The sequence below is a fragment of the Meriones unguiculatus genome, chromosome 3 (genome assembly GCF_030254825.1).
Source record: "Meriones unguiculatus strain TT.TT164.6M chromosome 3, Bangor_MerUng_6.1, whole genome shotgun sequence".
In the NCBI taxonomy this organism is placed as follows: domain Eukaryota; kingdom Metazoa; phylum Chordata; class Mammalia; order Rodentia; family Muridae; genus Meriones; species Meriones unguiculatus.
The window spans coordinates 33,452,596-33,572,173 of NC_083351.1; the positions used below are offsets into that span (position 1 = coordinate 33,452,596).

At 50.3% G+C, this 119,578-nt stretch overlaps 5 protein-coding genes across 20 annotated transcripts; 1 reads left to right on the plus strand and 4 right to left on the minus strand.

Moving 5' to 3' along the window:
* Nucleotides 1-2,247: 2,247 nt before the first annotated feature.
* Dmbx1 (diencephalon/mesencephalon homeobox 1) lies at nt 2,248-26,434 on the plus strand. Its single transcript, XM_021659454.2, has 5 exons — nt 2,248-2,326; nt 17,756-17,921; nt 21,286-21,464; nt 21,703-22,051; nt 23,098-26,434. The coding sequence occupies exons 2-5, from the start codon at nt 17,768-17,770 to the stop codon at nt 23,550-23,552; spliced, it is 1,137 nt and encodes a 378-aa protein (XP_021515129.1). The 5' UTR covers nt 2,248-2,326; nt 17,756-17,767; the 3' UTR covers nt 23,553-26,434.
* Nucleotides 26,435-40,154: 13,720 nt separating this feature from the next.
* Nucleotides 40,155-42,066, minus strand: Tmem275 (transmembrane protein 275). Its single transcript, XM_060378672.1, has one exon. It carries the CDS (start codon nt 41,980-41,982, stop codon nt 41,440-41,442), a length of 543 nt encoding a protein of 180 aa, XP_060234655.1. The 5' UTR covers nt 41,983-42,066; the 3' UTR covers nt 40,155-41,439.
* A 3,819-nt stretch (nt 42,067-45,885) lies between these two features.
* Nucleotides 45,886-53,648, minus strand: Kncn (kinocilin). Its single transcript, XM_021659432.2, has 4 exons — nt 53,498-53,648; nt 52,534-52,602; nt 51,713-51,787; nt 45,886-50,975 (listed from the first exon to the last, which is right to left on the minus strand). Exons 1-4 carry the CDS (start codon nt 53,646-53,648, stop codon nt 50,896-50,898), a joined length of 375 nt encoding a protein of 124 aa, XP_021515107.1. The 3' UTR covers nt 45,886-50,895.
* Nucleotides 53,649-56,504: 2,856 nt separating this feature from the next.
* On the minus strand, nt 56,505-98,889 carry Mknk1 (MAPK interacting serine/threonine kinase 1). 14 transcript variants are annotated; one of them, XR_009590670.1, is made up of 14 exons: nt 84,329-84,435; nt 82,204-82,305; nt 79,496-79,593; nt 76,523-76,602; nt 74,991-75,064; nt 72,974-73,078; nt 69,771-69,826; nt 65,623-65,718; nt 63,961-64,155; nt 63,196-63,360; nt 61,959-62,002; nt 61,239-61,425; nt 60,780-61,035; nt 60,417-60,540 (listed from the first exon to the last, which is right to left on the minus strand). XR_009590670.1 is itself a non-coding variant. In XM_021659439.1 (13 exons), the coding sequence occupies exons 3-13, from the start codon at nt 82,301-82,303 to the stop codon at nt 60,306-60,308; spliced, it is 1,248 nt and encodes a 415-aa protein (XP_021515114.1). In that variant the 5' UTR covers nt 82,304-82,305; nt 90,326-90,488; nt 98,779-98,847; the 3' UTR covers nt 59,210-60,305. The 14 variants fall into 14 exon arrangements, 12 of the variants coding, with proteins under 12 accessions (XP_021515119.1, XP_021515125.1, XP_021515121.1 ...); XM_021659439.1 differs by lacking the exons at nt 60,780-61,035; nt 61,239-61,425; nt 84,329-84,435 and adding exons at nt 90,326-90,488; nt 98,779-98,847 and having other exon boundaries at nt 59,210-60,540; XR_009590669.1 differs by lacking the exon at nt 61,239-61,425.
* Nucleotides 98,890-101,277: 2,388 nt separating this feature from the next.
* On the minus strand, nt 101,278-109,835 carry Mob3c (MOB kinase activator 3C). 3 transcript variants are annotated; one of them, XM_060379809.1, is made up of 4 exons: nt 109,651-109,835; nt 105,734-106,189; nt 103,588-103,790; nt 101,278-103,287 (listed from the first exon to the last, which is right to left on the minus strand). In XM_060379809.1, exons 2-4 carry the CDS (start codon nt 106,149-106,151, stop codon nt 103,258-103,260), a joined length of 651 nt encoding a protein of 216 aa, XP_060235792.1. In that variant the 5' UTR covers nt 106,152-106,189; nt 109,651-109,835; the 3' UTR covers nt 101,278-103,257. The 3 variants fall into 3 exon arrangements, with proteins under 3 accessions (XP_060235792.1, XP_021515131.1, XP_021515130.1); XM_021659456.2 differs by having other exon boundaries at nt 105,734-106,200; nt 109,516-109,835; XM_021659455.2 differs by having other exon boundaries at nt 105,734-106,200; nt 109,651-109,834.
* Nucleotides 109,836-119,578: the final 9,743 nt, after the last annotated feature.

Genomic DNA, 119,578 nt, shown 5'->3' on the forward strand with positions numbered 1-119,578 from the left:
GCATGAGGCTTGGTTTGTTTAATGAGAAAGGAGCATGCCAGCCACTTAGCCATCATCTCCAGACCGGGGATGACTGAACTGATGGGGTCTTGGCAGAGGGGATAAGAAGAATGGGGGGGGGGGACTCTATGTGGCAGACAGAGCCTTCCAAAAGCAGGTGGCTGGTTGGCACAGGTGCTCATCACCTGCAGCCCCTAGAATGGAATCTGTGCTATTTCAACCGCTCTGCCTCTTCAGGCCAGAGCCATTACGCTTCAGCTTTCCCTGTGGTCCCTTGTCCCATCCAAGGACCTAGGTACACTTGTGTCACTGGAAGATGCCTGCCTCACTGGACTAAGGCTTCTCATTTGATGGGGAGAGGAAGTACTGCTCCTGGCCTTGTCAAGCAGGGGCTGCCAGAAGGGAGGTCTCCACATCTGGATTACCTTGGAAGGGGCTTGCTCATCTCCCTACACACACCCAGAGCTGCGTGACAGAAATCTCTAACAGTCTTCTCCAGGATGCTCTGAGTGCATGCTTGAATGTTGGGTGGAGGTCCAACGTGGAGCTCCAGTGGCAGCCTTGATTGTCTAAGCCAGAGAAGCAGCCTCTCACACCCTCCCTCTCCTCTCCTCTCCCCTTTGCACTGGCCAGAGATCCCTGAAGAGAAATTAAAAGGTTATTTAAAGCCCCTGCCTCCGCCTTTTTTTTTTTTTTTTTTTTGTCCCTTTAAATCGAGCCTAAACGGTTTTGCTTTGGCAGAAGAAATCTTTTCTGGAGCTTTGGGATGGGGGTGGGGGCCCTGGTGGGAGAGAAGGGTCGAAGCAGCCTAATCCTCTTAGCCCCCTCCCCTTCCCTTTCTTCCGAGCCTCCTCCCCCTCCCCTCCAGCTCTCCGCCTTTAACTCTGGGCTGAAGATCGATGCAACCTTTAAATCTGCGGGTGGCTCCTTCTGTTCCACCAGTGCCAAAACTTCTGACCCTCTTAACTCGGCCTGGCGTTCTAAAATCTACTGTTAGTACGGCCACTCACCCCGTTTTCCCCAAGAAAACAGCCCAGCTCCTCAGAGCTAGACCGGAGAACTTTGCCCGTAGAGCTGAGCAACGGCAGCACTAGAACGCAGCTGCCTGTCTCCAAGGGTAAGACCTGGAGAGCCTATTCTGTCCAGCCACTCGGATTACAGTGTACTTGACCTGAAAAATCACACAAGGCTTCTTTACCGACACCCAAAAGATACCCCACGCTTACACTTGGGGTCACATGAGCACCAGTCAGAGACGCAACACACTCCCACCATAGCCACCGAGACCAAAGGCGCGTTGCACGGAATACTCGCCACGCAAGTGTAACACTGATGCTTGTTTTCATCGACTTGGAGGAGGACCTCTCCAGCACCTCCAGACACTCACAAAGACACAGCCTCCCAGCGCTTGCACAGAGTCAGTAGCCAAACAGCCAGTCTCAGAACTCAGGGCTCCCACTACTAGAGTGGATACTGACCTGACCCCTTGACACAAACTCCGGACACACGAAACCTTGCCTGGCTCCACAGCCTGCTCCAGAACATCCTCTTCCTGTGACTCACACGCACCTGGAAGGAGGAGGCTGCTGGCCCGAACCCCAGACCTCTCCAGGAATTTTCGTCCTCGGAAACCATCGCTGCCGTGTGTGTGTGTGTGTGTGTGTGTGTGTGTGTGTGTGTGTGTGTGTGCGCGCGCCCCACCTGAGAGAGGTGCACGTGCTGTATGTGCGTGAAAAGAGAGTCCCGCGTACTTGCCCCCAGCCCTTTCCCAGTGCCTCCTGCTGTCTGAAGTTCCACCCTGTATGGACTGGGTTTGGGTGGTGAGTGCTGAGCGCGGGCTGTGTGCGGCTGTGGAGTGTTTTCGCTCAACCTTGACGGACAGCGGGGTGGGAGACAGAGCGACCCTTGAGCCACGGCGGAGCACCGCAGGGGTCAGGCTCCGGGGGGGCCAGGTGGACCCGGGTGGAGGTTTCCCAGCACCCACCCGCCGTCTCCACGGGAACCGACTTGCGGTCTCGCCCGCCCGAGACCCCGTGACGGGGAGCCGGCAAGGACCGACGTTCCGGTGGGGAATGATAAACGCGGGCGGGTGTCCCCAGGACCCCCGCAGGTCTGACCCCGGCCGCCTAGGCCCCGAGCCGCGGCGCGGCCCCGCAGGGGCTGGGCGGGGCCGGGGAGAGCGCGGCGCGTGATTGGCAGCCGCGGGGGCCAGTAGGGAGCGCGCGGCCCCGCGCCCGGCGCCGCGGAAAAGCTGTTTAAAACTCCGGCTCCGGCGGCGGCCCGCGTAGATGGCAGCGGCGGCGGCGGCGCGGGCCGGGGACGCCAGGTGCGAGCGGCCGGGGCCGGCGGTGCGGCCACCGTCGGGGACCTCCACCCCGCGGCGGGGCCCGCGCTCCGGGACCCCCCGGAGGGTCGGAAAGTTTGTAGAGGACGAGGGGCTGGGGAGGAGGGAGGAGGGAGGAGGGGGAGGCGAGGTCCGGGGAGGAGGGGGAGGGAGCGCTCCCGGGCCCGAGCCCGAGTCCGGCCGCCCGGGGAGGAGGGAGGAGGCGAGGCCGAGGGGAGGCCGCGCCGCGCCGAGGCGGGGACGGGAGCCTCGGCCTCCGGGGCGCGGGCACCCGCGGAGAACGCTTCGGATCCGTCACGGTTTTGCCTCATTTGGAAGATATTATTTCGCCCCTGGGGGAGAAAAATAAATACAAAAAAGGTTTGGCTATGAAGCGGAGACGAATCCTTTTCGGCCGGGAGGGAGGGAGGGGGCGGCCCGGGTAATGCGGAGCAGATGCGCCCCGAGGCGTCGCGCGGCCCGCGGCCCTGCGCCCCTGCGCCGCCGGTTCTCGCCCCGGGGCCGCCTCCCCGCTCACCTGTGCCCTGCCCTGCCTGCGGGGCCGAGCTCCAGCCCTGGCGTCACCCTCCGCGGCTGCCGAGGGCTGCTTGTCTGGGGCGGGGTGGGGGGGACTTTATAGGAATTGTGCTCGGGCTGGGGGTGGCTCGGCGCTGAGCCGGGCCCGTCCGCGTAGACGCGACCTCAGGTTGGGATGCCCCGGGCGGCCCTGCGGCCCCGGCGGCCCCCGTTCCCCGGGATTCGTTGGCCCCCACGGCGGCCTGCTGCGGCTGGGCCGGGCGGGCCGGGCGGGCCCGGCGGGGAGCGCGGGCCGGGCTGGGGGGCGGGGGGCTCTGCCGGGCCCTCTCCCTTCCGGGCCTCCCACCCCGGTGGCCGCGAGGAGCCGGGGCCTCCGAGGGGCCGCGCTGGGTCTCGGCTGAAGTTTCCTAAGTTGCCAGCGCCCGCTCGGGGGCCGCGAGGCCGGGACGGCGCCCTAGGAGCGCTCGGGGGAAAGGAAGACGAAGCGTCTTCCCTGCGGTTCTCCCCGTCTGGGCCCGGCCCGCGGCGAGGCACCGAGCGCTCCCGGCGTCGGGGAGGGAGCGCCGGCCGGCGGGGGAGGGCTGTCTCGAGAGGCCGCGCCTGTCGCCCTCCCCGGCTGGAGCCCCGCGGAGCCGGGCACCGCGGCGCGGCCCGCGGGCTTCTGCTCGGGCGGCGTTTTCGTTCCTCCGGGGCGGGGAGCAGGCCCGGGCGGACGGTGCTGGCCGCGCCGCCGAGGTCGCGGGCCTGGCTGCGGGGCGAGGGGCTCCGCCGCGCGGGGCAGCGTCCGGCGGGCGAGGACAGCGGGGCCGCCCCAGTTTCGGTGGGTGGCAGCGGGCGCCGCTCTCAGGCTTGCGGGCCGTCTGCGCACTCCCGCCTAAAGAGAAGTTCGTCCTGCCCGTTCCCGCCAGCCACGCCGTGCTCGCGTGTGCATGTGTGTGTGGGGTGTGTGTGTGTGTGTGTGTGTGTGTGTAGGCGGTCAGGGAAAGGGGGAAAAAAAGTAGAATTTGCTGCCTAGTGAGAGCAAATTATCCAGATAATTGGTTCCAATTTCTCTCCTCTGTGTGCGGGTCTTTGGCTAAGAAGCAAAGCGCCGAAGCCCGGTACGGGGACGGTCACCTCACCTCGCCCCCGCGGACGGCTCCGGCGCGGACGCGGGAGCGCAGTGGGAGCGGAGCCGAAGGGCAAAGGCGCGGGGCGCTGGCCTCCCGCCCCAGGCGAAGGCCCCGGGAAGGCTCGCTGCTCGGCGTTCGCAGGGCCCCGGCGGCTCGGGGCCGGCGTTCCGGGCTACGGTGAGTGCTGTGGCCGCCGCCGTCCTCTGCTATTTCCACGTTACCCGTGTGGGCCGAGCACGGAGGCCGAACCCTGGCTGCGACGTTTGCCGGGGCCGAAGCGGGGGCCGGGCCCTGGCCTTCGCCCTGGCGGCCGGGGTGCCAGGCGACACGCCGGCCCACTGGAGTCCCGCGCGAGGTTAGAGCCGCGCACATTCTCAGGACCCCCTGGCAGGCGCAGACTCCCGGGTTCAACCCTCCCGACGCCCGCGGGCGGCGTTGGGGCGACGGGGCCGGCGAGGCAGCGGGACTGGCGGAGCGGCCTGGCAGCCCGAGGGCAGCGCCCCCACCCTCCCTCCCGCCCAGTCCACCCTCGCCTTTCTGTCCCTCCCCGGAGCCCGGCCGAGGCGCGCTCTTCCCGTCCACCCAGCCCTACCTCGTCCCGGCGGAGGCGCCGTCCGCCTCCCCCGCGTCCCCATCCCACACCCCTCCTCCCCGTTCACCCCCTTCCCGCGTCCCGCTCGGCCGCCCCGCGGTGCCCATGTAAATGACAGCAATAAATATCTAATCAAGGCCGCAGGCGACGCCGCGGCCGCCAGGGCCCTCAGGAGCCGGCAGGCTGGCGAGGTGGGAGGGGCGCGGCTGCCGGCGGGCCTCGGCGGCCGCGCTCCCGCCCACACCCCGGCCCGCTCCGAGCCGCCCTCACCCCAGACCTGGAGCGAGTCTCAGTTTCCCCGTCCGGGCAGGGCGCGGTGAGCGGCCCCCCTCCTCTCGCCGCCCGGCCCGCGCTCTTTCGGTCTGGGTCGGGCCTGTTCGTCCCGCACCTCGTTTGGTTCTGTTCTGGTCCTGCCTGGCGGCCAGCCTCCCAGGCCGCAGGAGCCGGGTCCCGGCGCGGGCCGAGGCCTGTGGGCCCGCGTCCCCGCGTCCCCGGGCGGCCCGCCCGGCTCCCCAGGCCCGCTCACTCCCGCCCCGGTTCACGCCTCTCCGCCTCGGGTCTGCGGAGCCCGCTCGGTCTCCGCTGCCGTCTGAGCGCCCTGCCGCCGCCGCCGGGCTCCGGCCAGCGACCCGCGTGCAGTGCGCAGCCCCGCGGGCTCCCGCAGCCTCCCCGCGAGCTGTCCCCCTCCACCGGGGACCCCGCAGTGCCTGCTCCGGACCTGCCGCCCGCTCTGCACGACCCCAGCGGCCCAGCTCAGGCCTGCGGGACTCCGGCCAGGGCAAACCCGCCGAACCCGCTCGTCTTTTCTGCCCAGGAACACCGGGTGTCTGACCCGGTCCCGGCTCCAGCACGGCGGCGCCTAAGTCTTGCTGCTCGCGGTCTCCCGCGCTCCCTGCCTCTCTTGAGGAAGGGTACGGGAAGGGGAGAGCCAAGCGGCCACCTCTGGAGCCGACTCCCAGACCGCAGTCAAGTTCGCCAGCCCGCCCTCAGAGCGGATGCTTGGCAGAATTGAGAACAGCAATACAGCAATTTCTCCCTCTTTTTTTTTTTTCCTCCTACCGCGGTCACTGCGGTTTTGTTTTGTTTTGTTTCAGCGGCCTGATTTCTTATCACCCCCAACATTTAGGACCTCGGAAAATCGAGGACTGTAGGCAAAAGGGCCTCCCTCAGTCTCGGCCCATTAGTCTGTGGGGGGCTAATTACCCCAATTAGCGGCTGATTTATAATTAATGGCTCGGACCGAGGAGTAATTGGATGTTAATGGATAACAGTGTGTGTAGGGAACTTTAAGCGCCGGAGCTTCTCCGGGGGCAGCAGGCTAGGTCATCCTGGGACCATCCCCAGCCTTCTCCTGCCTCCACCCCTGCCTGCGCGCAGAGCTTTGCTTTGAGCACCCTGCCGGTGCTGGGTGCCTGTTGGGTCCCGCACCTCTCAGGCCCTGACCTTGGTAAAGCCACACCTCAAACCCGCATGTGTCCTTTATTGGCTTCGACTCCAGGAGCACCTGGGAGACTGCCCCGCAGTGAGAGGGAATTTCACCACCTCGACAGCAATGGCCAGAAGGTGGCTTGGTGTCTGTCTGATTGGGACAGTGCGTTTTCCTTTCTGGGATGGGACGGAGGAAGGAGTGTTGGGGAGCAGCCAGGCTCTTCTCACATCTCAGCTGTTTTTCTCGCACTCAGAGCATCGTCCGTCTATAATTCCTATATAATCTGAATCCTCACACTGGAACTCATTTCACCGAAGTGCGCTGTAGGCCAAACAGTGGTTCCATGTTTATTTGTGGAATCAATGCCAGATACTCTTGTGTTGCATTCTGGGAACTGAGTGCCAGCTGGGAATTCAGACCTGCTGTAGAGGGACCTCGGACTGGCTAGACTTAGAACTGGTGGATATTGAGTTCACGTTTTGGAGTCAAATTTCTTGGATTCCATACTGCTTAAGCTGCTTAGCTATGTGGCTTTGGGCAGGCAGGTGATTTCACCTCTCTGTATCTCGGCTTCTTTATCAGGTAATCGAGAATGACAATGTTGTAGTAAGGATTTAAAGCGCTGTGTGGATGTGAACTTTCAGCTACTGAGCTCCTCCAGGGGTGGCAGGACGGGCTGACCTAAGACCTACACCCCCATCCCCCAACTCTCTGCTTACCGAGAATATTACATAGCTTGTATCAACAGGTATCTACAAGCATGGTTGGTAAAACTTGTCGTATCCTTGGCAGAGGGCAGGCAAATGTAACTGTACAATTTGGTGAGGTAAAGTTGTGACAGAAATTGAAAGAAGTCACCGGACTCTTCCTAGAGGACTGGGAGAGGCTTCCTGGAGAAGAGGTTTTGTGTGTGTGTGTGTGTGTAACTAAGTCTAATATGAAGAATCATGAGTTCTCCAAGTGATGCTGATGAGGGCACAATGTCCCCAGAGGAGGAGGCAATGGCATAGTGGCTTTAGGGGACTCCTTGGCTGCTGGTGGGGTGATGGTGCAGTGGGTTAGCTAGGAGCAGCAAAGGGGCAAAGGAGATGAATTTGAATATGCCTTTCAGGAAAATTTGGCTTTGATCAGTACCAGAAATGACTGAGAGACAGAAGCTAGAAATGGGCTCAGATGCGCGCTGGAGCAAAGGCTGGTGACAGTGAGGGTTTAAGGGATCCCAGACCTCCAAGCTCCTGAACAACAGAAACAAAATGATGTCCTGTTTCTAGCCAATAGCTCTTAGCTCTCTCTTTAGAATGTCTCCTTGGCTACTCCCTGCGGTCTTAGGGAGTAAGACCTCATTGAATCATAAATTGCCCCATGTCCCAATGGCCAGGAAGAGTCAGGTGCCTGGCAAGGAAAGGATGAGGCTGGTCCTAAGGATGTCACCACTTTTGAGTACCCGATTTAGATTAAAAATTTGGGGAGCTGGGAAGGTTTGCAATGACAGATCTGGGAATCACTGATCATCTACAAAGCAAATAACATCTGTAGAGTAACTGGAATGTCTCTATGGCAAGCCTATACCCAGATGTTGTGCCTAAGGGTCTTTGGGCTGGGTAGGCAGGGGCTCCACAGCCCACATATCATGTATTCATTGCTCCTTGCATCTGAGAACTAAGGACAGATGTGGGAATAGAGGCATTTACTGGGGTCAGACTCCAGTTTCTAAGCAGCCTGTGGATTCTTTCCTAGCCTCAGTTCTTCATCTGCCAAGCAGCGATAATAAAAATACCTACTTAGTTGAGAAGGGGAAAGAAAATAATGAGATTTCTGAAGCCAAGTGTCTGGCAGGTGCCAGGCACAAAAAGAAAATCTTGGGACAAGTGATTCCAAGATGGAAGGTGTGTGGGCTGTCTTGGGTAGTTATTGCGCAGTGCACATATGCTTAGGCGCTCACACAGAAAAGAGTCTCTCTTCTTTGACCTCCCTCATAAGATGTTTAGCCTGGCTGAGTTAAAACACTTTCATCTCAGTCCTTCTTCTTCAGTTTCCCAAGTACTAGCATTACAGGCATGGACTGCCTGTGTGTGTGTGTGTGTGTGTGGCTTGATTGCACACGACAAGTTTCTCTTTCAGAACAAATAACAGAAACCGAGGTCACATGGCAGGTCAGAGTAGGGGTATGTGTGGGGCTCTGGCCTTATGTTCTGTATTCATGTATTTATGTTTTATTTTTACCTCCTGGTGCAAAAATCCTCTGAGAATTCAAACTCCTAGGTAAGAAAGATAGCTGCCGAGGCTTAGCCTGTGAGAGGGTCATAGAACCTCCGGGACTAAAAGGGCAGCAGCCTTTCTCAGGGAAGGAATTCCCTAGCAATAGGCTTTACTCAGTTTCTCCATCACTGATGCCCAGGGCTAGTTCTCACTGGGGCCTCCCTGATTCTTGGCCCCATGTTAGCAATTACTGCTCCATAGCTCCTCAGAGACTTAGGCTCCCAACCTGCCACTACCACTTGCGAGCTGTGAGATCCTGGGCAGTGGATGTTTATCTCCCCAAGTCTCATTTTCTCATCAATGTGAGTCAGGGCTGTATTGAGGGTTCTTCAGCAAGCGCACAGTACATGCTTGGCTCAGAGTGAAGCCCAGCATAAGATAACCATCAGTGTTAATGAGGTGGCCTGACTAGGGATGCCTGGAAACAGCAAAAGAGAAGGGACGCCTAGAGAGTGTTGGTCTCCACACTTCCTGCTCTCTTTCCGTGAGACACAGCTATTCTGCCTTGTTCTCCACCATGTGTGGGAATGAGAAGAAATTGAGGGAGAATTGAATGTGCTGAGAAAGAGGCAAAGAGTGACATTGCCGGCCTGTGGGGTGGCCGAGCAGGGTGTGACCAAAGGAAGGGTCTACTTTCCTTTTAATCAAAGGCGCTTCACTTGTGGTTTCCTGGGAGTGCTGCTGTTAATTTATAAAAAATTCCCCCTAATAAAATTCTGCTTGATTCTTCGATTGGCTGGGCATTAGGCCGCAGCCAGCAGCGACGCGGGGACATAACGGATGCATTTGCAGATTTGGAAAATTAAAGCCATCTATATGGCGCCTGTGGCGGGAGATCCGCCGATCTGCTTGCTTAATGAAATATAAAGATTCTTTTAACCAATGTAAGCACAATTCGACAGCTTGTGAAACGCGGCCGCGCCATGATGGATGGCTCTCCTGGCTCGCCAGGAATTGCAGGGCGGCACCTTTTAAATATATAATTGATTCTGTTTGGAGTGTGCAGTAGGCTGAGCCCATGCAAGGCCCAGCCTGGGGCTGAGCGGCAGGCCCCAGTTTAGAGACTCCAGCAGGCCTTTCCACCTAGGTGGCTGTCACAGCTGTATGTGGAGCCGATTCCAGATGCTGCGCTTGGCTGAAGACTCCAGGCAGGGCCAGGCTGTGTCGCTGGGAAAGGGCCCGGTTAGCACCGACCTCTATCTATCCATCTCCATGTTCATGGAGACAGAGCACATAGTAGGGCTGGGTTCCGAACCATCATCTCTTCCTGAGCCCTATAGTGGGCCATGATGGCTTTGCCTCTCATCATATTTTGATCTAAAATTCTTATCTTTTTAATACTTCCTATTTGCTAGTCCAAGATGCCTGCCAGCCTCTGGATTAGGTGTTGTAGGAGAAAAAAGAAAGGAAAGAAAGGGGTAAAATGAATGTATGTATTTTATGTTGAACCTTCTATCGCCTGGATTTCTTTTTCTTTGCTTTTTCTTTCCCTCCTGATCTCTCTCATACCCTGTTCAAAATCGGAGGAGCTGTGATACATTGGCCCGGCAGCAGGAGATGGGGCCCGCATTGCTTCATAAAGTGACATTCAGAGTACATACCTCTGGTTACACAGGGACACGTGTAAGCAGACACCATTTGTGTACAGAGGTTCACAGATACACTTGGCTGCAGAGGTGTGTAAAAGAGAGACGTACACACATAAAAGAGAGACATACCTAAAATGAGGATGGATGCACATACCTTTCTGTGGTGGATCCCAGCAGTGCTGTTTCCGCGTGTGGATGCATAGACACTGACTGTGAGTACATATGAGGATGTGGCAGCACGTGTGCAGCGTGGGTGGGAACCAGCATTCCCGGAAAAGGTTTCCACTGGGGCCTGAGAGGAAGCTAGAGCTCTAATGTCCGGCTGGAGTGAGGAAGGCGATATGAGCCTAGGGACTGGGGAGGTGGCCCAGCAGTTAAGAGCACGTACTGCTCTTGCAGAGGACCTCGGGTTAGTTCCCAGCACCTTACACAGTGGCTCACAACCATCCAGAACTTCAGCTCCAGGGAATCCCACCCCCTCTTTTGGTCCCCACAGGCACTGCATGAACCTGGTACACATATATACATGCAGGCACAACACTCACAAATAAATACACTAAATAAATTTGAGAGAGACAGAGACAGACACCAGTGAGACAGCTGGGAAGACCTGGCTTACACATAGCCTCATCTTAAAGTGCACATGCATGTACACACACGCACACACACACACATACACACACATACACACACACACACACACACTCCTGAGCATAGGCTGATGGGGAATGAGTGTTTTCTTTGCTGTTCTCCTATTATTGCCTTGGTTCCAATCAGAGATGGTAGAAGTGGAGACATGACATAGGCTGAGGTGAAATTCTGCATGCCTGAGGGTGAGAAACTCCCCCTGTGGAAACACGCCATTGCTTTCTGGATGCTTGGACCTCGGCAAATTCTCTGATCTTTTCTTATCTCCCATTTCCATATATATAAGATAGGGATAATAGCAGTTTCTACCTCATATGGCATTGGAAGGATTGATGGTTATGCCTGTGTTTCAGAGCTACTTAATAAATAGTTGTCATTAATTCATTCATCAAATCCTATTCTCCTGAGCCGTGATTTTGTGTGAGACCCTGGCAATCTGGGATGGAGTTGGGGTGTCCAGAAATGTGTGAGATAAAGGGGCTGTCTAGATGGGGAGCTGGAAGTGTCTTTATCATACTCTGATGCAGGTGATGGAATTCAGAAATGCTGGGAGTATGGCTCAGTGTTGGAGCCCTGTCTAGCATGAACAGAGTCTAAAGTTACACCACCAGCAGAGGAAAAAAAAAATCCAGGTGAGGTGCATAGTATTGTACTTGGTACAGAACGTGAGTTATGTAAACGGGAACTGTTGTAATTGGAATTGTCATCATTTTTGTGCCTCAAGTATACTTATCCGGAGCCTGGAGAAGGAGGAGATGGCTTCTCATACGCTGCAGGGAGAGATCCTTCCTGGGGAGGAGTCCTTGAGCTACGACTTGGAGAAGCAGGAGTTTATCAGTTGAAGGGCAGAAAACATCTGTCTGTTTTGGGTGGACACTTATAGGAGAAGGTGACAAGGAGTGGCAGGTAGTGAGGCATTGCTGGGTGCTGGGGAAGAGACAGAGCACCCAGCTGGGTGGAGAGGTGGAGGGGAGGCCAGACCGGGAATGTCGGGACTAGGAACCGCTGTGACGAGGCATTTACGGGGCTGCATCGTATAGTGCTTAGCTCACCTAATGAAGATGCTTTGTGCTGGGGTGGGGGTGCACACCTTTAATCTCAGCACTTGGGAAGCAGAGGCAGATGGATTTCTGAGTCTGAGGCAGGCCTGGACTCCATAGGGAGTTCTGGGCTAGCCGGGACTACCCAGAAAGACCCGAGGGCGAAGGAGCTTTTTGTGCACCAGAAACTGTGAGATCAGCAATCATTAAGTGAATTAAAATGCCACTGCGTATAACAACATGCTTTTAAGCAATAAAGCCCTGAGCATGGTGGGGGTGACATTGGAGTCACAGGGCTGGAGAAAAGGATGGATAAGGTGTTTTTTGTTTGTTTGTTTGTTTGTTTTTTGTTTTTTCCAAATTTTGTTTCCCCTGCCTCATCTGGAGCTCGCAACACCCTTTGAAACCTAGCTCCATCCCTGCATCCATTTGAACATACAAATAACCCTCCATCCCTCACACCCACCCCCATGACAAAAGAGAAGATTATAAGTGTAGTAAATGTACCAGTGTGGAAATTTCCTGTAATCCCATCTGCTCTCTCTTAGAGATAACCTCTGTCAACGTTTCAGGGCATCACCTTCTAGACTTTTTCCTATGTATTTATTCATACATTACAAAAATGAGATCACATCAGACACCCCGTTTGCTACCTGCTTCTCCCACGCAGCCGTGTACTGCAAGCGTCAGCACATACAGGCACATGTCATCGCTGTAAGCAGGGCGCTGTGTTTCGTTGTGGGCTGTGACTGTACCCTCATTTACTGAGCTAATCCTTTCTTGATGGACAGTTAGCTTTCCAATTGTTCGCCATCATAAGCAGTGATGTGATAAATATTTCTATACACATATCTCTGCATACTTGAGGGATACATTTCTAGAAATGAGATTGTTAAATGAAAGATGATATACTCTCTGAAGGCTTTTTGATGCAGAGAATAAAGAGCTTTTTCATCACCAAGGTAGGAGAAGGACCACTTAGTACTACCCTGTGTGGTAACCCTGGATGGTAATTATTCTCTGTGTTTGATAATTTAATTGGTGAAAAATAAATTATTGTTCTCTTTTTCCCCCTCTGGTTATTATAGCTAAGGATTTTGTCCTATGTTAGATTTCTCATGTTTCTTCCTTTAGAGTTGTTTGTTCATTTATTTAACCCGCCTTTTCTCAAGGTGATTAGTCTTTTGCTTCTCTGTTAAAGCTCCATACATTAGAGATGTCTGGAGCTAGAGATACAACTCAGTTGGTAGATGCTTGCCTACACACCCAAGGCTCTGGGTTCAAGTTCACCTGCACTGAGCAGGTGGAGGCAAGAGGAGCAGAGTTAAGGGTCAGGTTGGGTGATAGAGTGGGTTTGAGGCTAGCCTGTCTCAAACAAAACTAAACAGTAGTGTAGAAATATTCTTTTTAAGTTTTGTATTTGCTGTGTCATCGATATGTCTAATATTTAAGTTTGCTGTCTGCCTTGAGCTTTGTTGCTTATCTTGTCATACTTAGGTTCTCTTTGTTTTGTTTTGTTTTTGTTTTTTGAGACAGGGTTCCTCTGTGAATCCCTGGCTGTCCTGGAACTCACAGAGATCCACCTGCCTCTGCCTCCCAAGTGTTGGACTAAAGGCATGTGCCACCGCTGCCTGGTTTTACTTATATTTGAATAATTTTACCATTAGGTCTTTTTCCCCCCTTCCCTTAGTTTTCTGCTCATATTTATGGTGCATAGAGCGAGTTTCTGTAACTGTTGGAAGATATCAGCCATCTGCTCCAGACTTCTAGCCCCAGCTGCCAGTTCATTCTTTCTCGGCTGTTACAGTCACATTTCACAGTTGCCATGGCTCCACCAGATCTTTGTTCCGTCCTCTCCCCTCTCATATATATCTTCCTCAGTGCTCCCGATTCTGCAAAACACTTCCCTCAGATGCTAGGCCCCAAACCACAGTTCTAGCTATCCCCTTTGCTCTCCTCTCCTCACATTGTGTAACTAACCAATCCATAATCATGCCACGCAGCTTTCAAGCTACATCTAGAAACTGACCTCTCGCCCTCTCCCACCTAGTGAACACAACATGGCTACCACCTGGGACTTTGCAGCAATCCTTTGGCTTTTCTTCTCGCCCCTTCAGTGTGTTCTGCATCTAGTAACAGAGTGAGGCGGAGGGGCTGTTTATTTTTGAGACAGGCTCTTACTATTTATCCCTGGTTGGCCTGGAACTCAGAGATCTGCCTGTCTCTGCCTTCGAAGTGTTGATATTGAAGGCATATGCTACTTGTATGCTTTGGCCTACAAGTGAGCTTTAAATAAATTAAACAAACAAAAATCAAAAACAGCTTCCTGGGGCTGGTGAGGTGGCTCAGCAGGTAAAGGTGCTTGCCACCAAGCCTTGCAGTCTGAGCTTGCTCTCCAGATCCCAGATAGTAGGAGAGAGTGACTCCCACAATTGTTCTCTGACCTACACACATGCCTACACATACATATAGATAGATAAATAAAATGTTATAAACTTTATTAAGGATCATGGAGACTGGGGTGATGCCTCCACAAAGTACTCGCTGTGCAAACAAAGATTCCTGGGACTTGCTTGTCACCCTGGCCAGCTGCATGTCAGTAAAGAGACCCTGCCTCAAGAAAAGAGGTGGGTCTGGTCTGGTCTTGTCTTGTCTTGTCTTGTCTTTTCTTTTCTTTTCTTTTCTTTTCTTTTCTTTTCTTTCTCCTTTCCTCCCTCCCTCCCTCTCTCCCTCTCTCCCTCTCTCTCTTCCTTCCTCCCTCCCTTCCTTCCCTGTTTTTTTTTTTTTTTTTTTAGACAGGGTTTCTCTGTGTGGTTTGGCTGTTCTGGACTCACTTTGTAGAGCAGGATAGCCTCAAACTCACAGAGATGCACCTGCTTCTGTCTCCCCTGAGGGCTGGGATTACGGGCGGGCACCACCAAGCCTGTCTAAGATGGATGTTTCTTAAGGAATGATATTTGGGGTTGATCTCTAGCTTCTATTTTAGCTTCTACATGCACATGTATTTTTGTGCATGTGTGCACACACATGTGTATACACATACATCTAACCCAAATCACATGCACAAGTGTTCACACACAGACACACACACACACACACACACACACACACACACCCCTAACCCAGATTATAATGTATTACTTCCCTGTAAAAGATCCGCTAGGGACTTTCCATCAAACTGAGGATAAAAATCCAATCCTAGCCAGGAGGTTGTATCGCAAACCTTTGATCCCAGCACTTGGGAGGCAGAGGCAGGCTGATCTCCAAGTTCAAGGCCAGCCTGGTCTACAAGGTGAGTTCCAGGACAGTCAGGGCTACACAGAGAAACCCTGTTTCAAAAACTAAACCAAACCAAACCAACCAACCAACCAACCAACCAAACAAACAAACTTCTGACGGACCAAGAAGTCTCCCGTCAGCCCCCACCCCGCAGCCATTTTCTCTCCGCAGTACTCCCTCCACTTGCTGTCTCTTCTGCCGCCCTCGTGGTTTGGTTTGGTTTTTCTCCTTTTCCTTTGTTTAGGATTTTTTAAATATGTATGAGTGTTTTGCATACACGTATGTCTGTGCTCTATGAGGTATGCCTGGTGCCTCCAGAGGCCAGAAGATGGTGTGGGGTCTCTGGAACTGGAGTTGTGGGCCACCATGTGAGTGTTGGGAATAGGACCTGCGTCTTCTGCAAGAACAGGGTTCTCGATTGCTGAGCCACCTCTCCAGTCCCAGATCCTGGAGTCTCCGTTGCTTCATAGACTTAGCCTTGTTCACGCTTCAGGGCGTCTGTCCTTGCTGGTCCTTCAGCCTGGAAGGCTGTTCCCGAGCGTAACATGACTGTGCATTACCATTACATCACAGAACAATCCTGAAATAAGCCCCCTCTTTCTTGTCATTCTCTTCCCCTGCCTCATTTTGCTTCAAAACATTTGTATTGACATACCACATGTGTTTTTAATTTCAAACACACACACACACACACACACACACACACACACATACACACACAGAGAGACAGAGAGGAAGAGAGAAAGATAGTTAGACGGACAGAGATAGTCACCACCAAACTCAGGACTGAATTGAAGGCCCTCATGCTGAGCAAGTGCCCTCCAATGCATTACATGTCCAGCGCTTTTTGTATTTTCTATTTTAAGACAGTACTTCACTAAGTTGCCCAGGAGGGCCTTGAACTTGTGATTTCAGGCCTGAGTCTCTAGATAGTTAAGATAACAGGCCTGTGATGTCAGACCTAGAACCTTTACATAATTTTAACTCTCCCCTCACTCCCCTGGAATATAAATTCCATGGAGTTAGGGGAGTTTGTATTGGTAGGTGTGTGTTTAATAAGTAGTTGTTAAATAAATCAGTGTACAATGTGTGGTATAGTGTTTGTGTGTAAGTGTACATGCTGTGTAAATAGACACCTATGAAAACGCATGGGGAACTTGGAATAACGACACTGACTGTTGCGGAGGTAGGAGGTTGCTGTGAATTCTTTGCTAATGATATCTTTGTATATATGTGTCTGTGTGGGCTTGGCTGTGATTATACGTGCTTGTGTGCATGCTGTGGATGTATCCACACATGGCTGTGGATACCTATGTCTAGTTCCGTAAGAACAGGGAGCTGAGACAGCTGGACATGTTCCTCTAGGAAGAGAACCTGCATTACCTTGGCCTTCCCTTTCAACCTCCTCTTTTCAGGCGAGAAAGGCACCTTTGTACCTTTTAGTGGCTACAAACACGAAGTCACTTTCCAAAAGTGACATTTTAAGCTGATGCAGGCTGGATGCTCAGATAAAGACTGCAAGGTCCAGAGGTGACCCAGGGCTGATGGAGCCTGGACAGCCTCTTGTTTATACAAGACATCCCACTAGAAGAGATTTGCTCCTTGCTATGCCTTTCTTGGAGAAACTGACCGCAGAGAAACGTGACCTCAGTGAATGTAGTAGGGGCAGGCCTGGGATTGAGCGTGCGCCTTAACATGGCATTCTTCTTTCTCCAAGTCTGCAAATGGGGTTTGTGATCCTTGGCTTGCTTGCTTTTTGGAGATCTGCGGGGAGAAAAGAGGTAACGGCAGGGAATATGTGACAGTAAGAACCATAGCTTTATGTCTGTGAAGCACAGTAGGGTTTTAAATTACCCTCTCATCCCAGCAAACGCCTCCGTGGGGAGTCCCGCTCTGGCCCTTCGCTCCAGGGAAGGGCGATGGTGTTGGTTGCATAGACACGTGTGTCTCTAAGTCAGCAGAGGTGCACGTGTGTGAGTGCCTGGGGAACTCAATGAAGACAAGTTATATAATGTGGCAAATGGGCTGGACAGCCGCAGCGACTAACTTGCTTTATTTTGAGACAGGATCTCACGTAGTCCAGGCTGGCCTCGAACTTGCTCTGTAGCTGAGGATAACTTCGAACTCCTGATCTTCTTGCCTCCATGTCTCAGTGCTGTGACTGGAAAAACGGGCTCCATGCCCGGCTAAGGCTAACACTTTTGAGCATGTAGTAGTCCAGGCTGTATCGTAAAGGCTTCTCTTATTCTCGGTAACCAGGAGTCTAACTCTTAGTGCCTTTTTTCTGGATACAGAAACTAAATGAGGGTCAGAGAAGTTGGGTGAGTTGTCCAAAGTCACAAAGCTCTGAAGAACCAAAGCTGTGATTCCAAGTCATCTGTGGAGCGCTGCTTGTTTGGCAAGCTGCTTTGTTATTAAGTAGTCAGTGAAAAACATGTTTTCACCCTGGCCTTTACCTTGAGACAGAGATAAACAGGATTCTTTGCCAAGCTCCTGTAACTTGTCGGTATGACCTTGGACCACTTCTGCTCTACAGAGAGGGGGTCTGAGAAAACAAGTTCGCCTGCTCCATGAACCCCTTCCTTGTATTGATGTGCCTTGTTTTGCTTTGCCTATAAAAAGGAGCCACTGAATAAACTCCGGGCTGCTGCAGTTTTTACTGACGGTCCTCTCGAGCTGATCGATCCCTTTATTTCTTTTAATCCTCACTCCCCACTCAGGTACTGAATCTGCTGTGGGCTCCGGCAGCCCAGGTCCTCCAGAGAGAATCACTGGATGAGTGGGTGAATGAAAGATTAAGTCCAGAAGTGCTCTAGGGGCAAGGCATGGCCACCTCCTCTTCTGGTGTCGCAGTGAAGTGGGCACTGAGGTTCTGGCCTGGGAGAACGACTCTCCCAGGATAGAGTGCCACGGCCACGTCTCAGAACCGCTTTCTCCTCTCCTGCAGGCGCAGGCTGCCATGCAGCACTATGGGGTGAGCGGCTACTCCCTGCACGCCATGAACTCGCTCAGCGCCATGTACAACCTGCATCAGCAGGCCGCCCAGCAGGCCCAGCACGCTCCCGACTACCGGCCGTCGGTGCACGCGCTTACACTGGCGGAGCGCCTAGCTGGTAAGGGCCCTGGGACCGGGCCATGGGGACAAGACACTGAGGGGTGGCTTTTCTATGGGCTACTGAAGGCAAAAGGGGGAGAGGTATGTAAGCAGCTTATTCTAGGTGGCTTAGAGAGCCCTTGGTCACTTAGTGACATAGATGACAAGTCAAAACCTATGCTGGGCTGGGCTGGCTTTGGCAGCACTTTTGTACAACATCTGTGCAAGTTCCTGTAGAGTACCACTTGTGTGCCAGCACTGCGCTGGGTCCTGGAGCTGCCTCAGCCTTTGGTTCCCTATAACAAACCTTCAAAAGAGGTGCTCACCAGCCCTGCCTCACAGATGAAGAAACCAAGGTAGCAGGCACAGGGCTACCCAGGGAACTCTCACTGGGAAGTAGCTGGAAGAGGGCTGGGGTGCCTTGGGAGGAGACTGGACATAGGGGGATATAAAGAATGATGGTTCTCAGGGTTTGAATACTGGTTAAATGCCAGGTTGTCTGCCAGCCTTTCTCTTTTTCTCTCCCTGTATTCAAGCCCCATGAGGAAGGTTACCACTTTATTTTATAGACAGAAAACCTGAAGCTCAGAGAGAAGAAGTACTGGAGAGGTTGGGCATTGGAACATGGCAGAATGGCTAAAACTGTGGGTTCAGACTTGTGGTTAGCTGTCTGCCTAGTCCCCTCTCTTCTCAGGACCCAAGTTTCCATTTGGGACAGTGGTAGTGCTAGGATAGCTGGCAGGCTGTGTGATGTGGTTAGGAGGGCCTGGCTGTGCTCACAGTCACTATAACTCAGCGCCCAAAGCAAGCCCCAGGCACTAAGAGAGAGCTGTCGCCAGTCCTCTGACTCATGGCTGTTCTCCCAATCCCTTCTCAGTTGGTTTCAGTGCCGTCTTTTCCATGGCTGTGATGAAGTGTTAGAGAGAAACAATTTAAGAAAAAGGAAAGGTTTATTTCGGATCATAGTTTCACAAGTTTTGAGTCATGGTTGGCTGGCTCCATTTGCTGTGAGATCGTATCAAGGCATCACGTCAGAGAGTGCATGGCACAATAAAGCTCATGGGAGGCAGAAAGCAGAGAGGTGAGAAGACGGGACAAAGACAAGCTGTACCCTTCAAATGCCCCCAGAGGCCTACTTCCTCCACCTTAGCCTTATCTCCTGGCAGTCCATTTAGCGGGGCACGGAACAGTGCGTTGATAAGGTTAACAGCTTTATGATCAAATCACTTTTTACTAGTGCCACCAGCTGGGGACAAGGCGTTTAGCATGTGAGCCTCCAGTACATTTTTTACCCCCAAATAACAACGGATGTGAGGAGGAGTTAGTGATACAGATAGTGGGGTGCATTTCCCTGGAATGATGCCCTTCAGTCCAGGGTGTGCCAGTCCATACCCATCCTGATGCATGTGGGTTTGTGTCCGTGCCAGGTGGTTGTAAGGGACCTCACAGGACTCCTGGGAAGACCAAGTGTCCACAGATCCATTGTGACCAGAGTCAGTGGTGGGACAGCTCAGGGCAGCAAGATGGGATGGTGAAAAAAGGAAAGCAGGCAGGCCAGGAGGCAGGAGCCTTTTAAATGAGCTACAAGGGGGAGGTATCAGCAGGAGCCGAGGCATAGGAATGAGAGAGGGGCTGAGGACCATACTTGCCTTGGGATACCAGCCTGGCAGGGAGGATATGGCAGACAGCCCTATTCGTTCGACCTTGCCAGGCCTTAAGCAGCTGAGTCCCTGGTCACCGTTCTTAGATCAGTTCTTAGACATCAGTGTCCAGTGTGGTGGGTCATTGCAAACCTGCCCCAGCCATTGTTACCTCCCTAGTTTGGAATGGATTTCCTTTGCCCAACGTAACAGTGGCATATAGCTTAAGCCACTATCTCACAGAGAACATTCAGGATAGAGGTTCACGTCCACTGATAGGAATGGAGGAACTCGGAGGTTTAGCCTGCTTCCAAATTGGCAGCGTTTAAGGAGGAAACGAGCCCTGCTAGGACATTCTCACAGAAGTGTTACTTCCCACGGCAGGCAGGCGCTGCTTTAGGGAGCCTGGTCCTTCCTTGACACTCCACTCCTTGTAGTCGTTGGAGCTAGCAGTAGGATGCTGAGCTGCCGTCTTTCCGCCAGAATGGGTGTGACCGAGAGGTCCCTACTCCCTGTACTAAGGGTAACAGTCGAGATTTCAGGTCTGCCTGGGCTATTGGGATTAGGACAAGTATAAAGTCCCTCTTTTAACTGGAGAAGTATCCTAGAGTCTAGGGTGCCCTGTACATTTTCCATCTTAGGTTTTGTTGAAAGCTTCCCAAACCCTGAATTACAAGAGGAGGACTCTGGTGCCATTCAGAGGCAAAAAACAACTTGCGTCCCTCCAGCATCAGCAGGGTCCATTTTTGTGTGACGGGAACTTACAGCCCAGGTACCAGTCAGGCAGAAGGGAAAACGGTAGACACCAGCCTTAGGGAAATGCCGTCCTGGCTGGTTTCCATGGCAAGCCTGTAGAATCAGTGGTCCACCATCTTGGTCACCCCTGTTCAACCCTGCAGTGTGGTGATTTGCTCTCTTTCCTTGAAGAGGCAGCCAGAGCGGGTGAAGACTGGGTGTAATAAGCCTTTCCCATGTGCTGAGGGCCCTGCCTGGCAAAGCTTTCTGCTTAGGAAATGAGACTAGGAATCTCTCCTCTTTCCATCAGAGACATATAGACCAAAGAGAACAAGAGTTAATGTAAAACATAAAGAATCAGTGTGCCCAGTCAGACTTCTAGGCCATCCGTGAGACAAGCATCAGCTGACAAGCTGGCTTTTCATGGCTAAGGCCAGTATTCCAGTGCTAGGAAGCCTTAATACCCAGAATCTAAGGACCACATGGTATCAGAATTATCGAGAAATGTATTTTTAGGTCACTGGTATCATGTCGTCTCAGAATATCATAGCATCTTGGAACTTTTCTTTTTCTTTTTAAGATTAAACTTCCACTATATAGATCAGTCTAGTCTTGGACTTCCAAGCCTCCTGACCTTAGTCTCCTGAGTGCTAGGATTGCAAGTATGTGTTTTCACTCTTGGCCTAGTATGTTGAAACTTGAAGGATCTTCATACCCTTAATGCCAACCAGATCAGGAGGACACCCCCACGCACACTCACATGCCAAAAGCCATGCTTGGAGCTGAATTAGTCTTCTGTAGTTCTGAGAGTGGAGGTTGTGGACAGGATAGAAGGATTTTTCAGTGGCAGCCAGTGGAGAGAGGATGGGTGATTTCCAAGGGCCAGGGGTCAGCTCTGATAGTTGTCTGGGTGTCCGAAGTGGGTCAGAGCAGAATTAGCTTGAAAACTTACTTCCTGTAATTAAATGGGCCCCCTCTGCTTGCCCTCCAACGGCTGTACATTTCAAGACATCATCTTAGAGGCCCGTTATGGCTCCCAGCACCGCAAACAACGTCGTAGCCGCACAGCATTCACAGCCCAGCAGCTGGAGGCCCTGGAGAAGACCTTCCAGAAGACTCACTACCCAGATGTGGTGATGCGAGAGAGGCTGGCCATGTGTACCAATCTGCCTGAGGCCCGAGTGCAGGTAGGGTCCGGCTCTCCCAACTGTAGCTTGAAGATGAGTGTAGACACCATCTGTCTGCTGTCCAGTTGTCCAGGAGCTAGTGTTCGCTTGGGCGGTGCAGAAATACTTGCCTGCTTCCCTCATGCCAATTTGGAAAGGGTGGATGGGGTTGGGTGAGGGAAGATTATCACCTAGACCCTCTCCTAGAGACCCAGAGTACAATTTTTCCTCTCCTCACTGTGCCTCTCCCCCACCCCAGGTGTGGTTCAAGAACCGCAGGGCCAAGTTCCGAAAGAAGCAGCGCAGCCTGCAGAAAGAGCAGCTCCAGAAGCAGAAGGAGGCCGAGGGCTCCCACGGAGAAGGCAAGGTGGAGGCCCCAGCCTCAGACACACAGCTGGAGGCACAGCAGCCTCCCAGTCTGCCCAGTGGTGATCCCCCTGCTGAGCTTCAGCTGAGCCTGTCCGAGCAGTCAGCCAGTGAGTCAGCCCCTGAAGATCAGGCGGACCGAGATGAGGACTCCCGGGCTGGGGTCGAGGAGCCTAAAGCTGAAAAGAGCCCTGGATCTGAGAGCAAAATGCTGGGCTGCAAGAGGGGCAGCCCGAAGGCAGGTGAGACTTGCGGGGTGCTGCAGGCAGGGTGGGGCCACAGGTCAGGGAGTCCAGCACGATGGGTAGGACACGGATCCGGAGCAGGATGGTCAAATGCTGGCATTCGGGAGCATGACCAGGCAGGCATGATTGGCTAGAGCAGACCTGTGTCCTGTGTCCCCCCTTTAGTTGCTGAGCCCTGGAAAGGTCTGCATAGATGGTTCCGGGAGAGGGCCTGGGCAGAAGGGAGATTGAGGGGGAACAGCTGAGGGGCTGGCTAGATCGCGTTCATCATTTATCAGTTATTTCAGCTAGTTCAATATTATAACAGCCAGTACAGATGTACCGGTGTATGCTGGGTGAATAGCATACCACGGTTCCTGAGGTTCTCATGTATGGCAGATTTCACTCTAGTTCAAACTTCTCTTAGGATTTGGCCATTTCAGGGGTCTAGTTCATTAGGAGCTCTTGTGGAGAGGGTATCTGCTGAGAGGGTCTTTTATTTTATTTTATTAGCTGTAGCTGACCTGGAACTTACTATGTAGCCTAGGCTAGCCTTGAATTTAAGAGGTCCACCTGCGTCTGCCTCTGGAATGCTGGGATTAAAGATGTCCACCACCATTCTTGGCCTGGGATGGTTCTTTTTAGGGCTATGCATATCCATCTCTCTTCCACAGAGCTTGGCTGGGCTGGAGCCCTTACCCTTGCCATGGTTAAGAAGGAACAGAGCTCTGGCATGAGTTATAGTAAGACACAAACCCTAGGGCAAGCAAGGAGGGTACAGGGACTGTGAGCTGAGGGCTGGAGGGAGAAGATGAGAGTCCTGGGTATTCCTTGAAAAGATTAAGGGGTTCCCCAGGAAGTCAGACATGGATACCCAGGTGGGAGGAACCTGGAGCTTCACTAAGTCCCTCCCAACCCAGTTCTGAGGGTCATTGCAGAGGACGCCCTGGTTGATGGTTTCAGCCAGACTGTCTTCACTGCAGGACCAAGGGGATAGGCGGCAGCCTCTCCTCCAATGCCAGTCCTCTTGTTCTGAGTACTTGTTTCTTGTTCTCTGGTTGCAGATTCCCCAGGCAGCCTGGCTATAACTCCTGCGAACCCTGGGGGCAGCCTCCTGGGCCCATCCCATTCCTACTCCTCATCCCCGCTCAGCCTCTTTCGTCTACAGGAGCAGTTCCGCCAACACATGGCAGCCACCAACAACCTGGTGCACTACTCCTCTTTTGAAGTGGGCGGTCCGGCCCCCGCTGCCGCCGCGGCCGCAGCTGCTGCGGTGCCCTACCTAGGTGTCAACATGGCCCCACTGAGCTCCCTGCACTGCCAGTCCTACTATCAATCCCTGTCAGCAGCTGCTGCTGCTCATCAGGGGGTCTGGGGGTCCCCATTGCTGCCGGCGCCCCCCACAGGCCTGGCGCCTGCCTCCGCTGCCCTGAACAGTAAAACCACGAGCATTGAAAACCTTCGCCTCAGGGCCAAGCAGCACGCTGCCTCCTTGGGACTTGATACGCTCCCCAACTGACTGTCTGGCTTCCAACCCAGTCATGGTCTTAGGTGTTCCCCCATCTCAGCCCCGTGGTTATTCCCAGAAGGCTCTCCAAGTTGTCCGAGAACTAAGTCTGAGAGCCCAGGGGTGCTGGGGCCTGGAGTCCTCTCCCCTTGTCTCCCTTCTTCAGAGTCCCAGCACCAAGTGAAACACACACCCCCTCTGCATGGCCCTGCTTGGACCCCGTGGAGGTCAGATGGGGAGGAGGTGAACACCTGGCTACATCCCCTCCTCAGGCTTACCTCCTCCCTCCTGGCCCTCCCCCCTAGTAAGTTGATGTGTGGAATGTGAGATATAAATATAAATATATAAAACTATATTTTCAGGCATCGCCTGCCCCAGGCCCCTTCACCTGCTCTCGCATTGCATTGCCACTGCTAACCTTACCTCTGGAGTTTACTCCAGAGTGCGTGTTCTCTCGTGTTCTCTCTCTCTCTCTCCCTCCTCCTCTTGATTTTTCTCCCAGCCTCACTGCCTCTGTCTTGATCCTTGTCTCCCTGCCTAACCTGGATCTAACTGCTAGGCCTTCCCTCTGCCTCCATTTTCTTCTTTTGATGCTGGATGTATTAGTGTCCTGTATTCTCAAGCAGTGTTTTGTTTGGGTTGTGGTTTTGGTTTTAGTCATTTTATTTCTTCCTGTTTCTCTTCTGCCCTGCTTTCCTATCTCCTCCCTTAATTTGATCCCCTTCTAGGCAGCTCTTCCACCCTGTGCCCCAAGATTCAACAAAATTCTTCTTGGGAAGACCCTGGAGCAACAGGCAGATGGCCCGCAGCATCTCCCAGACACTAGGAGGAGCTCACAGTCCCCTTTTCTCTCTCTCTAGCTTGGAAGTAATGGCTCCCCAGATCATAGAGGGGGAGGGGGGAGGGGCAGCATTGATTAGGCTGGCCATAGAACAGCTGACATCACTGCAGGGTTTTAGAGTTCCCAATAAGTGAGGGAGGCCACAGGGCAACCATGCTCTCAGGATTTGTTGGCTTCCTGTCCCAGAGGCAGCTGTGGGAGCAGGAGCTTCTGTCCAGTGAGTCACTGGCTTGGTAAGGTATGTTCTTATATCTAGGCAACCCTGCTCTGCAAACCCCCTTTCAGGGTGGTAGGACATTGGACAGGCCTGGTACTTTCTGGGACGGGCTTGTCTGGATGAGACAACTTATGAGATTCTGTTCATTTCCATCCACCCAGCGTTCTGTTCACGCAGCCTTGTAGGGACAAGGCTTTAAGTAAATTTAGTGGCAACAACTACAGCACAACACTTAGAGAAGCCCAATGTGTAAGTTAGAACATTACTGTCGTTTTGCTGAGGAACAGTGGATCCTTCATACCTGAAGCTCTCTGTGGATACTGCCTCAGTTTCCCAGGAAATGTGTGCTCCATTTCCATGCCCATGGTGGTGGGTGGGCAAGATGACTTGGATAGATTCCTGGTTATGGTTTCCCAACCCTTTGGCTTGCCACTGAACCCTCAACCCCACACTTAGTGGTGGCCTGGCATGGCTGGCCTACAGAGCCAACAGTGCTCACCTTAGTAAGGTCAGTATGGACAGGGGTAGGAGGCTTTGGTCAGTAAAAAGTAGGGAGGGCAATAGCCTGAGCCAGGGAAAGCATGAAGCAAATAGGAGAGGTGAGCATGAGTGGGCCATTGAAGAGGAGGTGACTGACCTCAGGAGAGGTGGGATAGAAAGGCCTAGAATGCAGCCTAATATTCCCACTTCCACGCAGCAAGCACCAAAGGCAGGCAGCTGAAAGTCTGAATAAGGGGTATTCTCCTGGGGTCTGGGATCTGGAAGGCGAGTCCAAAGCCATGCGAACAGCAGAGGGGGGGAGACTTGGCCAGGGAGATGAGAGGTTAGCAAACCCTTAGGGAGTCTGAGGGGTTCTGGGTTGGGGGTGGCCCGGTGGCCCACGGTTAACCAGTTGTGGTTAGCTTCAGGAAATTATGTTTCTGGAATACCCCATCTGGGACCAGGCACAGGGCTGAAACAGTTTGTCTATTCCTGGCTGCAAATGACTGTCCCTGGGACTTGGGATGCGACATCTGTAGGCACTAGCCATTTCCCCAGAAGCTTCCCCCATCTCTTAAGGATCAAGGCCTCCTGGAGTCCTATTCTGTCATGGCAGAAGCCAGGCTGACCCTAGGCTTTTCGAAACTCCCTTCGATCTTTGTTCTCTCAATCTGCTGACCCAAACCCACAAGGCCAGAGAACGAAGAAAAGACACACGTGGGTTTTACCCTCAGGGATCTCAAGGTATTTAGGGTACCAGACTCAGATACTCAAAGCAGCTGAAAGAGAAGGGGTTGGTGGGGAGAGAGAACCATGTCTCCTTGGGAGGATTAGAGGACACAATTCTTTGGAGGAATTAGAGGGCACGAGTGTGGCTGGGCTCACCTCCCTGACAATGCTGATGGAATGTCTCCCAGGCCTGCTGGTCTCTGAGGGCAGAGAGCCTGCCGACCAAACCCTTATCAGCCCTTCTAGAAAAAAGTCCTGCATCTCTCTGCTCCTTCCTGTTTGAGCTCTCCTCCTCCCTGCTTCCTTCCTTCCCTAGAGCATGGTCCGGGGGCCTGGTTCCTCACCTCCTATGTAGAGGCTGACTGGCCACACGGACTGCTTTACAGACCAGCTGTTTTGTGACCATTTGTGCTTAGAGGTTGTGCCAGCCTGTGGCGAAAATACCGTGTATTGTATTTATTTATTCTGTTAGTGGAAGAAACAAAACTCCAGCCACTCGCTTTCCCTTGTTCTGCCCCTGCGTAGCACAGCATGATGCTCTGTCCTGTGTATCTGTCAGTCTTTTGGCCTTACTTCCTGTGACTTTGTGACCTGTTCTTTGTCCTGATTGGCTAATAAAAGAGAACCTGGCAGCACAGCCCTTGAGCCATATTCATTCCCAGAATATTCCTGCAGTGGGCTGAGCAGGCGATGTTTCAGTCTCCTGTGGCCTCGTGACAGCTGGCTCCTCCGCTGGTCTTGGGACATCCTCCATGACTACTCCTACTTGTCTGGGCTGGTGTGACTTTGGAGAAGTCATTGGGAGCAGACAGTATGGTACAGCTCTGTCCTTTCTGGGCTTTTGGGTTCACTCAAGCACAGGTGGCAGGGCAACCTGGGGCAGGAGACAGCTGCCGATACTTAGGTAGCCTGGGGGATGGTTCTGCAGGGTGGAGAGGCAGGGATGACGTGGGGGCTCAAGCAAGCCAGAATCAAAGCTGAGTACTAGGAAAGCACATTTGAATCTCTAGGGATGGTGGCACACACCCATAATCCCAGCACTTGAGAGATGGAGCAGGAGGATTCTGAAGGCTGGCTACCCAAGCTACTTGAGACCTTGTCTAAAAAACAAAAACTGACTTTGCATCTGGTTCATTTCAGCATGTGATGATTTTATTTATTTGCAAGAGTTTTTTTTTTTTTTTAATACTAAGGTTTATAAAATCAATAATAATAAAGGCAGAGCTGTTCTCTGGTGGAACAGGGGCCTCCGAGTGGAGTGAGTTCTTTGTCATCAGAGGCAAGAGGGAGAGGGGGCTGCTGCAAAGGTGTGTAAAGGTTGTAGTCCATGTGGAGGAGTGAGGACCGGTGCCGTGAGCTCAAGAGCCTGCTGGCATTGGTGTGCTTCTGGATGAGCAGGAAAGAAGATGAGCCAGGAGACAAGATATACAGGTGATAGCCGCAGAAAAAGCACACAGCTCAGAAGTTTGTGTTGTGAAATCTCGGTTTCCTCTACTTATTTTAAGCAAGGAAAAAAAAAAGCCTTTAATCCCAGCACTCTGGACGCAGAGGCAGATGGAACTCTGTGAGTTCAAGGCGAGTCTGGTCTACATAGTGAGCTCCAAGGTAGCCAGGACTACAGAGGGACCTCTCGAAGACAACAACAAACGAGAGCAAGGAGACTTCAGCCTTTGGCCCTCATTATACTGGCTCTACCTTCTCTTGAGTTCTGGGGTTTCTGTAAGAGGACCCTTTGCCAGGAGGAGTTGTGCTGCACGGAGCTGAAGCCCGTGGTTTGGGACCTCCCTCTGTCAGTCCTTTTTGGTAGAAGCCCAGCAGGCCTGAAGAGTATGCAGATGGGCTAGCTGCTGGATTTTCCAGAGTGGGTCCTGGCCTCCCTACCTCCCAGGTCATTGTGACCCCAGCAGCTGCATTCCTCTCCCCTGTGGGGCTGAGGATCAGGGCATCACCTCCCTGACAGATCAAATGTCTCCCTACCTGGTGCTTCCTACATACCTCAGCTTTGAGGGACACACCTTCCCTGGCACAGTGTAGGCTGTCTGGCTACACTGCAGTTCAAGTCCCTCGTTCATTCTCTTAGCATTGACCGACCACCTGCTAGATGCCTAGTTCCTTGCTGGATGCTGGATCCAGAGAAATAAGTATTAAAAATGTGCCTTGACAATCACAGCATGGGCAATTCAGAGCTTGAAAAATAAGGCACTGTGGAAATAGAGAGCGTCCTTATGTCAGCACGGGGAGGTCAGGAAGGTGCTTCAGGAGGAGGACATAACCTGAGCCCCATATGTCAAGTGTTTCTTAGGTCCTGGGAGAAGCACAGTCCTTCCAAGATGCAGGACTGGGTCCTGAGTTCAGGAGAAGCCAGGTGGGAGTGGAGGACAGTGGAGGCAGTATCAATGCTCACCTGAGGTTACGACCCAGCTAACTTTGAAACCCATACTCCTGACCTCGGTGGTTGCCAACACAGAGATGGCCATTGGAGCCACGTGATTAAATGAAATGATACAAAGAAGTTTGAGGTCAGGACCTCCAAGAAATGGCTGGTTGTGATAGAGTCAAGGCACGGCTAATTACAGCTTGCTGTTAACTGTGGGCCTTTCTCTAGCCCTCAACTTCCTCATCTGTTGAATGGGAACTGTCAACCACGTCTAGCCTGCTTTATAGGAGACTCAGAGGAGGTAAAGAGGAAGAAGGCATTTGACCAGACAGAAGCTGAGCAGCAGCGTGCCCCGCATTTATTAATGGGAAGGGAGTGGGCAAAATAGGTTTCCTCAAAGTGTACTCTGGAGTGTCCCTTTTCCCTAAGGTTTGGCTGGAGTTCTTTCAGATTAGGAGTCTCTTCCTTAGTCCCTGGTGGAAGGAGAACGGGCTGGCAGGGCCTGAAGATGGACCCCTTTAGGGCTGGGGAACCCTTCCCCATCTCTTTCCCACAGAGGTGGCTGCCCTGGGCTAGAGCCCCCCACCCCTAATCTTTCATTCTCCTTTCGCTTCTGGGAAAGCCGATTAGGAGGCGGCCTCCTGCCCGCCCCTCTGACAAGTTTGTCTGAACTTCCAACAAAGGCTCTTAGAAGGCTGAAGAGGGAGGGCTGGGGCACGGGGAACCTGACACCACTGGCCTGGGCTCACCCCAGCGGCCTAGCAGGTTGCACTGTGGCTCTGCCCACCCTGTGGTGAGCAGGAATGTGCCTCCAAGGGGACATGGCCCCACAATGGCCTGGGGGCTGTGGTGGGGGTAGGGCTGTGAAGGAGCCCTTCACCTGAGAACCCCTCACAGTTAGGAAGGCAGCGAGGGCCAGCAGTAACTATGCAAGCAGGCAGGAAATGCGTGCATTCTCATACACGCTTCTACTTACACACAAGGATCCTACCCTGCAGCCCCTACCCCCTGCGTGATATGTTGACGTACAAATTGAGCCACAACTCTCTGGGCATCTCTCTGCCTCATATTCATGCCTGCACAGAACCCCCTACCAATGTCGGATGCAGCTTGCAGTCTGCCATCTAGGCATTTCGCACACCTGCTCCACACCCAGAAATGCATTCTTCCAGGCTTACCCACACCCAGCCAGTCCACTGAATGCTCAGAAGTAGGTGTGAGGCCTCTCTCTAGGTAGGCCTCTTGAGAGAGGGGCTCCCTTCACTTCAGCCCAACAGTTCCTGATGACTACTGTCCTGTACTTGTGAAGCATCTTCACTGTACTTGCGAAGATGCTGTCCCGGTGCCTGTGTGAGGTCCCACAGCAGCCTTGCTGCCATTTGTACACCCACGGCCTCTCCCACACACCCACCCAAGGGGCTACCCAGAACCCTCCCCTTCACACACAGCAGCCTCCCCTCTCGAGCCTGTCTTCATGGGTCCCAGTGAGGAGCACAAAGGGCTCTGAGCTCAGGGCCTTCAGATGTGGCCATCTTTGGATTCCTTGTCCGTTTGTTAAGATCTATTGGTTGTTTGTGTGTGAGGGCAGCTTCTCAGGAGTTGCTTCTCTTCTCCCACCTGTCTTTTGAGGCAGGGTCTCTTGTGTCTGCCGCTGTGCTGCACCCGCGAGCTTCTGGCTCCTCATGTCTGGGGAGCCCCTTGTCTTTGTCTTCCACGTTGCCTGAGGAGTGCTGGGGTTACAGTCAGGAGCCCCACATCCAGGGATCGAACTCAGGCCTTCAAGCTTGCAAGATTTACCCACTGAGGTACCCCACCCCACCCCACCTTGTTTTAGACAAGCTCTCACTGCGTAGTCCTGGCCGGTCTGGAAATCACCATGTAGCCTTGGACTTATGGAGTTCCCCCCAAATGCTGGGACTGTAGGCATGCACAGTGGCCAACACTGAACCCCCCCTCTTTTAAACAGGGCCCTGCACCTTCATTTTATAACAGTCCCACAGATTATGTAGTTTCTTGCTTATTGCTGTATCCCTCAGCTGGTTTTTAAGAGCCCTTGGGCTTCTCTCCGTTACTCAAATGCCTTCATTCTCCATGCTAGCTGGGCTTTCCTTCCCACTCCCACACCTTATTACACAACCGAGTGTGGTGAGAAGGGAACCACTAAGGCCCTGCTATTCTCAGAGTCACCAGGGGCTCAGGTTCCTCATCTGTAAAATGGGGCTAATGATAATGCCAACACCAGGGTTCTTTGTGACCGCTAAATGAGATGACAGCTGAAAAGCAGCACAAGTTTGCTATCTGGTGACTGCTCTGTGAACGTTCCCTGTCGCTGCTATATTCTCATAAGCGCTGGTGAGTGAAAACAGACTCTGCCCTGCATTCAGCTTCATGAGGAAAACAGAAAATGCCAAACGAATCACTCTGTTCATAGATGGTAAACAGCCAGGTGAATGAGACTCGGGCATACCTCTGACCCTGAAGGGCTTACAGCACACAGGAGAGGCCTTCTGAGCCTAGGATCCCAGATGAACTAGGACAAGCCACAGTTCTGTCAGAGGTCAGAACCAGAGCTCAATTTGTAGCTGCAAGGAACTCCACCTGTGGCTGGTGCCAAGGTTATTTCATTTTTTAGTAGATTGTCTGCGGACCATTTAAGAAGCTTCATGGGGAAAGGTAGTGATGACTCAGCAAATAAGAGGACCTGGGTTTGATTCCCAGCACACAGCAGTGGCTCAAAATTATCTATAGCTCCCGTTCCAGTGGCTGCAAACCCTCTTCTGGCTTCTGCAGGCACCTGGCACTCATGTGGTGCACAAACATACACGCAGGCAAAGCGCCTACCCAGAAAATAAAATAAAATTCAATCAAAAAGAAGCTGCCAGGTTTCTGTGAATTTGTCCCATCGCCTGTAAAACGGGGCGGTCTCCACTGACACCCCCTGGTGTGCGAAAACCCTAGAGCTGATCATGGAAGTGAAGGATTAAGCTGCCCGCTGTCACTAATGACTCTAAGCCTCACTCTGGGTTTCCTCCCTGCCTTCCAGGCCAGGGGAGGAGTTGTTCACCCTCTACTCTGCCTCCAGCTGTGGGGAACCTGGCACCTCAGGATCCCTTCCAAGACAAGTCTGGAACAACAAAGGCCACAGGAGCCTTATTTCCTCCTGAGGGCTGAGCCCAGTGGCTCCTTTATCTTGGCAAGCACTGAAGAGCTGTTCATGGAAAGCGCTCCAGTGGGGCGTGTGTTTGTGTGGGTGTGTGTGAGCCTGAGCGTGTGTGTGTGTGTGTGTGTGTGTGTGTGTGTGTGTGTGTGTGCGCGTGCACACACACACAAAGCTGCTCATTGTTGCTGTTTCTACCTGAATGGGATGGTAGACCTGCAAGTTTGGGTTCTTCACAGGCCTCGCTGATCACCCCAGGGCCTCCTCACAGCATGAGCCAGGAGAGAGAGGAGGCCTTCTTTCTTACCTGGAAAGAGAAGACCTGGAAACTGGAGCCATGGTGCTTCACAAAAAAAAAAAAAAAAAAAAAAAAAAAAAATCCAGGTTAGCCGAGGTGGAGGAATGACAACAGGGAGAGATGGAAGAGTGATTCCATTCTTTTGGAAGTGGCAGGGCAGGCCTCAACACTGGGCCTCTTGGGGGCACACAGGGACCTCAGGAGGCAGGGCCTTCAAGGACCGAATGGCTTCCTTTAGCTTTACCTTCAGCCCGTCCTTGATGGGCCATCTAGAGAAAGACCGTGCCCCTGAAGACCAGCCTGGTTCCAGGACTGTGGGCTGCTGGCAGAGGCTGTAAGTCTGGTGAGGACTTGAACAGCTCTTTGACCCCGACTCCAGTCCCCTTGACTGGGGCTACGCAGGGGGGACTCTGGGAGCAGCTGGAAGTGTTCGCAGTGGCTTGGCCTGCCTCTTCTCTTTCTCTCCCTCACATCAGCCACTAGGGGATGGACGGGGGCGGGGGGGGGGCTTTCCTGGGTCAGGTCTGTTGGTTGTCTGGGGAATCCTAAGTCAGATCCTCAGAACAGACATCTTCAGGGCTTTCTTCAGCCCAAATCCAGGGCAAGAGTCACCGATACTCCATGCCTGACCTCAGTCCCAAAGGGCTGGGGATTACCACCTTCCACCTTCTTGGACAACCTGCTTCAGGAAATTCCTTTACACTGAGCTGAAACCTCCCACACAGTAGTCTCCTTATTGGTTTTGACCTGGCCCAGTCCAAGGACCACGCAGAACATATTTATCACGCTGTTTCAGGACATCCCACAAGACTGTACCAGCTGGCGTCTCACGCTCACTGCATCCTTTCCCATGAGTCTTTGATTCTGATGATATTTTTCTCCTGGGAAACATATTCACTCTTCAGCACCCCTCTTCAGAACTCTAAGAAATACTGCCCATGAGTGGGAGATGGTGTCCCTTCCTCCTCCTGCCCTTCTTGGCTACTTACATGCAATTCTTGTTCACAACCCAGGTGAAACTCCATGAGCAGGACTTGGCCTGGCACAGGTCTTGGTTCAGAGTCGGTGTCCAGCCAGCACCAAACTTGTTGAACTAAACTGGAATAACCATGTGAGGGACAACAAGGCCCAGGCCCCTGGTGAACCTGGTTCTGGCCTTGTTCTGACTTTGTAATATGGTCTTGGGTAGGTCCTGACTTTTTCTGGGCCTCTGGGTTTTGGCTAGAGGTTGGACAGAGTGATCTCCACCTGCCTTGAACAGACTTAGTTCCCAAGTGTCTTGCTGAATATTTTTTTTCCTCTGTACAATAATACCCCCCAGTTTCCTTTATTGTTTTATCTAGGATCTCTGCCCATGCTGGGTACATATGTGGCAAAGGCCCTAGCAGTGACTTGATAAAGCAGGTCAAAGGAGTCTCAAAGGATGGCACTTGAGGACAAGTGAGCCTGTCTATTTCTTTTCTGGCCTGCCTCCGTAATGGCATTTTTAAGTGATGAGGCTGGGCCTAAGGTAGAGGTGACATCACAGTCTTTTCTCTTTCTGAGGACATAACGTTATTCTAGCATAGGCTTTTCTCTTTCTTCTTTTAGTCTTAATCATCAATGTGTGGTGTAAGGGAGTACACATCAGCCTGCCAGGTATTTGGGAGTGGGCTCAGTGAACTAGTAGCTATGGAGAACCATTAGTTCATTCATTCATTCATTCATTGGCCAGATGCATCCCATGAACTGGTAAGTCAGCAATGATCAGGATGGAGGCCCTGATACCAATATGCTTTTGTGTTAAAGAGGATTTGGACAGCAAACAGATGAGCAATAAAATATATACATTTCGGGATGCTGATTGGTTGACGGAGGAGGCATGAGGATTGAGTTTGAATTCAGCCTGGGAAAACACAAGAGTGTAAAGATATTAAAACAGCAACTGAGGTCCAGGCTTGGCCCAAGAGACAGGCAGAATGATTAGACCAATAGTTAGAGATGAACAGACAGATCACTAGCCAGGTAAACAGACAGTGGGGAAAGAGGCTGGTCCAGGCCTGCAGGCAGGATGGAGGCTTCTGGACAGAAAGAATGGAGAAGGGAGGCAGGATCTATTAAGCTGATGACTCCAGGCCCTAATCCCGTGCCAGGCCCATGCGGGCAGTATTTGGAGGGGGAGGGGAGCAACCCCCGCTGGGGTGTAATTTCACGCTGAAGGGCCTGATGGGGCATCCCATGGACTGATCCTTTCTGGATCAGAAAACCCACTTCCCTTTGTCGCATGCAGGGCGATTAGCGCCTTAACCCTTTGTAGGCTGGCTCATGGCCAGTTCTGCCCCACCTTGCCTCCAACCGCTGGGGACGTAGCCCAGAGCCCTTCTCTGCTTCCAGCCCAGCTAACTCCTAGATCTGGTCCTATATGTGTGTATAGGAAGGATGAAGCTTCCTGGTAAGGAAGGGCAGAGTATGTCCAGGTGTGGGGGGGTGGATTTTAAAACAGTCCATGTCCCTGTTCTCTGGCATCCCGCTTCCTCTGACTGCTGTTACCTACACGGGCAAGCTGCTCACCCTGTATGCAGGGTCCTCTTTATATTACATTTCAGTTTATTTAGTGTGTAAGTGTGTGGGTGTGCCTGCATGTGCACGGGTGGGAGGCCAAAGGACAGGTTGTGGGAGTCTTTCCGTCACGTGGGCCTCAGAGCACACTCAGGTTATCAGGCTTCCCAGCAAACCCCTTCAAACGCCTCCAGGCAGTTTGGAGTCCAGTTTCCCCCTCTGCCTTACTCAAAGGCTGGAAGGTCAAGCCCACGCCCTGCAGTGAGGACTCACTACCTCCCAGGCGTCTTTCACTCCCAATGAGTCTCACTGGGAGTGAACATTGACCCTTGAGGTCAAGCTCTCTGAACACTCATAGGTCATATATCAGTAACATCCCAGAGATAACCCTGGCCAGGGCTTCCAGTAGTGCCCTTCCAGGACTCTGTAGGTGGTCACGTTCAGGGCCCTGCATTTATGCCTTTTTTTTTTTTTTTTTTTTTTTTTGCTGATGACCTCCTCCTCTTTGTGTCTCTGTTCAAAGACCTGCTAGGAAGTGGTCTCACCTTTTGGCTCTGTATGTCCTGGCACCCTTCCCAGGCTAACTTCAACTGGTCCCCTAGCTTAGGGGAGAAGGGCGGGGACCAGACTTGGCCTCCTTTAAGCTCCCTGGGTCTCTAAAACCCCAGCCCCATTAAAAGAAAGCCCCTAAATGTTATTTACACTTCGGAGTCTTAAAAACCATTAACAAAAGCCACTTAATTCAATTATCTTCCAGGCTGGCTCAGTTCTCAGCACTGAGCACTGGCCTCCCTTGCCGCCCCTCCCTCCCCCCCCCCACCCCCCCCCCACTGTCATTGTGTCGGGCTAATGAGGTAAACTGAAGCGAGCCCTGTCCCCCCTGACAGGTTTATGAGAATTTAATAAAGCGTGGCCGGGACCAAATGAGTTGCCTCAGCCTTGGAGAGCTCATTGTCTTCAGCGTCAGCGTTTTTTGACTCAAGCTGCCCCCCTCCCCTGCCCCAGCTCTTGCCTGGCTCAGCCTGAACCCTTAGTACCTCCCTAGGTGAACCCAAAGTCCTGTGTGCCTGGCAGAGACTGGTGTGGCCCCACAGGGGCAGAGCACCCATGCTCGCCCTGAGAAGGGGTGGAAAGTAAAGTGTCCCTGGCAAGTGTCCCCTTGCAGGCCTGCAATCCTTAACACGCATCAGACCCCGGAAACAGAGACCTGGGAGACTCCTTGCGCTCATGTGCTGTAGCCCCTGCCAACCCAAGGCTAATTTGGGCAAGCCTCACCTTTTTCTTGCCTGTTTGGAGTGACCAGCCACAGGGAGCTTCTAGAACGAGGGGACCTCTCTTCCTGTGAGGGCACGTGGTGGGATTCTGAGGTCTCCATTACAGCCTGGGCTCCTTTTATTCACATGGACTGTCACCTCACATTTTCTATGATAGGTAGCAGAGGCTGGAGCCCAGGAGACTCAGGGGCTTGTTCAAGGTTCCAAGGCCGTCACAGGTGCAGATGAAAGAGGCTCCTAGGCCTCTTCCCAGCTAGCTTCAGCTGCACCCACCCTAGAGTGCTTGTAAAACCTTGAGAAGCCTCACTGCCCTTCTTTCTTTATATCCCAGCTTTCCCTCATTGCCCTGTCAGAGACCCAAGGACCTGAAGATTCTGGGCAGCCCAGAGACCTAGAATTCCTTTTGTCCCCTGCAGAAGTGGCTCTAGGTATTGCTTCCTCTGAGGGAAGAAGCTAGACCTGATGAGCCTTAGCACATCTTCGTGCCCATGGGATATCAGGGGAGCAAGGTTTAGTGACCAACACTGAGTGTGACTGTGAGCAAAGTTCAACCATTGTCTAGTGTCAGGGGGCCTATGACCAGAGTCACCACCAACAAAAAGAGAGAGAGAGAGAGAGAGAGAGAGAGAGAGCACTAATTTTTGTTCATGATCAAAATTCAGTCCCAGTTCAATATATAATAAAGGTCAGGGTTTAGCCTGTAAAACAGGATCAGAGAATTTGGTAATAAAGACCAGGTTTGGTACACTGACAAGACAGGATCAGGGCTCAGGGTGTGATCAGGGTCAAGTTCACTCTTTAATCAAGGACCAGGACTCAGCATGGACCACGGTGAGGGTTCAAGGTCAGGGCTAGGATTCAGTGTACGATAGGCTCAGGACTTTTTTGTAACCTTGATGAATTCTATTTCCAGGTCAAGGCTTCCTCAGTAGTTTCTAGTTGTAGATATGGATAATTTACTTAGTACATTCAGCTGACGAACCCCTAACCCCAGCTCCCTGGCGTTTCCAGTTCCTCACGGTCATTGGCCTTCAGAAGAGAAAAAGGAAAATTGTTCAGGAAGACAGAGTCCCCGTCGTGTACTCAGGGTGCCCTCTGGTGGCAGTCTCTCATAGTGTTGCTTTTCTTAGCCTTGACCCTCTTTTTACAATGGGAAGCCCATTTGGCCTTCTACCTACTTTTGCATTACTGTACACCATCCCAACAGTGGCGTAGACACGGGGAAATCTGCAAGTGGACAGTGGACATTCCCCAGGCTTTTCTCCCTTCCTGTCCAGCTGGCATCTATAATTCCTGTTATCAGGGATCTACGTCTCAGCTGTGTGAAGAGACTCACATCTTTTGTTCATTAGTTTGACAGGTATTACAGTTCACCCTCCTCTAACAGGTCTAGGAGTGAACATAATAAAGGTCTCCACTTCCTGGTTCTCTTCCTTCTTCTTAATCAGTAATGCCTGGCCTCGGACACTCGCTGGTACCAGCTGAAGGTTGACAGAGGTTCAGAACATCCTCGGGTCCCTTCTCCGCCAGATTGATAGGTTAGACTAAACTACGGTTGAGGTGTCTGACGCTACCTCTCCTCACACACCAGCACTCATAGGCCAGAGGCTCCTAGATTGACATACAGGGCCCTCTTCTCCAGAACCAGGCCCGTCGACCCAGGTTCTTCAGGGCTGCTATCCTGGGCTGACAGAGCCTACAATATGGCCCTTCGATCCATACCAAAGTGGTCCAGGCAAAATCCCAGTACTTTCTTTTAGAGCATCTCTTTCTCTTCTTCCCCAGGAAATCCAGCGGGGGGACTTGCCCCATTCACCTCAGACAATGGCATCACTGCTCACATGACTGTCCCACCCCAGCTCCGTTTTACAGTAACTTCCGAACCTACCCCTTGTTTTCCAGCTCTCCCTCCAATGTTGTTTTCTGCACAGGAGGCAGGGAGATCTTTACAACCATAAACCAGATCATGCCAGTTCCCTGCCTAAAACCCTCCAGTGGCTCCCGTCGCACAGAGAATCAAAGCCCAGCTTCTCACCCGGTCCTCGCTAAGCTTGCCATGGCTGGGCAATAACCTGCTCCCCACCACTCTCCTTTACCCCCTCCAATCTCTATAGCCCTTCTCTCTTGTCCTGCCACACAGAGGCCAAGTTCATGCTTACCTCTCAGCCTTTTCAGCGATCATTTTCTGAACTTAAAATTGTTCTTGCCCTAGACCTTTGCAGGGCTGACTCTTGTCATTTCCTTCAGAATTTAGCTCCTCTGAGAGATGACTTCCCTAACTACCCAGAACCCTAAGACAGACCTTCTGATTGTGATTTCCATCAAAAGACTGTTTACTGTTGTCTTGTGTGTGTGTGTGTGTGTGTGTGTGTGTGTGTGTGTGTTGCATGTGTACATGTGTGGACATTGGTGCCCATGTGTGTGTGCACAGGTGCAGTGGCCAGAAAAGAACATCAGAAGTCCTGCTCTGTCACTCTCTGCCCATGATCCTGGGGCAGGATACCTCAAGTTGAATCTGAAGCTCAGCTGGTGGCCAGCAAGCCCCAGAAATGAATACTCCACATCCCCTACATGTCCGCTGCATTATAGGCTCCAGGGCATGGCCAGACCCTGTTTTTTTTACATGGGTTCTGGGATCTGGTCTCAGGTCCTCCTGCTTCCTCAGTAAGCGCTGCTGCCTATTGGAGTATCTCTCCTGTCCTGTTTACTGCCTGCTTCCCCAGATAGAAAGCATATGCCCAGTGCTGGACACATGGTCAGGAATTATCTGTTGGATTCATTTATAAAAATTGGCTCTCGGTGGCCACCCTCAATTCTTCTGATGGGACTAAAAGGAAGATGCCCAGTTTTTGACCCCTTAAGGGTTCCCTAGTCCAAGCCTGTAGGCTTGGGTTTTTCACCAAACCTACTTTATTTAGAGTTATTAAACATCTTTACCTTCCTTCCATACCTCCCCCCCCAACTTAGATAGGAGATAATACGGGAGAAAAGGCTGTAGATCTCTTTTACCTACTTACTGCTTATTACAGTTGATGGATCTTTAGGGGATTACCAAACTCAGTCGTCAGGACGCCAGCAGTCCAGTCCATAGGCCAACACCAAGCAGCAACAAGAATCAGCACCAGAAGTCAGCAAAAGCCACAAGACTCAGTTGGATTGAAATTTTCTGGAATGTTTTTGCGAAGTCAAATGTCAAAGCATGAAGATTAGCGCAGCGATGTCGATCCAAAAAAATGAAGCCTCACTGCTTGTGGGCCTCTATATGTCTCCTCTCCCCGGAGTCCACCCATGGAGGTGTTCGGCTGGCCAAAGCCATGCCCCTTGCACGAGAGAGCTCACAGCAAAACAGCACGTCCCCTCTCACAAGCAGCCTCCAGGAAAACCTCACGAGCCCAGCTTGCAGCAAAACATCACGTGACAAAACTGAGTCTTCAGAGAAACCAGAAACTTCCACTTCACAGGCCAGCAGCGGCTTCCCTGGAGATGCAGGGCTCCGTGGACCACCCCGAGTTCCCCCTAGCAAATCCTGGAGAACACCATCCTTTCAGAGGGATCAGCTCTGTGTGCTCCCTGCAGCCCTGGACCTCTGGGGATCAAGGGATCAGGTTAGAGGGCTTAGTCTTCTGCAGAGCCCTTTGCAGGCCTTCCTAGCCCCTCAAGGACTCCTCAAGGTCAGGGAGCTTGCTGTCAGAATCCCATCCTCACCTTGGCAGAAACAGCCTCCCAGTGGTCTGCCTGGGAGCCAGCTGCAGCGGCCTGAGGGCAGAGCTCTTCGTTGGCTCCAAGGTCTCACTGGCTATATTGCTATGAAAGGGTCTGTCCCTTAGCTCTCACTGGAGACACTGTATGAGGGGAGGAGACCGCGGGTGGCAGGTCTGGAGACACGAGGGTGCTTTGCTGGGACTGATTGGGAAGTGGGCCCTGGGGCACTGGTGTGACTGAGGAGATGGAGTGGGTTCAGATAAAAGAAATAATTATCTTTATCTCGGGGAGGCAAGAAGGGACTCTAGGGAGTCGGTGCCCCGTTCCATTCTCTCGCTGTTCTACTCACACCACTGATTTTTGATCTGTTGTTCCTCTGACTCCTTATCTAACTCTCCTCCAGTAGCTAGCTCCAGAACAGACACAGATCAGGGAATCGTGTGTGTGTGTGTGTGTGTGTGTGTGAGAGAGAGAGAGAGAGAGAGAGAGAGAGAGAGAGAGAAACCCCTGAGGGTGTAATTCAAGGCATCTGTCAGCTGCAAGAGGGTTTGGGGCTAAGCCTAGCGTTGCAGGGTGTATAAGGGTGTCACCTCATAAGGTGTTGGGGGAAGGGAGGTCCAGATCACACCGAAGGCAGCATCAGCCAGGGCCTTTTTCTCTCTCCGTACTTTTAAGGAAGTGGAGGCAGTTGATGTTTGGAACTGCAGAGTACTGATCCAGAAGACCATGAGCCTGAGATTGACCAGACACCCTGCCCCACGACACGTGCCTACACACAAGCGTGTCAACGCATATCAAAGAGAGGTGCCAAGATGCTCCAGGAACAGGCCATGTGTTCCAGCTGTTGGGTGCTTTGAAGGCTTGTGTGAGCTAAAGGAATGACACCTACTGGTAAATTTGCCTTCGTTTAGGTCCCTGGAGTAGGGAGACAGAGGAAGAAGGAGCCGCGAGGCTGCTGGTAAGCGCCTGGTCTGCAGCAGAAGAGCGGCAGAATACACCGTGGAAAGAGGAAGGAGGGCTGGTAAGCCCAGAGTGACGGGCAAGGCGCTACCACTGCCGAGGGTTGGTGGGCCAGCATGGGCCACCGTCAGTCAGTTCAGGAGAGGATGGCTCAGAGTCAAAGAGCTTTCCCTCAGTCTTCTGCTCCCTGGGCCTTCTTGGCAAGGCACTCTTCACATCGACATCAGTAGCCGTCATTCAGCTGGTCTGATCACAGGCTGGGCCCAAACTAGCCCAGCTAGCCCTGAAGAACGCATGGGCTTTGCATGGCCCTTGGAGCTCCTTTCCGTCCGTCCGTGCTGTGTGGCCACACTTTCACCTGCTACCCTTCTTGCTTGCCCACACATACGTGATGTCAGTAGTCATCTAAACGCTTGTCTTTTATAGGTGCCAAGGAAGCTCACTCATGGTCGCTCCTACCCCAGCTGCACACCTGGCACCGTTTCTCCCGTGGACATTCCCAGACACACAGAGTCTAAGAGGCCATCTTGCTCAGTCACACGCTCCTCTCCCCTGGGATCCCCTTCTAGATCTCCAAGGAGGGCTGGCGCCAGGATACTGAAATGTTTAGCTAGAGGCTGCCATGCAGGGTCCAGGTGTTCATCAGAGGCCCCCAGGCGGCCCCTCCCCCACATGCATGCCTCAGAGTGCTGACTCACAGGGGTTTTATTGAGGAGTGAGACAAGGCCGGAATGCACAGTGTGACACAGTCACGGTGGTGGGTGTTGCTGGCAGTGAAAAATCACACAGGGGACCTTCAGGATTGAAAAGCCTCCTCACCTCTGAGGACCCCAGCCTCAGCCCCCCTGACCTTTGCCAGACAAAAAGGACCGGCATGCTCCATCCAGCTTATCCCAGGGACCATCTTGAAGTCAGAACCTTTGTTCCCCAGTTAAACCTACGGGGCATGCTGGGGTAGAGACAAGGAGAATGGGCGGGAGGGCTGTGGCCTATCACAGCGCACAGGGCCTGAGAAAGCTAGCTCGACCTTCATCTCTCTCTCCAGCCCGAGGACCTGACTAGATCCTCTAGATTGGATGAGGCTTTCTCCATGGTGCCTAAATGCCATGGGGAGGGGCAGGTTTCCAGATCCGGGGTCTAGTTTCATCAATGTGAAGAGGAGGAGGGGAGGACGAAGCAGAGCTCAGAGACTCCACCTAAGAGGTCAAAGCTCCGCTCCCTTTGGGGTGTGAGAGCCAATTCCCAGCCTTCCCTTTTGGAAGTTCTAGATGAGGCCACTTGTGCGCAGTCCTTGGCCTTATTCCCCCTCCCCCATCTCCTGGCCCGCTAGGAGGCAGCCGGGTCCTGGGGGAAGTCGAGTTGGGTCCCTTCGGTGCGTGGCAAGTAGCCGACCGTGGTTGCAGGTGCAGGAGGGTCCAGGGCGAAGAGCCCGGGGCTGGGGCTGGAGCGGCCGGAGGAGGAGGCGGCGGCGGAGACGGCTGGACTGAGCTGCACAGCCGTCGTGTCCTGCGCCGTGCGCTCGCTGCTCTCCATCTCCAGGGCCACTGTCCCCGGACGCCCGCCGCCTTGGTCCGCGGTGGCTGGGGAGTGCGTGCGGGGCGCGGGGCCCCGGCGGCTGCACACGCAGCAGGCAGCAAAGAAGCCGAGAGCCAGCACGAGCAGCGCGGGCCCCACCACCAGCGGCACGTTGTGCCCAGGCAGGAAGGCGGCGAAAGCTCCCACCAGGGTCACGTTCAGGCCGGCCAGCAGCACGCACAGACCACAGGCGCAGCACAGCGCGGGTGACGGCAGGCCCCGCAGGCGGCCTTGGGCACGGCCCTGGGGCGCCGAGGCCAGGGGCGCTCTGCTCTTCCTCTTCGCTCGCGGCATCGGCCCGCCCACGACCTGCGAGCCTCAAGCTCTGCCCAGCTGCTTGCCCAGAATGGTACACATGACAGGGGCAAACTCGTGGTGGTCCTGTGGGTACAGGGCAAGAGGGCTAGTCAGAGAGATTAACCCCCCGCCTAGCTCAGTTCTGTGGCTTCCTATCTGCAGGTTGCCCAGGTCCTTCTGGACAGCCCTGGGATACAGCCTACCCGAGGAGAAGACTCTACAGCCGGTTTTCCCGCCCAGTCCTGGAGTCCTCCACTGCTATCCTACCCTCCCTTGTTCTTACAGACTGACTGTAAAGTGCTCAGCAGGTTGCGGGCTAAATGATTCTTCTTTACTGTGATCTGGACTCCAGAGCCCTTCCAGACAGTGCGCTCTAGAAAATTCCAGGCCCACCTCCATTTTACCACCCACGATTCTGCAGCTGGACTTAGCTTCAGATGCCTCATCTGTGGGGCTGGGGCGAGGCTCGGAAGGTAAGAGGCTCGCCGCCCAAGCCTATCGGCCTTAGTCTGAATCCCGGAACACAAGCAAGACATCTCTGAAACAAGTACAAAGCAAGATGTGGGGAGCAGCATCTGTAACCCCACTTTCATTCTTGTTTCTCTTTTGGTGGTGGTGGAGACAGAATTGAGGCTCCAAGGCGCGCCCCATCTTACCATTGAGCTATTTCATTCCCCCACCCTACCCCTTTTCACTTTTTGAGACCCAGGCCCATGGAGTTACCCAGGTTGGCCTTGAACTTTCAATCCTCATAGGCAGCTTGGCTCACAGGCCTGTCCTGCCAGGTCTAGATGAGCCTCTTCTCTTCTGGGCACATGTTAAAGCAGCGTCTCCTGGCCAAGGACCTGCGATGCCATTCCTAAGCTTAACTACTGAATTTGGAAGCTAGACCCTCTCGGCTTTATTCTCCAGGCCCCTTTGTGTTTCAGCCCCATTAAAGCCCTCAAGTCCAGCACTTGAGCACAGGAAAGGCCATTGCTCTGAACAGTTAGTTGCATAGACTGAAGAATTTTGCTGTAGTGACTCCAAGTTGCCCAGTCCATGGAGTTTGCTTAGACCGTGCCCTGTGCTGCCGATTAAACCTGGGGCCTCCGTTGTGGAAGTCAGGTGTTCTACCGCTGAGCTACATCCTTTGACTTTTCTTTTCTTTTGAAACAGGGTCATGCTAAATTGCTAAGCTACCTAGGATGGCCTTGAACTTGTGATCCTTCTACCCTACACTCCTGAGGAGGTGGAATTACAGGCATGTACCACATCACTCCATAACCAAGTCCTCTGTAGCCACAGAGACTGTACCAAGCCAGAACACAGCTTTTTTTTTCCCCTAAGCACAGGCAGAGTGCTGACCACTGAGGTCTGCTGCCTACGATCCTCTGGCCAGGAAGGCCTTGTGATCTTTATTTGGGAATCTGGTGTAGAAGCAGTTTAAGGGAGAGGCAGGGGCAGAGGTGGGGGAAGAAACTTGGAGCTGGGCCTCAGAGGTGACCATAAGTCTGGATTTTGAGCTGATAGCCAACTGGGAATAGCTGGGGACTCTCCCCAGGACCTTAGCTGTCTGAACATGAAAGGAGGGATGATGGGGTAGTCATTTCTGAACTGAGGTCTCTTGCCAACCTGATGCCTCATGCTTAACTACCTGGGGTTTGTGAAGTTAGAAATAAGAGCCTGTTTAGAAAGCCCTATCAGAAATATCACAAGGTGTCATACAAGGGACACACTAGTAGTATGATGGCACTTGTTCATTTTTCTTTGCTTTGGGCTGAATTAAGCTTTTCCCCTAAGAAGTCACTGTTTCACCTTGCTCTGACTGTGTGTGTGTGTGTGTGTGTGTGTGTGTGTAGCAGAGGAAACCTTATGTTTATCAGATGCTACCCTCCTCCCTCCCCCCCCCAACGATTGTAGCTATTGATTATAATTACCCAGGTAGCCATCAGTACCTGGTGGTCATCAGTAGTTGGAGCTAAGAGCTCCTTGGGGGGGGGGTTCTGCCAGAAGCGCCCATGTCATCCTGTCCCAGAACATGGCTCTGAGACTTCTGCATTGAATAAGAGCAAATATCCAGCTGGTAGCAGCTTCCAGGCCTCCAGCCCTGGCACTTGCGCCAAGATCCTCTGGGTAAAAGCACAGAGACTTTGGCAAAGATATTAGCCACTGGCCCTCACCTTGTTCTCCATGGGTGACCCAGTCTTTTTGCTCAGTTAAAGCCCTGTTGTCCCTTGGCTGTGGACTCTTCCCTTTTTTTCTCAGCCCCTAAAGTTTGGGCAAGGCCGCTCTTCTGGAACCCCAGACTAACCTCACTCCATCCTCAACTCTACCCCATTATCTGGACTCCCCACATCACTGATAGGCGTTTTCTGCTGGGGCTTATTCATCACGCTGTAGATTCTTAGCTCTTGCCAAGAGGATTCGGCCTCTCCAGGGTCCAGAGATATGTCATCCTTTCCCACTTAATGGCCAGACAGTTTCCCACTCTCTGTAATATGCAAGCACACACACACGTGCAAACACACACACACACCACACTCCCCTACCTAGAAACAATGCTTGAGGAGGAGGTTTGAAAGGCCTGCCTGGCTTTCTAGTTTGTGTGTGACTTCTGGGCTCTCTTATCCTGTCTCCCAGTGTGTGTCACCTATCCACCACCCCCTCACTCACTACATGCACACTCACCAACAAACATACCCAGAACACTGCTGCATTGCCCGCAGAAATGCAGACACAGGCTGACACATTCCCATCGGGTGGGGATGAGCTTCTGCTCAGCAGCTGCGTCTCTAGATACTTCCTGCTTGGTGGTGGTGGAGGGTGAGGTGCCTGAGAGCAGTGGCCCCAAGAGAGGTGATGGGGTGGGCGGGGAGCTCTGATTCAGGCGGTCCTGCGATGCCTTCCTGTTTACAGTGATCTTCATGGCTCTAGCTAGGAAGCAGTGCCAGAGTTCCTCATGGGCCATTCCACTGTCACACTCTTACCTGTGAGGGAGAGCCCCATTCAGAAGATCTACAGGCTTTGCAGGCTCTTATTCTAGCACAGTAGATGGCCCAAGTGACAAAGGATTCTGTGTTAGTCACTGCCCTGTGTCCCTTAGACCAACCTTTGTACCCATCCAGGCAACAGCGGCTCTGCTGCCATGGGTCTCTTATTTCCTCTCAGTTCTTCCCGATGCTCTTAGATGTGTTCCTGGTCCCTCACCAGGAGGCCATATACGGGCAGACTGAGTCTAGGCCTCTGCCCCCATATAGTAACTCAGTTACCTGGAACAACAGGAGGGATGGTCGATGGGGACCCTAGACTGCTGGGGTGGGGCTAGCCTTCCTTCGCCTCCTTCCCAGGCTTTGTTACCAGCTCCACACATCCCTCCACCCTGTCCTAGTTTGCTGAGGACCTGAAGTCCTCCTGGGACCTCGCTCCTTTAGTCCTTTGACGTCTCACCTCTATTGCGCTCCTTCACCCTATTTCAGTTTCCCTGCCCCCATTGTGCCCTCTAGGACACTGTCATCCTTGGCATCACCCTGAACCAGCCCACCTTGGAGAAGCCACCCCCACCTCTGTACAAACCATGACAGCATCTACTGTGTGTCTAATGATGTCCCAAGCTGCTAAGGTTCAGGTATGGCATGTCTCTCCAAAACTCAGATTTCCTAGTGGTGGGGCTTGGATGTAAGGCCAATCACTTTAGAAAGTGACTAGGAGCTGGGCAAGGTGGCACATGCTGTTAATTCCTGGACTCAGGAGGCAGAGGCCAGCCTACATATATAGTGAGATCCTGTCTCAAAAAAAAAAAAAAAAAAGTGATGACGGAATACAGGCCAGCCCCCTTCTCTCAGACTTCCCCGTCTCCAGAATAGCATCAAGTTACTCAGTCTTAGGCACTGTTACAGCATTAGAAAATGAGCAATGATATAAACCCTTTACATTAGTTCATTTAATCCTATGACAATCCTAAGAAGTAAACATATTACCATCCCTTTTTTGACAAATAAGAAAATACAGGTTCAGGTTAAACTAACTACCCAAGGTCACAAAGGTGGTGGTGATACAGGCAGAGCCCATTCTAAAATCTAGGCTATGTCTCCCGAGTCTGCACCGAGGCCATTGCAGTTCCAGGACTTCACACTGCCCTTGCTGGAACTGTTTTTTGATGGCAAGCGATCCCAGAGCCCTACCTCTATGCCATGGTCCTCATGTCTGATTCTTTCTGTGTCCGCCTGTGATCCACACCGACTTTGCATTAGTTACTTTCGTAATTTTGTCTCATCAATTTGTCCTGCCAGTGCTGACCAGCAAAGCTTGACGCTGTCTCAGGCCAGCTTCCTGCCTCTCAACTCTTCGCCCACACTCTTAAGCCTGGGAGAGGAGAAGAAAGCCCGCTGGACCACAGTGGCAAACTGCATCTCCACAACTCTCCTCCCTGCCACAGGGGAGCTTCTCAGTGGGCCATCCCTCATCCTGGGAACTGTTGCCCGTCCCGTCTTCATTCCAACCCAACCATGGTCTTGAGCTATCCATCAAGAGCTTTCAGCTTCTTAAACAAATGGTCCACACTCCACAATTTACTTCCTTCCCAAGGGTATCCACTCTAGTCTGGTTTCTGTCCTATCATGCTCCTGCCTCTGTATTCACTAGTGTCGGCAGTGGCCCCTTGTCATTGAGCTTAATGAATATTGTTCAGCTCTTAGTCTCTGCTTCTGAGGCCTTCAGAGCCCTGCTTCCTGGGAACACCGCCTCTGTATATAGATTTTTTTTTTCAGTGTTGCCTTTTCCCACAAAGGCCACAGGCTCAAGCCCCAGGCTTGGTCCTGCACCCTCATTCACCCTCAGGCTCTCCTCCACATACTTGCAACCCATCTTGGGGCCTTTTAGACCCTCCGGCCAAGAATCTTTCCAGTCCATCTTTTATTATTATTATTATTATTATTATTATTATCATCATCATCATCATCATCATCATTATCCCACTAATTGACTTGCTCACTCCCCATTCCTTCTCTCTGTTAAAACCCTCCTGAGCCTCCCAGCTCCCAGCTCCCTCCACCCAGATTTCTCCAAGTAGCCGTCTTGATTCTACTCTGGTGGGGCTGAGCTCACCAGGCTTGGGAAGCTGATCTCCAAGTCAGCTTTGTTCTCAGCTAGCTCCCCCCAGGGCTACCTTCATGTGCAAATGGTGTGCCCCTAGCCATGGGGCTTCCTGTGTCCAGGACTTCATGCCACCTTGGGGTACCTGTCTCTTCTCAGGGCTCAGTGAACGTTAGTAAAACAAATGGAAAGGGATCGCTGGTCAAGAAGCCAGGGAAGTCTGTCTTCTGGGCGGCACTTGTTTCTCAGATTTGGAGTTGCTGTCTGCCAGCTTCTCTCAGCTTTCCCCCCACTTTGGGCATTGGAGAAAGTACAGAGCGCCAAGGGAAGCTCTAGGGTAGATTTAACTGTTAAGAGCAGCAGGGACCAGGGTAGAGTAGGGGAGCCAAGACAGCTAGTCTGTGGTGTGTCTCCTGTTCTCTAATCCTTTTCTTTTTTTCACTTTTGTTTTCCCAAGCTCAGAGGTCCCTGGCTCCTTGTCTGGTACCCTCCTTTCTCTAGGAGTTCAGAGAAGGATAAGCATCTCCCCCCTTTTTTCAGCAATCCCTCCAGCGACCCCCAAATTTCTGCAGCTGCACTTGCCTGAGAGGGCTCGTGGACACTCTCCTGCTGTGACCCGGCTGACCCCTGAGCGAAAGGAGTCCCTGTGTCCCAGTGTTGGTCAGGCTCAAGACGCTGGGATAGCGGCCCCGCCTGGGCAGAGCTGGATCAGCCCACACTGCCGCCGGTAGGGGCTCGGGCAGAGTGGGTGTGCCGGGCTGAGATGAGCAGTCAGTTCCTTTCTGTAGCGTCTCAGCAGCTTCAGTGACAGCACCGGCGGTGGATGGGAGACAACAGCGCGGGCTGAGACAGCAGAGCCCGGCTGGGGATCACAGCAGCCTCGTGCCAGCGGGCTGGAGTCCCTTCCTAGCGTGGGCGGCCATTCTCCCTGGGCTCCCACTAGCTGCCTCCAGCCTAAAAGCCTCGCACACGTCCTTCTCGCCTTCGCTCCTACGGGTTCGTGGGTTGCCAGCCCCCAGCAACTAATTCCCCGCCGCCCACACTGTCTAGGCTGTATTTTTTTTTTCTCACCCTGAGTGGAAACAGTCCTCCTCCTTTGCAGATGCCCCTGCCCGCAGTGTCTAGCATTTCTGTAGCCCTGGAGGCCCCGGTGCTGGGGAGGGGCCAGGGAGTTTTCCCAGGGATGGATTTTTTTTTTCAGCACCCTTTCCCTAATTAACCTAATTCTAGGGTCAAGCACTCTAGAAAGGGGTGTGGCCACATGCCCCTATGGGTTTGGGATGAAGGCCCAGGGAGATGGACTGGGTAGCGGCAGCTTGAGGCTGGACTTTGTTGCAGAGAGGCCTGGCAGACATGGAGGAGTGTGGCTGGAGGGCATCTCTGCGCACTGCCCCTTCGTTCACCGAGAAATCCATTCACATATTCACCTGATGCTGTCTACACCCTTCTTTCAGAGCATGTGCCAGTGAGGATCCGTCACAGCCATCTTCTACTTGCAGACGAGGAAACTCAAGCCCAGCGCTCCCAGCTTCTTGCTCTGGCCCCTGGAGCTCCGGACCAAGATGGGAGTCTCAGGTTCACTCCCTTAGCTGAAGCAGTTTTCCTACAGATAGAGCCAGTAAGGACTTGACTTCAGGGGCCTGCCTAGATCAAGCCTTATCCAGCTTTGCTGTGCTGCTCTGGTCTCCACACTGGCTCAGCCATGATCCAGGGCCAGGTGTTAAGACTTCTGGAAAGACCCAGTTCCCTTTCTGAGTCGACTTCTGGAAGAGCTCCCACTGTCCACTCCCACACCCATGCTGAAGCGCTGAGGGCTCTGTGGCTGCTGCTCAAGTACTAACCAAGAGCTACACACCAAACTACTCTTAGCTCCGCCCACCTCCTCTCTTCTCCGACAGGGCCAGGAGAGAAGGTGAGCCTCACAGGGGCCTGCTCACAGCAGGGCGGTCCAGGAGAAGCTGCATGGGAAGCTCCACCTGTGCTGAAGGAACGGAGGCTTCAGAAAGCCCACAGCAGGGAAAAGTGGGGAGTGGAGGGGACAGGCCCCAGAGTTCCTGCTCACCTCAAGGCTCTGCCAGCTTCTCCTGTGCATGCAGCTCTTGTTTTTTCATGTGAATATTTTTTAATCTATTCCTCAACAGTCATAAGTACTTCTCTGTGCCTGGCCCCTCAGGTATCAGGCTTACCATATCCTATTTTAGGGAGACCCGTTCTGACAGGGTCAAATAGAGGGGAACCTTCTTCTCCTCAGCTTAGATTTGTAGCCCCAATTCCCACCCTTCACCTCTGGGCATCTCTTTGGAGCACAGAGGCGAAGACTGAAGAAGGGGTTTCTCATACATCAAGGAAGAGCTTGAGAGGTGATGGTGCTGAGGAGAAGGAAGAAGTGACAAATTGCAGACAAAAGGGTGGTGGAGAGAGAGCTGGAGCACCCAGCTTACCAGCATTTGTGGATGTGGGGCTGAGCTCTGTGGCTCTGCAAAGGAGAGGGGGCCTGGTAGCAAGGCTTGACTCCATCACTTTTTCTGGGACACTTGCTGAGTCCTTGATCCTGAGCTATCTCTCTCAGCCTTTTCATCTGTCCCAGACGGGTTCTCCCATGTCACCATTTTTCCAACATCCACAAGATGTCTTCTGTGTGCCTGACTCTCTGTTGAACATGGAGAAACAGACCAGAGCCACTCAAGTGATCAGCTGCCCTTGGAGCTATTGGGGCAGTTTCAGAGAAGGCTTCTGAGAGGACTCATTCGCATAGGCCCTACAAGAATAAAACTAGTCTAGTTTGTCTTCTCTTCAGAGCAGGACAAGAAGCATGTGTCTGCAGAGACTGAATATTGTCTTCCTGGATGTGGATTGGAGCAGCCTTCTGCCAGGGCGTGTGCCTGAGCCTCCCTGGCTCAAACCTTATTGTGGAGATGCCGTAACATAGCTCTCCAGGAAAGCCTAGGGGGTACTCTTTTTTTCAACTTAATTTAAGCCACTAGCCTTTGCTGAACATCCACTGTGTGCCCTGCCTGGTGCTAGGGACTAGGGGCAAAAGCATCATTCATCATATTTAGGTAGGCTTGAGAGCTGTTTTTGTGAGATCTAGGGATATCACTGAGCAGAGTGATTGCCTAGTGTGTACAAAAGTCTGGGTTCAGTATGCAGAATAGAAAACAAATAGAATTGCTAACTTTAGCTAGGCATGATTGGGCACATAAGATCAGCCTAGGCTATGAGATCCTGTCTTAAAACAGAAAACCAAGCAATTGTTTTTGTGAAGAAGAATTCAAACTTTCCTGGAGGTTCCAAGAGAGAGGACACAGGCTGCTAGAACAGGACAGGGGGACCTGCAGCTCTGGGATGCCGAGATGGCCTTTTGGAGGGAGCAAGGAGAACCCTTCTTGCAAAGAGGAGTGGGAAGAATAGGAGATGCCAGGGGCTTGTCTGGAGCCAGGAGAAGTCCAAAAGCAACAGTCTCAACGCTGGCTTAGCTGGAAAGTTACCTAGCCAGCTGGAAAGTCACCTCTCCAGACATGGACATGACAGCCTCAGTAGGACCCCCCATCTGTGGCTTCTGTGGTCAGCTTCTATGACTGAGGTACATCAGGGCCCTGGGACAAATTCCAACAGGAGATCAAACATGGAACAGAGCTATGAGCCAGGGGAGAGACTGGAACCACTGGAGGCCTGTGGGTCTTGCCATGATGCTGGGAGTGAGGGGATCTGTTAGAAAGAGCCTCACTGGAGGAGAGGGTAGGTCCAAAATCCCCAGGGCTCATCGATGCATCTTCTAGCTTGAAGGAGGGCCCTGAGACAGAAGTACTGGGAGAGCACTGGGAGAGGAGGCAATGCTTAGCCCTCTTCAGTTCCCCGACCTCCAGGCTTCAGCTTCTCCAGGGTTCTGGTCACAGTGGACAGGCTGCTACGGGCCCCTGGAGGAGACAGCAGGATGGGGGTGTCTGAGTACAGACTCTCATTGACCCGTCAGATCAGAGAGCTCAAAGATGGTGGGGTGGGGCGGGATGCTCCAGGACCATAGGATACAGCTGGGACAGGTGGGGAGGGGGTCTTAGGGACCAAGTACAGTGTGAGGAGGGTGGGACGCAGGATGTGATCTTGGCTGTGATCTTGGATGTGTCATGTGAGGTCTCTGTGCTCCAGTTGCCCCATATTAAAAACAAAAACAAAAAACAAGGTTTATTGTAGCACCTCCCCATATGTGGCTTGTGAGAACCAAACGTCAGTAGGTGAGAAGTGGTTGGGGCTGCATCTGGAACGGGCCTTCTGCTGGGTAAGCACGGGACATGGACACATCAACAAGGGGGGCTGGGCTGCCTTGGAGACACTCCTCCCTGGGGTTGGTTGCCCAGGGTGCAGAACAGGGTCAGGAAGGGAGAAGATAACTAGGTTCAGGTGTCATTGCCAACAGCCAGACTTCAGCACTGGGAATAGAGTGGACAGTAACCAGGGCATGAGACCCAGAGGTAGGGGAAGAGAATATAGGGCCCTCTGTCTTGGTGTCCATGCTGGGCAGGACAGGGAAGCCCTAAAGAGAAGGGCTTGCACAGTGAAGCTGACCCCCTCCCTGCCTATGACCCTCCAGGCTCTTCCAAGGCCCTACAAGGCTGCCTAGTCAGAGAGCAGAGTCCAGAACCAGTCAGGCACTTACCTTCTTTATTGCTGGTGTTGCTGGATCTTCCCTCTCCATGGTCTGGTCCTGAGTTAGGGTGGATTCGCAGATTTCCTGCAGGATGAGAGCACTCTAATTTCCCATCTACTGGGTCATCCCCAAATCCAGCCCACCTTGAGAAAGGAAGGTCTTGCTGCTGCCTAATCTTCATCAGTGGCTGTCTCTGCTCTGCTGTGTTCCTCTAGGTCACTTTATCTAGGCTGATTTGGGGAGGGGCAAAAGACATGAGTCCTTGGAAGAAGTGGTAGTAGTTTGTTTGGTTCTTGAGACAGGGTGTCTCTGTGTAGCCCTGGCTGTCCTGGAACTCGCTCTGTAGACCAGGCTGGCCTCGAACTCAGAGATCAGCCTGCCTCTGCCTCCCTAATGCTGTGTGCACCACCATACCTGGCCAGAGGTGGTAGGTTTTAAGGGAGGGAACTGGGGTATGTGGAGCTCCCCAGGACTGGGTGTGGGTTGTAGAAGTAAGGTGGGAACTATTAAGAGGTCAAAAAGAGGTAGAGGGGCTTTCCGGGCTGGGGACGAGAGTGTTATCTGGAGATCTAGGAAACTTTTGGGAGTGAAAGGGCTCTTAAGAGAGGCAGATTGCTGAGGTTTAGCCATGTCTGCTCAGGCAGCTGGCTGAATTCTGCTACTCTGTAGCCATGGTGACAGTGACACACAACTTTCTCCCTCTCTCTTCCTCTGTGCCTTCCTCCCTCCCTCTCTCCCTCAGCCAGGAGCAGTCTCACACATGGGCACATTCGGTGATAATCACTCATAGGTTTGCACACAAAGGGTCTGTGGGGGAAGAAAATGCTCACCTATGGCAGGCAGGATGTGGTCCAGGTTAAACCGAGCCTTCAGGAAAGGGTAGGCGAAGATGAGGAGCCCTGAGGAGGGACACAGAGGGTGCTGTGATGGGGGAAGGCCCGATTGGTGTGAGACGTGGCAGGCTGGTGGGTTGGTGGTTTATGAGGGGGATGCAGGAGGGCACGGGCACAGGATCAGGCTGTGGGCATGTAAATGGGAGGTGTGTGTGGTCCCCAGCACTCAGCCCTGGCTGGGGATTCAGTGCCTCTCTGAGGAAGGGGCTACAGAATATGCAGGCCACAGGTTTGCCGGCTCTTAGCTCCATTCTGCGTAGGTGAGGAGCAGGTTGCTCATTTTCCTTATTTGGCTAGAACAGAGCCAGCTGGCATCAATCTCACTGCCCCTCCCCTTTCTCTCTCCAGCTCTTTCCTCTCCCAAGACCTCCAGTGCGGCCTCCGGCCTCCGAGGCTTTACTGCTTCTTCTCACTCAGACCTGATGGCCAGGAAGCCACAGGGTGGGGTCCTGCCCTGCTGTCCTCCCAGACCAAGTAATCCTGGCACTCACAGTGTTTGCAGCTATGCCTCAAGCCCCCAGCCTGGCTGGGACAGACAGACAGAACTGCTGCTGACACAGTGAAGGGGAGAGGAGGGTCTTTTGTCTGCGCATTTTGCAGGACTCCATCTCCCCACTCCAACCAGGCTGGTGAATCCTGCCACAAACACAAGATCCCCCTAGGTAGTCAGAAAGGTGTGGGGCACCCAGTCTGCCCTCCCTCATCTCAGCACACTCCTCAGGGCCCCAGGCCAGCTCTCCTTCCTGCACTCTGAGGCCGCCCTATTGACAGCTCTGGCTTTCATGCTCCCCAGCCAATTCCCACTGACCACCAGCCCTGCCCTCCATCTCACATCTACCTCCCCAGACCTCTGCTGCCCAGCAAAATCTCCTCCCCCTACCCCAGCCCAGTGTCTGCTCACCAAGACCAGCAGCTCCAAGAAAGACACCACCCACAGCAGCGGCAGCCTTGGACACTGAGACGCCGATGATGATGCTACCAGCCACCAGGCCGAGGGCCACACAGGCCAGCTGCAGGCAGCGGAAGTCTCTGGGGCTGATGGGAATGTCCATGCAGGTCTACCCAGGGCACTGCTCCCAGGCCTCCTGGGACTCTTGGTCTTCTCGGATGGATGCCTCCTCGTTGGAGTGCTACGTCCAGGGTGGAAACTTCTGGGCTGTAAGTCTCTCAGCTGGTAACTCTGGGGTTGGTCTGCAACCTTATCCCACAGCTTTCCAGGGGCCCCCCAGGCCTCACCTGACCTCAACACCCCAGCTTACTCTTCCTCCTGTGAAGGGCTCTGAAGCTGGAGGCCACTCTTGGGGGTCCTGCCTAGCCACATTTACACTTTGGCTGGGGTTCTAAGGAGGTGGGTCTGCCCCATGGGATCCTCCTCTATCAGCTACCACCTGGGACCTGAGGGAGTTGGGCCCAAGTTCTCCTGTTCAAGGCTTTTTTGTCCCAGCTCCATGGACCCCGCTCAGTTGCCTTAGAACCTGGGCCTATTAAAGTTTAAAGAAATGCAAGGCGGGGTTGGGGGCAGGCCAAGGGAACAGGTTTCTCAGAGGTACAGGCAGCAAGCAGGTGATGAGTTATTCATGAGCCTGAAATGTGAGCTTCCGTTTGTGTCCCCAAGGTCCAATGGCCAGGCAGCCCAGGTTCCACTGTTGGTTCCTAAGTAGGAAGACTGGGCTTATGCCTTCGTATGGCACTCTGGGGGGTAGGGAGGTGAGGAGACTCCCCTGTCACACGCTCAAGGCTGACTCTGCTGGCCTCTGCCCCTTGGCCTAGGGGTACACCTGTGGCCTTGCTTGGAGACATGGAAGGAGGGGATAGTCCTCCAAGTCTTCTCTCTTCCCTGTCCCTCCCATGCTTCTCCCACCATCCTGTCAGCTGCTGGCCCTAGGAAGGCCTGAGTCAAGGCCTGGGTCTTAGCCCAAGCCTTGGTCTTAAGAAGCCCCATTTACCTCAGGGCATGGGTACAAACCCTTTTTAGCGGCTAATAGGAGGAAAGGCTAAGCCCCGGAAGAGCCAGTTGGGTAGGGTAGGGTTGGACAGAGGAGCTGGGCAAGATGTGTCATGAAGCTGGGACACTGTGGGGACCTTTTAGCTTGAGTACCTCTACCCAGCCTGGTTGACCTCATCAACCTGTCTGGAGGACCCACCAAACTGAGCCTGAGCAGTGGTAATCCAATCAAGTCTAGTCCTGATTCCTGTTCCTCTTTCCTAGAGCCTGGCTCTAGCCCTCCTTATTAACTGCATTCCCTGGATCTATGTGGATCAGGGTATTCCCAGTCCTAGAGCACGAGCCTGCTCCTTCCTGTAACCTGAAGACACTCCTCTAGGTCACATGACCCTGCATAGAATCCCCAACCTCCCTTTCATTGCTGGTCTCTTATCATTATGTCTGCCATCCTCACCAGCTTCAAAATCCCCTGCCTCCACTGTCTCCACTTCTTCCTTAGGCCCCTCACTCTTTCTCCCTGTTGGGCATCTGCCTGGTGCTTGTTGTCTAGTAAACTTCTCCTTGTCCCTCAAGACCTACACAAACAGCCCTTCCTGTGCAGCCTTCCTGCCTGGACTGTTCTGCCACCCCACCCAAAGGGCTCTTTCCTCTTCTTTGTTCTGCCTTTTCTTCAGACTGTGGAATTCTGTGGCCACAGAGAAGCTGAAGCTTCTGGTTATGGGATGGCGCTCTGGGCTTGGCCCTACATCTCCACCCGCATCATCGGGAAGGAGGGCGTCAAGCAAACGCCACCTCTACCAACAGTCTTCTCTTGCTGTATAGTGGTGGGAAGACCTAAACAGGCAGGATCAGCTCAAGGGAGCCTTAGCGGGAGGACCACAGAGCATGGATATTCCCTCAGCTCCCATAAAGATGGAGCCCCTGAAGCCAAGCCTCCCACCACCATCTCCATGTTTCCAGGATCAAAACTCATAAAAATGAGCTTTCCTCTACTTCGCCATCTGCTTATACCCCATGTCTGTACTTTGTAAAGGTACAGAGGGTTAGCTTTAGAAGGCGTTATCAAAACAGCCATGAATACATGTTCTCTCAGGAGTCTCAACAACTTTCACCTGCCGGGCCTCCCACTCATGTTGAGGCGTTGGCATTACTGGGGGTTAGGGCCAGTACTAGTTCCACTCAAGGCCCAAGGCTGAGAGCGGCTCCCCCACACTGTCAGCAAAACAGACTTTCTGGGGCTGGCCTGAGCTTCATCGCTTGTTCTGTCTTACATCAAGCACCTGTACCAGTTCCTATACCACAAGCCAGAGGCAGGAATGCCCTGCCCAGTGAACTACAGATTCAAGAACATTCATATCTCTAAGACCCAGAGTCCAAATTCAAATCTAGATGTTCTGTTTGGCAATGCAGAGGCACTTGGGAGATGGCTCAGTTGGCAAAAGTGCTTGTTGTGCAAGCACGAGGACTTCAGTTTGATTCCCAGAACAAACACTATGACATGCATGGTGACATGCACTCATAATTCCACTGTTGTAGAGAGCACAGACAGTTAGGTCCCTGAAGCTTACTGACTGGCCAACCTATCTGAACCAGTAAGTGTCAGGTCCCTACGAGCAACTTGGCTTCAAAAACAAAACAAAGGATGGATGGCTCCTGAGTAGTAACACCTGAGGTTGACCTCTGGCCTCTCCATGCATGCACATACATGTGCTCATGTATATGTGCATGTGTATCCACACATATATACTCAAATGCATGCACCTGCACATACACACACACACACACACACACACGGAATGGAGAGGAAGCCTCTCCCATTCTGTCTTCAGTGTAGGCTAGACAATTCCTGAGGAAAATACATGCTGATCTCTGAGTGATCTGTTTGGCATTAGAGTTAAGTTCTAGGAAGCTGTCTGTGGGAGACAGTGAGTTGCAGCAGCCCAAGCTCCATGGGTTCCTAGCCTTTCCAAGTACCAGAGTCCTTCTCATGGGTGGCTGGGTTCTCCTGGAGCCATAGGACTCAGCATCACTGAGCCATGGCACACACTAGGTTCCACCATAGAATCTCGACTCCTAGTGAAGCAAAGGAAGAGAGGGTATCTGCTTACAGAGGTGTCTGCCTTTTGTCTGCTATGGAGGTACCTGACTATGGAAGGTGTCTGTCTATGGTCTTTCTTTCTCAGGAGTGCCAAGTCCAAGTGTGGGTTGAGTTTGTGGAGGGAGCGTGGCTGAAGACGCCCCAGCTTGGTTTGGTTCTATTTATTTTCCATGAAGGGTGAGAGCCCTGGGACAGCGTGATTAATTCACTGGTCCCGGGGGAACGGGCAGCTTTCTTGGATGGTTTAGAAGCTGAAATCAGGAAAGCAGCTTCCAAGGCAACTGCTACCATGGAAACAAGAATATCAGCCTTGTGGAGACCTTGCTCCTTCAGGTCCCTCCAGACCCGAAGCCGCTAAAGTAGTTGGCATGATACCAATGTAAGCTGTTTGTGGAGCTGGGTCTGGTGAGGAGCTGCGGACCAGGAGGAAGAAGAGGTCCCAGAGTTCAAGGTGGACACGTGGAAGCCCAAGGACTTGATCATCCCATGGCCAGAGCTCCCAGAGTCCAACTGAAACTAGTACTGTAGCTAGACCAATGTCCTCTAGCTGGTTTTGAGAAATGAGGCCTGAGGGCTGAGACACTCTAGGTGGCTGGGGCTAGCTTTCTCCTTCTAAGATGGAAGGCCAGAGGAAGTTGATAGCACAGAGAGACACCGAATGCTGAAAGCCTGTCAGATCCTTGAAGCTGGCTCCCTGGAGGCTACAGCCCAGTGTGCTTTCTGGAGCTAGAAAACTGTCTTTACCGTCCACCCCGAGTTCAACGCCTGGACAAGGCTCCACCATCCCAGAGTACCCTCAGAGCATCCCCCATGCCTGTCTCTGCCCAGCAGAACTAAGACGCCCAAGGTACCCTAGTAAATGGTGGTACAGACAAGACTAGAACCCAGGACCTCCACTTTCCAATAGCAGACTTTCCCCTGGCACCAAGCTGTCCCTCCAACCAGGACTCCAAGACAAGAGTGGTGGGCACAGCAGCCAATCAAATAAGATCTGAGGGACCCGAAGCTTAACTCATCTCACAGTCAGGTCAAGCTGCTCACTACACAGGGGCTCTCAGAGGGCTCCCTGGGTAAGGAAAAGGGCAGCTTGTTTCCAGCCTTGGTGTTGTAGTTTTATTAATCCCACCCAGGATACAGGGTAAGTTAGAGCAAGAAAACCAAAGATGGCGCACTATCTACTGGATGCATCTGGAAGAGCATGACCCTTCGCCTTCATTATGTCAAAATTTTCACAGCTTGGTGAGCTAAACACTACTCATCCTCATTTAGGGCTAAGAAACAAACTCATAAGTAATTTGTCTGTGAAACAAAGCCCATGAGCGGCTGAGTTGGGACCTGGACCAAAGCAGCAAGGCTTTGGGTTCCAAGCTTCACTGGAAGGAATTCAAGTCCTACTAGTCATTGCTAGCTATCCAGCTGTCTGCCTGTTTTTCATGTCCAGTGGGATAAAATGATAGTGTGTACCCATAGGACAGCTGTGCAAATGAAATGCCTGCACACTCCTTGGAAGGGACCTACTACTTTATGAATGTACAATTGTTGGCAAAACCAAAGCTCACGCAGTATCATTTAAATAGCTTTCCAAGAGAGAGGGACCTCATCATGCAGGCCAGTGTGGGGGTGGGGGGAGGATTGGTGGGAGGGCACAGTTTGAGCAAAGGCCAGAAGGATGAGAGTCTTCTGTCTTGGGCTGCAGCAAGATTGGGGACAGTGGTGGACCCGGTTTGACCTGGAAAGTGCCTGAAGACATCTTCTTGTTGGAGGACTGACCAAGGACTGGAACCCAGGACCTCCACCTTCCAATAGCAGACTTGCACCACAGCTGCCCCTCCGACCAGTAACTTGGAGGTCAGTGCTCAAGTCCACAGACAGAATTCATTTTCCAGTTCTGGATGTCCAGGGGCTGGGAGCCTTTGGGCAATTCTGCAAATCCGCTTTCCCAGCTGGCCTCACTTCAGGTGGATGAAGGGATGCATCAGCCACACCACCATAATGGGCAGACATTCATACTGTAGGATAGCTGGTCGCCCATGACCTGATCCCTGATCCCAGATTCCTTCTTGACATCTCTGTAGGAAGCGACAATGGTCCTTTCCACTCAGCTCTGTAGTGTGGCGATGGATGAAAGGCACCATTTCTCTTTGTCATCAACTCTGGTAGGACAAGTACAGTTCTGAGTATACAGCAGGTCCTCAATGAAGGCACTGTAATGCTTTAGACAGGAGAAATATGGTCTTTTGGTCAGGGATGGGCAGGGGAGGGGTGTTACAGGATCCTCCATTAAACAGCTCCTTTAGAAATCTGCTTGTGCAATGGCTATTGACCCCACCTCAGCCTTTTCTTGATACACAGCTCCCTAAAAACAGTTGTTTATTGTAGAAGTGGTATTTGGTGAGTTATATTTCCTCAACTACAAACAGAAAAGCAAAGTCTCCCTCTCGTCTGTGGATCCAATGTGCTATTATATTTGGGAAGCCTTCTCTCAACCTCCTAGGTTCAGTCTCAACCCTGGAGGCCTGCCGGCCTCAAGTCTGCAGTTGAAAAAAGGACCACCAAGGCTGCCACAGGCAGAATTTTTACATTATTTATTAAAACAAGCACAAGTTATGAGAGCATTTTGGTGATTGTGGTTGACTAATATAGTATGTCACATATGCAAATCTGTTTTCTTTATGCGACTCCACAGTGTATCTGACAATGGCTGTGCCTTGGAGTCTGGGGCAGTGGTCACAGCCTTCCTCAGGGCAGCGGGCCTCCACCTCATACACAGCAGTCTAACTGCCCTGCATTTGTACCTCTCTCCACAAATGTTCTGGGAGAAGGCAGCAGCAGATAAAGACAGGAAGACACCATTTAAAAAGTTTTCATCATAGTAACAGCTTAAAAATCAGTTGGTTCTGTGGGGAAAAGGGGATTAAATCCCAAGTGCAAGGATATCTTGCTTGGGGAAATCTATGTGCTTGCAGTGGGAGTTTGAAGTTCTATGATTGCTGGAAGAACACAGTTTAAAAAGCAAATGTATTTTTAAAAAGAGAAATAATACTGACTTTAGCAGCAATCCCAAACATGGAAGAGGTTGATAAATGAGGAACACATTTCGGTCGCGGCAAAGAAAGATTATGTGCTTCTCTGTGCCACAGACTGGAAGACTGATCTGGCTCCCTGCCCTTCCTCAATTGAGGGGATGGCTTTGCTCAGCCAGGAAGCAGACAGGCAGAGAGGACGTCTGTAGGACAGAAGAAGGTGGGAGGATCGCCACAAGAAGGTGACAGTGCCGAGAAAGGAGGCACGTGTGTTGGCAGCCTCTGTCAGCTCCTGGAAGCTGGCTCCCAGGAGGCTGCGGCCTCAGCAGCCCCCACCAAGAGCTGGATCCCGGATCTGGACACAGGGAGCAATTGGAGCCCAGTGAAGAGCTGTTCCTGCTGCAGGCAGTTATGCAAAGTGACAAGTGACTGCTTTCCTTTTCAAAGACAACCCCTTTGGAAAAAGCTTTCTCCTCTAAGGACCCAAGGGAAATGGGGGATGGGTGGGAACCAAGGGGGCCTTTTTGGATGGAGAAGGCCTGCCTGGGGCTGCAGGGCAGGTCCTCTGCCTGCTTCACGCTTTGACCTCACAGGTTTTCAGGGGCGCCGCCTGGACAGGCCTACAGGGTGCACCTGCAATGGTTCAGAGCCCCGCTGGTGTTGAACATGGGTCTGCATCTCTGCTTCGTCCAGCCTGAGCCAGGGCTCGCCTTCGTGCCAGGCGAGATTTGGATGGAGGGGACAGCTTCATGGAGCAGAAGCCCTCAGCGAGGGCCTCACGTTCCTCAGCCAGTTCATTCTCCTCATGCTGGGACAGCTGGCGGTTAAGGGCAATGGCCTCAGCTGCGAAGAGTGTCAAGTCCATGGTGCTGCTGTTTCTGTAGGGGCCAGGAAGGGCATGGAGAAGAGGGCAGCAGGGTTGAGATCAGCCAGGCAGGCTCTCAGATGTACCTACTCAACTGCCAGCTTCCACAATCCAGCGTATTTTCCTGGACCATGCTGTTCTCTCCAAAGCAGCTGTGCCTGGCTCAGAACCTTGCTCGACTAAGACGAGAATAGCCTTTGAGCCTCATGGGATGGACAGTCAGGGCAAATGGTCCCTTCTCAGAGCACCCACCTCTCCAGGCTCTACCGTTGTCCCAGCTCTTCCCAAGCCAAGGCGCTGCACTGGTCTCCTTTCCCTGCTGAGGGCAGGGGCTCTGGTTCAGGGCCTGTGCTATTTATAGCTGTGCTCCTAGAGCCCAACCCAGGGCCAGCATCTGCCAGACACTTTGGGTCTGTTGAATAATCATCTAAGAGGGACAGGGGTTTGGCACTTGCAGGCATCTGCAACAGCTTCAGTCAGGTGGGAATGCCAGCCGGGTGGAAGCAGCCTGGGGTGAACAAAAGGAGATTCTCCTGGGTAGTTCCTTCTGAGAGCTGCAGTGGTTCAGAGCCCCAAGGATGCTGAACATGGGTTTGCCTGAACCCCAAGGGGGTTCCTGTCCAGGCTAGCTCCATCCTTATGGGCAAAGGTTGGTAGGAATTTATCTAACAGCTGCTATGTGTCCTAGCACAAGTTACCACCGCTTCTTACCTTTTCATCTCTAAAGCAGACTCTGGAAAACTAAGTTTGCTATGAAGACTCTGGCTATAGTACAGTCATCTGCTGCTTGGCATTTATTCCAGTTGCTGACATGAAGCATGCAGTTATACCACCCGGTGTCATCTCTGATGATAGCACATGATTGTATTCCTTTTCTCTTCTTTTTTAGTGCTGGGGACTGAAGGCAGGGCCTTGTTGATGTTTCACCCTCCACTCTAGCAAACTATTTTTCTCATATAGCTTTTCAGGATGGATCCTGGTCTTTGAGCAACACATGATTGTGTATGAAATGTTGGATAAGTGGTAAGCATTTAAGACATAGAGGTCATTATTGTTCATGTGTGCCTAATAGTATATGTGACTGACTGCTTGTCCCTCTGTCTGACAATGGCCCTGAATTCCTCCTTTCCTTTTACCAATGCCAGGAGCAGGATCCTCCTTCAAGAATGATCCACAGATAAGAACCATCTGTGGGGTATAAACGGTGATTCACAGTCACATTCAAGTGAGTAAAAAACAGGGGTTTTCCTGCAAAGAGGGGCTGAGATGAAGCTGAGAGAGAGGAATCTATGTGGAGATGAGTGAGAGGACTGAGGGGAAGTAGCCAGAGAACTCTCTGGAGAGGGCATCAGAGCCTGAAGATGGGCCTGAGGACTAGAGGGAAAGTCAAGGCCAAGGTGAGAGGGCAGTGGGAAAGATCGAAGCATTTACCTCTGGAGGACTTGCGGCGTGGGGAGTCCCCTTTCTGGAGCTTGCTAGAATGGGAAGGACAGATTGTGGGTAATGCTGCTCCCACCTTCCAAGAGCTGCCCCCACCCAGGCCAGCAAAGGGGCAGGTTACTAACAGGTGCTTGGCCCAGCATGGGGACTTGGTTATGCTTGCTGTAGAGTCAGACCTTCTGAAGACTTCTGAGAGTAGGAAAGATACACTCTGAAGTCATGGCTGTCTCTGTAGACAACCCCGTCTCTCCCTTCTCCTGTTTTTGTTGTTGTTGTTTTTGTTTTTGAGACAGGGCTTCTCTGTGTAGCTTTGGCTGTCCTGAACTGGCCTTGCACTCACAGAGATCCTCCTGCCTCTGCCTGCCTGGGTGCTGGGACTACAGGGGTGTGCCACTGTGCCTGGCTCCTGTTCAAGTCTTAATCATCCTTGAAGACCCAGTTCAAAGGTCACTTTATCTGCCACTCTCCCACCCCATTTCAAGCAGAGGTCTTGTTCCTTTGTGTCCCTAGCACTTTTAAGGTATCCATCATCCGTTCTACAAGGTCTACCTTTCTCTACTGGAGTATGAAGACAGGCCTGGGCCTTGATCCCCTCCATACTGTTTGACTCTGACATGCAATGGATGGGAATTAGCGACTGAGCTACTCTGACATCTCTCTGGCTGGCAATGCTTGCCCCCTTCCAGTGGCAGGGTGATGGAGGCTGGTTAGGGCCTGGCAAACCACGGACACAAAGACCAGGTGTTGTGACTGACCATGAGGATTTAAAGTTTTATAGTGAGGACTTGGTTCCTGAACTCATTGAAAACATCACCTTTGACTCATTGAAAACTTGCCCTTTAGGCTCCTGTTCCCTGACTCCCAGCCGTAAGGAGTCACATGACCCTAGGGCAGCCAACTAAACTGAAGAACCTTCCTTCCCTCTTGGTGCTCTTAGCTAATAACGTTTTATATCACAGACCCTGAATGGCTTCCTGGGAGGTGTGCCTCTGCTAACACAGGGATCCATGTGTCAAATCTTCACAGGGCTCTAGGGGTTTGGTCTGTGGCCAAGGCTGGAGGTGCATTGAGGGGCTGAGCCAGGAGTCAATTCCTTCTAGCATAACTGAGGCTGCTGTCCCACCTTGCCCCGGCATGGGGCAGCCACACTGTCTGGGGTGAGAGCTTCCTTGTGACACCTCCTGCAGGCCAGTGGCGGTCTCATGCTACCCAACCTGTGGTCACTCACCCCTTGTACCCACGGGTGCTGCAGAACTTGGGCAGCGCTGAGTCTTTGCTTTGCATCTCGAACCAGAAGCTTAGCGATGAGGTCTTTGGCCTCGTTGGAGATGTGAGCCCAGTCCTTATCAGGAAACTCGTATTTGCCTTCCTGGATGCTCTCAAAAAGCTTGTTCTAGGCAAAGAGAGTTCTTTCTGAGGTCACACTGGCCAGGGATGGGCGGGGTTTGCTGCCACTGATCTGGCCACCCTGGCTCCAATTCTGCTACAAGTGTTGCTCATCGCTTGAGAATACCACAAACACAGCCTCCTCCCTAAATCTCCCCCAGATCCTTCAGGAATACTTAATGACCTTGGAAGGCCAAAATGGCTATGCTACTTGCAGGACAGGAGAGGTGATGTGTAAATAGTGTCCATAAAACAGAGCCCAATTCCTGGCTCCTGGCAACCTGCTACCCCCACCAGCATGCTACCCCTCCCCTCCCGCTGTGTGCATGCCTCCATGTCTTGGTTTGTGCTCCTCCTATCTACAGGTCTTGTCTTGTCCCCTGGGCCAGGCATACTTGAGCATGTTCATGTCTGCTCTTCCGAACAACTTTCCTGAAAATGTCGGCTGCCTGTATGTCTATCTCCACCTTGTCTTTTGCTTCCCTACCGGAACAGGGCACCCAAAACTCCTCCCAGACTTGGTAGAGTCTCCTATCCTAAACCTGTTTGGTACCCTACAATCACACTGACCCCCACCTATGCCCAGGGAGGCCCAGGCAGCACTTACCTGGCACACCCTGCATACCTCTCCCCGGTCCCAGCCACAGTCAGCCCCACAGTGACCTACAAAGGGGGGGTAGCCACTCAGCATGATGTAGAGGACCACACCCAGGCTCCACAGGTCACAGCGCTTGTCATAGAAAGTGGCCTCGTCCCTAAAGACCTCCACCACCTCAGGTGCCATATACTCTGCAGAGCCGCACTGTAGGACAGGTCATGGGAAGGAGAGATGGCAAAGAGAGAGGTGAATTCATGGGTGAGCGGATGGCAAAGTGCAGCATGTAATTCAAGCAAGAAGATGAAGCCACAGACAGAAGTCCTTGGGAAGGCTGCGGGGCTCACCAGCACCCCAAAGATGCAAAGGGAAGCTTCAGCTAGGGCATCATCCCCTAATGAAGCGCCAAATGAAGGCTGACTCCACATTACCATTTTGTCTTTTTGGGTCCTTCTCCAGTGGCCCTAGTTAAGAAGTCCCATGAGCCTCCCTACCTCATCTCTCTAAGCAGACCCTGTGTGTCTACACTTAAATGCCAAGAATGGCACGGTGTGTGTGGGGCCAGTCTGTAGAGATTTGCCTCTATCCTGCAGGGAGTTTTCAAAGTGACTCTACACTAGCTTAGAGGAAGGAAACCTAATGGTTTAATACTCAGAGGCCATTGAGTCTTGAAGAACTCGGATTAAATGTCTAATCTCCCTCATCTCCCTGCCCCTTAGTAAGAGAAGGTTCAGGATGGACAATGGCATAGCCGTGGCTGTCTCAGGCTGTGATTCCCTAGTCCTGGCACAGAAGAATGCTGAGAAAATCAAACACATTCGTTTTGCTTCCCCTTTTATTATTTCAGGCTCACCTGTGCCTGCCCGCCCTGCTACCCTGCCTAATTTGATTAGACTACAGTGAGTGCTCTCAAGAACAGATGGTATTTTCCTTGTTACTGGCAATTAGAATTAATGAATTCAAAAACAAGGGAACACTATATGTTGGATGCCGATATGAAAACATTCTTAATAATGTTGCTTAGAATAAGACACGATATAAGCATATTTAAAGGCAGGTCTTTAAAAAAAAGGCTATTAGGAAATTCACTGATGAAGCATGCAAATCTCAAAAGAATCATCTTAATTACAGTGTATTAAATATGTGTGAGAGATGTCTTCTGGAGAAGCAGCTCCCAGTGCCACCGTATGAAATGTGAAATGAGAAGCGGGAGAAACAAGAGGACAAGCGATGATCTGTGGATTGGCCTGGGACTTCACAGTTTTACTACAGAGTGAACCGTGCCCTTTCCTGGGTGGGATGATGGCTCCTGTCTTCTACCACAAGGGGGGATGCACTGACTTCAGTGGGCATAGGGGACTCACAGGGCTCTCCACAGCTTGGGTGCAATAGGGCAGGCTGTGCAGTGTCTGTTTTCATTGGGCCAAGAGTCAGGATGCAGCCGTATATGTGAAGACAACGGCTCTGCTCTGGCAGAGCGGACCCACTCCAAATGAAAGCGCCAACAGCAGTTTCATTAGCAACTGGGTGAGGACAGGTTTGAGAGCCCAAGGACCACTTAGGCCTGAAAAGTGCAACAGGGGATTTCATTTCCTATCTCTCTGTCTGGGCGTCACAGATTCAGATGTTCCGTACACACAATAGCAGGGACATAGGATGCTAGGCCATACGTACCGGAGTGGTCAGCTCTGGTGTGGTTATGGGTGTGCAGGAGTTGTTCAGTTTCACTCCACTGCCCAAGTCAAAGTCACAAATTTTCACGGGAGACACCTGCCAAGGAAGACAAAAGGGCCTGTCATAAGAAGCTGGAGGTCATGGGGACAGCAGATGACTAACAGAGACTTGGCTGTCGATGGTAGCTGCTCTATCTACCAGGCCATAGTTACTGTCTTTCTGTTAGCTAGGCAACTGAGGGCTGACTCCCACCTCTTCTCGTCCCCACACTGTTGTTTCCTAAGGGAGAAGAGGCTGAACTACATGGTGTTAAGATTGCTGTGACCTAGCTGGGCGTGGTGGCGCACACCTTTGATCCCAGCACTCAGGAAGCACAGGCAGGTGGATCTTGAGTTTGAGGCCAGCCTGATCTACAGAGTGAGTGCCTCGACAGGAAGGCTGATTCACACTCACAGAGATCCACTTGCTTGTTTCCTGAGTGTGAAATTAAAGGTATTCACCATACCTCCCTGTTTTAGCAATTCTTAAATGTATGATCTAGCGTCATCAATAATAAACACCGTTACCACCATCAGTTTCCAAAATTCTTCCATCCCTCCAAGTGGGGACTAAACTCTATCAATTACTGCCCAATTCTGAGCCCCAGCTCAGGCAACTCTAGTTCTGCCTTGATTAATTGGCCTGTTTTAGATATTTTATGTAATTGGAACATACATAAGTAGTTTCTTTCACTTAGCATAAATGCTTTTGCTGTTGTTGTTTTGGGCAAAGGTGGGAAAGGAACCTCAAGCCTGTGCATGTTAGCCTAATGCTCTAGTCTTATCTCCAATCCTAGCATAAATGTTTTCAAAGATTCATGTATGTTATAGCAAGTATCAGAATTTTATTCTGTTTTTAGGGTTGAGTAATATTCTATTGTATGTAAAGATCATATTTTGTTTATCCATTCTATTGATGGACACAGGGCTGTTTCCATAGTGGCTACTGTGAATAATATTGTTATACAGATTACCTACAAATACCTGTTTTAGTCTCTCTTTTCCGTTTTGGGCACATACCTAGCAGAACTGCTGAGTCACACAGTGCTCCCACCCTTAGCCTCTGGAGGCCCTGCCAAACCATTTCCCACATTTCCCAGCGCCAGCGATGTACGAGGATTCCAGCTTACCCACATGCTCGCCATCATCACTCACTTTCTATTAAAAACACAGCCAGCCTGTGTGGTGCGTGCATAGTCGTGTCTCACCGGCACTGTGACCTGCAGTTTGCTAACAACTAAGGATGCAGAGCATCTTTTCATGTGCTTGCTAGCCATCTGCAAATCTTCCTTGAGGAAAGTCTGTTCAAGCCCTTTGGCTATTTCAGAATTGAGTTGCTGCTCTGTTGCTGAGTTTTAGGAGGCCTTTACATATTTTGGACGTTAAACCCTTATCAGATATATGACTTTCAAATATTATCTCCCATTATTCAAGTTATCTTCTAAGTTTCTTGATAATGCCTTTTGACACTTAGCTTCTCTTAAAATTTAGGTTTTTTTCAACCATGAAAGGGGCAAGAAGCATGTATCACAGAGAACAACGTAAACAAAGACCTGAAAACACCTTGTAAGTCAGAGGCAGTAATGGGAAGTTCTGAGCACCCCCTCTCGGGCCTTGGTGTTCATCCAGGCTTTTTCATTTGCCATTGAAGGACTTTGGGTAAGTTTTTTTAAAACCTCTCCAAGGATCAGCTTCCTTATCTATACAATGAAGATAATAGTAGTATCCATCTTAAGATGATTCACAAATACTGAATAAGCATAAGTGCTCGGCACAATGTGAATATTTGAAATGTAAGCTGTAATTATTATTAATGATCATAATAATGATACATTTTGAAGGTGTATGCCAGAACCACTGACAGGAAGGCACAGTCACAAAATCTTTGTTTTTGTTCTTTGTTTCTTGAGACAGGTTCTGTGTAGTTCTGGCTGTCCCGGAACTTGCTGTGTAGGCCAGACTGTCCTTGAACTCACGGAGATCTGCCTGTCTCTGCCTCCCGAGTGCTGGGATTAAAGACGTGCATTACCTCAACTAGCAGAAGTCACAAAATTTTGCTTGAGCTAATACATTGACATCCCCACCAAGAATTGTGTGGACTGGCTGGCTCACCTATTCACGCCCAGCTCCTCCTTCCCTATGAGCTAAGGCTTCTGCACCAAGACTTGTTCTTGCATAAGTGCGTGCATGCACACACATGGAGCTGTGCATGTGGCCTACCGCTGCTATCAACTTGTAACACAGAATTTGGTAAATTCATACACTCTTAAGGAAATGCAGAGACTTCCATTTGCTAGTAGATGTGCTAAGGTAATGTTTACATAGGGTACACTGTTTAACACCAGCATTAGTATTTGACTATTAATGAGTACCTTTGGAGATAGGAATATAAACAAACTCTTATCAAAGAACATGCTTCCTAATTATTACTTCTAATAGTGGGCACCATTTGGCATAATACCATACCACAATTAGCATTTATGGGCAGAGACGAAGCCATATAAAGAGTTTTTAGTTGTCTCTGACTCACACCAACTACTCTGAAGCACTGTGATAGAAAGCTGTAATGCTGTGCAAGGCTCACATGTTTAATGAGCTTATAGGCTGAAGCCAATCAAACAGGTGATACGATCAAAAAGGCACAAGAACTAACTATCTGAAAAAAATTTTTTCGGGGTGTGGAGGTCATTTCAGACAGGGTCTCACTCTGTAGCCAAGGCTGGCTTTGAACTCATGGTGACCCTTCTGTTTCAGCCTCCTGAGTGCTGGGATTACATCTGGCTGGAATGTGGGAACACTACATATTAGATACAACATGCCTATGTGTTCATTTTTTTCAATAATTTTTATTTTTTTAATATTAATCACAGGTTATTTACTTTAATTTATTTATTTGTATCCCAGCTGTAGCCCCTTCCCTCCCAATCCCTCTCTCCCTCTTTTCCTCCCTGCCCCTTTCCAAGTTTACTGGAAGGGGAGGTCCTCCTCCCCTTCCATCTGACCCTAGCTTATCAGGTATCTTCAGGACTGGCTGCAATGTCCTCCTCTGTGGCTTAGCAAGGCTGCTTCTCCCTCGGGGGTGGGAGGAGGTCAAAGAGCCCGCCATTGAGTTCATGTCAGAAATAGCCCTTGTTCCCCTTACTAGGCCACCCACTTGGATACTGAGCTACCATGGGCTACATCAGAGCAGAGGTTCTAGGTTATATCTATACATGGTCCTTGGTTGGAGAAACAGTCTCATAAAAGACCCCTGTGCCCAGATATATTTGGTCCTTGTGGAGCTCCTGTCCTCTCCAGGTCATATTAACTCCCCTTTCTTTCTTATGATTCCCTGCACTCTGCTGAAGGTTTGGTTATGAGTCTCAGTATCTGCTTTGATATATTGCTAGGAAGAGTCTTTCAGAGGCCCTCTGTGGTAGGCTCCTGTCCTGTTATTTGTTTTCTCCTACTTCCCATGTCCATCCCATTTGTCTTTCTAAGTGAGGATTGATCATCTTACCCCGGGTCCTCTTTCTTGTTTATCTTCTTTAGGTGTACAGATTTCATTATGTTTATCTTATCTTATAGGTCTAGTACCCACTTATAAGTGAGTATATACCATGTGTGTCTTTCTGCTTCTGGGATACCTTATTCAGGATGATCTTTTCTAGATCCCACCATTTGCCTGCAAATTTCATGATTTCCTTGTTTTTAATTGCTAAGTAGTATTCCACAATTTCTATATCCATTTCTCTGTTGATGGACATCTGGGTTGTTTCCAGGTTCTGGCTATTACAAATAAAGCTGCTACAAACATGGTTGAGGAAATGTCCTTATGTATACTTAAGTGTCTTTTGGATATATGCCTAGGAGTGGTATAGCTGGATCTTGAGGAAGCAGCATTCCTAACTGTCTGAGAAAGTGCCAGACTGATTTCCAAAGTGGTTGTACAAGTTTACATTCACACCAGCAATAGAGGAGGGTTCCCTTTCTCCACATTCTCTCCTCTTATGTGTTCATAATCAGCTGCACTTGGCACGTTTCCAGGGGAACTTCTAACTCCCTGCATCGAAGCAGGTAAGTATTCCTGATCTACATGAACTGTAATATCCCAAACCAGGCCCTAGGTACCTTTTCGGGAGATTCACACAGTATATTTTCTGGCTTCAGATCACGATGAGCAATGCCTGGAGTGACAAGCAGCAAAGAAGGGGTTAACATATGCACATAATTATCAAACATTCCACACACAATTAATTTTTTTCAAATGCTGTTGTTCACAGATTAATTCCTAATTATGGTACATTAAAAAATCAACGAGCTGCAGGAGGCAGCGGTGACCAGAGACACAAAGCAAAAGCACAGTTGCTTCTGCAAGTTCTTTTGAAGTGAAGGCTTTAGAGGTCTGGCAGGGATAAGAAATGCTAAATGAATCCCAGCCAGCCCATTTGCAGCAGAGAAAACCGAGAATTTGTACTGTGCCACCTGACACAAAGCAGAGCCAACAGGCCTGCAAATGGCGAGGCTTGGGAGAGCGATGCAGAAATAATTAGTGCCTTGTTTGAGAGGATCTCGGGGGCCTGGATGGCCCTCCCTCATTTCTTCTTGTGTAACTGATTTTAGAAAAAAAGATTCCTCCAATGTGACTCCTGGAATTCCTCCAATCCTCCCAAGTATTCTCAGATCTCCTTACGTCCTGTACATAGCATGTCTGTTGGCTGAGCACACTGCTCTTCAGAGAAGACACCAGCAGTTAGCAGCTGACTCACGGGTGTATATGTGTGTATGTGTGTTACATTTTGCTAAAAGGGCCGAGAAGGTAGCTGGGGAAAAACCATCTCCTAACCATAGAAGGGGTAGAGCTAACAAATGAGGCCATGGTATCCTGGCAGAGAAGACAGAATTCTCTCCTCCTTCTCCCACAGAACACACAGCACTGCAACACAAGACCTGGAAGACGGAGCAAGAGCCAGACAGCTGCTGCTTCAAAGGCCCGGGAAGTAGCTGAAGATACAGAGAAATGGGGAAAGTGAACCTGCCACACTCAAACTCCCTCGGTCAACTTTTCCAGTGGCTCTTCAACTCTCTGTTAAGAGGACCAGCCCTCTGAAGTCACTAAACTAGAGAAGAAAGGTCTGAGCTCCAGCAAGCTGCGTAACTTCACAGTCTCCTAATTGAATGAGAACCCCGAGCAACTCGGCCCGGCGTGCACAAATTGAGTCAGGCTCCTGCTCACTGCACTAAAAGTGAAGGATATTTTCCATTACGGCAAGTGCTCCCACAGAAGATCACAAGCTGCACACGGAGCCTTACTCGCCAAATAGGTGCTTGTGGCCCATCTGTGCCTCAGCCCGAGGACTTGGGGAGCCGGCCTGTAATAATGGGCCTGTCTGAGTGAAGGCACCAGCCATCGAGCTGCTCAGGTTCATTTCCCAGAGGTTAAGCTGCGCTGTGTCCAGTATTTAAAAGTAGGGAACTTGTTTCAGGGCTGACCCATTCTTGCCCAATTCATCTTCCCAGCATGAAGTTATTTAGAAAACAGCCAAGTTCAGCTGGAAATCGTTTTTCATCCCCTCTGACTTCTAGTCACATGGGCAGGGGGCCAGCTAGGTGGCAACAAGCATTTCAGAACTCCTAAGACACCACTGGCCTCCATTCCCTTTAGTGCATTTTTGTAAATAAATAAATAAATAAAAAATAAAACTGCCTTTACCCCTCCTCCAAGGTATGGCTCCTGTGAAAAGCATGACCCAGTTTTGCAATCTGTAGAGGCTGCTTGGGGAGCAGTTGTAAATCTTTGTCAGGCAGGTGTTACCTGCATGCATCCCAGCTTTCAGAAACAGAGCCACTTCCATTCATCATGCTGAGCAAAGTAAAGACACCCCTTCTAGGAATTTTCAGCCCAGGTGCAAAGTCGGGGCCCCAGCATGGACACCAGCAGTTTGCAGATCACTTCCAGCCACCAAGGAACCAGGAGGAGTCAATGAACCTGAACCTCTGCTCACCTGCCACACCTGGATATGCCATGTGTCTGACAGTGGGGTACATGCATGGCGTGGCTACCGCTGGGTCTGGGCACTCACAGCCACGGTTGTGCAGGGAGTGGGACTAACTCACAAATGATTTGCTCTACCTCCATTCCTCGCCCAAACCAGGGAGAATGCTTTACTTCAAGCAAAGTAATTTTAGGAATAAAAACCATGTCGAGTGGGAGAGGGTAGAGTAAGTAACATTTGACAGAGGACTACTCTGTGCCGGAGGCTATATATATATATAATATAATGCATTTATATGTATGCACATATATGGCACTGCTCTAAGCCTTTATTATATATGAATTTGTGTACGTAGCTGTGTGAATCTTCTGTATATACTGTGCACGTACACATATACACGACAAGAACTGTGCATGATTACCTCATCACTGTACATGGGTATAGTTGCTGACATGTGTGCACACATAGGCTCATAGGACATACAGAAGATACAGTCAAGTGTAATGTGTTAACTACCATGGGGGACACTGTCACCTTTCCTGATTCTCACTGTAACGCCACAGGGTGGGTGCTACAGGAGGGACACAGGAGAGATACAAGAGAACAACTCAGTTTTCTATGGAATTAAAAAATGTATGTAATAATCCAACAGACTTATGGATGTGCAAAAAGATTCAGCTCACTACAGAAGAGATACACAAGACTACCTAACCCTATCAGGACAGTGTGAGAGAGATACAGGTGATACCCTTTAAAAGATGAAGAGGAATGATGCTAAAATGCTCACATGGGAATGGACCATTCATTTATGAGTTTTACATTATTTGTAAAGAAAAAGCGGGGCTAGAGAGATGGCTCCAAGGTTAAGAGTGTTAATCATTCTTCCAGAGGACACAAGTTTGGATCCCAGCACCCGCATCAGGCTCATAACCACCTATAAATCTAGCTCCAGGGGAATCTGATGCTTCTGGTGTCTTTGGGTATTCCACTTTCATATACCACACATAGATTCATACATGCATAATTAAAAATCAAGTGAATTTTAAGAAAGAAACGAAGCATTACCTACATAGAGTCACAGTGCACAAACCCACGCATGCTTTGGCCACTGTGAAATCCAGTCTTTTCACCCCTTCTTTTTCCTGGGCCTCTATCTTTGTCACTTTACCATCCCCCACCTTCCACATCCCCTCTCCTTTCTAGGTGGACAAGTTTGAATCATGAAGTGCCAGATGTACCACCTCTTGGACAGGTTCCCTTCTAGAATTTTGCCCTCTACCTTGGTACCCAGAGTCTGGCCAGCTCAACCTGCCCACCCAAAGCAAAGGCTTAGATCACCTTTAGTGTGTAGGAAGTCAAGGGCAGTGGCAACATCCCGCACCACTCTGCTGGCCTCTAGCTCATTGAAGTGCTTCCGCTTCTGGATGTGCGCTAGGATGGAACCTGGGGAACACAGGGACAAGAGAGAATGGCTTTGTAGGCTCTGGTAAGCATGGCTTCTTAAGTTTGGGGTAGGGGCACAGGCTTACTCATTGCTTAATGTCTAGCACCAACTGTGGTGCTTGGTGCAGTGGGACCAGCGTATTTCTACCGCACAAGATTGCTACCATCTATGCCTATCTGTTAGGATTCAGATGCAGAAGAATTAAATATAAGGCAAAAAGATCCTAATGCCACCGGGGCTGATCTGGCTTCTGAAATTAGTTCAAAAGGAACTAAAAATGAAAACACACAGGGCTATGTGTGAGTGTGTGTGTGTGTGGGGGGGGCTTAGAGACACTTTCTCCTCTTCATATGAACTCAGACACAGAGAAGAACACAGACAGGCCTTCCAGTGGAAATTCCCTACCTTCACTGCATAAGTAAAGCCCTGGTGGTGGGGATGCTGAAAATGCAGGATTGTTTTTCCTCCTAAACATTCTCCTTTACATTATTAATTTTGTTGGCAATGATTAACTTTTATTGCGTATTTACTATGTGACAAGAACTCTATGTTCAATCCTCTACAAATACATTATCTCAACATAAATGCACAAAATGTGTAGAGCAGCCACCCCTACTTTATTAATGGGCAACTTCTGTCAAAAACGGTTAAGCAACTTGCCTGTACTCACACACCAGTGAGTGGCGGAGCCATGACTTTTGCCCAGTAAATCCACCTCAGAGCTTGTGCACATTTCCTTTCCAAAGGACTGTGGTCCAGATGCATAGCCTTGAGCTCACCCACATCCCCTTTATCCTACAGTCTGGGCTCACTAGTGCTACACCGTAAGTGATGGCTTAAGAGGATCCCAGTTGCCCCAGTATTCTAAACACATAACTCAAACACATATGCTCACTACTGGAAACCAGTATTTCTGGGCTGAAGCTGTCATTCCTGGACCCTAAAAATGGCCCATGCTTGTTTATGTTTTTTTTTGTTTGTTTGTTTTGTTTGCCCTACACTATGTCTATTGTTTATAAAGTTATTTAAAAAGCAAGGCAGAGAATAATATGTAATACATTTCTCAGGTATCCCTTAGTGCAGCCAGCATTTACTGAACCTTTGTGCCTATCAGCCTGGTGCTAAGTGCTTCTCAAGAACCACCTCACTGAGTCTTCATAGCAGCCCTATGAAACAGGTGCTACCAAGAGCTCTATTTTACTACCGTGAATAGCATTGGGAAAAGGCTAACCAGTGTTTCCCAGGTCATGGTGGCGGGTAAGTGTGACTTCAGCTTAGCTCTGTTGTTTCTAAAAGCCCCTCTAGATAACCTTCTACCCAGCTCCACACATTCATGTAACCGTCCCCTTGCAGATGTGTCCTAGGGCTGGGTGAGCAAAGGGGATGGAATGTGTCATTTTTGCTTTCTCTATGTCAGACGAGCAACTTAAATGTACATTGCAGTGACAGCGATGTGGTGGCAGATCTTCTTTCTGCCTCACGGGTGGCATGTTCTTGTCCTTCCCTGAATCCTCAGTCTGTGTTCCAAACAATGGGGCCTCCTCTCCCCTGTCCAGCCTTTCTAGACGTCACAATGGAAGCCAAAGCTTCTACTTCATCATTAATTTAGTTAAATAGTGAATGTGTCAAGACATGGGATTGAGAAATTGATCACCCACAGTATCTATATGTGACTCCTATTATAATGAAAAGGCATTTATAGACTACCCACACAGGTGACATTCTAAGCTCTGCAAAATGCTAATTATCATCCTTCCCTCCGGCCTCCCTTCTCCCAAACCAAGGGCAGTTTTTAAGTCCTTCATCCTTTTTATTAGCTTGACTCATTTTAGAAGTCTCTGGGATTCATGATGGATGATCACCACTCTGGGTCTTAATCCAAAGTCCAAACACATACTCAACAAGATATACCTCCTTGCAATTTCTCAAAGACCAAGTAAAAGCGTGTGTCATCTTCAAAGAATTCAATCAGCTCCAAAATGTTCCTTAAATAGAGAAAAGGGGGAGCATTACATGCTGACATCCACTCATAAATATCCAACGGACAAATACACAGTGGCTGGAGTGGGCAGAAATCAACATGAAATCGGAATGCTTATTAAAGACTCATGTTTGAGAAGCAGCCAACGGTGTTAGCGAGATTCAGGTCACCTTATCTTTCCATAATGTTTAGTCTCTGGTGTTTTCACCAAGTCTGGGCTGTCAAACCCCAACCCTAAAACCCACTAGGTAGAGTTATAAAAAGTCCTGGTCACATTAAACTGAATAAAATCTGCAGCCGACTGGAAGCAATTGCGGCTAATAACACTGAATAGTAGGTGTGTGTCCTGGAGGCAAGCAGCAAATAATTACTTGCCCTCCCTCTTGCCCATAAATCACGAGGCAGTATTTACATTGCCTGGAGAAAATGGAAACATCTGTCAAATAGACTTGGGGCCTAACGTGGGCACCGCTAGACCCTAACTGCTAAGCGCTGCTTAATGAAACCGCCGCGTTCCTGGCCGCTGTAGCACTTGTGGCCTTCCCCGGTGAGCACTCTCTGTCTGCCCGAGCATTGCAGTGCTCTGCCAACAAGGTCGTCTTGTAACTCAGTGGGGAAGCCACCAGCTTGGATATTGGAGGTGTTGGGTTTTTTTTTTTTTTTCCTTTGGAAGAACGAAATAAACCTGGTAGAGTCTCTAATGCTGAACTAAGAAGCTGCAGGGCTGAACATAAAAATCTGTCCCTCGTAAAAAAAATGCTGACCACTTGGGGAGATACAGGGCTTTTACTATTGTGAAGGCGTCCAAATAAGATGGCCAAAATGGCCTAATTTGAAAGAAGATTGTAGAGGCAGTGCCTGGAGTTAAATCAACAGCGGGCCCCCATCCTCCAAGCTTAATGACAGAGCCATCAATACCAGGCCACCAGCTCCCTGCTGACCCTGCCAAGGAAAGGGGGACGGACAAATCTTGGAGGTGACCCTGATTTAAAGCCACAGTGGGAGGGCCACTCATTTGGAGCTGTGTAACACAGGGCTAAAGGTTACTGTGGCCCAGTTATCAAGCAAAGAGTGCTGCTGGTCCACCTTCAGCACTGTAATGACATGTTACACTGGGAACGGGAAACAGCAGTAAGCAGCCCACTGAGCTTCAACCTGTGTCTGTAGTAGAGCAGCTCTAAAGACTGCACCAGGCAACACTCTGCTGGTGCATCTTCCATAGGCCGTGGAGGAAAATGAACCCTGTTTCTTCCTCAAACAGACAGGAGCGCTCGTTCTTCTACCACATGGACTGCATTGCAGGAAAAGAGTATTTCAGGGGCACTGCTTTCCCCTCTCCCCCTTGAAAGATGGACGGAGTTCCATGCAATTGTGGAGAAGCACTGACATGCTGGAGTCAGGGGTGGCAAGAGGCAATCCCTTCTATGGCCAAGCCTCTCCAGAGAATACATGACATACTCACTTGTTCCCTTGACACTGATACAGCGTCTCCACCTCACGGAACACCCGGCTCCGACTGTGCCCTGCCTGCTTCTCGATGATCTGTGGGAAGAATGAAAGCTGTCACATACGCCACCTGACCTCAAGACAGATCCCTAGGCAGCGCCCCTGAGAGGAGGCAAGGTCACACGCAGGCCATCTCCTTCCGAGCAGGAGTCTGGCATGGCCTCAGTGACACCAGCTTCCATGTGGTTGTCTCTGCTCTGCACATCATCAGGAAAGCTCATGCTGCTGCTGCTCCTGGCTGCACATGGAAGACTGGAGCACACAGTGAGACAAGGCAATTTCTCCTGGCTCTTTATCCCAAAGAGCAGGTATTTTTTACTTTCTTGAGCTGGAGGAAGGGCAAAGATGAGGGAGGACAGGGTGGAGAGGAAGCAAAGATTCTCCACTCAGCAACTCCCATGGATAGAAAAGAACACCTCCTCTTCTGTTACCCTCACTCTCTGGCAGGCTCTGTGTAAGTAATTAAGGCATTCTGTGTTGGTCAGCCCCAACAGCAATGTCAAAAAGAAAAGGGAAGTGTGTCTCTGTCCATTCCTGTCCTCTCTAGTCCATCCCTGCTCCCAGACTAGACAGCCTCCTTCATCCCTAAGGGGCTTCACTTCTCCCCTACTGTGGGCAGCTCCTGCTACATCGATGCATCTCCATGTGGAGCTGGCAAGCGCTGGCTGCAGGAACACCTGAGCCCACTCAGCAGAGGTTTGTGTGGGGTCTGGCTGATTCTGAAAAGTCCTCTGGAGCCATCCAGAGCCCTGAAGCATTGTAAACAGACCCTGCAGGCAGGCCTTCTTGCAGAGCTAGTAGTACTTTGCAGCTCAGAAGGGAACATTCTGCCCCTTCTAGCTGCTTGCCACAACACTTGAAAAGATTCTAATGCTGTAGCAGAAACATGTGTATCCAACTGTAACTTGGAGGTTAGTCACACCTGCTAGGAAATCACTCAGGACCTATCTTGAACAATCAGCAAGGTACAGTGTGAGGAAACAGGAACTACTTAACTCTGAGTATTCAGATGCATTCATCAAGCAGGGATGGTCAAAGCTAGAGGCAATGTTCCAGGAGGTGGGCTTTCTAACAACAGCTGACTTCTCTCTGAGGAGATAACCAATGGGCTCTGACCACTAGCCAGGATGGATAACTACTTTGTGTCAGAGGCAGTGGGGATCAGATTGCTGGAGCATTCTATCCCAGCTCTGCAGGTCACGAGGTGATGCTTAGAGTGGAGCTTAGTAAACCGTGTCTTAGGGAGCCGTGCTGGGAGAGCTAGCTTGTTTCTAGGTTGTCCAAAGCTTCTAGGACCACAGCACGGATCAGAGGGCCATGCTTTCCTTCTGTGACTCATCCTGTTGTCCATCCATCCATTCATCCATGCATCCATCTATGCACCCAGGCATGCATGCATGTGTCTGTCCATCCGTCTATCCACCCACCCACCATCTATCTATCTATCTATCTATCTATCTATCTATCTATCTATCTATCTATCTATCTATCTATCTGTTTTTTGAGACAGAGTCTTTCTATATAGCTCTGACTGGCCTGGAGTTGACTTTATATAGAGATTTGCCAGTCTTAGCCTCCCAAGTGCTGAGATTAAAGGTGTGTGAAACCACAATAGGCTCCATTCAATTTAACATTATGTGTGTTTAAAATCACTTTTAGGCACATTGGAGCTTCTTTCTAATTTACAGTAATTTGTTTCTCAGAAGGAATGGAAGCAGGTCTTTTGTTATATGTGGAGCAATGCCCCAGCCAGAAGGCTTAGTGGAGAGGTCCTTCACAGTCATAACCTGCAGCTGGGATTGAGCAGAGTTGGTTGGAAGACATGTTTCTCTAGATCCAGTTCAGCAGGGCTGCCCTGAAGGAGGCAGTGCATTGACCTGATGGCTCAGCTGGCTGATCTGAAGTCATCGTAAACCACGTACCTCTGCAGGTTCAGTAAGACTCCCATAGAGTTCAGTGGTCTTCAGATAGTGGGTCTCAGAATCACTGGGGCACTTTGGCAAAGACATAACTTAAGGCTCTCTCCTACACTGAGGAACTTTTTTCTCTGTGCTGTTAGCTCACTGGCTCACCCCGGCCCGCTGCAGTTTAAACCTGCCTCCATCAGGGTTTTCTAACTGTACTGAGGATCACACTCAGGATGGTGGCATGCTCAGTGCTAGGCTGCGCCCACTCATTAATGTAGCAGAACCAGACCATGTGGACTTCTCACACTTTCCGGGGCACACTGGTGCTTCTGGCCCAGGAACCATACTTTGAGAACAACATTTCTCTATGTCTTCAGTTGCCAAAGGACTCAAAAGTGCGGCTCACGAGAGTGAGGCAGCTAATCAAAGGCAACACTTAGGCTAAGTCCCCATCTGCCCTAAAGCCAGGTGCTCAGTCACCTCAGACTCTAGTCCTCACCACCCAGACACTGTCCATTGCTGTACTCTGTGGGTGTAAAGTGTGTCCACCGATTCGCTGTTACTTCCCCCTTCACACTCACTTCACCAGACGTTGAGAGCAGGAACCGTTAGTGTCATTTAAGATACAGGAACTAGGGCTTAAGGAGGTTCAGTGAGTTTCCTGGAGTCGTCTAAGTTTTAAAAAAACAGATTTAGGCAGAGCTTCTACTTCCAAGCTGATGTTGCTTACTAGAGTAATCAGAAACAGCCTACTATGTGCTGATGTAAGTGCACTACACATATCAACTTACTTAATCTTCATAATCCTATGCAAGGTCTATTACATTCATTTTACACATGGGGAAACTGAAGGCCAGAGGGTGAGTAGCCTGTTTAAGATTACAAAGCAATTAAGTAGAAAAGCCCAGATTTGAGTTCAGTGAATGCAGGTAGGTTCCTCCTCCAACCTTTCTTTCTGAGCTACCATGTTACACTAGAAATGACAGTTTGAAGGTAGAGATGGGACCCAGCGGGACACTCACTTTGACAGCATACTCTTTGCCAGTCTGCAGGCTCACAGCACCCTGGACTTTGGCATAGGCTCCCTCTCCCAGCAATTCGGAGGTCAGCTTGTACACATCTGGAGGGAAACAGGTGAGGAGAGAAAGCAGGTAAGTCATCCCACTGAAAGCCGGGATGGGAAAACTATTGCCGCTTGACTTCTCTGGTCTGCTCATCCACACAGACGAGACCATGGTGACTGCAGCCTCAGTGACAAGGACGCAGACAGCACCCCACTCTCAACAAGACTCAGCAGAGATGAGGTGAGAGGAGGGGCTTCACATATTCACTTCTGTCCTTCAGCTCCTACTTTCTGGGCATCTGCTTTGTCAGGTAACACAATAGGGACACAGAGAGGAACAAAATTCCGTCCCTCCACTCTAAGAGTTGAGTCCAGAAGGGAGGATAAAACACAGAGCGGCCCTGAGCAACCCAGGCCCTGGTGAGTACCACAGAGAGCAAAGAGTAGGGGAAGGAGCAACCAGGGGAACGGAATGGGAAAACCACTGGGCAATCCAGGGATCCTCAGAGAAAAGTCTTATTTGAATGAACAGCATTCATTCATTTACTCATTTGCTGAACACTTATTTGTGCCAGGCATGGGAGATATGAAGGGAATAATATACAACTGTTTTATACACATAAAAGTGGAGGCCACTGGAGGAGTCTCAGAAGTTTCTGAGTGTCACCCACAGGAAACTGACACAGAGCACGATGCAAAGAATGCCTTGCAGTTCCAGGTTAGAATGGTCACAGCAGAGTGGTAATAGACCCAGGTTGGAGGAGCACTCAGAATACCTGCCCATGCTCACAATCAACAAAGTTCTCTGAGCCTTTCCAAAGGAAGCCGTGGCTCTACCACAACCCTTGCTTAACTGGCCTTGTTCTCCCTTACTCCCTTCCTCAGTCTTTCTCTTGAGGCAACCTAGTCTTTAAACTCACTATCTGAGCAGAAGACTTAATCAGCATCAGGAGATTTTATCACTCTTAGTCATGAGATGTCTGGTGCTTTCATCAACAATCCCTGGGTAACAGGAAACTCTTGTGTGTTCAACAAACAAAACACTTGCTGATTTGTGAACTCTTCTAAAACCCCAGGGATTTTTGTTTCTTCCATTGCCCATCACACACACACACACACACACTCAAATGTATGTATGCACGATATGTGCGCGTATCGTGAGTTATGAGTTAAGAGCAAACCATCAATGGCTGGAAAGATGGCTCAGCAGTTAAGAGTACTTGCTGCTCTTCCAGAGGAGCTGAGTTCAGCTTCCAGTCCCCAAGTCAGATGGATCACAATCACCTGTGGCTCCAGCTTGAGGAGAATCTGATGGCTTCTGCAAGCACGCACATGGCATATACTCACACAAACCAAATGCATGCACACACACACATAAGTGAAAAAATTTAAAAATCTTATAAAAAGAGCAAACAAGCCAGATATGGTGGTGCATGGCTTTAATCCCAGGACTCGGGAGGCAAAGGCAGGTGGATATCCGTGAATTCGAGGCCAGCCTGGTCTATATAGTGAGTTCCAGTACAGTCAAGGCCATATAGGGAGATCCTGTCTCAGAAGAAGAAGAAGAAGAAGAAGAGGAGGAGGAGGAGAAGGAGGAGGATAATGATGACAAGAAGGAGGAAGAAAAGAAGAAAGAGGAGGAGAAGGAGGAAGAGGGGGAGTAGAAAGAGGAGAAGGAGGAGGAAGAGAAGAAGGAGGAGAAGAAACCATAAGCCTCTATACTAAGTCCTTTCTTGGTTCCATTACAATCTGGGCTTGCAGCTGTCTAAATGAATGGATGACACACTGCTGACTACTACTTGTGGTTGATCAAAATGGCATGCTTCTCTCCCAGCTCACCCTTCAGTACTGGGCCTTAAACACACACCAGTATGTTAGGTGGCTGGAGTAAAGTATTCCTGACTCATACAGTGCTTGTTATCAAAACGTTCTACAAAATTATCAACTTGCTGGTATGTGAGCAAGGTTAGGAAGAGGGCCCATGAAGGGAAGCTACTTCAAGTCTCACAGTGAAAAACCACACAAAGGGGATATGTTATTCCCAAAAGTGGCTGCTGATCCTTTGACCTGTTAGTAGAAACACAGAAACACTCTGTGGTGTATATCTTCTCATCAAATGCCCAGAGATAACTCTGGCAGCCCCCAGCCTAGCATCTTGCACCTGGTCATCCAACATGTCTGATGATGCAACATCATGTCCCCTGGATGCAGAGCATTCTCACGGAGTGTGTGTGGGGTGCTAAGCACATACAACACACGCAGCTGCAGCCTCTGGGAGACTAGTTCCTCTTGTAGAGACTGCAGTGTCACTGCAGCTGTGGTCTTGGTGTTTTTGCTTCCTCTTTTCTGGTTCTTCTGCCTTCCAGCCTTCCAGGAACCACATGAAGAAGGCTCACATCTACAGAGGAGCTGGCACAAGTGAGGCTTCAGCTCTCACAGACTGGGGTTCCTGCTACTGAGGTAATGCTCAGACCACTCAGAGGAGGCCAGTGCCCATCCTTCCTCCCTCTTGATTGCTTTTCACTCACCCCTGTCTTTTTAATCACACGGATGACCTGGTTCTAAGGTGATGTGTCCTGGAATCTGGTCCTGTGGATATCAGAAATGTCTCTCCCCTCCTGCAGCACTCAGGCCCAGACCTACAAAAAAAAATACTATGGGACCAACCTTCAAACTTTCCTGGCAGAGAGTCGGTGGCCCGGGTCTTGCGCTTCTTCTTCCTCCTCTTGTCACTATCCACGATGGGAAGGGGCTCGCTGCTGCCCATCTCTGGGAGACAAGAGGGAACATAAAGAAAATTGCACTGTACCGATCAAGCAGTAAGTTTACCCAGAAGGAGAAAAGAGAGAGACCCAGGAGCTTTATACTGATGGTTTTTAAATATCTGTGAGGGATATTGATTTGTTTTGACCCAGGAGGCAAAACTAAAGGCAAAGCCATTATAGGAGATCATTAACTGTGGGAAGGGACTCAGACAGGCAGCTAGATTAGGAGAGGCGACCAGAAGCCTGCATTTGCCAAGCTTATTAGCACATGGATTTAGGTCTGCCACCAGCCAAACCAGAGTCCCCAAACAGAACAAGCAATCTACAAGCAGGACCCACCTGTGACCATAAGAAAGTCAGGGTCCGTGGGGCCAGGAGCTGGGCAAAGAAGGGAGCAGGAATAGAACCTGATGGCAATGTCAGAAGCTGGGCAATATTTCCATGGATCTGCACTTGGGGCCATGAAAGGCCTTCTATAGAGCTTGCCTTATCCTCAAAGATAACACAAGGGGGTAGGGGGGGCTGAGAATAGCCCCCAATTTCTTTACTCCAGGAGCATAGACCAAATGCCTCATTATTCTCTTCTTCTCTGGTCCTTCCCTGAAAGAGTGCAGGAAGGCCAGCAGTTGACAAGTCTAAGACAAGCTGCTGGATGAGGTCACTTACTGTAAAAACATCATTATCTCCCCCTGGCAGGCACTTGGCTGCCAGGCTGGCACACACAGACACAGGGCATAGGCAGGAAGGGTCGGGACAGAAGGAAGCAGCAGAAGACCAAGATGGGGAAGAGAAGAGGAGGAACAATGAGAGCCAATCGCAGTTTTGTTTCTAGGCCACTCTAGTAGGGGCCTTCCTTGCTAAAGAAAAATTACTTATAGAACATGTCATGCCCCTGATCTGTAGTTGAGCCTTAATACTCTTTGCCTGCAGTTAGAAATAATAAGATTTCTCTGAAGTCTCTGGGTCTAAATCCCCACCAGGGTGATTAAACCTCTACATCCTTCTAAAATAGAGGCAACCGGGAGCTGACAGTGGAGGAAGTGAGAGACTTCTACACCAAACTTCAATAAACAGAGGCTCTGAGGGCTGGTTTTTCCTGAGAAATTTTTAAATGGAATCAGGCTCTTTGCTCACTGAGGGAAAGGCCCACACCCTTCTGCAAGGATTCAATAGAAGACTGCTTAGTGCCTTCATACATGCTGCTGACAGGGAAGCACTTGGCAGCTGTTAGCAGGACACCTCAATCCAGAAAGCATGGCTAAGCAGCCGAGCACCTGACAGCTCCGCTGAGGGGCTTCCCTCCTTCCATTTCAGGGATCTGACAGCAGCAGGTTTCCATACACTCCAGATAGAGAAGAAAAAATACTGACATGACTAAAAAGAATCCACAGAGTATCTGAAAATGTTATTCCTGCCACCAGCTTCAAGCACAAATTCTACCTAGGGACAACAACTCCCCACAGCTCTCAAAGAATTAAATGCTGCTACTGAAGCACCCATACCTATAAGGTAAACTACAAGGGAACATGCCATCCAGACACATTTACAGGACATCGCGAGCAGTTCTTCAGAAATAAAGCATAAGGTCATTTATCTTTGAAGGTTTAGGGGAGGGGAACAGAAAGGGTTGGGTCATGACTGGACTGCTGTCCCTCTGGCGTGCAGTCTAGTGTCAGCCCTTGTCCCAGCTTTTTTTTCACCAGTGCTGCAAACCCAGAATGGAGCGAACAGATCTGGTTTCTGCTCCTCCCCCTCCCCTGGCCACACTCTGATGAGGGGCCTGTGGACAAACCAAACAGCCAACAGGCAGGCAGTGTGGAGAACAGCGGGAGAGCTGGCAGCATTGTGACTCACAGGGGACTCTCAGACATACTTACAGCTCTAGATAGAAAACCCTGTTAGTGGCAATTTATACGTGCTCTTTACCACAGCAGGACTGTGGAGCCTCCCGTGGAAGCGACATACCTCTGGGCAGAGCCACACACTCAATATTAGATTTTATGGCTTCACACACAAAGACAGAGTACCTGGTCTATTCTGCATGGATCTCAATGGAAGAAGGCACGGCAGAAGGGACAAATGGGTAAGGTTTTCCTTGCAAACAGGACTTGTTGAGGGAGAGTTGTTTTTGAAACTAGGAAGGAAAAATGTAGGAAAACATGAAATGAAAGAAGTATGCTCAACTTACCCTGTTTTCACAGTAAGAGGGGTGGGGTGAGAGAGGTTGCTGGGATGAGGTGGATCACATTCTAGTTTTATCACAGAGACCTTAATTCAGTATGTCCCAGCCACTGGACAAATGCGTCCTCAGGGAAGGCCCATAATCATGCTTCTCCTTGACCTGCCAGATTCCCCGGGTGTAGGAATTCTTCCTGGCCTTCAAAGCCAGCTCAAAAGTCCTTATCCTATGCGGCTCCCCAATAACTCCAGATGAGCTACGGTGAGTGTAGTCAGTCACTCTGGGAGTCAGTTAGGCATGAGGCAAGTGGGGTGTCACTGTGCACAACTAGTGGCCGGTATTCCCACCTCTGCCCCCGAGGCTACAAGAGAAGCTCCGGTAGGATGCTGGTTTTCTCTGGCTTTGATTCCCTGTGTTCCTACACTGTCCTCTCTGCACCCGTCTCCTCTGTAAGTCACACTACAGCATCAGGTGAGCAGCATCCATCATGTGCTGAAAAATATGTGGGTGCGCATGCGCCTTGAAGATGGTGTGGGGAAAGGTTGCTCTAGGCTACGAACCCCATCGAATCGACTCTATCACACTCTCTCTCCGAGAAGGTCTCAGACACACATTGCCCATAACTTGTTTTCTAGAAACCTGGCCCTCTTTTGGGTAACATGAAAAGGAAGGGAGCACTTCTCTTCAGTTTCCAGACTGCAGTGGTCAGCAGGATTTAGGGGCCACATCTGTGTATTCTGGTGGAGGCAGACACAGAATAAGGGAGGCACACTTCAGACAGGGGACGCACATGGCCAAAAGAACAAAGGTGCTGCTATCACCAGACAGCCTCACGTTTGAGCAACTCTGCCTCTTAAGATCCTTAGTTTCTTCATCTTCAGAATAAGTTTAAAAGCACACTACCTTGTCTACTTGCAAGACTGTAATAAGATCCCAATGACACAGTTAACACAAATGTGCTTCAAAAACTGTATTATGGGCGTATAGGTATGTATGCATACACACGAACATACAGTAGAATGGGGAGTCCAGGCAGAAATACATGAACCAGCTAATATTATTACTTAAAGTATGCCAATGAACCAGATAAGTGCCATGCTGGGTAGTTTACATGCTCTTGAAAGTCTGTACCATTTTTAATTTATAGTCATGCTCTATGTGATGGGGTGGTTTTTATTTTCTTCTTCATTCTTTTCAAGATTTTCCAAATTATATGTGACTGAAATTTATCATTTTATCCCATTATTGTCTCAATCAAATTTTACTTTAAACAAAATAAATGGGCTGGAGTGGTACACGGAGCTCAGGGTTAGGGGCGGTGCAAAGCGCCCAGAGGCAACGCTCTTAGCATGCTCAAGGCCTGGTTTTGATCTTCCACACTTTGTAATTCAGAGGTTGAACAAATTGTGTCTAGATTTTTATGTATAAAAATTCAATATTTATCTGGATGTGGAGGCAAAGGCCTTTAATCCCAGCATTCATGAGGCACTCAGTTCAAGGTTAGTCTGGTCTACAAACCAAGAGTCAAGGCAGGGCTACACAATTGAGATCCAGTCTAAACAATGCTGGAGAGCAATTGAAGAAGATATTCAGTGTCAACCTCCTGCCTCCCCACCTCTGTGCACAAATGTATATCTGCACTTATATGTACATACCACACACACGTATACACCCACATGAACAGATTGCACCAGGAGTACAGCAGATGGTAAGGATAGAGATCTAAGATTCAGCCTGGCACCTTCACTCACAAAGCAATTGGGAGAGGCCAAGGAGTCCTGGGGGTGGGCACAACCCATTATAATAACAGGTACCAGCCACTACTCCCCCGGCAGATGACCTCAAGTCTGCTTTCCAAGATAACTGCCATTTCTTGATAGAGCCTGATGAGTCAGCCCCACTTTCCCTCCAATACCAGACTTGGGTGCACTCTATTCCTTGATAGCATCTGTGTGTAGATCACCATCGTACATCTCATGAGGGCCATCTGGTAAACTCAACTTTGCAAATAGTCTTACTCTTCCCCGAGCCAACTCTGCAGCTCTTTGAATATCCCAAGATGTCTGAGTACTTCCTTCATCCTCAAGGGCTTTCTAGAAAGGGAAGAATGGTGGGGAGCAGGTTGAAGGGCATAATCACAGACAAATTCAGCTGTGTCCTCAGGGTCAGCTGAGGAGAATCGACAATGGGAGAAAACTGAGGGGCTAGGTGTAGCTTAGTAAGAATGACTGTCTACCACACTGAGTCCCATCCATGTCACCAACCATAACAAAACCATAAACAGAAAAGGAAATGGAGGAACTGAAGGAAGTCTGACACATCCTTAAGGAAGGGGTTGAGTAACCCATGTGAGACAAGGGAAGAGGGAACATGAGGGGTGGGGGTCATCTATGCCTCTGTAGCAACAGAAGGTATGGTGCCCACTGTAACACTTAGAGAGCACACTCTCGTGTGGCCCTCATGTGCCAGGCAATGTCTGAAGGTACTTTACGGGTCTATGAATGTCTTTATAAATACTATACTCCACAGACTCACTGATGCGGCTTCTCAGCTATGAGGTAATCATTATTACTGCCCACATTTTACAAATGAAGAAATTGCTACAAATGGGCAAAAGTGATCTCCCTGTAATCATCTAGTGAGTAAGAGGCAGTGCTGGAACTGAAGCCTAGAGTCTGGCTCAAGAATCTAAGCTTCTAACCTGTCATGACACTGTTCTCAAACACTAATGATGGAGGGCAAAGGTGGTAGCTGGTGATAACCAGGCACCAGTGCTATTGCTTATAAATCTTGGTACAGGGCTTCTTTACTGATGCATTGTGCTGGCTAGTTTTCTGTTAACTTACTACAAACTAGAGTTATCTGAAAGGGGGTAACTTCAATTGAGGAAATGCCTCCATAAGATCTAGCTGTAGGGCATTTTCTAATTAGTGTTTAATGCTGGAAGGGCCCAGCCCATTGTGGGTGGGGCCACCCCGGGGCTGGTGGTCCTGGGTTTTATAAAAAGCAGGTTGAGCAAGCTATGGGGAGCAAGCCAGTAAGCAACACCTCTCCATGGCCTCTGCATCTGCTCCTGCCTCCAGGTTCCTGCCCTGTGTGAGTTCCAGCCCTGACTCCCCTTAGTGATGGACTGTAACCTGGAAGTATACTCTGAAATAACAGCCCCCCTCCCAAACTTGATTTTGATCATGGTGAATCATCCCTGCAATAGAAATTCTTAACTAAGACACATGCTATGAGACGCTGGTCTCTTGGCAGGCCTCCAGCCCCTTAACTCACTGTTTACACAAGTGTTCCTTGCATGTGCTCTAGTGTCCAAAAGGCCAGGCAGCTTGCATCAAGCTTACATAACCACAGGCCTAAGAGGCAGACCCTCACTTCCACATTCATTAACTTTAACCTTCCACAAGTGTCTTCTTGCTCTGAGATACCTCAGTATTTTGTGTTTGGTCATTTTATAGAAGATGAACTACAAACCAACATCTAAGCACATCAGTCATGGGAGTCCAGAATGAAGTATAAGGTGAGAATCTTCTCCCATCTGACCTGGGAGTTGGTGGATGTGGTTTCTGATGATATCACTAAGTGTAAGGGAAAAGGAAAGTATATTTGAGCAGAATATTTGGTCAAATTTAACAGACAATAAATGTCAGGGGCCATGTATTCAATTAGCTCCTTCAGAGGACAGTCTGTGAGAGTCCACAGAACTGGAGGTTTTTTCCTCCTCTGGACTTCCATGTGTAGAAAGGCTTGGGCCATGTGGTTCAAATCAGCAGCAGTGAAACTGGCATCAGGGTGATACTCTGAAGGCAGTGATACTCGGATGCCCAGAGGCAAACTCAGCCCCATCTTCTCCCAGTGCTCTGATCCTGGGATCACAAGAGCCTTCACAGCCACTGCAATTCCTGGTGGAAGGAACCACAGCAGAAGGCTATGGAAGCAGAAACAGGAAGTGTGTGTTTATAGAAGATGAAATGAAGCAGTAGTAAAGGGCAGGGCTTGGGTAGGGAGCACAGTATTAAGGCTGAGAAAATCAGGCTATGCAAGCCATCCAAGCTCATTAACGCAGTTCACAAGGCCCTCCAACACTGGCCCCTGTCTTCTTTCCACCCTGAATAACCAGCAATCATTCTTCTGTGGAAGGACAACAACAGCTTCTTCTCGCTAGGCTTACGATTCAAACAGTGTTACAAGCGCCATCCCTTGGTACATCATCGCTGTGCTTTAGCTACACAAAAGAAGTGCCCAGTAGGTGCGTCTTCTGTATGCCACGCAGAATATGAGGAGATGGCCCTCAGGTGAGAGTCAGTAAAAGGAACACCTGCTTCTTCATCAAGGACATTCTTAGGTGAAAGTGGCTGCTAAGTAGGTAGCAGTGAAGAACAGCATGGCTGCGAGCACTGCTCCGCACCATTGCCCTGACTTGTGCTAAAGCATCGGCAGCTAAAACATCTCTCACAGTCACTGCACAGTGACAAACACTATGCAATCACTGCTTTGCAAACTTTTGTTTGATCCCCTGGAAGGGTTTCCGTGTGGCACACTCGTAAATCTCTGTTCTAGGCAATGAGGAGGGAATCAGGAGCACTGTGGTCTTCAAACTGGCTGGGGTATGTGGCACAAACCGCACAGAGCTAGGGTAGACGGAGGCTGCTGCAACAGGCCAGAGAGAAGCAAGGAAGGCCTACTCCAGAGGCAAGGGTGGCAGGGATAGGAAGAAAAGGCATGTTACAGAGTGAGGGAGGAAGCCACAGAGGCAGAAATGGTTCTGCCAAACAAGCAGAGACAGTTGAGGAGTCACAGTTTATGACCATCCTCAAAAGAGGGGACACCATTTGATCCTTCTCTAACAACACGAAGCCAGCCATAGAGTGGGGCCTCAATGTAGGTATATGAATATATGCTTTTTAGCCAAAGGCAACTGTAAGAACAGTAGTGCCATCAGAGAAGGGGAGAACTTGGTGGAGGGGGATGGCAGCTCAGGAGGTGGGGAGCAGGGGAAGATAGCAGTGCCACCAGGAAGCTTTAGGTGACACACAGGTGACAGGTGACACACAGCAGCTGGGTATTTTAAAAAATCACAGGCCAGGCTAAAACAACCTTACTCAAACCTGATGTGTCCCAAATAAATCACCGAGGCTTGACTGATAACCTGCTAGGCATGATGAGGCCTCCAGCTAGAGGAAAACACAGAACATGCCACAACCCAGCATCCAAGCCATGTCTAAGATATAAGTAAACAAACCAAATTTTCAACATTTCCTTGGGAAGAACAAGATTCAACAGGCACCAGAATTTCACTTTTCCTACTTCTGTTGTACTTGGTTTCATCTTGTTATGATGTGGTGGTTTTACTTTTATAGTTAAAAGCAAATAAATATATTTTACTTACTGTTCAGTTTTTCCTTCTGTCCCTCTGCCATTTTGTTCCAGAAGAAATGTGGTCCTGTTTACTAAGCAGCTGTCACCAGAAGTTACTGGGACCCAAGATGGCTAAGCCAACGTGCCCAAGCAAATATTGAAAACCATCAACTGCTTAGATGACCTTGAACTCACCCCTTTCTCTGGAAATATGGGAGACATTCAACTCCAAATAATGTAGAATAGGTAAGTGGGGGCTGGCATAATGGCTTAGCAGAGAAAGAAACCTGTCTCCAAGGCGGATTACTTGAGTCTGATCCCTAGGACCCACATGGCAGATGAAGAGAACTGACACTTGAAAGTTGTCCTGTGACCTCCACACACAAAATGGCAATCACATCCCCAACAAACACAAAATAAAATTAAGATGTGGCTGAAAAAAAAAGGGGGGGGGGTGGGGGGTAAACTGTACACCCAATCTTACCCACAAGACTCTTCAACTCAGCAGTGAAGCTTGTGAACTGGAGTCTCAGAGGAATCCCAAGGTTGCTGTTTTCCAGCCACAGGGAGTTATCCACTGGCCTCTGCCCTGCCAAAGTCCTTCAGTTTGCCACCTGCCTCTCCTTCATCTCACCCACCATGGAAATCTTCAAGAAGCAGAAGGAAAGAGGGTGTGAAACTACTGGCTTCTCTAAGAGAACCAGAGGAGGCCCTGATCAATCTCAGCTCTGTAAGTTCCATTCGGAAGCAGATGTCCACACAGGAGTCACAGATGGCCCTGGACTTTAAAGGCTGACCGACAGGTACCTGGAAATACTGATGCTAAGCACTAGATTTATCAAGGGTCTGAATAAATAAGTATTTCAGATATGCTTCCATTGTGGATTCCAGAAACTAAAAGACGTAACTTACCACGATGAAGGAGATGAACCCTTTTCCTGGCTCCGAGAGTCTTACATAAAGGGCTCAACCTGACACTTCCTGGTTGCTTGCTTGTGAGAAATGCTTAACTGCTTGGTGGCTTCTGGGGGCCAGGCCCAAGTCTGATAGGCAAGAGGCAATGACTCCAGCCAAGATAAACTGACCCTGAGAGCAGCAGGTGGTAAGAATGGAGAGTTTTCTGGCCAAAACCAATCATTGCTGATTTCCAATGTGATGACTTCATTTTCTGTAGGCTCAGAGCTATTTTTAACAGCTCACCCCCCCCCACTTTAGTTATCATGTGTCAAAGTTGCTCAACTTTTGCTCTGTGAAACACACTTGCACTTCCCCTTTTCTCTGAGGAAAAGCACTGAAAATGTGCTTAAGTCTGAATTCTAGGCTTCTGTGCCAAAATTTCTAAGGTTTCTAACTGGAAACTGGATGCATTTCAACGTTACCTCAAATCACATTTCCCAAGTTGGACTTGTCCCCAGCCCTACCATGGATTCCTTCCTCCTGATTTCTCTTCTTCTCTAGGATTACATCACCCTGCCAGTCATCTGGCATAGAACCATTAAGTCATTTCTCCCCCATCTACATAAGTTCCAAATGCTCATGTTGCCAGGCCTTTCCCTCGGCCTTGTCTATAGCGCCTTGCAAAGGAATGCCTATTTATCTTTCAAGGCCCACAGCAAATGACTGAGAGGATCTTACTCTAGAGCAGTGTAGACGTCCTTTTTACTCTCTTCAGCATCTCACCTAGCTCACAGCATTCTGTCACAACACAAAATACACACCATGATTCTCCCATCAGCCTGTAAGCTCCTTAAAGGCAGGATGCAGATATTTTCATTTAGATATTTTAGCATTTAATACAGCATCTGGCACAAAAGGGCTCCAGTGAATCTGAATGAATTGCTTCATTCACAGTGTCCTGTTCATTGCTCACTACAGACTTCAGCACATTGGACAGCCCTATCTATTGTGCTTTTTTTTATTCCCAAGGGAATCTCCCAGGCTATTTCTATAGGCCAAGGAAGCTTGGCTGATATGATTTCCTGTTCTCACTACTGCCTTTCCAGGGTCAGCCTTGAACATCTACGAACTTTAGTCTGCTGCTTTCAGTGTTACTAGAGGTTAGCAATTATTTTTCTGTGAAGAGCCAGGCAGCCAATATTTCACACTGTGTGTGCCACATGGTTGCTGCTTCAGCTGCCTTTCTAGGGAGAAGTGCAGCACAGACTGTATGCAAATGGATGATTATGACACATGTCAACTAAACTTTAATTATGGACACCACAGATTGAATTTCACATACTTTTCATGCCTCACAAAATGTTCATCTCCTCTTGATTCTCCCATCTCCAAACACTTAAAACTGCAAGAAAACACTCTTAGCTTGCAATCTCTACAAAAACAGGTGGCAAACCACAGTTAGCCAACAAGTAGTCTACTGAAGAAAAAAAAAAAAAAAGAGCAAGATTCAGAATTCCACTACAGACCTTGTATTTTCCAGCCATTTGGAGCCACTCTAGGGCTGAGGAAGTAGAAAGCTTTCAAACATTAGGTTCTAGATTCAGCTTCTGGCCCTGGCATCCATTAGCAAGGCAGCACTGGAGGTACTCCTTAATCCGTTTTCACTGTCATCATCTACAAACCAGGGACAGTAAGATGTGCTGTGAGAACTAGAGTGTATCTATCAAACTGTGACACCAATGCCTGGCATTTAAGAGGCACCCCATAACTTCCACTATCATACCTTGTGAGACAGACTCCCCATATCAACTGTAGTTCTGGAAACCAACCTACGCACTCTGGAAACTACAGCAGGGGAGAACATGGTGTCAGCAAAGGCCACAAGCAGAGAGCAGTTTGGCTGTTTTAGTTGTACACACAGGAATCTAAGAGCCCAGTTAGCCTGAATGTCCTGTCACCATTCCTAATTCCTTTGGGCCACATTCCCTCTTCACCAAGGACTTGAGACTCACAGAATGCAAGGGATCTGTCACTTGACTCTCAAGACAGAGAACATCTGGGGGACACAGAAAGGCTAAGGTTTACAGCATTTCCACCCTTGATTTCAAAAGCCAGACCTGAGCTAGATGCCTGTGCTGGGGTGACTCGGGCCTCTCTTCACTGCCCAGATCTGCCTTCCTATGATGCTTACCCTCTCTTCCAGAATTCTTTACCTGCAGTCCAGCCAGAGGGGCACAAGCGCTGCTTCTACCTAAATCATTTCCCACAAGTGTGCACCACTCTCTCAGAGTACCTGTGATGCTTCACCACTCGTCTCCCCTTTGGCTGAGCCAGGGGTAGAGTGGGCTAACCTGAGTCAGCTCTGGGTCCCTCCAGCTAGCACAGAGCTGCCACTTAATGAGTCAACGAGACTTCTGAAGCATTCTCCCCTTAAACTGTTTTAGCTGGACTCTTATTAGCAGACTGAGCACAGTCTGGGCCACTGCCAGGAAGAGGGAAAACCTTAGAGAGAGAAAAGAAGCATAACCAATGTGATCCAAGCGATGGAAAATAGGATGAGGTGAAAGCAGCCAGGCAGTGTAGCCTGGAGAACTGAAGATGAGGCCTAACTGGATTCCGGCTTTAAGTACAGAAAAGGTTCTCATGAGAAAAATCTTGATCTCATCCTCGCTTTATAATCAGAAGGAACTTTTCTATATTCATGGGAAACAGAACAATAAGAACTCACTCAAGTTAAGGCTGGGGGGGGTGTTTAAGCTGGGAGCAGCTAAATTAGACAGCACTTTCTAGAGATACCAAACTGTTGTTCTTTTTGGCAAGGGAACTGGAGGGGCCTTGCTGCCTTTGCTGAAGGCGGTGGAAAAGGAAATGAACACCTGCTCTGGTCCTGTTTACTGTGGAGAGAGGTGTGGAAAACATGAGTCAGGTAAGATTTTCTATCAAGCCACTGGCTTTCTGATTGACTCTTTCCCACCAAGTACTCTTTGTGGTATCATGCTTTGGAATCCTGTGATGGAATCACCTAGCATTTCTAAGTTTCTTGATGGGGAAATGAAAAGAGAAAATACCAATGTCAGAGTAAGACAGTGGAGAGAATGGCTCTACTATATACACTCCCTATGAAATCAGTACCAAAGTTGGTACTAATATTGTTAGGGAATATCTGTATCCCATTGCCCAGAAAAAGAAATCTGGAACTAGGTAAAGCTAAATAACTTGTTCAAGCCATACAGCTAGCCAGTGAGAGAGGCAGAACTCAAGTTTAGACAGTCCAATTTAAAGTTTGCGCCCTACCTATTTCTTCCCCACATGGAGAAAGGGTCTGGAATTTAAACCTTCTTTCTGAATCCAGGTTTATTCTCTTTGCTTTATCTTTAGACAGGCAAGGCAAGGAGGGCAAAGCAACACATGGCATTAGGAAAAGAGAAGATCTCTCAAGTGAGCCCAAACCCTCTACGCTGGGGAAGGAGACTGAGACACACAGTGGGGGATGAGTAACACCTGGACTGGAGGCCAGGCTCCTGGCTCCAGCTCTGTCCATTTCAGATTCTTGTTGAATATGGAAAAACAAATGAAGCACTACGATACTGTCAATTGTATCTCAGGATCTGTACCTGAAATCCAAGGGTACCCACAGCCTCTGTAAGCTCTTTCTAAGACCATAGGAGCTAAGGACAGAGATGCACTGATTGACAGTATTGTGACAGGAACCATGTACAAGCCACATAACCTACACAAGCAGACTTAGCCCGGCCATCTCCGGGGCTTCACAGTTGAAGCCTCCTCATTCATGTCCCTCTTCTGGAAGCTTCTTTGTTCCAGTCAGCCTCAGTCCCACAGCCACAGTCAACAGAGGCCTTATCATGACATCCAGAGCCCTGCAGCGTCATGGAAAGAATATGAGCCTTTGAACTCAACTTTCCTAGGTCGGCATGAAGCATGCCGTCACTTACTAGCTACCTGACCCTAGCAAAGCTACTTTAATCTTTCTGAGGTTTGGCTTCCTAGTCTTTAAACTGGGGATAAATATCCCTCTATTTCAGAGGTTGTGAGGATTAAGTAAATTATAGTGTGCACACTATGTGGCTCATTGCAGGCCACAAAGCAGACACTCGATGAGGGTTAGCATTCTCCTCTCCCCACGATCCACAGCAGCAGAGCCCCTGCTCTCCCCCAGCATGCCTGTGCCTACATGTATTTCTGCCCCCAGACATGGCTCCAACTGCCCTTTCTCCCAGGAATGAGCTCCCTCCACGTTCCAGTCTAACTTCTCCACCTTCAGGGATCTGGTCACACAGGATTGATGTCTCCTCCCTCCAAGCCCCCACTTGGTTTACATTCCTTACTTCATTTACCCAAGTCAGTCTGATTTCAATTATTTGTGTATTGGCCCATCTTCCTAAAAGAAGGCTTTGAGAAGGCAATTACTTTTTTGTTTTGTTTTGTTTTTTGAGACTGGGTTTCTGTGTGTAGCCTTGGCTGTCCTGGACTTTGTAGACCAGGCCGTACTTGAACTCACAGAGATCCACCTGCCTCTGCCTCTTCTGGGATTACAGGCATGAGCCACTGTGCCTGGCTGAAAATTATGGAAGAGCAACTAACACGTTGTCACCCTTGGTGCATTTTTCTCAATACTAGAGGCTCTCACAGCAAGATTGTATATGTTGCTGAATAGAATCTTTCTATCTTATACTGGGAATCTTTATTGAAAGGCTGAGTTTCCCCTAAAATTATGCATTTTAGCCAGGTGTGATAGTGCATGCCTTTAATACCAGCATTCAGAGAGGCAGAGGCAGGCAGATCTCTGTGAGTTCGAGGCTGGCCAGATCTAACAAAGCGAGTTCAGGATAGCCAAAGCTACAGAGAAAAACCCCATCTTGAACCTCCCCCCAACAAAAACAATAAACAAACCATTTTTGTGTTCCTGGGGAACATAGTCAGAGCCTTGTGAACACTAGGCCAGGGGTCTACCACTGGGCTACAGTACCAGCACAACAATTTTGTAAGTATATTGATATTCCCAAGCCAAGATCTGCTAGTACGCATGCAGGCTTGTTTCATTCCTTTGTCCATCCTTCCGGGACATCTTGGACTCTTGGGACAGCTCTTCAGCTTTCGTGAAAACACTGCTGGCAGGATGGCTTCCACTCACCGAGGATGAGGGCTCCTAGAGCAAGCTTCCAGAGAACTGTTCCACTCCATTAGGTAGGTGACATTAAAACCATACTAAAAATCCAGAACTATGGAAATTATTCCTATGTGCTTTGGTTTCTGAGTCTATAAACTAGTTTAAGGTACTTAAAACTATAGTCCAGTCCATACTAAGTCCTTGATAAGTGTTAGCTTCATTAACCATGTAGAGAGACTTAGGAGGCATCACAGGAAGGTTAGTCACTTGAGCTTAGTAACTAGAGACCAGCCTGGGCATCATAGAGATAATTTAAGGTTTTTTTGTTTTGTTTTTTTTGTAGAGAGCCAGAAAGATGGTTCAGTAGTTAAGGGCATGTGCTGCTCTTGCAAAGGACCTGAGTTCAGTTCCCTACATTCATGTTGAGTGGCTCAAAATAATGTGTAATACCAGCTCTAGAGAATCCAATACCGTCTTCTGGTCTCTCTGGGCACCTGCACTCATGTGCACACCCACCACTAAAAAAATACAAATAAGGTTAGATGTGGTAGTGTTTCAAATCTTTAATCCCAGCATGTGGGAGGGAGAGGTAGATGGAGCTCTCTGAGTATAAGGCCAGCTTATATACTTACTGAGTTCCAGGCCAGTCAGAGACACATGGTGAGATGCTGTCTCAAATTAATTAATTGCTTAGAGTAGAGTTGGGAAAAATAATGTCTGGACATGTCACTTCCAGAACTCTCCATCCTTGACTGAGTCCTTGTGTAATCTTGGTCCAGTCTTTCCCCATCCATAAGATGAAAGTAATAGAACCAGCTGTTTCCTGCGCTCTTTCTGCCTTCAAGAATACACACATACACACACACACACACACACACACTATGATCAACAAAGAACTTTCTGTTCCATATGTTGGACCTGTTGGCAAAGAAAAATGTGAATTTGTAGCTATTGGTCCCACATGGAAGGGACTACTGTTTACCAAGGCCAAGGGCAGAACAATTGATTAGCCAGGCACCTGCGAGCTTTCCCCTACATGAACTATATTACATACTATACAGGTCCCTGAACACAGCACAAGTTCTCTCATAACTAAATTCAACAACAAAAAGACCAGGCCCTGAAATCAATGACAGCAATGAAGAATCTCGGCTCATGAAGAATTCCTGCACCTTTGTGCCTCTGATGCCAGTAAGTAGGGCATCATTCGTCTAAACCAGGGCCCTTCTCAGCCATGAAGGAAAACGCAAGGTCTCCTTCTAATCCTGTCAGCTTGTAAAACAAGGACCAAAGCCAGCAAATAGAAATAAAAATCACTGACCCATTTAACCACAGCGTTACAGAGACCTACTATGTGCCAGACATGTGCCTTGAAGAGGAAGTATGACAAAGATCTGGCTCCTTGCCACCAACTGTAGTCAGGGTACAGATGAGTAATGTACCACAAAACAGACCTTGCTAAGGACTTACTGGAAGTTCAGTCTCTGCTACAAAAGACTAGAACAGGAGCGTCTACTTCAGCAGGAGGGTGAGAAGCTTCACCAAGGAGGTCATAAGATGTGCTGCGAGGACCCAATGAAGAGGCTGCGAAAGGTGCCATATTGTTGAGTTACTCTAGACCACACAACAGGAGACCATGCTCTTCCTAGCTAAGCACGTGCTACAGTTTGCCAGCTTGTTCTCAGAACCTCTCTCCCCATGGTTTGGCTGGCTGTTGCCAGGCCCTGCCTCTCTGACAGCCAAATATGCTAAAAAGCTCTAGAGCAACGACACTCCTACACAAGCCAAAGAACCCTGAGGAACACTGTGGTGGGAGCAGATTCGAGGAAGAGGCTCCAAAGTTCCCAGCTAGCTCACTTTTATACACAATCCTGACCCTGTGTCTATCTTTCACGTCACCGTCAGGCCAGGCCCCTTTAGAAAGCTTGAAGCTAAGGACGGCGGGCTGAAGCTCTTTGGCTTGGTGGTTGGGGATCCAGGAGACAGTATATGTCAACTACTCAGCTTGTGCTTGGCACACGGCCTGTGGTCAACAAGTTTTAGCTCCCTCCTCATACTGCAAGGTCAGTTCCACGAGTAAATCCCACAGAGGCTCCAAGGCTCGGGTTACATCAGCTTTCCCCCTGGGGCCTCCCTGAAATATGCCAGACGAAAATAATCTTCCCTAGAAATCACAACAGTTATGTGTCAGTACCCACTGCATGGAGGCAATTTACACGTAATCATACTTAACCTTCACAGTGACATTACTATACCCATGTTAACGGAGAAAAAGCTCTGAGAGAGAAAAAGAGTTGTCCTCACGTATGTCCTAGGAGATGGGAAAGCATGGCTGACCCCAAAGTCAAGCACACCCGCGCTCGTTTCTAGCCTCTTGGCGTCCACAGTCCTAAAGCTGGGAGAGAGGCTACATCCTACCCAACCTCCTACTTGTCTCTGCTGAAAAAAAAAAAAAAAAGTGGCAGGAGCTTTTAAACACTGTACCGCAAAATAAGTGGAAACAGTTAATTTAACCCAACGTACTCATAACGTACTCATGCCGGTGGACTCTCTGAGCCTTGAGCCCTGCCACAGCCTTGAACGAACCCTTGTTCGGTCTAAGGCTCAAAACCCCCAGAAAGGCTGAGCTCCGACCGCCGGTACCCACCGGGTCCCGACCTGTCACAATCCCAGCCCGCCCCTAGGCGCAGGCTGAGAGCCTGGAGTGGGATTTTGCTCGCTGCAGTCTGGGCAGTGAAGCAGCTCAGAGGACAGCCCTAAAAGGATGTCCCCTTCGGCTGCCCCAAGCCCAAGGATCGGGTCGTGACCTCGAGCTGCCCAGAAGGCCCTGACTGCCCCTCCCGGGCGCACCGCCGCACTGCAGACCCCGGCCCCGCTCCCCGCCGAGGGACTCCTCGCTCTCTCGCTTTTACCTTAGCTGACCACCGCGGCCGCGCGCACCCCCACCTGCAGGTCTCTGTCGAGAACGCGGAAGAGGCGGGGCTAGGATCAGGGGGCGGGCCCAGGCAGAAAGGGGCGTGAGGGGGTGGAGTCACGCCTGCGCCCTGAGGGCCACACGTGGCGAGGGGACGCCGAATACACTGCGCAGGCGCTGCGCACCCGCGAGGCAGCAACTTGCTGCTGGCCAGCGCGTCCGGAGTGTTTCTCCCAAGTAGCGAGAGGAAGACCTCGGGTGCCAATAGTTTCTTCGGCGAGCCAGACCGAGGGCAGCTCTGCTAAGTAAAGTTTATTTTTGAGACAAGGCCTTGCTCTGTACCCGGGGCTGGCCTCAAACTCGTTTTTCTTCTTACTCAGTCTCCAGAGTTCTGTGATTACAGACTCACACCACCACGTGTGACTTATCAAATTTCTACATAGGTCTGTGTATACGGAATTTCACAAGGACTTGAATAAAACATTAATTTCCAGTAATTAAAAACTTGTTTGTTTTGATTTTTTTTGAGAAAGTCTCACTAGGTAGACCAGGCTGGCCCCAAATTTACAGAGCTTCTCCCCACCGGTGCCTCCCGAGGGCTGGGATTAAAGGCGTGTGCCACTGCACCAGTTAAAACAAAGGTTCTTAAAGATCTTTTCCTTCCTCCCTGTGTGTGTATGTTAGCTTAGATTAGAGTAGATTAATTACGATTAATTAGACTAATGCCTCCACCAGCCTCCCTGCCTCACTTCCACAGGCTGCAGGTGCCTGGGAGGGCAGGACTGCTGCTCGGCTTCCGTTCAGGTTCTGACGCAGTTTTCCTTTGTGTGGGGAAGTAAACATCCCTGTCCCATTCAGTATTGTTGTTAGGGTCTGGCGAGCAAGACGCTCAAAGAGCTCCTCAGTTTCCCATCACTCATCTCGAAAACACACGCTCCCTCTTCTGTGTATTCAACTCTGATGGGAGGAAGTGGGAGTACTCAAGACCTCGCTAGGTTTCCAATCTGGGTGAAGACTGGAAAGGGTTGTCTTTTCCCAAGCTTTTGTGTTTGGTCCCTTTCTGATTTGAGTTCCACACAAAGGCTGGATATCTCACTCTCGTCCAACTTACAGCCTCCCAGGCCCACCAAGCTTCCTGTCTTCACAGGCCTTTTTAGCCTATTCCCCAACTCTTCAGAGCCAACTTGTCCCAAGTCACTCAGGCATATATCTCAGTGTTTATAAACCCCCGCCCCCAGCAACCGTGGTTAACTAACATCGGGTAAAGGCTCTAGGGTCTCTCAGGAAGGAGACCAAACCATGTAAGACCTTCTTCTGGCCCATCGCACTACATTCCACAGCAGCAGGGGACATAGAAGGGGCTGCAGAGGTCATGAAAGCCACAGGTCATCCAGCATCATTTCCTCAATGGGGGATGTTCTGCCCCAGGGTGGAGAAGATAGATTATTTTCTGTTCCCTGCCGCAAAGATTGATTCAGATCCTGAGCCAACCAGACAACAAAGCCCTGGTAGGTTTTGCTCTTTTCTCTCATTCCTGAGGTCAAATCTCTTCCTCTTTGTCCTCTAAGCATCCCTCTTCAGTCTCTCAAAGCAAGTGTGTGTCTGTCCTCTGTGTGTGTGTGCATATGTGCTTCCTAACACATTTCCAGACATCTCAAATTTGAGATAAATCTAAATCTTACTTCCATAAAGTACATGGAGTTGCTAACACTTGGACTGTCCAATGACTGAAGAGATAATGGTTTGTAACAGGTTTGAAAACACTTTTTAGAATGCTGGGGTCTGGACAGTAGAAGGAGCAGCAAAATTTTTGGGTAGCAAGTGCCTTTATCCACTGAGCCACCTTGCTAGCCTACCACCAGGAAGTGTTTCAGAGAGGGAAGGCACTTGCCATGAGACCTCGGGAGCTGGCTAGGGCTAGAGCTCAGGCCTCTGCCTCCCACACAGAGTCCCTGCTGGCCCCTTCGCAGGTATAGGAGGAACTCTAGGTGGGCCTTTGCCGAGTCTTCAGAACCAAGCTGCTTTTAACTCCTGAGTGGCACGTGGTTGGGGCTGTCTAACGGGGAAATGAAAGCCTCTGGATTGAAACCCGCCCCACCTTCCCTACTTTGAGTTCTGAGAGTGCCTTTCTGTCCTGTGATTGCGGTTGTGGCTGTGTTTCCCACTGCACTTGGTTCCTCCAAACCACCCAGATATGAATGGGGATAGTCAGTGCCATGTGCCTTTACAAGGAAAGATCCCCCCTCAGAACCGAGTTCCTTGAAAGCAAGGGCCTGCATGGCCCTCCCCTCCCCTCCCCAAGGCTCCTTAGTTTGGTCTAGAATTCATAGCCCGAAGAGAACTTGGGTGTCCTCACACTGGAGAGCTAGGTCAGTCATCACTGTGCCCTTAAAGTCCAGGATCTTAGGACAGAATGTCTCTTTTAACCCGCTCTGGTAGTCTCTCCTACAATTTGCCAAGACCCATGTGGCACCCAGACCACAGCCTCCCACTGTTGGTTGTTTTAGTTTGCATCTTTTATTTTACCAAAAATAGCAAAATCTTCCCTTTTCTCACAAAAATAGATTTCCCTCCCCCCCCCCCATCATCCCTTTTCACAGCCTAGATTTCAGAGTATATTCTGCAGCCCACTCAGGGGAATCTCCTACTCTCCTCAGTTCTGAACCATTGCCAAAGCTGCAGGCCAGCATTCCCTTGGGGACTTTTCTGGAACTGGGAGAGAGAGAGAGAGAGAGAGAGAGAGAGAGAGAGAGAGAGAGAGAGAGAGAGAGAGAAAGAAAGACGTTTCAGGTCCTGCTGGTCTGGAGAGCCCCAGGTGTTTCTCTGGAGGGCAGACACTTCCTCAGCCATAAGGAGGGGCCTGGTTTTAGAGGTTTGTCTCAGCAGCCAAGAGTCAACCCAGGGGTGGTGGGGCTCTCTGGCATCAGGCTAGAAATCCTTGCTCGGACATTGCTGGAGAGTGTCTGACAACCCCTATGGTCTCAGTGTCACAATCAGCAGGCCCCCAAGTTGAAGTCGAGAGCTTTGGCTTTTATGCGGGTTTCAGTTTCCTCCTCTGCAGAGTGAGAGACAGAGATGAAATTCTTCTGTGACTTCTTGTTCTCCATCCTGGCCTCTCAGGATGAGGCTCTGGAAAGGCAGGGAACTGTTTCTGTCACCGTGTCCCTCTCTGTGAGTCTGTGCACTGGGCTCAGGATGGCAGTATTGAGTCATGGCTACTGCCTGAGCATCCCAGTCTCTCTGGATAGCTGGGCTTGGAGATCTAAGAAGCTGGAATGTGCTGGATGGTTGGGTGGAGGCAGGTATTTTTAGGGTGAGAAGGTCTTCATCAGTTACATGGTTCTTAGTGTCCTGAGACTCCAGATTCCCCAATTCTAGTAGCTCTTTGGTTTGGAGGGCTACTTTGTGCTGGACTTCAGTCATGTCAGTAGATTCTGGGTTCGAGCCTGAAGTATCCTGAGTCCAAGTTCAAGAGCCAGGGGACCTTTGTGAACATTGTGGATCAATCCCAACCCTTAAGAGGCTTACTGTTTGTTTTGTTTAGTCCTGGCTGTCCTGGAACTCCCTCTGTAGATTAGGCTGGCCTCAAACTCAGAGATCCTAAGTGCCTGGATTAAAGACGTGTGCCACCACTGACCAGCACAGAGGCTTACTGATATTAGGATCTCTCTGGAGGCAGAGAGATGAGTGAACAGACAATCACGGACATCCTTGGCTGCACAAATCAGCCCACATGGTGGTAGGCCAGAGGCTTAAGAAACTCAGGGCAAAGCTGTGTAGTTTCTAACCTCCACTCAACTGCCTGAGACTCATATTGATGGAAAATGGTAGTCTAGGAGATTCAGAGCTACAGTTCCATCTACATGCACCTTTTGTTCTCTTGTACATATGGTCAGAGTTGAGTTGGGTCACTAAGCTGTCATTACTCCTATAATAACCATGGACTTACTCTCAGCCTGTCCATCCATCCATCCATCCATCCATCCATCCATCCATCCATCCATCCATCCAACATGAGGGCCTACCATGTTCAGGAAGGACCTGGATCCCTCAGACAAATCCCATAATCAACACACACACACACACACACCTGCTTGCTCAGATACAGGCACTCACTCTCTTATAATTTTCTTGCCCTCACTTCAGCCACCCCATGTTCCCCAAATGGATTTGGGAACTATGACGGTTGGGTGAAAGGGTGAAGTGTCAGAGCAGAATCCTGGTAGTGTACCCCATTCTGGACTTAATGTGAGAAGCTAACCTCCTCCTTTCCTTCTGCTGCCCACTTGAAGCCTTCCCTTCTCCATGCATCAGGGGACACAGAGACAGACCTCTGAGAAGTCCAGAGGTGTTGGGTATATAGAGGTGTCCTACAGGCCTTTAGATTGCTCTACCAACAGGCTCCCAAGGGTCCCCTCTCCCAGCCACACTGTGTTCAGATGGTCCATCTGATAGGCAACCACATCCGGATGTGGACTCAGTGACAGATACGTTCTGTCATCTCCCTCTGTAGAGACACAAAGCAAGGAAGGGTTAGTTTCATCTAAGCCTGCGGGCAACTCCTTGCGAAATCATGGAGCCCGACACACCTCCCCCCACCCCCACCTCAGCTGCAAACCATGGCAGCAAATCTGGATCTGTAAACTGACATCCCCATGAATTCTCTATGAGAGTACAGAATCCACTGTTAAATGACCTGTCTCCTCTCCGTTCTCCACCCCCGTATAGGAGTTTCACACAGATCCTTCGGATCTGGACTTTCAGGGGAGAGCGCTGGCAGCGGAGGGTGGTGGACGCTCGGCCTTACCAGTGGCTCTAGTTCCCTCTGGTCCACCAGGCTGAACTCCTGGATGAAGTAGTAAAAGTGCTTGTAGCAGGTGTTGACGTGGGCCTCCGCCCCCATGCTGAGGATGCTGTCAAAGTGGTGGATGTAGACATGGACAAAGACTCGGAAGAGGCGCGTCAGGATCTTGGTGCAGACCTGCTGGAAGTTCTTGGGGAAGGGAACTCCTGGGGATGGAGAGGGGTGGAAGAGGGATCAAAATTCTGCCCCTCCCCACAGGGTGCCCTCACCCCTCCTCAGCACAGGACCCTTACAGAAAGGCAGAGCAACAGTTTGGCTTTTCCCAACACTCTTTTTTTTTTTTCCAGGTGGGAGGAAGTGCTGGGGACTGAACCCAGGAATTCACTCACACCACTGAGCTCCAACCCCAGCCCCCATCTTTCCTTTTCAATGAAGCACAAATCTGAATTTGTCTTCTCCTTGCTCTAAGACTTATCGCCTTCACATTTCCCACTGCCTAAACCAGGGCTTTGCAAGCTTGTTACGGGCCAGTCTGCCTCAGACTACAGTGACAATTATGGCCTCGCCTCTCCCCAGACACCTGCACCTCTGCTGCAGAAATGTGCACATCACTTTCTCCTATCCTGGACAATGGGGCCCAGTTCTGTAAAATGTGGGCCTTCAGAGTTAAGTCTTAATATCCCAGCACGGATGGAGCAAAGCCTTTCTGAGACAATCCTGATTCCTCTCTCCAGCCACACCCTTATTTCCCCGGCTTACTTTTCTCACAGCTGGCTCACGCGCCCCCACCCCCACCCCGATGCTAATAACACTTCAGGAACTGCTTCAGATATCACTCATTCCTTCAGATATCCAATAGCATAAAGAACATTAAGAACCTCAGTGAGCCCAGCCCTGAGCTGGTAGGCCCTTTGTACCTCTGTCTCCTGCTTTTTACAGTTGTGCTGATGGGTCTGATAGTCATTCTAGATATGATAAGATGCAGGTAATGTGTAAAGGTGAGGCCACTTGCCTGAGGACACATAATTATTAATTAGTACAGACTGGAGGCAGGATTCAGTCCCTCTTTGTACAGTAGTACCTCTCAGAAATAGATGGTACAGATCCTCCCTGGCCAGAAAAAGCCATGAGAACCATGGGAAAAGGAGTGTGTGCACAAGCCCCACATCCAGGGCAGAGATCCTTGTGGCTTACACCCTCTTTTCCGCTATGACAAAATCATCCAGTCATCTAGTTAAAAGTTTACCCAGGGCTCACAAAATCCAGGGATGTAGGCTAGAGGGAATAAAAAAGCCAGGATCAGATGGAGGCCTAGTCCATACACCTCCACATACCTTCCTTCTCGCTGCTCTTTGGAGCTTGCACTCTGCCTCTCTGAGAGCCCAGCCTTGTCCCCACATTCCTATCCTATCCTCCTAGACTATGACACCAGGGCCCCACAACACCTGAGTTCTAGTTCTGAACCATAGAACGGTGTGCTTTCCCACTGCTGGCCTCAGTTTCCTCCTGTGTAAAATGAAGGGACGTTTTGTACACAGGAAATAGCAGCCACGGTTGGGAGGAGCCATGTGCCTGAACCTGTGACTCAGTGCCCAGCTTCCCTCAGCATTCAGACTTCTTCCCTCTGGGCTTGACCAGCTACCCCACCCATTTGAATCTCTACAGCCCAGGTGGGTGCTGGGACCCAGGCTGCAGGTGGGGCCTCTGTGATGAACACAGTTCAGCTCTCGGGTGGGGAACCTGGGCCAGGGTGATGTTACTCATCTCCTCTCCCCACCCTCACCCTCCCAGGTCCAGCTGAGATAAGAAAAGGCCTCATGGCCTGGACCTGACTATGGAACACCAAGTCTGAGGAAAAGACACCTTTCGGGAAGATCCAGCTTCCAATCCTTCCCTTTCCTGGAGTCAGGATCACAGGGGACTAGAAGGAGGCTGAAAGCCAGGTCAGCCCAAGAAGGTGGAGAAACAGCATTTGTGGTCATGTTGGAATAGTCTGCAGGGTGACACTTATGATTTGGACACGAGATGCCCCAAATGGGAGTCAGATAGTCCTTGTTGAATGTCTGATCCTGCCTTAACCAATTCCCTCTTCTACGATATGGGAATGACCCTACCAGCTAGGCTAACTCTTCAGCCAGACAGTGCTCACCAACACGTGTAGGAAAGACATCCTCATCGTTGATGAGGCCCTCAATCCAGTCCATGAGCAACGCCATATAGCGGGGTGCCGAGAGCTTGGCAGGCCTTCGGTACTGGCGCTCATCCTGCCAGCGGTACTCATAGCGGGGCCCACCAGCCATGACTGGGCAGCTGCTCTCACTGCAGTGCTCGGCCATGGTACCGTAGATGAGGTTGATGCGGTTGAAGAAGTCCACCACGTGCACAGCGATCCAGTCGTCGATGCTCTCGCCAGGTGGCAGCCTCACCACGCTCCGAAGGTCCAGGCCGGACTTGAGTGAGGCTTGTGCCTTCTTGTACAGCTCAAAGCGCTGTGTGCCAGGCTCGAAGCGCTTCCGGGGCCGGAAAGTCTTATCCTTAGCAAACACCTGCTTCAGACACAGAGCCATGGCCAGGCAGATAGAACTGGATGTCTAGGCACAGGGACCTGAAGATGCCCTGACAGGAACAAGGGGAAGTGGGTGGTCAGGGTCTTATAAAGTGGGCTTTAGCTTCCCAACACATCATTCTTCTCTCAGCTCTCAGCCTGAGGGCAACTTCTTGACCTCAACGAAACCCTCACTCCCTCGCATTGCCTAATCTTTTGTGGACTACTGTAGCCCTCCACCCCACCCCTGCAGCAGCCCAACATGCCTTTCATTTTGCTTACTTTCCTCCCTGCTTTCTTTGAATCTTGCAGGGGGTGTGGCCTGGACTCCAAACAGGTGCTTACAGGACTGCTGACCATTACAGAAGTGACAGAGGTTTCTGCAGGCCCACCAGGGAACAGGGACCCCAGACAAGATGTTCTCTGGTAGCCCGATAGGCCAGCTGTGTAGTGAGAGAGCCTTGTTGCATAGAGCTAAGGGTGAAGGGGGTGGGCCCTGATTTCCTCTGGGATATCCCGAACTCCATCCGGCCACCGGGGATTCCCAGGGAGCAGAAGGGACTTTTCTATTGAAAATGTCCTTTTCTTTTTTCTTTACACTGAAAGAGGAAAGGGCCCTCACACAGCCAGCTGGGTGGCCTTAAGTGTGGTCGCAGGAAGCGAGGGTGGCAGGCCTAGAAGAGCACCACTTCCTGTGACAGAGGCTAGAGTTCCTTTCCTCCAAGCCAACCTGTCAGTCCTAAACCTGCATGAGCCATTGGCCTTTCCCTTGCACCTGACCCTCCATGAATTTCCAGCAAGTCTACTATGCATCTGGCACCAGAGGCTGGGGAGAGAGCAGCCAGGCCCATCCTGCTGGTTACCTTCTAGATGTTTGCTTTGCAAATGGAAGGATCCCAGACTCAGAACAGACTTCAGGGGGCATCCATGAGAGTCCTGGGATCTGGTCAGTACTTCAAAACTGGCTTGCTTGCATCACCATGGATTTAGCCCATGCAAATCCTTGAACACCCTGATATAGTCAGGTTTCTAATCATCTTAGGCATTTCATCTCCCCTATATGAGCTATTGGGGAACAAAGATCCAGGCAACTGCCCAAACTGGAAAGCCACAAATCAAGCACAGACCCTGACCACAGACTTACACTACTAAGCTGTATAAGCTGAGCCTGGGGGTCCATGCTGAACTCTGACCTTTTTAGTTGAGCCCTGAGCCTAGCTCCAAACTGAATGAGGCTTGAGACAGCAGCAGACGAAGCTTATCCTTCACCTCAGACTGGCCTGACTTTGAAGCAGTTTCCTATCTCTTTGATAACTGCTGTGGCAGGATTGGGGAAGAGAGGGTGGGAATAAGGTGATCAGTATGACCAAAGGCATGGAGCACAGAGGAATGTTACTTCTGGCAACAAATCAAAGAAAGAAATGTTTGGAACAGGAGTTTTCCCTCTTGATCACAGCAGGCAGACAGAATGAAAAAACCAGGAAAAATGAGCAGTTTGGAGAACAGTGAGCTCCTGACCTCTTGGAAGACGCTTGAAGATGTGGAAGGCCCTTCCATTTATTCGGCTCCCCCACCCCCACCCCATAACTTCTTCCCAAAGAAATGCCAGGCTGGGATCTGACTTCCTGAGTGAAAGCTCGGTATACTTCAGTTCTTCTCTCTCTTTTAGGCTCTGCCTGGGGCAGGGCTTCCAGAATCACTCACTGCCATCAGTGGGGCGTCTGGATCCTCCACCTGTGCTTGCCCTCCCCATTACTGGTGCTACAGACTCTCACTCCCACCTCTCCTGCCCCACCTCTCTCCAGCAGCCACCCTAGGCTGTTCTTTGATCCCGGAGCATGTCCTTACTCTCCTGATTTCTCGTCCCACTGAACACCACCTCCTGCCGCAGGCCTATCTCAGCCTTGTGTGGTGGCTGCTCTCTGATCGCTTCTGTCCCTACCCCTCTCCAGATCAAGTCAGGACTGGTACAAAGCTGGTGGCCAGGCTTTAGGAAAAGCTCAGACTCAAAGAGTCTTAGAGTTTAAAGCGACTGCAGTGCAAGCATGAGGAGGACCAGTTCGGATCCCCAGAACCCATAGAAATCCTGGTGTGGCAGCCTCCTGTAACCCTAGCACTCAGGAGTCAGAGGCAGGGCATCCCTGGGGCAAGCTGGCTAGCTGGACTTGCCAGGCTTGGGAAGCCCCAGGTTCAGCAAGACCTCACCTTGCTGGTGAGATGTTTCAATGGGTAAACTTGCTTGTCTGAGTTTGATTTCTGGGACCAGCATGGTAGAAGGAGAACACTCCCACAAACTGTCTTTGACCTCCACATGTGCACTGTGGTACACACATAAGTGTGTTTGTGTGTGTATCTATATGCACACATATCAATAAATGTAATTAATTAAAAAAACAGACCTTGCCTCAATAAATGAAGTGAAAGGTGATGGAAAAAGACAACTGATACAACTCTGGGCCTCCAAACCTTCATGCCCAACCTCACATACCCACAATAACACACACACACACCACACACACACACACACACACACACACAGGAATAAAAGTCTTCAAGTTGAAATAACTCTGAGAAATCAAGTGGCACATCCCACAGGAATAGATGGGGAAACTAAAGAGGATTTGAAGAGCCTGACTTTGCATAGCAAGTTGTAGGATGCAGGGGATTGGCTTAAAGAGGGACTCAGCCTATAACAAGGTACAAAGGACCCTCTTCCTACCCTGCCTGGCCACTGGCCTGGTGTAGATAAGCCGGGAGGAAGGGAGTCCAGATGCCCCACCTCCTTAAGGCCCAGGACTTTACTAGAAAGAGTGAACTTGGAGGTGAGTATGGGAGCTAAGTTAAGAAGGCAGTCCCCCTTGCTATGTCTGTTCCTGGTGTTCTCCCCAGCCTCATGCCATCACGTTGAGACTGTTTCTCACAGAGCCTCTATTCCCCTTCCCCATGGACCCTCCATTTTAATTACTGGGTCGGGGAACCAGTGGTTTGCTCACTCCGTGACCAACATCTAATCTTCCCAATCTAACTTCCTACCCCCCTGCCAGGGACACACCTGCCCCTCCCTTGGCCTGGCTAGGGAACAGCCAGAAGATGGCCCCAGTTTGAACTCAGAATCTAGTCTGGTATGCCTTGAGGGACAAGATCTAAGTTTGAGATTCTAAGGGAAAAGTGGAAGCGAAAGACATAGCTCTTGTCCAGCCAGACCCACCCCCACCTCCCTGGAGTCCCAAGAGCCTCTCCTGATCTTCAGCTGTTAAGGCCAAACAGGTCCTAGGACCCAGAGGAGCTAGCCTGACATTTCCGCTCCTGAAAGACACGCCCACCCCCCCACCAGCCACCGCCACCGCCTCCCCCACCCCAGACTCCCGGCGCTGCGAGCCTCGCACCCCGGGCCGAGGACTGTGGCCAGCCTGCTTTCGGACCCGGGTCGCTTCCAGGAGGTGCCACGCGAGGACCCAGAAGAACTGAAAGTGGAAGCTGGGCCGGGCCTCGGGGGGCGCGGAGTCGCTGCGCTCACTCACGCGCTCAGGCTAGGCGGACAGCTCCGAGTCTCTGCGCCCTCCACCGCCGCGCGCTGGGTCATCCTCCTGCCCGGGATCCCGCGGGGCTGGTCTCAGCGCCTGGCCGCCCGTCTGCGCTTGGCCGCCCGTCTGCTCCCGGCCGCGGCCGCCGTCCCGCCGCCCCGCCGCGAGGAGACGCCAGCTCCGCCCCGAGCTCAGCCACGCCGCGGCCACGGGGCGGGGAGGGGCGGGGAAAGGGACTCCCGCGTCCCGGGACTTCTCTCCAGCCTTTCCGGGAAATGGGAAGTCGGTCGGGCTCGCAGTCAACCCGAGGGCAAAGAACTAACTGAGCGGTCGCCCCAAGGGACCGTCTGCCTATTCCCTAAGGACGCAGCCCCAGATTGCTAAGCTGTAGAATGGGAACAGGCCCAGCTTCCGCCTGAAGCAGAAACTAAAAGGCCGTGGTTTGAGTGGTTTCCCAGCCCTCCTGCAGCCATCTGAGCTTCACTTACCTCGGAACTCAGTAAGGGTTCCTAGCTGCTTGACCCACCGCCACACACAGCGCTCAGAACCTACCACTGGAGGCTGCTGGTGATGGATGGCGCACGTATTTACTCCCAGCAACCAGGGAAGCAGAGGCAGGCAGATCTCTGTGAGTTCCAAGCTACCCAGGGCTACACAGTGAGATCCTCTCCCTAACCAAGCAAGCAGGTCAGCAGGCAGGCAGGCAGGCAAGCAAGCAGGCAAGCAACCCTAAAGAAATGAATTAGTGAATGAATGGCTGGTGGGAGTCATGGACTGGGGCGACCGACTCCTCCACACTCAGGCCCGGAGAACGTTCAAAGACCTCCCTTTCCCCACACTGGCTGGAAACTTGATTTCCTGGTTGTTTAGATTCTCAAACTACCCAGTCACCCCATTTTCTATTTCCAAACCGTCGTCCCCGTCGTTCTTCAGAATGGCTTCTCTCCTAGCCCTTTCCAACCGGTCTCAAATCTTTGATAAGCGTTGCCCACTCTTCTACCTAGATTCCTCCTCCCCTGGAATCAGGTGTCAGTGCCCAGTGCATTCCACGGCTTGGCCCCAGGAACCAGGCTGCAGGCTCTGTCTGGGGTGGGGGAAAATTGAAGGCTTTCTAGACTAGGTGGGTGTTTCAGTTAATCTTTGTTGCTAACTTCACTGGCTTCAGAAGTGCCGAGGAGACCCATCTCTGGGGGCGTGTGTTTGTGTCCAACTGAGGAGGTTGACACTCCCCAAATGTGGGTCCTTCCAGCCACATGGGCTAGAATCCTGGGCTAAACTAAAAGAAAAAAAAAAAAAAGCATTCGGTACCCACCTGTTTCCTGACCAGCTGCCTCCTGGTCCTGCTGCCCCAGCTTAGAGCTGATCTCCCTGCCATACTTCCCCCGGTCATGGTAGACTACGCTCTCAAACCATGAGCCAAAACAAAATGGCTTTTCCTGAGTACATTGGCACAGCATGAGAAGTAACTAAGACAGAAAGCCGAGGCAGGCCACTGGGCTGCTGAAGTCACCTTGGAGGAAGAGGATGGTGAACAGGTGCGACTGGGGAACCACTGGAGCCATAGGTGGTCTTAAACCATGGCACAACTGCCCCATCGGGATTCCCTGGGTCTGGGCCTGGGCCTGCTTTCTCAGTAGCATGAGAACACATTTAGAGCCTTAAGAGTTTTAGGGTAGAACTGAGGATTCATTCTTTGACTTATTTCTGCTCCAGCATAAAATTCTCTATTGTTTTTGTGCCCAAGTCTTAATCTGTCTCAAATTTCCTATAAACTCTTACATATTGAATTCCATCAATATGTAAAATATTTGCTGCATTTGATCTGGTATAATAACCAATGCATTTTTGTTGAGTGTAACAGTGCACTGAGATCAAGATGATGACACAGCATAATGCACTGATGGCCCAACGCCAGGCAAGAGTGGGGAAATCCACAGGAAACAGAGCACCCTGAGTGTTTTGAGGGGAGTTTAATAGTGGCACTGCATACAGGTATAGTTAGTTGTACGGAAGCCATGTAGAGACTATCTCACCAGTGAGGCAGCTTTCACCTACCCTTGGCTGAGGTACACCAGGAACGGGAGGTGTGAGAAGGCTATAGCAAGCTCTGTGGCCCAGCTCACAGCAATCAAGGCAAAGACTACAGGCCAATAAGGGCCTTATTTCCCTCTGATTTTCCTCTCATCTTTGGCCAAGTTCCCCATAACTGAGTTCTATTAAAAGCCAAGGATAAGAGAACCTGTTGCCACAGCCCAGAGGTCAGCCCCTGGACACAGCTGGGAGGAGGGTAGAAAGTCATCTGGAGAAACAGTGTTGGGTCAGGGGTGAGTTCACAGAGGAAATGACTTAGAAACTGCTTGTGCTTTTCTTATCATTCTGTTCTAAATATTTTACAAACGCCAACTACAATTTCCTCTAACTCTTGGGTGCTTTAGAAGTAGGATTTTAGTTTCCCAACCTAAGAAGGTTTATGTATTTCTTGTTTACTTCTCCTTACATTGCCTTGTGGTCAGAGATCTTGGTCTACGAGATTCCTTGGAATTTGATATGACCTCCTTTGTGGCTTTGCACATGGTCATTTTCTGTGCCTCTGAGCTAGGTTTTATAGGAAAGGCAGGAATTCAGTGAAGAATGAAAAGCATAGACTTTTACTCTGTGGGAAATGTAGGTGATCCATTCTGAAGGATTTTTAGAAGTTCCAGGCTCATCTGCAGAGACCTGGATGTCTGTAGGGCAGGAGGTAGGAAGAGTTGGGGTGGGGCAGCATAGAGATAGTCCAGATTTCTTAATGCCTGTACCCCTTTTTGGCACTCTTAGTCTGGGCTGGAAAGACTGGTGTTTCAGGAGGCCCTTCTGGGGCTAGGAAGATGCAGACCATGTGGACAAGCTCCTGCTTTACTGTGCATTTATTGTGTGACCATGGGATAGTATCACTCTCTCTGGTAGTTTACTGCAGCTGTCCAGCTCTCACTGTTCCTTCCCACTGTGTCTTAAATGTGACAAGTGGCTCCAGAAGGCTGAAAGAGGGCCCATCTCTTCAGGTTGGTAGGAGCCAGCAAGGAACTAGGAGAATATGTGCCCTCTTCCATTGCACAGCCCAGGCACTTCCATGATGTTGACTCCAAGTGACTGGACTGGTATGTTCATGAGATCTGGACTCCTGCCCTCACTCCCTCCATAATACCACCTGGTATCCTGGGAAAGCCCTACCCCCTCTTTGGGACTCAGTTTCCTCACTTGTACCACCAAAGTATCTTGTCACACCAAATGTTCTCCAAGTGCCTTATTAGAACTATCTCTCAGCTGCATCCCTCTAGGCCTGTACCAGATAAAGAAAATGGCCTCTTCCTGGGGACTCCCGGGCCCTGCTATGCCAGGAAAAGCCCCTATCTCCTTCCTGAAATGAGCTCCCACACTCCCACTTCACTTTACCAAGCATCTGGCGTCTATGACAGCCTTTTAGTGCCAACCCTTTCCTCATTCGCTGTAGTTTCTAAATCAGCTTCTGCCCTTCCCAGGAGGCAGGATCGCTTCTATTGAGTGGAAGCCTGGCAACCAGAGGAATTGAGGTGACGCTTCCTTTAGCTTGAGGAAGACAAAGTTCAGTGAAATATGACCGGAGAAGACAGGATTGACAAGGATATATATTAAGATTCCGTATGACCTTGAACAAGGCACACATTCTTGCTGAGCCTATCTCCCCTTCTCTAAAATAGAAACAACATCTGCTCCACTGAAAAGCTGTTAGGATTAAGTGCGATAGCTCTTGTAAACAGCAAAAGGCAATGGCCAGTATGTTTCAGGGGTGCTGCCTTCAAAGCATTTGTGTAGAAGAGATGGCTTGTTTGGGGGCCCTGGGGAACAGTAGTAAAGGCTCAGGACAATTTGGGAAGACACTGGCCCTAGAGCTGGCCAGTCATGGCAGCCTTCCTGGTTCTGCTCCTTTTTGGGAGGGAGATGCACAGGCAGAAGTGAACCAGCCTCTTGTGATATCGCATCCAGGGTCTTCATCTTGGAACTTTAGACTGCCATGTTCTTTGCTCCAAAGACCTCCTCTATTCCAACTCCTCCCTTGGCCCTTGAGCTGGAGACAGCTTTTTCTTCTCTAGGTTTAGGGTCTTCTCTCTTGAGAAGATCTCTGTAGTTTTTAATAGGAGCCCTGCTTGCATAAATGGGGTAAATTCATAGTCCCCCTGGACCTCAGCATGGCTCTGGTAGACACTGTCTCCTCCAACTGCTTGTGTTAGTTCACAGCCGGGGCACCCTGAGAGTGGAGGTGACAGCTGGGAAGAAGCTTTCACCAGTGTCCCAAGTTCAGCCTTCCATGGTACCTACAAGCTACACAAAATATCCAGTCCCATCCCCTCCTATGCTGCTGTGGTTCCTCAGCCCCTAGGGCCTAGAGCACTGAGTTCAAAGCCCTTCTTCAGGACCCTCATTAGACTTCCCCAGTCCCTACCCTACTCTCTTCCTTCCTCCACAGTGTTCTTTCTCCAAGTGTATTCACTAACACCTTCCTTAGACTCACCAGTGAGTCTATGGTTACCATTGGTCTAATAGCAGGAAATTAATGCAGCTTTAACACCCAGAGAGAGGATGATGGCACGCAAACTGCGCATCCACTTTTCACCTGCCATCCATTTATTTATCCATTCAACAAGTGTTTACCAAGGTCCTATTAAGGGTCATAACTTGTAATGGACTAGGCACAGACCTTGTCCATACCTTGGGGGACTCAATCATCTGAGGAACTTTCATTGGGCTAGTCCTGCCCAGTCACTGCCTAGTTCAAAAGGCTGAGACTAGGACGGAACGTTAGTGACCATTCTCAGGGAAGTGGGTAGCTCTTACAGAAGGGTCCTTGCACATCGCTTAGTCCCATGTCCTTGGAGGACTTGAGAAAACCGAGGCACAAGGAAATATGGGTTGTTCCGATGGTAAATCATAACAAAAAAAATTCCCTCAGTAAAACGTCTATATATTGGTGCCTCAAATGTATTTTCTTATTTCTTCCTTTCAGCAATCTGGGAAGTTTGTCTTTGCTTCAGAGGGAGGGATGGAGAAGTGTGAAAGAGAACGTTTCACTAGCAGGAGGTGGACATTCGGATAAAGTTCCAAACTCTGTCCTGCAGGTCCCTCTGTGTCCCTTCCTGATGTCATTTCCAAGAGACAGAAAAATTGTGTCCACTGCAGCAAGTCAGACAGTGGTGGGGTTCACTTCTTGGTGGAGACCCAACTGTACCCCATGAAATCTGGGTTCTATGCCAGTGTAGCCTGTGACTTCCTGTGGATGTTATCTGGCTTGTCACGAGGCTGCATGTGAGGCTCTGCAGAGGGACGGCTGGAGGAGTGGTCCAAGTGCGTGTTCTCTTCCAGGAGTTTTCCTAAACAGCCTCAGCTGTCCAGAAACAGTCTCTTCTTCACAGTCCTACATACAGAGAGTTCTTGGTGTTTTACAGATGTGCCCCTTTTGTTTTCCCTTTTGTTCTTTCTGGACTTAATTTATTTTACTTCCCATAGAACCCCACAGCAACACTGAGGGCTGTGGCTCTAAGGAACTTTCTGTCTTATGGTGTGCTTTCAAGGTTCTGGTCACTTCTGAATCTGTCTGCAACCTACAGAAGTGAATATTGACTTCAGAAGAGGAAATGACACACAGCCCAGAATGGCACAGCTGGGACTCAGGCTCAGGCCCAGTCATAGGGCCTGCACTTGTGCCCCTTCCCCTCAAGCATTTAACAACTGCATTGCTTAGAGAGCTGTCTCACCTGACACATCAGAAGGTTGGAAAGGGGTCTATACCCTCCAGAAATGTTCTTCTGGGAAAACAGATAACGCAGGCATTTGTGCCTAGGTCCACGTGAAAGCAATTAACAGAAACAAGCACATCAGCCACCCTCAGTAATTTTGACTCTCCTGAGATTCCCTAGTCTTTTTCATATTTTAAAATCTTCTGGGACAGATCATATTCACACAATGTACAAATGGCACCCAAGAGAGAAAGCCATTTCGTGTGAGCTGAGGGTAGAAAGAAGACAGAGATAAGGAGGAGGCCACATATAGTAAGAAGAAAAGCGAGGTAGTCTATAGAAGACTATCTGAGGGTCACTTGTTCTCCAGAGACAGGCTGCTTGCTTCTGGGAAGACGGCCTCAAGTGAACCATCAAGAAACTCTGCAATTTCCTCTCGGTAGGTGCATCCAGAGAACACAGCAGGCTGCTGCTCTGAGACATACTGAACACAAGAGATTTTAGCCGATCAATCCCAGCTCCAATGGGGTGTGAGTTTTCCCAATGAGCTCTGAAGCTGAGTTCCCATCAATCCCCTGACTTCTTCCAGAGCCGCCTGCCTGGCTTTCCATATTTCATCCCCCTCTGCTTGCTCACCACAGGCCAGCACAAATACATACTGGATGGATGGAGAGCAGCAGCCCGTACAGGCACCGTCCAATTCACACTGCCACAGGGGTCAGATCCAAATCATCAGGCACTACAGCTAACCCAGCATCTGGCTGCAGGGACAGGAGCCAGGGGATGTCTCTGCTCTCAAGGTCAAACAAGGAGAACATCTGGGCCCCTTAGGTCTGGAAAGGACTCTGCTTTCCTCTCATGCCACACTGAGGTCCTCACTCAAGACATCCTGGCAACAGTGTTTCATTCTCTTGAAGACTTTCCTAAAGGAAAGTTAAATCATTAAATCTTGGTTTTGTTTATTTTTTATTACTTCTCTGAAAAAAAGGTGTACATATTCTGATCATAATCATCCCCTTCCCTCAATTCCTTCCAGGCCTACCTCACCTCTCCTACCCATTCAACATTGTGTCTTCCTTTTTTTAAAAAAAAAAATTTTTTTATTTATGTGCACTGGTGTTTTTGCTTGCCTGTATGTCTGTGTGAGGGTGTCAGATCTCAGAGTTGTAGATAGCTGTGAGCTACCATGTGGGTGCTGGAATTGAACCCTGGTCCTCTAGAAGAGCATTCAGTGCTCTTAACCGCTGAACCATCTCTCCAGCCAGTTTTCCCTTTTAAAAAACCCGATCAAATCCACTTTGTGTTGCCTATATACTCCAGTGTGGTCTTCACTGGAGAGTAGCTGACCTACCAGGGGCCACAGCCTTAGAGAAAACTGACTCTCCTCTCTCTCCATGTAATACTAGGGCAAAAATTAAGACATGTCTGCTTAACCTCATCTGACCAGAGCCACGGTCATAATGAGAAATGGTTGAAGGAATAAAAATGGAAGGTGGTGACAATGTCACATTGCAAATGCTCTGGGTACACAGGGAACTACAAGAGTCACCAGGTAGTAATATTTTAAACTTAAATATTTTAAATTTTCTGGATGCATTGGGGATAAGGACCAGACACTCAGGTTGTCGACTGCTAACGAGCTCTTGGAGTTTCTTGAAGGACCATATCTAAGGACTCTTAATGTTGAAGCGTAGTGAGCCAGGACAAGAACACAATCAAGCCAGGCTGTTACCCTAAAATCAGTCTTGTTCCAAAAGCTTAGTCATTATTTCTCCATTCTTTCTGCTTACCAGCTGTAGACTTGGCTGCTTCTCATGACAGCCCCTTGCCTTTTTTTCCTCTCCCTGTAGCTTCTAGAAAGAGTAAGCAAAATAGCTACTGTCTGGGACTGGGACACAAACACATGCTTTGCCAAGACTGGACCTCAGGGACGCTTTATAGACTCAGGGAGTTTGAGTTAATGGTCATCTGGGAAGAATTCATTCAAAATCACCAGCATCTCCTAACTCTCTAGAAGATTCCATACTGGACAACAAGAATATAATCCTGTCTCTAAAGAGTGTCATCTTTGTAAAGGCTGAGAAAGAAATGCTGGGGCAGCAGAGCAATGACCCAGGTGGGGCAATGTGGGGACAACAGGATTTAGGGAAAGAAAGTAGAAATGTTTTAGTGGATGTTTAAAAGACAATTAGGAAATAATTTGATGAAAGGGGTTAGGCAGTTCAATCACACACACACACAAAATAGCCCGCAAGACCAGGACAGAAGTAGGAAGTCAGAGCACAGTGATCAGGAAACTGTCAGTAAGATGGCTGTAGCTACAAAGCCCAGCGAGAGAGGAGAGCCTGGAGAAATCGGGGGGCACCAGAGCCTGAAGCCTTTGTGAACTGATCCAAAGGTACTTTGTCTTGAATGCTCTGAGGATCTTAGGAGGCTTATTTGTTTGGGAACCATTTTTTTTTTCTTACAGATATCCCAAGACTTCTTTTGTTGGAACTGAAAAGATAAATGGACCTCTTTATCCCAGTTCTTGAGGCCCAAATAGCCCTGACGTATCCCTGTGTGAAGGGATGTGAGAAACAAATCTCAGCACACAACAAAGGAAAGTCTTAAGCCTGGAGCACGGACAGCCTCTTCTTTTCTGCGTGTGGCTCTTGATTCAGGCAGGTGCCTTTAAGTCACCTCTCCCCAGGGCCTGAAGTTTCTCTGTCAGCAGACAGGCATAGCAGGGCTGCCACCCTGGTCCATGAGGGTAGGCAGAGCACCAGAAGGGTTCCCTCATTAGACCAGGGTGTCTTTCAAAACGCTCACACTGTTCTTTCATCACCAGGAGAGTCGGCAGACATCTTTCTTTGCACTGGTTCTGCTACTACCTACGCCTTCTGGAGACCTGGGCTTACCGCCGTGGCTGGAGTTTGAGGTTGCACCTTCTGAGCTGGAGGTGGGGCAGGGTAGAAGAGTATAGAGTGGGCAGCACACCTCCCCATCGCACAGCTGCCTGCTGATCTCGTAGGTGGGACTATGTGAAGTCTGGCACGTGACAAGGCCTCAGAAGATGTTAGCGGCTACTGTTAATGTGCACACACTGTAAAGCAGAGGCCGGTTCTGGGCTCACAGGATCCTCTATTTTCTGCATGAAAAGCCCCTCTCCCTCACTCTTTCCTTTGTATGTATATAGACACATGTGCGTACAATATAGAACACACCTTTTGAGGCTCTAATAATATTTATCTGTTATTTTCTATTATGCCATAAACTACCACCTTGTCAAGTACCAGGCTCTGACAAGCTTTGTATCTCCAGCCAGACCAGATAAGGGCAAGCCCTCCCTGCCCTTGGAGATGGCATTGGTCACCATCTTTTACTGTCATTGTGCATGTCAGTGTCTTGCCTGCACTATGCTCAAGGGCAGGGACTAACCCTCCGCTAGAAACAAGCATGTTTATACTTCAAAATCTTCCCACCTTTCCTGGGTATTCTCTCTCCAGCCCTCATATCAACAGTGAGTGACCTCTACAGAGCGAGCTTTCCTGGCCAGTGAGTCATTTCCTTCACTCAACAGTCCATCACCTTATGTATGCTAGCTGGTGTTTTAGTTGACATAATTTTACTACTTTATTTACTTGTCTTTGTTATGGGGATATAAGCTACATACAGCAGAGACTCTGCCCTGCTATATTCTCACTTTAAGTGCTCAGTATATAAACAGGTGATTGTAAGTTTAACTGCTGAAACAAGGCTTTATCTAGTGCTGTATCTAGAGGGGGAGTGGGCCTCTATGCCTCTGCTCCCAGACTGAACAAAAGGTTGCTATTGTAGAGAATGACTCTGCCTTCTAAATGAGTTGGAAGAGAAACAAGTGTGACTACTCCGAGAACAAGGCAAAGCAAGGCCAGGTTCTAGATATAAGGCTCAGAATCAGAGGCAAGCAACACAGCTTGGGAGGGTACACAGCTTGGGAGCAGGGACCGTACCCTCATCCTCCCAGGTGCAGCACTTGACATGGTAGTAAGTGCTGTGGGAGCAGCTGCTGAGTTGTAAAAGCTGGGAATAGCTCACTGGTGGATCCTGGGGTTCAGTTCCTAGCACTAAAACTACACTAAAAGAAAGAGAAGCCAGGAATCATGGTGTTTGCCCGTAATTCCAGCACCTAATAGGTAAAGACAGGCAGGAGA

Coding starts and splice junctions, on each gene's coding strand:
- Dmbx1 (XM_021659454.2), top strand. CDS start 17,768: ATGCAGCACTATGGGGTGAGCGGCTACTCCCTGCACGCCATGAACTCG. Junction 17,922..21,285: donor ACTGGCGGAGCGCCTAGCTG/GTAAGGGCCCTG, acceptor GTACATTTCAAG/ACATCATCTTAGAGGCCCGT. Junction 21,465..21,702: donor TGCCTGAGGCCCGAGTGCAG/GTAGGGTCCGGC, acceptor CCCCCACCCCAG/GTGTGGTTCAAGAACCGCAG.
- Tmem275 (XM_060378672.1), bottom strand. CDS start 41,982: ATGCCGCGAGCGAAGAGGAAGAGCAGAGCGCCCCTGGCCTCGGCGCCC.
- Kncn (XM_021659432.2), bottom strand. CDS start 53,648: ATGGACATTCCCATCAGCCCCAGAGACTTCCGCTGCCTGCAGCTGGCC. Junction 52,603..53,497: donor TCTTGGAGCTGCTGGTCTTG/GTGAGCAGACAC, acceptor GTCCCTCCTCAG/GGCTCCTCATCTTCGCCTAC. Junction 51,788..52,533: donor CCACATCCTGCCTGCCATAG/GTGAGCATTTTC, acceptor CTCATCCTGCAG/GAAATCTGCGAATCCACCCT.
- Mknk1 (XM_021659437.2), bottom strand. Junction 65,719..69,770: donor TGTGTGAATCTCCCGAAAAG/GTACCTAGGGCC, acceptor CTTCCTTGGCAG/GTGTCTCCCGTGAAAATTTG. Junction 62,003..63,195: donor AGCACCCGTGGGTACAAGGG/GTGAGTGACCAC, acceptor TTCCCATTCTAG/CAAGCTCCAGAAAGGGGACT.
- Mob3c (XM_060379809.1), bottom strand. CDS start 106,151: ATGGCTCTGTGTCTGAAGCAGGTGTTTGCTAAGGATAAGACTTTCCGG. Junction 103,791..105,733: donor TGTCTTTCCTACACGTGTTG/GTGAGCACTGTC, acceptor CTCCATCCCCAG/GAGTTCCCTTCCCCAAGAAC. Junction 103,288..103,587: donor AGAGGGAACTAGAGCCACTG/GTAAGGCCGAGC, acceptor GTGTCTCTACAG/AGGGAGATGACAGAACGTAT.